The following is a 144,179-nucleotide window of genomic DNA, read 5'->3' as shown; positions in this document are numbered from 1 at the left end:
GTGCTATGGTATTTGCATTTTTGCCTAAGCATCATGAGAAGTCAGGATTAAATTGCACATTATAAAGAAAAAAATCACAGAAAAAAATTGTAGTAAAGAAACTTCAAAGCACTCAGAAAATGATGATGCTTAATATTACCCATGAGAAGACCAACTTCTCTGCCTTAAATTTAGGATGCCTAAACTTAAACCTATTCTCAGAACTCAGCTTTATCTAAGGAGATGCTATCATACCTTTGCATAGTAAAACCAACATTCCTACATGACTGAAAAGTATATTATCAATTCCTATAAAAATAAACAGGTAATTTACAAAAATATTAGCCTAAGATTTACAGCATTTACAGATCAAAATTTTAGAGTTTCTGCATGAACCTCAGAAACACGGTTCCGTGTTTCTACATCACTGCACTTCATTCAATCTGCTTTAGCAGGAGCATTTTTGAAACAGTAGCCTGCTGTTAGGGTAACCTGGTCCAGAAGATGGCCCCAATCTTGTGAGTGTCTAAATCCCCTAAACCACCATCTCCTGCTGCAGGGTGTACACCCATCCTGCAGGACCATATTTATGGATAAGCACAAGACATTTAAAGGGCCTGGATACAGTGAAAACTACTTAATTAAGATTTAAATCTAAGCAGTTACACAGTTACCAAGACTGTGAAACTGTCAGAAAATTGCAAATTAGTTTTTTTTAAAAAAAAATTAAAATCAGTCATCATGTAGTGGACCTGACAGAAGCTGTTTATATTAACTTTTTTCTGATTTACAACAGATGTATAAACCATTCCAGTCATTACAAAGAGGTGCATCTTATTCTATTAAATGTTAAGTAGACTTAAAATTTATGTCAAAATATGCTGTAGCATTCTATGTTTGAAACACAAGCCAAATTTACTCTGATTTAAGCTAATGCACATGCCTGAAAATCTGTTGACTACAAATAAGTGTAGAACTTGGCTTAGGACATTCCCTCAGTATTGATTACAGTTCTCATTGGTTTATTTTTTCCATTTATTTTAATTGTTAGTATTTGCCTATTATTGCTGCAGATGTTGACTTCGAAGTCCCAGAGAGTAAAATTATTTGGTTATTGCAGACTTCCTTCTGCCTGTTATCCTACCAATGTGTGTTAACTTTTACTTATTAGTGAGAGACTAATAATTTGGTCTACTAAAATGGCATGGGGAGCTTGGATTCTGATATTTGTCATTTTCCCAAGTGCTGCAGACCTTCTGCCATTTTTCCTCAGCTTGTGATCTGTTTCATTAAATCGTAGCAGAGATTGATGTGTCACTCCAACTCATATTAGTAACCTACTGACAATTAGAAAAAAATAAGAAAAAAATGAAACAATAAAATACCTGACATCAAGGACTAAATCTGCAAAGGAACCTGGGCCACCAGTTGACCTTGATTATTATGACTGCCCTCACCTTGGCCTTCGTCTCACCCAACTTTTCATGCCTTATTTAAGCTTAGGCCCTTGAGCTATGTTGTAGGTGTACCCATACCTGGCCTTGTTCTTTGCTGTCCTGACTTGGTGACTGGTTTTCGTGGATTAAGCTAGGCCCTATGTGGTAGTCATGACTCCAGCTCCATCTACGGCTGTTCCTGCCTGGCATCCCTGGGTGGACACTGGATTTGTTGCATTACCCCACCATATCTGGGACTGTCAGTAGACCCTAAGAGTAACCCAGCCATGTCCCCTGATATTTTGGGACCGTGTCCTGGTTGCCAGGGGGACTGCCCTGCCTGTGTCACCCTTGGCTCTCAGCTCATCCTCTCTTTTGGAGCAACCCTGCTCTTGCTGACATTGGGTATCTTTCCACCTAGAAAAAATCTTGACCTTCGACCTAGGAACTGAGCACTTAAGGGGAGCATTTACAGAAAGCAGCATGCTTGGTTAGAAGCTCTCCCATGCAGACCTTAGGGAATGATTAGGAAAAGAGACACAAAAACCAGGTAGGTCTTCCTGGAGTTCAGAAATAGCTCTCTTAGAGCTTACGCCATAGGAAGAGGCATACTGGAACAGATCAGAGATTCATCCAAGCCCATCATTTTGTCTCTCTCAATTACAAGTAATAGGTATTCAGAAAAGCATATCAGAAACAGCACAGATCAAAAGATTCTTCCTTACATACACTTCTGGAGGTATATAGATATAGGGACCTCTGAGACAAGGTGACATGAAGTTGCTGTATTTAATAGCCCCCAGTGGGCATACCTTCTGTGATTTTTTGAATCCATTTAGATGTTAGACCTCTACGATGTCCCATGGTAATGAGTTCCACTATGAAGTTATCTGTTGTGTGAAAAAGTGCATCCTTTCATCACGAGCCTGCTGCTTGGATGCTTTCTGCTTCTTGCACCAGTGGATCAGAAACAAAAGCAGAAACACAAGAAAACCCCAGACAAAGCAGATCAAGAGGGAAAAAGAGCAACAAGCACAGGTGACAACTCCTAAGCTATAAAGTAGACAAACAGCATTACATGTGTCCTCCCGCACTTTTTATGATTGATATAACCAGGCTACGTGTTCCAGAAAACATGCTGCATGCAGCTCGAAAGCCTAAATAAGCCAAAGCTCTGAGGAAGAGCAGGCCAAAGCAACTTGTTTTTTTCTTTCCAGCAGAATTCAAGTGACAGAGTTCAAATCTGGATGTGCTTTATTTGTGCGCGAGGTAAACACAGGAGCCAGTAAGGGTTCCTGGGTGAAGTCAGCATAAATGCAAGGCATGCCTTCCTACGGAGCATGCTTTTTTGTAAGAGCAGTAAAACAACAAACAGAGCTCGAAAGAAATAACAAGAAACAAAATACTTTGTGTTCTAATCTGTTGTGAATGTTTATCTAGTAAATATATAGTTCAAGTGCCTGAACCATCCAGATTGATTTAATTTTTAAAAAAATCTTCTGTGCAGACCATGTTCCAGGGAAGACGTGTTTTATTATAATACATGACACGTCTCTTCCCTGGCTGCACAGCGGAGCTTTCAAATGGGGCTTTGAAGGCCTTGTTTTACTGGGAGGAATAGCCCATTTTCCTTGCCCGGGCAGCGGAGCTCGCATCAAGGAACAAACAGGAGTTCCTGTCCTTCACACAAGGCTTTATTATTTATTTCTTCAGATGTCTAATCATGCTGGAAAACATTCACTCTGTCAAAAAAAATCCCCCCTTCAGCCATTTTCACTTTGTTCACAATCAACACACCACAGGCTGTTTTATATCTTTAAACAGTAACTGGTGGCATTTCAGCAATTACTGGCTGTCAGTCCATGCTCACCTATTGGCACATACATACAGTTTTCCTTTGAAGTGAGACAGATGGGTTAAAATTACTATCAAACAGAAATTAAACATTCTGAACTATTTTAGTAGTCAGGCTGTTTAGTCAAGTCAGTAGGCATCCCAAGGGTGCAAACAGTTTGTCAGGGGTTTTTTTGTCTAAAACATACCATTTTTCCCTCTTGTCTGAAGAATAGTCTCACTGATACTAAATGTCATTTAGCATGTGAGTAATGGAATTAGTCAACACATATTCTAGGTTTAACTATTTTCCTATTAGTTTGACAATGTACCTTTGAATATTATCTAGTTAACCAGAAGACTTGAAAAAACAGACTGTTGTCAAAAACTGCTTTATTAAATTCAATTTAGTATAAATGATTATAAAAGTATTTGAAGAAATACTTCTTCCCACTTGCCCCAAATTTTTTAGTTAAATGATTAAATCAAAATTACGTTTGCCTCTATTTTCAATACTCTTAAAAACTTAGCTATTTCCCTTACAAGAGGGAAAATACAGCCTTCATAATAACCCTGTGAATTGCTTACTCAGAATGCTAATGTTTTGTATGTTCTGCATTTTTATAGGCTGAATTCCTGCTTTAGCTCTGTGTTACTGTAACGTTCAGTACAGTCAGGTCTGCCATGGATCTGTTAAATTATTTCAAGTTTGCAAGGAATAAGAATGTCTTGGACTAATGTTCTGCTGATATTTAACCTTAAAGGCTATGTTTCTGAGAAAACACCACTATTCTGCCTTAATACGTGCTGCTGTTTTTAGTGGCATAACAAAGCAACTGGAGATAAAACAACAGACAAAATCTGCAGTTTTTATATCTGACTTCTCTTCCTCAGCTCTGATTTCACCCACGCAAGTCTACCATCAGCATTATTTTTTCCTTTAATGAGGCCAAACAGTACTCCATTTTTTCCTACTGACTTGCAAAAAAAAAGCATATTGTTGATTTACTATATATTATTACTTATTTACATTTTTGTGTAGCTAAAAATTATCCATGAAATTTGTGGCTTCTCGTTATACCAGCTTTGCAAAATTCTACTTGCCACTCTCTTCAGGGGCAGTAGTATTTTCTGATAAGAAAACAAAAACATCTTAATGTATTTCATTACTGTAGTCTCCAGATCCAAAGGTAGGCCAGATTGATTTTTACTTTATTAATTTCTCTAACTAGATTAAAAGACAACGTATTACCTTGAAATGCTAAAAGTCATGCACTTTCAAGCATCTCATGCTCAGGAGATGCATATCTTAGTGCTACAAGCCCTGACTAGATTTCTACATGCAGGACCAGCACTCTAACCTGGAATACTTTTCTAGTATTCCTGGATGACCAAAACTGGATTTACATTCTAAGGAATAAAGGATTTTTTTCACATTAACACATGAAAGTTTAAGGAACTTTCTGGAGCTGAAGAGCCAGCTAAGCTGCCATGGAGATACAGGCTTAGTCTCTCAGAACAGGCATGGAAGCAACATCATCAATTCATTGTTTAATCAGTATTTGTGCTAGTTGCTGAATGTAACTGCTAGCAGATGCTATAAAACCTATCAATACAGCTATCACTGAGGTTAAGGATAAATAATCCATACTTGCATAGCACCATGCTTACTACCACCATGCTAGATAATGTTCTGGTACATGGATTGCTATTCCAAATTTGAAAATCTGTGACTGGTTCCCAAAGGAAATTTGTTTTGTTTTCAGATTAAGGAAAAATTGTGGTCACCTGCAAGCCTTAACTTCTGTGGAAACTACACACAAACACAGAAGGGAATATTTCTGCTTAGGTAAGCACTGTGTAGACAAAAACACCTGAGAGGGCAGACCTTCAGTGGAAACCTAGTGAGGGTTCCCTTTTATTATTTAAATAATTCACAGAATAGTGCTGATCAGAGAAGAAATCTACAGCTTTGATATGTGGTTTATCAATTTCATTTCTGAATTGGTATATTACACCATTTTGAAGCCTGAGAGTAGGGACACAATTTCAGGAATGACAAAGCGAAAGAGTAGATAATTTCAGGAATAATCCCTGTTGAACTAATTATTTTCAGTAGTTATTGTATATTTCATCAGCTGAGATCATCTAAGATAGGCAAAGTGATACAGTCTCTGTTTCTACTAGACGGAGAATATCAGTAATGTTTAAACCTCTAAGATCAGGTCATTTAGCAGGGATATTTATCTCCAATCAGAAGATTCAAGCCCTTTATTTCTCCAAGGTTTCATTAAAGACAGGTATTGAATTTCAGCAGACCTCAGTAAGAACTGCAGAAGCAGAGTATCCCTAGAAGCTCAGCTGCTCTCTAGCCATGTAGGCTGAGCTGCCCAACTCTTGGGCTCCCCCAAGTTCACAGTGTCAACTGCCGCATCAGTCTCCCATTGCTGGTGACCTGCATGTTGTTTTTTTAATTAATCGGCATCCCAGGGATGAGACTAATCAAGCACCACTAAAATCAGGTCTCCCAAACTGTCTGGAGTTCTCCTAATTCTTCCCTTTCCCCTTCACGTCTGTTCTTTTTCTTTAAGAATGTATGGAAAGTAACGTTAAAAGGGTGGAGGTCTTTTATGTTTTAGAAGAGACATGAGTCCATCAAAAGAGAAGTACATTTCCTCATGTTTTATTATACCCTTCCAACAGAAGACTAAATTAATTTTCATTGGTTCAATATCACTTTGATATCTCTGAATTGCCAAAAATTAAGATATTTGCAAAGTGTCAGAATAGCGGAGATTATTATTAAAGTAAGTTTGCAGACGACACCAAGTTGGGTGGGAGTGTTGATCGGCTCGAGGGTAGGGAGGCTCTGCAGAGAGACCTGGACAGGCTGGAGCGATGGGCTAAGGCCAACTGTAGGAGTTTCAATAAGGCCAAATGCCGGGTGCTGCTCTTGGGCCACAACAACCCCCAGCAGCGCTACAGGCTTGGGGAGGAGTGGCTGGAGAGCTGCCAGTCAGAGAGGGACCTGGGGGTGTTGACTGACAGCCGGCTGAACATGAGCCAGCAGTGTGCCCAGGTGGCCAAGAAGGCCAATGGAATCCTGGCTTGCATCAGAAATAGCGTGGCCAGCAGGGACAGGGAAGTGATCTTGCCCCTGTACTCGGCACTGGTGAGGCCGCACCTTGATTACTGTGTTCAGTTTTGGGCCCCTCACTACAAAAAGGACATTGAATTACTCGAGCATGTCCAGAGAAGGGCAACAAAGCTGGTGAAGGGTCTGGAGCACATGTCGTATGAGGAGCGGCTGAGGGAACTGGGGTTGTTTAGTCTGGAGAAGAGGAGGGTGAGGGGAGACCTCATTGCCCTCTACAACTACCTGAAAGAAGGTTGCAGAGAGCTGGGGATGAGTCTCTTTAACCAAGTAATGAGTGGTAAGACAAGAAGGAATGGCCTCAAGTTGTGCCAGGGAAGGTTTAGACTGGATATTAGGAAGTATTTCTTTACAAAACGTGTTGTTATGCATTGGAATGGGCTGCCCAGGGAGGTGGTGGAGTCCCCATCCCTGGAGGTGTTTAAGAGTAGGGTCGACATAGCGCTGAGGGATATGGTGTAGTTGGGAACTGTCAGTGCTAGGTTAAAGGTTGGACTAGATGATCTTCAAGGTCCTTTCCAACCTAGATGATTCTGTGATTCTGTGTAAAGATTATGGAGTTATTTTGTAAATTGTGTTTTCTCACCTCAAAAAGATGCCATGCATATCTTCTGAATCTCCCAGTTTTAGAAAATAAGGTGTTTAGAGCTGCTGGGATTCCAGGTTAGGGAGAGACTGGGAACTGAAACACAGAGAAGAAGCCCACATTTTGCATTGACAGCTATTCATAATTATGGTTATTTTCAGCTGGTAATAACTGGTTTGGGAATCAGTCCAGGAGTCCCTTGCAAGAGTTGGTTGTGCCCAAATTGTATGTGATCACACAAGGCTAGAGAAGAACAGGTCTTGTCTTTTCTCCTAGACATCAAACCCAGAGTAAGGATTGAAAAATTAGTTTCTCTTGTGTTAATAAATCTGTATTTGTGAGACGGAAAGAAATACTACATACCTCACTATAAAAGGACACATCCTATAGAAATGCAGAGGGAAGGTAGGAATAAATTCCGTGCTGAAAGAATTTAAATATTCATTGGAAGCAAAAGCCAGAGATTTACCCTTGAGTACTGTGTCTAGCTGGGGGCTCCCCAGCACAGGAGAGCTGGTGGTGCTGTACTGGATAGAGTGTAGCAGAGGAACAGCCACCAAGATGGGCAGAGGCCTGGGGCCCGTGGGGCACCAGGAGAGGCTGGGGGAGCCTGGCTTCCCCTGCCTGCAGGAGGGAAGGAAGGTTAAGCAGGGAGGCTGGTGGGCTCTTCCATTACCTCCTGGGTAGTCACAGACAACACCCAGCCAGAGTCTTCTCAGAGGTGCACAGCCAAGGCAGGAGGCAGCAGTCACAAGCTGCAGGAAGGGAAATGCCAGCTGGACAGAAGGAAAAAAAAATAATCTTCCCAGTGAGGGAGATCTGATAGGCGAATGAGTTGCTCAGAAGAGGTTGTGGGATTTCCAGCCTGGAAGTAGTCTGAACACAACTGGCCAAGGTCCTCAGCAACCCAATCAAACTCTGGAATGAGCGGGGGTTGGACCTTCTGAGGTCCTAACTAACCCAAGTTATTCTGTGTCTCTCTGGTACAGAAGTAGTATGTACTATGTTCTTCTGGGATATTTGGAAGCCTATTCCACAAGCTGTTATTAATACAAAGTGAAGTAGCTCTAACAAGAGAGGCAGTGTATGTTTGTACTGGTAGTTTTTTGCGGAGCTGAGATTCATGCTGGGCCCCAGCTCCTGCTTCAACTCCTATGTCCATCCACTAGAACCACCTGCACTTTTCCCAACCAGGCAGCTGGTTCCAGATAGGAAAATCCAGGCACAAACTTCTACTGCACTTCCACCTGAAAATAATTAAAAGCTCAAGAGTATTTTAATAGGATTGCGCATTTTTTAGATCCTCAGAGACAGCCTTAATTACTCTTGATTTTTTGCAGGCAGTTTTAGTTAAAGCAAATTGAGCAACAGCATCATCTTAGCTTGCAGTTCCTACTAAGAATTTTATATAGTTTCAGCAGATACAGAATTCAGCCCACAAACTTATCTTCACAGTCAGCACAATCTGCTGCAAGAGTTCAAGTTTGCTAAACTCTTTCCACTTCGGTTAAAAAAGAAATCAATTTTTTTTTAAAAAAAAAAAAAAGCAGCAAAACAAACCAAAATAAACCCACAAACCCAAACAAAACTGTGCTAAACTTAGGATTTGTTCACAGAATGGAATGAAATGTTATTTTACATATCCCAAAGCTAGCTCTAAACAATCTTATATGTTTCTTATACATTTACACACGTGACCATAGTATTACACAGAGATATTAGGAACCATCTCAAACACAGCTGAAGTAGCACAGTTTGTGCCTGGGAGGAATTCACCTTATACAGCACCTTCCCATCATGTTGTATCAAATGTGTTAGCTACAGCAAGTCATCATATGCTACAACCATAGCTTGTCACAAAACGTCAAGGGCACTGCCATATTTCAGACTGTCTCCCATTTCCTAAGCACAACTCCAGGATGACCTTGGAAATGGATGGCACTGTGTGATCTAAAGAAGGGTTAAAACCACACAGAAAGCTTTTAGCAACCCTTGCTCACCTGCTAGGGGTGTGTGGGGAGAAAATTTGGTCTTGGACCCAAATCAGTTTAATCGTGAACATATAAGCAAAATATACCCTGTGGTGCCACAGGAGCGTGGGAACACCTTTTCTTGTTTTATCTGTGGTCAGTCTGCAATAGCTGACAAAAAGTGAGCTAAATGTTGGGTGAGGGGAGAAGGTTCTTCATGTCTCAACCATTCTTGCCCCGCCTCCAAACAGAAGATGTAAGCAGAGGATTAGTGCAATAAAAATAGAGTGAAAACAAAGTAATCTGGTGTCCTTCCAATGAGGAAAGCTAATTCTTTTGGAGACAGTACTACACTGACACTGCTATACTGTTGCTACTTCTAAAAACAATGAAGCCAACCCTAACTTTGCATTACCCATAAGAAACCCCCCAAGCAGGTGTTTGCACGATTTTCTTGAACCCTCTTAAGTCCTTTACATGATAACTGCTCATGCAGAAAGTAGTATTAGCATGATTCACATGCGAAAAACCTTCTCAGGCCAAATATAAGGTAAAAAACCTCACCTTTTTTTATGGTTACTACACTAACAAGTATCCAGGGACATATCTTCTGGCTGATGCAAGATATATTTTCCATTCTGTAGAGTTCAGCACATGTGGTGGGGTTGACCTTGGCTGGATGCCAGGTGCCCACCAAGCCCCTCTATCATTCCCCTCCTCAGCAGGATTTTTGGGGGAAGAAAATAAGATGGAAAAACCTCATGGGTCAAAATAAAGCAGAAGCAAAGGAAAACAGAAAATTTATTCTCTACTTCCCATCAGCAGGCAATGTCCAACCACTTTCCAGAAAGTGAGGCTTCAGTACACATAAAGGTTGCTCTGGAAGACAAATGTCGCAATAACGAATGTGCACCCCCCACACCCCACCCCCCCGCCGTCCTCCTTTCTCTTAGCTTTTATTGCTGAGCAGATGTCATATGGTATGCAATATCCCTTTGGTCAGTTCAGGTCAGCCGTCCTGGCTATGTCCCCTCCCAAGATCTTGCCCACCCCCAGCCTGCTGGTGAGGGGGGACTGTTGGAGAGACAGCCCTGATGCTGTGTGAGCACTGCTCAGCAGTAGCCAAAACACTGGTGTGTTACCAACACCTTTCTAGCCACCAATGCAAAGCACAGCACTGAGGGCTGCTATGGGGAAAATGAACTCCATCTCAGTCAGACTCAGTATAACACACGCTGGTGTGTTAAACTGGAAATTCCCATTTCTAAAGAAATAGCAACAATGAAAAGCAGCTCTGTACTCCCAGAGCCACCAGCACTAACACTGCTTTCCTGTTTCTCCAAGCTAATGTCTTTCAGCACCCAAACTCTTGTGTGTGTGGGCACACACACCTCCCAACATAAAATTTGCTTCATGAAGAAGAAAAAAAAAAAAAAGAACCTCGTGCTTTCTGCTGCCTTTATTGTCCTTATTTTGCATCTGTGCAATGTACAAATCACAGTCATGGATCAGCATCACACTGTACTAGTCAGTGCACAAATGGAACAAAGAGTATTTTCTCTGCCTCAAATAATTTATAATTTAAATCTGTAGGGCAAATGATAGTGAATGCTAAAGTATCTTGCTAGCCAAAAATATAAAAAACTGCAAATACATTCAGTTCCAAGTTTTCTTGAGTTTTCACTCATTCCTCACTTGAGGAGAAAAAAACTCCTGTTGCCATCAGTAAGAAACCTTAACTAAATGAGGAGAGAGTTAATCTACCTTCCCTCAAATCCCACACAGCATGTGAACAAAAACAGGGCCATTTGTCTTGCCTGTCTCTGATGTCTGCCTGCTTTTCAAGGCTGTTTGCTTCTTTCTCTCTGCCTGTCTGAAGGAACTTTAAGTGCTAGAAACCAGATCAACTAATTTACACATAAAATAAATTGTTTATATGTGCCACATCATAATCAGAATTGGGTATATAATGAGGTGCAAGCTAGAAAACACTTCAGCAGACTAGGAAATAACTGGGAGTTGGGAGTGAATGATGGAGGAGAAAGGACCCTTTATAGAATATATAAAAGAAAGGAGACAAAATGAGGTCAATGAGAAGTGAAGACTTGCTAGAAAACAGCGGTGTAAATAAGCCTTTGTGCAACATGTAAAGGAAAAACGAACAGCTGTAGGAGCAGGAGTGCTAATGAAGCCGGGTTTCCTATTGATTTCTGCCTCCTGCTTGCTATCTTAGGCACAAGTTCTGACTAAAGCTTTTGCCACCAGGGGGGAATTTTGTGAGGCCTCTCCTGCCTGGACTACCTAATGAAGCATGAGCTCGGACTGCCTAGGTGGTAAGAGAGCCACAGTTGTTCTCTACCTTTATCTGCCTACCTGTTTCCATGGGCCTTAGAGAAACCCCATTATTAAATTGTATTGGAAGTAACTGATGGATTCAAAAAGCTTCTAGGAAAGGAATGGATGCACAGGCAAATGTATCACAGTCCTGCATAGCATGGTCTCATAAGCCTCCATTCCCTTCAGAGAGGAGAAAAAGAAAAAAAAGAAAAAAAAAAGAAGAAAAATAAATAAAAGGATTGATAGAATAAAAATAACATAGCATCAAATGAATTAGACCATCCACATCATGTAAAAAGGGACCCAGCAACTTTTAAAATGCACAGTCATCCTCTGCTGCCCTGTGTCCCACTTCACACCCATTTGCTTCTGCTCGTGGTTACACCAAGGTGGACTTCAGTGCATGATTCCTGAAACCAAGGACCATATGACATTTTGCATCTGGTGGCAATATGGGCTATCAAGCAAAAGCATTTGCTATCTAGATTATTTGAACTAAACATTTTAACACGGGTAAGCATTTTGTCTTCTTTAAAAGATGGTATGGTAAATCAATAACCGCAAAATGTTATTACATTAAAACAGCAGAAGGTATATGTAGAGCACTGTCTGATCTCTATTAGAAAGTTAAAATTGTCATATATTGAACATTATTAAAAGGATCTACATGCAAAGAAGAGTCCTGCTGCTAATATGCTGAATTAAACAGCCTTATAAACTGGAATTAGTCCTGTACCAGCACTCAGCACTATTTCAACAAGCAGAAATCATCCCTTGACCCCATTCTGCTATGTCCCTGCATTCTGCCACACTGCTTGCTCTGACCACAGTTTGAACTCTTCTGTGCAGAAATCACAGTGACAAGAAACCTACACATGCCCTTACTTCTCTTTCTTTTCAAGATACTCCTTTCTTTGGAATTTCTCCTTTGCAATCATATAAATCTGGCTTCTCACACTGCTACAGTAATATCTGCTTCTGCTTGGTCTGGGAAAGATATTCTGAATTTCCTGGGAGCAAATCAGCTGCCAAACTCCTGCAGGGATAAAAATGTTTATTTGGACATCGTGCTGGTTCTGCAGATACTGGGATGAACTAAAGCGCACTGTTTCTCTGTTGTCCCACCTAAAATAACAAAGGACAGGCAACCACCAGGAGCTGCGCACAAGATCTGCCCAGACAAGGCTGCAAGTGGTGCAAGGCAAGGCGGATGAGCAGCGTGCTGGAAGGGGACCCCAGCATCCGAGAGGCTGGGCACACACACTTCCAGCATGCAAGAAACCATCACCACTCCAAAACAACTGAAATCAGCAACATCTCCCCCGCTCCAAAATTCCCGAGACAAGCTAATGGGTTTCAAATAACTCACAAGGTTTGGTTTGGTTTGATTTGGTTTTCTTTTTTTTTCCCTTTTTTCTTTTTTAAAGGACTTTGGTCTAGTACCTCAACCTTTCTCCGCTCTGTAACACCTCAAAGCGCTGCCGTCCCACCCGCCTTCTCAAAATGACAGCTGAACAGGGGCAGGGCGCAGAAGGAACTGTCTTCTGAAGAACCAGTTTCTTCTCTGGTTGTTTATGGGTTGTTGTTGAGACATTCTCAAATACATGCTTTCAGCAGCATATGCAGTCAGACATTCTAGCAACACAACTGATGCATTTAAAGCAGAAAAAGAAATACATGGAAAACGTAAAATCAGCCCTGCAAGCAGATCCAGTTATACAGAAGACTGCTTTTCCAGATTAAATCAATTGTAAGGTAAATACATAAACATTTGAAACAGGGTACCTTACTGGTCAAGATTTTGCAGCAAATTACCTGCATGCTGCACTTGGGTTTAAGAGTAAGAATTTAGACATTTTGTTGCTGGGTCAGATTTGCTTTGAACTGGCTCCCAGCACTAAGCAACAGTATTGTGTCTGCTTGCAGGGTTCTGGGTTGATCTTGGCCTGAGTACCCATTCTCTCTTCTGGCACAGACTTACGTGTGTTTTCGAGAAGATATTCAAGCTTCAAACTTTGTACACTCATCCCTATGTAGAGCTGCCTTGTCAGCTCATTTACTCTCAGCTGTATGCAAGTTGGCAGCATAAAGCACATAGATGATTTTGAGCAGTTACATTCTCTAACCTCTGGCTCCTTTCCTAAATCACATATCAGTGACAGTCTTGTGTATAAGCTTACAGTGATTTTTTTAAATGCCTGTTCAATTCAGTTTATGCAAGATCAAAATCAGGAGAAGAAAAAGATCTGGCTTTTTTTGGTTTTAATTTAAAAAAGTGCTGCATAACAGACAGCTCATTTACACTGCTGTCCATTGGCAAATTGTTATTAAACTATTTAGATAAAATTGTCTTTTTGGCAGCTGTTCATTAGTGGTAATTACATTACAAACAAAATAATTGGGTTTAGAACTTCTTATTTTATTTTTGCAGGAATTAAGGAACAGAAATATCACCAAATGAATCAGAGTATAGATACCTAATTAGTAGTAATCGAAGCACAACAGATTATCCAGTTATTCTTTGTCTGCTACAATAACCAACAGCGTGGGCCCTACTGGTAGTGGACATCCTCACAGCTCACATCTGTCAAGATGCCATGCAAGGCAGCTTCACCACCTATCTTCTTTATGGTCCTTTTCTCATCCCTGCATCCAGAGAGCACGAAGATCCTTGCAGGACCTAACACAACCACAGAGCTGCCAGCTGTCTGGACTGAGCAGAAAAGGAGGGGGCAAGAACCCTCTGGCTCTCCCCTTTGCTCTCAGTCAGCCACAGATCACTAGTGGAAACTGCCTTCAGCAGCCTGGGGATGTTCATGCCTTAGGCAGACTCAGCAGCAGGTCCCATCTTCTGACCATGGTGTGCCTCAGGAGGTGCTGGTGTACAGCTGTTGTCACTAAAGGGTGCTGCAGGGCACAGAATCAGGCTTCTCAATTATGTTCTTTCACCATACTTCTCAAATATAGAATAAGATGGACTCATTCAGCTTTTACCTTCTGGAGAGGGAAATATAAGCAACCAAAGAAAACCTCACCTTGCCCAAAAACTGGCCAAACAAAACCTCACCTCTCCATTTATATAGAGGCCTCATGTTTCTGTCCTTGTTTCAGAGACTCACAGAAGTAATAAGGGCTGGATTTTCTAATGATCATTTCCCATGGTTCTCTCAGGACCTCTCTTTTCTCAGTTTCTATACACTTTCCATCAACAACACTTAGTATTCAGTTGAGAGGAGACTTCTTGATAGGTTTCTTCCTGGATTAATTTTTTCTTATTCAGAACTGCTCACCTCGGCAACTGAGTGCTAGTTTAAGTTACACCGTGTTTAAATCTCCCCCAAGTTCTCTTGCAGTTGTTTGGACAAAGGAAAAGTTTACTCACCCACATTTTCAGTTTTCTAGACTAGCATGAGCTATATCTAGCCACTCTGAACTTCTCTCTACTAACTTCGTGGTCCAAATTGACATGAAATAGAAGTAAATTTTACTATGGAGAAGGAGAAGCTGACAGAGGCAGCAACTTTATGTTAGACAGAGTTTCAGAGACGAAAAGATACTATTTGTAAAAGTATGATAAATTCTTGCTTAAAGGATGATCGATAGCTAAAAATATTGTTAAGCATACCATTTCTAAATCTAGGACATCTAGAAGGGTGCATTATTAATGGCATCTCTTGTGGTTCATTATTTCTGTGAGGAACAAAATGACTTTGAGTTAAAGATGTTCTCACATCTCTGCACATAAGCAATAGAATAAGCACATTTAAAACTATAAATCTTACACACCTGCTCACATAGCACAGTTTCAGTGGATGAAGGGCCTTATGCAGCTCTGTCCCTACCATGAAGTTGGACATTGCCCCACACAAAAAGATTTATTATGTATATATGTGTGCTTCTTGCATAGATGCTGTATATAGAATCATGGGATAATAAGTCCTAAGAGGACTCTATAGATCATTTGGTCCAACCTCTGCTCACACAAGGGCTAACTCCAGAGTTTGATCAGGTTGCTCAGAGCCTTGGCCAGTCAAATTCTAAACATCTCCAGGTTCTGAAAGTCTCCCTGCCCGGCTCCCCACCTTGGTGTCATAAGTGAGCTTGCAAAAGTTGACTCTGCCCCATCATCCATCAACAAAGACATTAGACATTACTGCCACCTCTGTTGAAACCCAAAGAATATCGCTAGTAACCAGACATCAGCTGGCTTTTAAATGCTGACCATTACTTTTGGAGCCCACCAGTCCAGGCAGTTAGACACTCACCTTGTAGTTCACCCATCCAGTCTATATGTCTCCAGTCTGACTACAAAGATACTATGGAAGACCATGCTGCAAGCTGTGTTAAAGTGAAGGTATGCCCACTGCTCACCCTTCATCCACTGGAACAGTCACTTCATCAGAGAAGGCAATGAGGTTTGACAAGCAATATTTGTTCTTAGCAAATCCTCGGAGGCTGTTTCCAGTCACCTTTTCCCGAGAAGAAGTAACTTCTAGGAGAGTTTGCTCTGTGATCTTCCCAGGAACTGACCAGGTTTCAGATAGCTTCCTGAATGCTGCTTCTTCCTCTTTTTGAAGATGGCTGTGATGTTGTCCTTTTCCAGTGATGGGGAACCTCCGCTGACTGCCACGACCTGTCTAGGACGATGGCAGTGGCCTCACAATGACACTGGCCATTTCCCATGGCACCCCATGGAAGCATCCTGTCCGGTCCCATGGCACTGAGCATGGCCACTTTGCCTCAGTGTTCTCTGACTGACTTTCCTCTGCTACATCACTCACCCAACTCTGCTCCTAGGCAAAGGGACCAAAAAGAGCAGAGTGCAGACAAAAGCAAGGGAGGCAGCCTTTTTGTCCCAAGACTCCCACGCGATTCAGCGGCAAGCCCGCACACACAGAGCACTTGCACATGCACAAAATGACCAGGCTCAATATGAGCACATAATCTGGTGCATCCTTGTGGTGTTGGGCATCCTCCAGCTGGCTTTTGCCAACTGGCTGTAGCAGACTACTCAATAAATCACAGGGCCCCGTAAAACACAGGCACACATGCACCACTGGCTCTGTTTGCCAGTGCAGACTTTCTGCCCAAGAAGCCCAAGCAACTAAAATGAAATATGTGTTTGAACTGTAGTTTTATATAATACTTCATTTGGAGAGGAAGAAAAAGATTTTTTTTTCTCCATTTTGAGGCAATTTTTCACAATTTGAGACTCACATTTCTAATGAAACTATTAATGTCTATGGGACTAAAGGAAAACGTTTATACAGGGGTCAGAATCCATCCAAAACTGAAGTCATAGAGCATCTAGTGATTGTATTGCATATTTTTATCACTTATTAATACTTATTCCAGACTGTCATCTCAATGGAGTGCAAATACTACATTTTCAAAAGATGTTATCCCTTTGTATGTAATAATATCTCTTTCTTGGAGACACTTATGAATTTAAACTTTAAAGATTAAAATTATAAAAATCACTCTGAACAGCTAATCTTAACAGAACTGTACTCCATTGTACCCAGTTTATAATAGCATAAATTGCACATAATGTTAGGTGTATTTTATAAATTCATTAAATTTATGTGCAATTAAATAGATGAAATAAGTATATAACTAAATCTTTACATAACTTGGACTTCGCCTTGAAGATATGTTTACACCATCTGCTGCTAAACAGGGGCTATCAAGAAGGCAGCTAGACTCCTCTTGGTGGTACAAAGAGAAAGAATGAGAGGCAATTTTTGAACATTGCAGCAAGGGAAATTCCAGATGGACATAAGAAAAAAGTTCTGTTTAAGCCCTGAAACAAGGTGCTCAGGGACTGAGAATGACCATCCCTGCAGATATTCAAAACTCAGCTGGGCAAAGTGTACATACATAAATAGTATATTACCTATGGGTTTAAAATTTATTGTAGTCTTTTCAGGAGTGTTTTATGGACAGTATCATTCTCTGCTGTATCCTTGGCCTTAGTCCTGAAACACTGCATTTCTTGAACCTGGTCCTGCATAAACCTTCAGTGGGTACCATGAGTGATGTGTGCACCTTCACGTACAAGTGGAATTTCACTTTAAATTATTCTCTGCTACCTGGGGAGAGAGAAGCATCCATTTGGAAACTGAGAAAATAAAATGCTGAGTTTTTCAAGAATATTGCTGATGACAAGAAACGTTCAAGAAGAAAAATCTGTATTTGTGACTATTTAGGGTAGCATTACCTTTCTGCTCTGATGGAAAGCATTCTGACTATCTCTATAGCCCACAGGAGTGAGACATAGCAAAAACATTTATATCACTGTTATGCTCAAAAATCTTAATTGTAAGTGTTGACGGGACTGATCCTCATTTACACTTGGATCCCATTTTTATTGCACTTGCAATGTAACGATAATCAAGCATTAAGAGTTGGAATTGATAAATTTTTAATACGCACTAGTACAGAAGGCCAGAAAAAGCCAAATGAGGGATTCCAAACACCCCTTCCCTCTGATATACATTATGGCACCTCTGCCAGGATTAATCAGGCTTTGGCCCTCTAAACATGAAATAGCAGCTAGCCTAAGGCTCAGAAAAGGGGCTAACTCTTCCTCTTGTGGAGATTGCTGCTTGATCGGTACTTGGAATTGTATTGCTCTTCTTTTGTTTTCCATCCGGAGTAGCTAAACTGAAGAGACACCACTCCTTCATATTCTATGTTTCAAGGTTCTCCTAGCAATCAGGAGGATTGAAATTTGAAAGCAGTGCATTTAAGGACATGGCTAAAGGTCCTGGATTTATCATATTAAAATTCTCACATACTGCATGTCCTTTTACTTCTTGTGCTGTTATTATTGCTGTTTTCAGGTTGTAGGGGGTTTTTTTGGTTGTATTTTAATTATGGTTATTCTCCTTCCTTCAAATAAATTATCATTATGTCCTGAAATTCCTTCTAGCACATGGTCAATCTCTCATGCATCATTTTCTGTGAGATGCTATACATCAACACTGCAAATTACTGCTGACAACTTATTGACTCACTTGACTCTAAAGATCTTACTCCTTTTTTTTTTTTTTTTAAGCCCATGTGAAAGAAGTCTAATTAATCACTCTGGATAGAAAAGTCCTTTCCTTTCCCAGGAAAGAATTAAAGAACAGGTGAAATACATATTTCACCTTATGCCTCAGCCTTGTCTGGTATAGAGTTCTCCCAGTTCAACTTCATTCAGCTTTCCTGCTAAGACAACTGTTAAAGCCTTTCAGTTATTTGTGACAGGTACATTTACTTACTAAAAACTGGTTAAATATTGGCTTGTTTCTTATCTACCTGTACAGTAGGGGGTTCCAACACCATTCTCAATTATACATCTGTAAATACAAAGTAAATGTTTAAATAAATAGAAACACTTTCTGCATACCATCTGTAACAAGGCTGGTGTTGGACCCACTGATTTTTAATCAACATACATAGTTTAAGAGCAATAATCTACAAACGACACAAACTGTATCAAAATAGCAAATCCTACTTCAGGTGAAAGTGAACTCCATATCATAAATACTGCATTATTACTAGTAACATCCCATTTTTGCCCAGATTGCTTCTGCTCTGACATATGTTTCCTTAGTTTTGTCTTGGAGTGCTCTGGATTTCATTTTAAGGATTACAAAGGCAACATCATTTTATTTTAATCTCATTCAAATTCTAAAAATTTCATTATGATGTTTTTATTCTCCTGCACATTTAATGGGAGGAGGATTTTTCCAGAAGACAGACATTTTAATCTGCCCACATTTGCCACCAGATTCACCAGGGCTGTCTGGTGGACATGTAAATACGGAACTGGTTTAAAATCACACTCCAGATACAATCTCTGCTTTGTATCTGCTTTCTCCTGTCCCGCTGGCACTGGTGACTGCCTTAGTGTGCTGGAGATGAGCAGGAGGGAGCCTTTTACCTACAGCCCACTGAGGTGAGCTTCTTACTGTCTCATGTAAGCTGGAGGTCTCTTCCCAGTTCCCAATCAACATGCATCTGCACAACAATATGATTGTTTATATCCTTTATACTCTTTTCACAAAGTAAGCCTTTCTCCTGAATTCATCAGACCTCACTGAGGGCCATAATCATGCCCTGAAACAGGATAACATTTGCCATATTTTTAGTGCCAACTTCAAGATCTGAATAGCATGATGTTTTCTGAGTTGGACTTGCCATCTCTCTCCTGTCTCAAAAAAGATGGTGTGTGGCTGAGAGGGAGGTAGGTACATCTCATCACACAAGGCAGCAGAACAGTGCTGCACCATCCCATGAGATCCTGAAGGCTGATATCAAGCCATGGAAACCTCCTTGAAAAACCACGTGGCAACTCAAATGGTGAACATTCACTACAGAAACAGAGGAAGATGGTGAGAGATATTTATAATATTACAGCCCTAACTTCATGCTCTAGTGTTTATTTTGAAACTATCCACACAGAAATGCTTTCATGAGCAATACAAAACCTTACTGAAGAGATATGGAAGTTTACCATCTTCTGCTAGTGACTGAGTAATCAGTTTTTCTCTTACATAATACTGGGAAGACTGTGCTGGTTCACCTAGGTTTTCAGTTTCCATTACAAAAACCTTACATCAACTGAGCTGCAGTGCTTCCCCCCACCAGCCCTCCTTTATTTTCCCCATACAGAATCTGGGAATATGCACAAATGCAGTCCTGCTTCCAAGAACCTTCTTTCACTTGAGAAAAAGACATGTTCTACATTTTCCTGATACAGGCATCCCCTGATTTTTGTCTACAGATTATCGATGCTCTAGATATCATTTCACAGGCTCCAAGTTTCCCAGCTTTCAACCTCTAGGGATGTAAGCTATATGAGATCTTCAAGAGACCTTGCAACAATGGCTTCTGCTTACGATTTGAAAGGCAAGCTATTTATTGAAATTAGCACAGTGTTTTGACTGCTAAAAGACATATCATATCCAAAGAAGCCACTTGCACCTCTGAAATTCTTCCAACAGAAATACACTTTTTCCTGCTGTTGAATAACTTAATTTTGAAAACTACAGTGTTTGGCCTTTTAATATAGTTCTCTACCCAGAAATTATTAATGAAACATACTTCATAACAGGGTTTCATGCAGACTGGTAGATGAATCAATGTGATTGACTGCAAAAATTGCAGTGACCTCATGAAGGTGAGGATTTCTCTTGATATGTTGGAGAAAAATGGAATATTCTTGATTATATTATGGTACACTTGGGACTCTTTTATGCCCGGGTCTATCATTGCTGGGTACCACAATGAAATACTGGTATCTGTTCTAACAAGTCCTTCTTAAACTCATATAAACTGGCCAAAAACATTAAAAATTTGGGGTAAGAATTTTATATATAAAACCCATGTGATTTCACTGTTTTAATGCATGTGAAAATAGAAACTTTCTTACCAACATAGAGCACAGAGTTCATAACTTCAAATACATCTCTATGGAAAAGGTCTTATGTGGAGATGGGGGCTTTTACTCTGTTGATAGCTCCCTTTACATTTCATGATTAGCACTGTTTCTGTTCTTAGGAGACCTTTAGCACAACAGTCTAAGCATGAAAACACCAGTTAAACAGCTAAACCCAGGTAATGCTCAGGATTTACTAAAACAGAAACTAGAATTGTGGTGTTGTTCCCTGTAACAACACATACTCAGTATCTCCAGAACATATTGTATTGCTAGGTGTCATCTAGGGACACTGTCCCTATTCTGGGACATTTACTGTAAAAGTTACAAATGGCCACCTTGCCTCAGAATGATGTATGCTATTAATCCATCAATGAATGATTATGATGCATGAGCATAGGTCATGCTTTAATATTTAAAAATTGTGTTGTATGCTATCCTGGGCCACAGGACACATCCAACAATTGCTATGATTTACATTTCATTAATTGTAAAGAATTATCAACACAGCCTTGGCCAAGAATTAAGTGATGTATATTTTGGTGCACTGAGAGTAGTTAAGAAAATGAGATTTGTGCTAGAACCTACATGACAAATTAGAGGTTGAGAAGTAATTGATTTTTTTTTTTTTTTTGGCACAGATATATCTATACCATAATTTTATCAGTTACAGTGTTGTTAGCTAAGAACTCTTAGAGAGGTGTTGAACATCCTTTAATTATAAGATTCACTATTTGTTTCCATAACAACTAGAAGAGGCATGCTTTATCACAGTTGTGTTTGCTATTTCCTAACACCGTTAGATCCCAGTTTTCTTAGGTGTTTTGAAAAGGTGTCTGCAATGTCATGACTATAAAGAATTATTATATGAATATTAAAACACAACACTGCCAAAAAGAATACCCAGGGACTGAATGGATTTTAACTTCAGCAAAACCTGAGTAAGTTCTTTTTCATAAGACTTACATGAGATCACTGAGTTAGACGTGACAAAAAAAGCTTCTGAGCTCATATGAATATACTTTCACTGCTTTTATGTCTTATTCAGGTCTAATCCTGAACTGCAGATATCCAATTATATTAATACTGGGAGTACTGCTTTCCCAGAAATGCAAAATTACTTGAACACCTATGAGTTTTTCTTATGGCTTTTTAAACAGAGTAGTGTGAGATATTAAAAAAACACTGGATAGCCAAAAATAAAAAGACTGACTTGCCAAGAAGAAATGTAAGTGGCCTGATGCATCCAAGTCCACTTACCTGGTACTTCTGTTGTTTCCATGCCAGGTGTTCAGGATGTCTAAGCTGGATTCATAAGGACTGCTGATTCCAAAATGGGAAAAATACCCATCTGTTTATGAGCTCTCAAAGTCCAGGTGCAAGGCTCGAAATGAAATACTCCCACGTTCTTCTGCTTTATCGCTGAGGAACTTGATAATGGTCGACAAGTCCCTTCCTGTTTGGAAAATTTCTGATAAAACATTCATGTCCTGAAACCATCAAGCTAAAGACCAGAGAGCCATGGATTACATTTCCTCCCAGTGAAGCAAGCGTTGATAAAACACATTTTCCACTGCATTCTCCCACAAGCAGTAACAGTAGTTTTTGACCATGAAGGTATAAGTCAAGCAGGCAGTTCAATGAACCTGATGGGGTGCAGTATCTTCCTGGGGTGATCTTGGAGATTTTCATGTACAAACACGAAAGACTGAGTCTGTTTTTCACAGACTAGCAGCTGGTATATCTACTTTGTAAAAGTGTAATATATGTAAATATGTCATTAGCCAGCATACTTGAGGAAAATAGCTGATGAAATAGTTGTCCTGGCTTCTCAGCTAGGCAATAGCTCTCCAGAAATAATGCATAGAGAACCTATTTCAAAGAAGCAGGATCTCCTAAGGACAGACTATATCAGGATAGTCTGAAATCAGTATTTCCCTAATCAAGCTTTCCCTATATTCAAGTATAACAGAAAATTTTTGGCCCAAAATCAACAAAGCATTTGAAAGCAGTTAATCGTAAACAAAGAAATAAGCCTCAATTAACATTAAGTATTAAGCAAGTGATTAAATTCTTTGCTATGTCATTAAATTTTGAGAAATCAATATATTCATGTTTTTGCTGTTTCAGAATTTTGTCAGGATTAATATAGGACTAAATAACATGATTTTCACTAAGGCAAAACTTCTTTCCTATTCATACACAGAAATACCTTCAGGGGCTCATGTTCAAAATACTCAAGCTCTGGCACAGAAACGTGTCAAAAGCACATCCCCACCTTATACCTCATCATAACTTCAGTCTGTTCAGCTAGAGGATGGTAGTCTCTTGTTAGCAATCCACTTTCCCATCCTCTTTGATCTCATAGAGAGCTGCTGGCAAGTTGGATTTTTTTTGATCATTGCCTAAAGACAGGAAGGTTAAGAGTTGCATAAAAAGAATTGCTTCTCCGAAAAATTTTACAGTCCATTGCAATGCAGAGCTGCAGAACATGAGCTCATTTAGACTAAAAAGTGGTGCTATTTGCAAGAACTTCCACTCACCAGAGCAGTCTCAGATGAGATATAGGAATCTCCAAAGGAAAAGAAGAAAGCCTGAAAAGTGCTTTATTACAAGCACTTTATTAACTTGCCATCTGTGAAGACCAAAACTAGTCTAAGACTTCCAGAAATCCAAAGCTTCAAAAACTAATTCCTATTTGAAGCAAGCCAGACACCTTTAAATGTTTATCTAGTAATTTTTAAAGTTATTTTCAAATTTGAAATGACTTGAAGCAGTCCATCTAAAGATAACCTGTGAAAATCAGGACTTCTCAGATCTGATCCTCAATCTCTGAACCTCAGGGCTCAGACACCTGGTGCCTAAACCCCATCTGTTCAGATACCTTCCAGAGCCGATGGGGAGAGCCTGCTTGCGGGCAACACATCCACCCAGCATCTCTCTGCCAACCATAGCCCAAAGAACTTGGGCTCTTAAATTAGGCCCTCAGGTCAGTAGAATGAACTTTGGACCAAATACACACAAGCCTGGACATGATTCTTGACTTCTGCAGCCTTCTAACTGGCAAATAGCATTTCAGTACATTTTCATTATGATTTATTAAGCAAAACATTTTTTAGCAGACCTGACTAATCTCTGTCTTGATTTTCACAACACCAAATGTTGCTCTATGACAGAAACTTAATTCATGCAAGGAACACACATTTTAAAATAAGCTAAAAAAAAAACCCAAAACCAAACCAAACTCCAAGAAAAAACACCCCTTGAACTTAAATTCTTCACTCATTTAAGTAGCCCCTTATTGAGAAAAAGCTCCCAATGAATGGACTTTCAATTCCATTTTGAAAAATAAATCAGACAAGTGAAAGCAAACAATAATCTTCCTTTTGTCACAGAAATTGCGTACTTTAAAACTGCATTACTTTCTCCTGCTTCTTTTTATAACTTTTTTTCCTTCACTTTGCACCTATGGAAACAGATAAATTCTTCATCTTTGTAAAAGAATAGCAAATCATTTCCCTTTCACTTTCTAGTTAACTTGTTCTATTTTCTTGTAACATATTTTCCAAGTCTGTTCAAACCTGGCCAAACATGTTTTTGTAACGTATTTTCAAGCATCAGTTATCACTTTATAAAATCTTAAGAAGTTCACACAATCAGACCTGTCACATTAAAATTAATTAATTTTCTATAGCACAAGAGACAATTAAAGCATTCTAATAATATACAAGAAAGCTTGAATATCTCTTTCTTATAACAACAATTCATTGATTTAGGTGTCCTGTTTTAGGTGTCCAGACATTCTCTGGACATTCTTATACTTTTATCCATAGCAAATGGTATGTTCATCCTAGTCCAATAAATTGTTTCCCAGAAGCCTGCTTTTTGCTGTGAATAACCTACTGATGTTATGGTTGCTCCTTATGGCAAGGAGCAAGTATGGGATAATAGCCACAAGTGTTATCTACTTTGGATACACATCTAAGAATCTGGTCTGACTGCAATTATTTCTAGACTTCAGACTGGTCTGATGTCTTATGGAAAGAGTGTTTAGGACCTAAACTCAGTGGCTACATTCCATACTAATGGCAGCTCATAACGTGCAGGAGGGAGAAACACCTTGAATAGCTCATGGGGAACTGCACATTCTCTGCTGAAGTGAAGGTCAGGACAGCAACACATGAACACAGGGGTCACTTAGAAAGAAGAGGGCGCAGACAGAGAGAGCACAGCAGTGTTTTGCTCGGGTACCACAGCCTGTGAAAGTCACAAATCAGGGTGGATTTGCGAGCACAGAGAGGATCCATAGCCATTCTATGTTCCCAGCATTCTCAAGCACTGCTATTCACATGCTGAAACAAAAGGGGTTTATTTTAGTTACTTCTTTGAACTTGAAATAGGGACCTCTGGGCTCCACTATAATTCATGTTACATACAGGATTTGGACCAATTTTTTCCATTGCTTTGCACATTATTTTATAAAAGAAATTAAACTCATAGTTTGTCAGTCTCGTAGTTCAGATTACATATTCTTGGGTGCAGTAGGTGGCTTTCCCTGCATTTACAAGATGGCATTTCACAGCATGCTCCTGGGATTTCAGCCTGCTTCTTCAGAGCCAGCAATGCATGAGATGTTGCCAAGTGTCATTCCTGTGATCTTTTGTACTTGCCGTTTCACAGAGAGGTTGCAGGAGAATCTCAGTCCTCCAAAGACTGTTCTAGTTCATATTGCTACAGAGGAATAGTCAAAGGCTCAGAAGATTACTAAAATGGTTGAGTGTTGAGTAATTTTTTCATTTAATAATTTATAAGTCAACCCATAGGTGTTTAGCAGTTAGACATTATCATAACCACCACCTTCATCTTCTCTCCTTGATCACCATAGCTGCTAGTGAACTAGCACATAGACAGAGAGGCTCAGGACTATGATGAGCACAATCAGCGTGGAGACATTTCACACTTTCCCTAGTGAGATGCAATAATAAGCAAGTATGATTGAGGATCTTCAAGGCTCTCTCTACCCCTTTTTATGATTGCCCCTGCAGCCTTAAGGTCACACTGATCTAATCATAAAACACCCATAATTGCCCTTAGGCAACTTGTTCTGTTGAAAAGAATTGAGATAAGAATAACAGGAAATTGCTAGATATTGACTATAAAGTCATTTATTGTAATTGATTGTATAGCATGTCTTATGTTATTATAAGGTTTAATAATCAGAAGCACGTAACTAAGTCATCTCTAGCTGTGGAGAACCATGAACAATATGTGCCATAAAAATAGGAGCAGCTGTAGTCATTGATGTTCTCTGATCTTCTAAATGCACAGTGGAAATTGTATTATCCAAGATAACAGAAAGGGAAATGTCTTGTTTCAGAAATAGTATGAACATAATCAGATTTGTGAAACCAAATGATTTTAGTAATATGGGGCACTGTGCACTGAGAGCAGATAAATGGTTTTATGAATTGTAATTCACTACTCAGTAGATGGCAGAAAATAAACCACAGGGACTTCATCCTTCACTGTTAGCATGATTGCTGTTCTTGACAATTCAATATAAATTCAGATGTCTCAGGTGTCACACACAGGAAACGTGAAATGGGGAGAATGCTTAACGAAGTAGCTTCAGAGTAGCCACTTGCAATCTTACGTTGCGTTGGAGGGAAGAACTGCATGGAAATAAATCAAGTCAGTGAAAGTCTGCTCTAGGCATCACGCCTTCCTTAATCAAGTCATAATATTACCACACTGTTCATATGCAACTCCTTTGTGTATTTTAATTGCTCTTTTCCTAATCCTGGTTTTGTCCCTCCCCAGAGAGGTGAAAGCAGGTTAGATATTTTTCCTACTTGATAAAAAAAAAAAAAAATATTGCTACATGTTAAATTGAAAAGTTACTTCTTTTCAAGTCAAAATACACCCCTTATGGGTACCGCTGGGCTGTGCGGAGTCATACTTCTCAAAACTATTTGTCTGTATAAACCAACTATATATTCATTATAGAAGACCATAATAAGTATGTCTGAAATTATGACTTTAAGGCATATCTTGCATTTCATGGGCTAACCTGCCCAACTGGGACATTGATTTTGCCAAACCAGTGGGTTGCAAATTAGCTATCAGTTTGTGTGACTCTGAGGTACAAAAGCAAACACAGAAAGTAACTTCATTTTGCCAACATATTTTCTGTTTGGAGTGTTTGTGTCTGCGTTTTTGCTTCTAACTATTATTAAACTGTAAGTGGAAATTGTACTGAAGTGCTCCCTCTCTGCAAGCACCACTTAATGCTGTTCCACATCACCAGTCTTCTCACATCATACTCTCTCACCTCTTTTTCCTGTAACTTCCAGTCTATCAGTCCAGATGAGTTATCTCCTCTATTCCTTCCTCCTCTTTCTGTTGCAATACAGTTCCTTGCTTTTTCCCATGCTGCCCCCCGTGCTGGAGAGAAATTCTTCATCGACACCCACAAACTTACCTCAGTGATCTTCCTTCAGTTCCCTTGCTGCTCATTAAAACTTAAACTAGAAACTGCAATACACTTAGCAGAGGTTAAACCTCAAATATTTTGGTATGACTCCGAATTGTGCAAATAAAACCCATCTCACTGCTGCCTCTATTCAGTGACTTCCATCTGTCAATCAGCATCCACTGCCTTAAGACTTTTATGTAGATATTAAACTCTCTGGGGCACAGAAAATCTCTTTATTTTATGTTTACAAAGCTCCTAACATAGTAAGGAGCTGGTCCATAACTGGTTTACATAGGCATTGGGCCAATTTATATAATTAATAATAAAAAAAAAGTTTACACAAATACAACATCTATAATTCAGTTGTAGTAGAAACAGTTGATTCCTTCTATCTAAAGCTATACCAGTCATAGCTACAAAAGCTTGGAAGCCCAAGCCTTAGGATGGCTACGGATTATAATGATGTTAAAGGTCAGGGAAAAGACTAATGCAGAAGGAAAATCTCTCCTGTATTAGAGCACTCTCCTTTGAAGTAAGAAGTGATGGCCCATCGTAGGGGCAGGACGCAGGACAGAATGGATCATGAGTCTGCTCCCTATAAAATTACATACATGAAAAAATTGCAACATGGATACTATTATAAGAGATGGCCAGGACATGCTCAGCTATGTTAAAAATATACCTCTTACGTCTTTATATCAATCTAGTTTTGTCAAATATAGTTCTCATTAGTTCCTTGACCTTTTTAAATAAACATTGACTTTAATGAAACAGTGAGATAATGCTCATGCCATTGAACACTGTACTTTCCTTTCCTAAGGTAACTGCTAATTTATAAGCCGTGGTTTGGATCCTTAGCTGCTTGGAAGATTAACAACAAAAAAAGTAGCAAAGCAACTACTCCTCTGTGTATTATTTATAAATATGTTTAAATATTTGCCATATTAGAAGATCTGAATTAATCTGGAAATTTATATAGCAATAATTTTACATTAGGCTGTTAAAAGGTCCTTTAAAAGACCTTTTAGATCTAAAGATGCTAAAATGATATTTAAAGATACTTTTGTATCATTTAAAGGTAAAGACAATAAGTCTATAAATTATAACCTTGATATTACTCAGTCAGACTCCCTCTGAGTTACATGAGTCGAGTAGAGATATAAAATCAGATTCTGGAGTTTGAGCCAGAAATTGTAGCATATTATTTTTTATGCTCATGGCACATAAAAAAAGGAAAAAAAAAAAAAAAAAAAAGGAGGCATTTCTGCTGTGGCTGACTGCTCCAGTCAAAATATTTACTAAGCTATTTAGCAAAGAACTTATTGACTAAGGTGAAGTCTAATTTAGCATATTTTACATTCCTATACCACACTTCATAATTTTTCTCAATTCAGTAAAACTGAAGGATTTAAAACAAATAATCCAGGGATTTGTATTTCTGTCTAGGTAAATATTTTTAGCTATTTCTTACAAAGCAACTTTTACTTTTGTGTTTAAAACTTAACCCCTATGAAAAATGGTCTTTCAGAAGATTATCTACTGGTTGAGAGACTCTTAACACCCTCCATGTCCTGATGTTTCACTGGGCAATCTTCCAAAAGAGATTTTAAATTATGTATTCTCCAACAAGCTGATTTACATGAAAGAACAACTGGTGAGTAAAGAGAAGAGTGAGTCTAACAGAAGCAATGTGAAAATGTGGAAAAACTGGAAGCATACAAAACTGAAAAGACTTTGGTAAATGCCACCACACCTCAAAGGGCCTTCTGTTTGGTAAACAAATGGATAGCTCCTCTCTTCATGGTTTGTGTGTCAAAATATAGTTTCTCTAGGCCCTATTCAAAAGCCAGTTCAGCTCACAATTTGAGCAGAATAATGATCAGGCAAAAGCAGCACATAGTTTTCTGCTGGATTTGTCAGCTGGTTCAGCTCAAGGGAAGGCTCAGGTCCACGTAAAAGCATCTGGATCTGTGCATGGGGGGGAGAACAGTTCTTAGGTCAGTTTGTGAAATTTCAGTCCAAGTCAAAGCCTGCTGAAGTCAATGAAATTCTACAGATAACTTCATCCTAGTTCTGTATCAAAGACTAGAACATCATATTCATGGTGCCTGCATCAACACGTAACTTGCAAAGTAGCCACTATATATTTCTCTAAGTGTACATGACCAGAGTTCCCTCTGCAGTCACAGAAAGCAGGTACAATTAGTAATGTGAATGGTTTTCAGCCCCTCTTTATTAGTATTTTTAAATTCTAGAGATTCTATTCCAAAATTGATATTTTATTTTCTTTTTAAAATTCTGGCTCAGCTGAGAGATTTTCTATCACTAGACAAAATGAGAGGATGGTGAAATCCAGTGGAGAAGAGTAGGTGTCCAACCGAACAGTTCATATCACCATGTCCCAATTACCTTGTGAGTAATCAGCCTTTTCCCACCATGGGGTAACTGAGCAGGTCCCAACTCTAACATTTAAGGAACAGCAGCCATTTCTACAGACACTTCAAAGCACACCTCAGAAACCCTTCCCCCAAAGCCGATTTGCTTCTCGGGTCGTGTAAGACTTTCAGTGCCAGAAGCCCCTTCTGGGGGGGACTGTGCCATCCTCACACAGATGGAAAGGTCCTGTCTCTGTGTCCCCCCTTACCCTGCCCTGGCACACTCACTGTGCTGTTCAAGGGACAGGTCACCATTTGGGAAGGGAGAGTAAAAGCCAGTCAACATTCCTGACTCATTACTAACTTTATGGCATGGGAAGAGGGTGGAGGTTGTCAACCTTAATTAATGCATGTTTTAAAAGCACTTTGCATTCCTTGCCTGACATGTGCTTCACAAAAGCCAAGACTCGTTGTTGTTAATAACAACTCACAATATAAACACACTTGGCCTGATTTTCCTCTTGCTCACAATAGGCTTCATGCTTGTTTAAGTTTTGAGTGGGATGGAATAAGCAGGCTTTCTGCGGTCAGTGCCAGAGGAGGCTCTAAGAGGTGGCATACAAGAACCTCCAGAAGAAAAGCCAGCAGGAATAAAAAAAAAATATCTTGGTTAAGTGCTCCTTGAAGGCTGAGCATGGAATCAAAACAACACCAATTGTATAAGCCTTTGCCTCTGTGAGCTTCTTAGTCACTTGAGTGAAAAATCGTCTTGTTGGGAAAATTATTTTTTCCACAAATGCTTTTTTCCTTTTTAGTGTGTCAAACTGCTTATGATACAGCTAGAGCTAGAGAGACATCAAAGAAATTCTGCTGAGATGCTTTGATCAGAAAAAAAAAGCCGAAAGAAAGAAAAAAGAAAGGAGACATGGCTCATCAGCTTGGATCCTGAAACACTTTTCTGTAAAGCATTAAGATATTTGGAGAGGAAAAACACCCCACCAAACCCTATCAATTTCTCAAATCAGTCCCAGAGGTTATGAGCTTTAATGTTCTGCAAGTCACAGGAGGCCCTTTAGTTTGTCCTTGATCCTTTCAAGTAGCTGGAAATGAAAACATGGTGCAGAAGCTGTGGCTTCAATTAGACATAATATCGAAAAAAAGGTTGATAGCTCTTCCTTGCTAATGAGAAAAAAAAGCAAGTGCTCTGGAAGAATGCCATCCCACCCTGCCAGCTGACGTCAATAGGGCAATCACACACATCTAAATATTATAAAAGTCAGGGTAACTCACAAACATATTTTGCACCTTTTTCCTCTACTGACTGGCTCCTTCAGAGATAAGCTAAATCTCTCCCTTTTCTTAGCTAAAGAAGTTTTTGATGTTTTTCTCTCATCTTTTTAGCACATCAGAAAAATCAGTTAGGAAGGTGCTAGCGGGGTTTTTTTGTTTAGTTGGGCTTTTGAAAAAATTTTTCCCCCTCCTCCCCTAATTTACAAATTACACCAAGGAACCAAACCAGCTACTTCTGAAGTCACTGTTATCCTGACTGGTAACATTGCTCTAATATCAGAGAAGAAGTCTTTAAACTTACTGACAGAAAATATTAATTTAGGAGAGGAGACACGTGAGGGAGCTTATATATCAGTTTCAGTCCTCATTCTGCTTAACATGGCTTGTTGTTGTGTGCAGATATTTAAGACCACATAAAGCACCTTCCTTTACTTTTATTCTTCTCCACTTAAGTCAATTTTTTGTTTGAAGAGCAGAAAGAGCTTTGGCTTAAAAAAAAAAAAAAAACAAAAAAAAACCAACAACAAACAAACAGAAAAGCCACAGAATTGGAAAGGAAAATTACAGAGTTCTTATTCAGTTAGGCCAGATTCTGATACCACTGTCAGCCTGCATGAGTGCCATGGCAAACAGGCAGCCTGAACTCATAAGTTAATATGATGAATGACAACCATGCCAGCTTGGATCTCAGGACCATCAGGCTCCATATCCATAAGATCAGAGTAACAGCAAGGCTGACGCAATGGCTCCATACTGAGGTGCCATATGAAATACCTAAATGTTCTAGTCTACAGTAACCACCTTGCAAACACCCCTCCACTATACAGTTGGTCTCGGAAAAGGGCCAAGAACATGAACATATGACTTTTTTTAATTATCATTACTGTAGCCCCAAGTAATCAAATCTCTTTCAGTTAAAAGATATTGACCTTTCTTATATTCAACCAGAGAGTATTAGATTCAGTTATGTTTTCCTTCTACATATGCAGAAAGAAGTATTCTCCTAGCAGTAAGCATTAATAGCTGGGAAGAAATAGCGTATTTGCTTGGAAGTAACTTTGCTTTAAGCTATTTGTAATTTAAATAATGTATTGGTTACTGTGATTGTTATTCTAAATACGATGTAACTGTTACTATGATATATTTTAAATATAATGTAAAATACACAGGATACAATGATGCTTTTGAACAGTAGCTCACAGCCAGTGTTTCACGCATCATTGTAGGGAGAAGTGCAATTTGGTACAGGGTGGGAAACTGAGCTCAGCTCTTCATCAACACCTTACATGTTGCTCAAAGATGAGATATGCCTTGAACCAGTCAGGTCTCTTTTTTTGGAAGGCAAAAGCTTCAGCACAGCCCATCAGCAAGGCCTTGCTCCCCCTGGCACCAGCCACTACTGCTATCTTCTCTGGTGAGCAGAGAAAGAAGTGGAGGAGCACAAAATGATCACCCTGAAGTCACCCAGTGACATCCCAGTGACTTTTAAGCTCCTGTACCTAGGCAGAGTGGCCACCATTAATCCCACTGAATTTAGTTCTGTGCTTTTTTTTTTCCTTTTCCCTTTTTGTACATTTTGTTGAATTGAGGACTGTGAGATATTCTTCATTTTGTGGCATTGTGTAGCAAAATGTTCAGGATCCTTCAAGGCTTGCTATTTTAAAAGGAGAATTTACCAGTGAGCCAAAATACTTGCTATTTCCTCAAGTGAGGCTCAACTAAAATAAATAAATAAAACACACACGCTCTCAGAGCATTATGTAATTCAACTTCTTACAAACAATTTGTTCTCAGAGCACCATACACACTTTTTGCAAGACTCCTAGCCCAGGTTGCTCACAGAATTGCATAGCTCTCGCTGTTATAACGGAAGGTGTTGGGGAACTTTCCAAAGACCCTACTTTTGGTTAGCTATAACTTTGCAAAACCCTAATCACTTTATGGATTTTGTGCCAAGGATGCAGGCTCCCTAGATCCTATTAAAGGTACCTTTAAGAATCATTTGTTTGCAGGTAATTAGTAGAGACTTGCTGGACCTTGACAGCTAAGATGCCTGAAAGTCTTACTGAGCATACGGAGGCCATGCATAGTTCTTCCTGTTGAATAGCTTGTACATGCATTAGGCTAAAACCCAAGCAGAGCATGCTCTAGCCCCTCACAACCCCTTAATGCAATTCCCAGAGTAGTGAAATTTCTGTGCAATTTACAGGCCTCTCTTTTTCATATACAATGAAAAAGAAAGATGGGAAAACTGGTTCTGGGGAAAGCTCTACCTCTTTCACAGTTTTCCAAGCTCTTTATTCATCTTCATACCCTCCCCTGCTCCACCCCATAAGGCAGTGCGAGCATAGTTTAGACTCAGCAACTTCTCATTTTATAGCTAGAATAGGTAAAAATTCATCATTTTCAGATGCTGAGACTTTGAAGAAGAGGTCTTTTACCCACAACACTCAGGCCCTTATTTTGTACCAGTTAAACCAATTTAAAAGTTGTTGTTTGTTGCATTTTCACCAAGACATACCTCACAGGTAACCATCAGAGACTTCTATCCACCACAGACTTCTAGCGTTACAGATGTGCAGATTCTCTGAGCATTGTGGCAATGAAGCTGCACAGAGAAAACCAGGGATAGGTTCGAGCTATTTTAATTAAAAATAATAATAAAAAAAATACTCCCCCAAATACTTATCCCTTGTTTCTTATTCCTGAGCATTAAAACATTGAGTGATTCCAATCAGCCATTTCAAAGTATATGGCCATCATTGCTCTGATTCTGCTCTTTGGGAGGGACAATAGCTACACAGGTATAGTGACTACTGACAATGCTCTTTAGCTTATAAAAAGACATGGAAACTGAATGGTAAGAAATCTTCTCTTATGGATAGCTGCTCTTTGATGAGGAAACATTTAATTTCAGATAGAATAACTGGAGCACTTCTGCTATAGGGGACCTTCCTTTTCACCACTGCATATGGCAGAAAAAGAGGACAACGATTAGGGATTCTTTTATAGGAAAAATGTTTAAGAAGGTCACTTGAAATTGTACCTTAACTTTTTACCCCTAAGAATAATATCACTACATCTGTAAAATCTCTTCAGATACGCAAGTGGAAAATTCTGTAAATAAGTTTTATAAATAAATCAGCTTTCAGAAATAATTAACCCTCCTCCATCATTCATTCTTTTCAGGTTTTGAAGAGAAAAATAATAAAAAGTTTTAGTTACCCTCAAGCAAAGATGTGGGGTTATGCTAGTGGTATTCTCATTTTTTGATCTTGACTGCATCTCAGCAAACCTCAAAAAAAGTTTTAAAAAAGGACTGAAAAATAGGGAAGACAGCAGTCCCATGAAACCCTGGAGAGTTGCACATTCACAGCTCATATGGTGTAAAGGGCAAGCTCAGAATGCCTTTTATTAAGCCTGTCCTTAACTATTAAGGAACAAGGTAGTATAAATAAGGGAGAGGGGATGATGTGCTCAGATCTGCAGCATTATTTATACCTTTCATGTCTAAACATATCATTGTATGTTTAGTTTTTCAGATCACATTAATTAGCAGAAGTTATGGTTAACTCTGCAAAAGACTTACTAGCAAAAGAGCTGAGCATACTAGTTTGCAAATGAATTGTCAGCAACTAAGCTAACAAATTGGGGGGTTTTTTTGCAATTCTACAGGAGAAATAACTAACTGGATTAAACGGTCTTCACTGAAGGATCTTAAGAAATACTACTTTAGCAAGAAACTAGCAGCAACAACGCAGGTGCCATCATCAAAAATGCTTTAATTAGAAGCGGTCACGTAGTCTTTTAAAATTGTTCTGAATTTCAAAGAAAGCTCTAGAGCTAGATCTGAAACAAAATTTGGTATTTGTATACTTTTAAAGTTGGGGGAATTCAATTTGAAGCCAGACACAATCAGGTAGGTTAACTATTTAAATAAAGCATGACCTTTTTTCTTCCCGCAGCACAACAGCGAAGAATAGTTTTAACTGAATGAAGAGGAGACAATTCATCTCCTCTTGAATGAAAGAGATCATATGGTATTTTATTTATATATACATTACATTAGCATTTCATTCAGTATTATGTAATACATTGTATGATGTGTATATATTGCACTGTTAAAAAAAAATAAATCTGTTATAACATAGAAGGGTTTAGCTAAAGTTTGCACCCATGTCAGTTGGACAGGTACTTCAAACTAAGCCTCTCCTCTCCAGCAGATAAACAGAAAACCTAAACAACTAACTTTCAGATGACTGCAGCTAAGAGACATTAACCCTACCTGGTATGATAAATACAGGTCAACAACCAGCAGTGTCTTTCCAAGAGCTTTTTCCCCCCCTGCTTTCTTTCAGACTCTTCTGTCTGTGAAGAGGAGCACAAGACTTATTTTTCATTCCTTACTCCAAAATACAGAACAAATCTTTAAAAATTTCACTTTTTAGTAGGACTTCCATTTAAGATTATTATTTTAGCTTCATTTACTGTTAGATAAGCCTTGATCTAATTTTAGTAAATTGCTGCAAAACTGCTATCTCCAGACACATCCCTGGAAGGAAAGTCACATGTTATGTCACAGATCCTTCGATGAGGTCCACAGCACACAAATTACTTCAGCCATCTTAACATACACAGCTTATTGCTACGAGAAACTTGCTCTTCATTTACAGTGCAACCTGCAGAAGTCCTTAGGGAAACCCATGAAACAGCAGTTGATTTACGTGACTTCTGCCACATCATTACAGCCTGCAACTGGTGAGCACATCTGCAGTAACCCAAAATGAAAGCTTATGCTTTTGTAATGTATGCGGCTTTTAGGGCAGAATAAGTGAAATATTGCAACTGTGACAAAGATTTTTGAAGTTTAATTGTTATTCAGATGTCAAAAGAACTCTCACTTCTAACATAGTGGGACACTTGCATCTTGGGCAGTTCTTCATCTTCCTCTGAAATCTCACATGGGCACATTGTTTGACTTTATCTCTCTGTTTTCTTATTTTGTGTCATAAACAGTGATCCAGAATGCAATTCCCAAGACATGCAACTTTCATTAAATAAACGTAAATTTTCAGAAATAAGCAGATAAAAGTATACTTGCTTAAAATGATTTCTAGCAAGAACTAAATCCTGTATCTAGGCTACATAGACCTGATTTAGAAGGTTTTGATCATTTATGACTCCAAAAATGACTTCAATAATTTGATTTCTTTGCAAGGTGAATAGAATGTTTCCTTACTTGAAAAGAAAAAAAAAAAAAAAGGGGGGGGGGGAGGATACATTTCAACCAAAATAAGTATCTCCAGGGCACACTGCTAGAACTCAAAATAATTTTTTTAACAAACAAATATAAATTATTCTGCTGGCTACTTATGAAAGCCAACAGAAAAAAACAAGTCATTCTTGTCAAATTGTTGATGTCCACTCAAGAATTATGTGTACAGTAATTAAATTTAAACTTCAAAGCTTGAAGAAAAACCCTGCATATCCTTGAATAGTCCAGCTCTTAAGATTACCAACTATAAATATAAAAATAAAACCCAGAAGTTGTACTGCTTGTCCCTGCAGCTAAATTAAAAGCAGAATGAGATACTGAATTAGTAAATCCAATGACATCAACATATAGTCCCTGAGTTTAATCAGATGATCATTAGGAGGCAGCAAATTGATTCCCATCTCAATAGAAACAGAAATGTTTTCAAAACTTTTTTTTTAAAAAAAAAATTGGTAGGGAAAATACCTCAAATCAACAAAAATAAAAAAAATCCATGTATTAACACGTTCTTAACCTTTCTAAAGAACGATGTATGTTCTGGGTTTTATCCTTGATTAAAACAGACATGCCATACAGGCTCCAGAGAACAGTAGGTACACTCAGCTGAACTTCTAACTCTTTGGTTCAAAGGATATCTTGACATTAAGCACTGAAATATAAAAGCAAAACCAGTCAACAACAGTGAAAGCCCACTGTCACTTTAGCATGATTTTCAGCTAAGACAGCTTTGGCTGGCTGAGACCAAACTGCAGAAGGACACCTCTTTTTGCAACACAAGATGAGTGTTGATGACTGAGATTCTTCACTACTACAACAGTAAACCAAGTCCTGCTACGAACAACTAGGACACTGCCAATTTGAAGACAGGACTGTGAAAGCATCCTAAGGAGCAGTGATCCTTAAAACAGAAACAAAAATATTTCTAATTTTGTGTTGTTTGAAAACAGAATATATTTTCTATTGTAAGATTTTTATGTTGTTTCATATAATCTCAGGTTTTGCAGAGAGGGGATTTAAGCATAGTGTTAGCATAGTTACATGCAGAAGCACTGGAAACATGATTCCACTGCTACCAGACATCCAGGCTACCTCCTAGATTAAACAGGTAGTTACATATTTACATTACCATCCCCTGGTAGAGTGAGTTGAAGATTCAAAAAAGAAAAAGCAGGTTTGACCAACATCTGTAGTTTTGGTACCCTAACAAAAGATTGGCAGTCAGAGATGAAAAGCCTTATTTTACCCAGAGAGCAAGAACAGCACAGACAGTGGTACTGGAAGCTTTCCACGTTGTCCTACCCCTCAGAAAATACAAAAATAACAAACAATTTTGAACAAAACCACATTGCTTATTAATTTCAACTCCTTCTTCTCCCCTCACCAATAGACCTTGAGCACCCAATATAACATCCATAATAATAACAATAATAATAATAACTATAAAGTATCTTTCCTTTCCAAAGCAGCATAGCCAGTAGTAAATCATAGAACGGTATTGTTCCTGAACACCAATGTCTTTGTCTTTTCTGTCTTGAGGATCTCCTCTTAGTTAAAAGTAAGTGACTGAGCAGGGTAGATACAGGATTTACTGTCAATCACACCATTAAGAGAAATTTTGATGATAATTTCAGAGGTATAAAAACTTTCCCCGAAACGTCTGGCATCTTCAAAACCACTGTACTATAAAGAATTTCCTTTTCCTGCATGACCCTTCATTTTTAAAAGCAGGCAAGTGAGGCTTTGATACAAATAGCACAACAGTTAAATTTCTGTAATCAGTGTGCTGTATTGCAGTACTCAGAAATATTTCATTATTTCTAGAAAATACCTCCAAGAAAATAAGGAGCATAGTAAGGTTTAACTGCCTCTTTAGTCCCTTGATTTGGCTGTGGATATCTTGCGAACAGAGCTGTTTCTTTTCTAGCTCCAAAAGTTTTTAGCTCTGACTAGGTAAAGCAGCTACAAATGAGATCTGGAGGCCAACCAAGTTTAGTAGAGCCCAGATTTTGCCCCATAAAAAGTGGCCAGGGTATCTATATATTTTCACATCAATCAGAAACAACAGAATCAAGACTAGGTGAAGAAAGAAGTGACCATTTTTAACCTTAGTTTAGGCTTCATTTTATCTAATCTATACTAGTAGGGTGAAATGATCAGATACTTCTACAGTTAGCGTGTCATTCAAGCGCTTACATGCCATTTCATTTTGAGGAAAGTGGGTGAATAAAGGTATGACTCACATACAGATGGACTGCCTCTTTTCAAGAGTCCCCTTCTGGTACTGGTTAACCTAAAGGTAGCTCCAAATGAAGGTATAGATTTCTCAAAGGCATCGCCAAAAGCCTGATGTAAAGCTCACAGATGTGAAAGATGTGACACATAATGACATTCGATCCACACAATCCATAATGGATTTTATCAGCACTTCTGAATGCCCAGAAACGCAGTATGTAACTGATCTCATATTTAATTCCTACTAACTTGTCTGACTGAGCTAATTAAAACAAAACTTGGAAACCAGAGTCAGCATGCCAGGACAGCAGCAAGCTGAGTAGGTTTGCAAGATTTATTTTTACTTGTAGTGAGTTTAACAGGATAATTACTCCAGAGTTTAAAAAAGTCACTGAGGTTTGGGTGAAATTTTGCCAGGCTTTAGGTTATACAGATAAAGAATAATTTAATTATAGTTTAGAAAGTGAACAGATCAAAGAGGATGTTGTTTACTGCAAGCTTCAATAATTTCATTCTTTAACACCCTTTTCGCTATTGGCAGAAACAGAACTACATAAAGCTACATTTATGGAGACTGGCTGTTTGCTGAAAATCTGATGGTTCCCTCAGATCCTGGCCTGCTATCATATTGTTGCATTTTTCATATTAAACAACAATTACCCTCTTTCCATGGTTCAGTTACATTAATTTCTAGTTAACATTAGTGTTTGTGTACAGCAGATACACTTAAAAAAGCTGTGGTTCTTTTTGGAGCTGTACTATTATTGAGACCATATGGCCGTTATGCTGGTGGTGTTTCCTCTTTTGTCCTCTCCTCTTGACAAAATAATTTATCTTTAATGTGCTATCACTCTTCAGAACTGACCTGAACACTGGTTTATTTTTATCCCCTTAGATGCAAACAACCTCACAAATAATCAAAAGTCAAGGGAATAGATGTTACAAAGGTAAAACTTTAACAAAGTTCTCCACTCATCCCTCTTTTTTTCTTCATTAATATCAAGATTACAGCACAATTTGAAAGTAAACAATGCAAACATGTTATAGATCATATATGTTTGTCTGCTGTTACACTTCCACTTTTTAGTGCCATAGCATTGCCTGTTATTGGAATCACGAAGAAAGACCTTATCTCTCAGTCACCAATTTCCAAAATTCAGTTTTTGTTGTTTAACCTGATTCTGTCGAAGGATATGCCAATAAGGGTATGCAAGTAATATGCACGAATTAAATTCACTGAACTCCACAACTAAGCTCTATATGACCACACAGTTAAATTTTTTAGACTATCTGTTATGGGGGCAGGGGGAAAGCAGCCTTGTGGATATCAGAGAACTGAAGCTGGGGATTTCCTCAGGCCTTTGTAGCAGGACAGAATTAACTTACAGTTTAATTTCTTTACAGAGCACGACCCTGCATCTCCTTTTATAAAGTCCTGATTGCCAGTAGTTTGACTATATATTAAGGCTAATACATAAGATATATCATATAAGAATAAGAAATTTGCATAAAGAAGGGTCATAGAACAAGACCAGATATCCAAGGTCTATAATAGGAAAAAACCCTCAGATCTTCTAAAATTAACAGGAGAAGCATATACACAACTGCTAAATTTCTAAATATTTTTAAGAGAGTTGTATATTGCTGATAAAAAGTCTGACATGCAGAAGAGATCTGATATGTGACAGTGGCTCAGTGGTGCAGCCAAGCATCTTATATCTGCCCTGGAATGTTCCTCTCTGGAGTGAGAGCACAACGCCATGCCACAAAAAAAGCAAAAGTTGCTGTTCATTGTTTTTCCTGGTAAGAAAGAAGGGGGAGAAAAAAATAAAAGAAGGAGAAGAGGGGAGAAAGAAGGCTTGTTTTATTGTTGGGCTAATGTGACAAAGAATGCCGTATGCCTCCTGTTGTTAGGATGCGGGGCCTTCCATGAAGGAGTCATCTTTGCTGTGGTCTCGACATAAACACATTTCTCAGTTTTACTTCTGGGGAGAGCGACCTGGCAGCAGCATCCTTCATTTTGAGCACAGGCCATTCTCTTAACCCTTGGTCTGATGATTCTTCCACTGCTTTCACAAACACATTTTAATTCATATTTAATTCATGCCAAATTTAATATTTCTTACAGGTCTCTACAGCTAGAGATAAGAATGCGGTCAGGAAATCAGCAAAGAGTGACCCCAGGAATATTTTGCACATTGACCTAAATTTGAAATGAACCAGTTGATAACACATACAAGCAATTCACAGTCTCTCCAAGCACAGTTCCACAACTTAGAGCTACCTCAGCTCTTGCTGGGGATGAAGGTGGATACTCTTAGGAACCCATATGCCCAAGCAGACTACTTTGCACAGAGTAAGGCTCTCACATCTGCCTTGGGCTAGAGAGGGGCATGGCTAGAGAGGGGCATTTGCAGCTCCCAAAGCAACAACAAACTATTGTGTAGTTGGTATGAAGAGAGCACCAGAGTGGAAGCAGGCTGAGGCAGGCTACATTAAGGAGAGGAAGGCGCATCTATTCCTCTTGAATGCAAAAAGGAAGATACTACAATCGAGCACACAAACATCTGGCAGGTGCAAACCAGAAGCTAGCAATGCTTGCCTCTTAATCCGTTTCTTTGCAGGAAGAGTAAATAAAACATTTCTAATTCTATTTTCCCACAGTACCTCAGCTGACATCTCTGGGTGTCTATCCAAAAGCCCTTGATTCCAGACACTGGTATCCTGCACATGGCTTTCTGTGGCCTATTACTATAGCTCAGTACCATTGGCATTAGGCCCAAAGCCAGGACAAGAGCCTTCATGTAAACATGAAAGCTGAGAACCTGAATGCTCAGGGTGAGGAGGGAGTACAGCCTCTCCCAGAGGAACGCAAACTGAACCAAGCCACTAAGTCAACACAGAAGAACAAAGCAATAAACAGTTGTTTGAGGGGAGGTTTTAAACAGTAAGACTATACACATTTGTTAATTAGGACCAAAAAGGCAGACTTGTAGGTTTGGGCTTTTTTGTTTCTGTTTCGTTTTTTTTTAAGAGCCAGAGTCACAAAGCCACTTAATTTTTTGGTTGTTTGCAATGATCTTCCCTGGATTGTTTCAGTGTTGTTCCTATATACTCCACCCTCATGCCACTTTTTTCAAAACCATATTTAGAGTTCCCAACTAGACAAATTCACCTGACAGCCCTAAGTTTTGTTTTATTTAAAAAATAACCAATCAACCAAACACACACACAAAAAAATAATCACAAAAACCCACCCCACAACACAAAACATGCAAACAGAAACACACAAAAAAAGACTAGGAATAATGAAGTAATTTTAAGTATCAGTCTTCATGCTGCATCAGTACAAATGAATTTGGATCAAAGACAATAGATAATAGAAAATTAAGGGCCAAAAAAGGAACTTAAAGAAAAGCTAACTTGCATGCAACTTTTCTTCCTTCTGTACTAAAATGTGGACTTGCTTGACTCCTGAAAAATCAGTTGCACACTGATAATTGCTTTGTCTGCAAAACCCCACATTCATTAAGTAACCTTCAGCAATAAACTTGACAAAGTATTTTTTCATTGAACTATCAACATAAAAAACATGAAGCAGTGCAACAGGCAACTCATCTGATCTTGCACAGCACATTTTATTTCCTCCTATGCATTTAATTAATGTGCTGCTCCTGCTCAATTTCTCTCTCTGCAGCATGGTTGTTGCTGGATTCCTTATCATCCTGCTTACTTAATGACATTGGGACATTTCCTACAGCTCTCCAGGAATGCTACAGCTTTAGGATGAATATTAACTAGCCATCACCAGTCATAATATTTTCTACAGCAGGCATTGCTATCTTGGCTCAAGTACAAGACAACCTCAGACCTAACAAAATCCTCATTTCTAGGTTAAGAGAAAAGAAGCAACATGGTGTATTAAAAAATATTAGTTTCTTTAACTGTGGAACAGTATAACCCACCCTTGATTTCCCATCTGCATTCAGTCCACCTCTAGACAAATACCCCCCTACTTGGCAACCATGTGCATAGACCCCCAATCCCTCCAGTCCTAGACAGTCCTGGTGGGGAGCAGAACAGCAGCAAAACCCTTACCCACCAATTTTAAAGAAAAAAAAAAAAAAAAAAAAAAAAAGGAGGGCAGGCAGGGAATCAAAGTAAAGCACCAATAGTCAAGACAACCCTTCAACTCCCTTTTCTAACATGGTCTGAATGCAATGGCCCCCTCAAAGTGGGGACAAGTGACACACTACCCTTCTCCCTTGTTTTAAGCCCCTTGCCAGGCTTTGTCTGAATGTACCAGTCACCCTCCAAAGGACTCACAAGTCTTCAGCCCACCACCACAGCTCACTGCCCTACACAGGCCCTCCATACAACCCACTGACCCAAAAGACCTTACTACCACAATCATCCCCATCACCTGATACCATCATGACCACAGCTGCCAGGGGCAGAAGTTGATGAGGCCTCAACCACACCCTGATGCAGGTCACAAAACCATCATGTTTTACCAGAAGACTTAGATCAATCCTTTCAGTCCCAGAGCAGTGGATTTTTGGAATTAGGCTATTTTTCAGAAGCAGCCTTACTCCTTAGGCTAGTACCCAGGCACCTCTCCCAGACTGGAAATTCTGACTGACAGTCTTTGCCTCTAGAGTTGGTGTTACCTCTCTGTCACCTTGCTTTATGTGGGCAGTGGGTCAGCAATAGGACTCAGTTGTATAGGACTAACTAACTTGCACCTGAGCTGCAAGGCTTTTGTCTACAAAGCTCCATGATTTGCCACACACCACTTCAGTTTCAAGCAGGAGAAGTAAAAGTCTTACCTTGATAGCATGACCTGATGCCCCACAGTTCAACTGCTCTTCAAGGATGCATGAACTCATCCTCTCCAGCTGAATAAATGCAGTCTCCCAGAGGGCTACTGGGTAAGAGCTATTGTATAAAAAGGGGCAGTAGCAAAACCCACTTCAGCTTTCTCTGACTGCACATTAAAAGGTCCCACTAAGTGCTTTGGGAGGAAAAAATCTCAGTAACACATTAGATCAAGGACTAGAAAGAAGCATGCCTCAGCATCCTCAGATAAATCTTGAACATAACACTTGTCTCTATTTTCAGCATTTACATTTTTTAAACTGGATCGAGACATGAGGATTCAATGGGTACCTGAAGGAAACTGCAAATTATATGTCAGTAAACCCTGGTGCTTTCTATCAGATGGCAGAAGAGAGTTCAGTTGCTCCTCAGCCCACCTGCCACATCCTCTGCATCATTAGCAGAGTCACATCCAGCTTAGCTAATTGTGGGCAGGCTGAGAACACTAACCTTGGCCCCTCTCTGATGATCTGAGACATTTCTTTAGCTGCTTTGTTGCCCTAGGACCTCAATAATATGCATAGGATTCTGGATTCCTAGAAAATTAGGTTCTGTATTGACTATTTTTAGGTATATAAATTCTTTATTGGACCTAAATCTCAGAGCTATACTGAAGGCATCAATTATTAAGTATCACCTCAGTAATTAGTCTTTCATGTGAGCTGAAAAGCTTAGCATTCCCTCATTCGATCAGGGGCCTCTGTCTCTTCTTATTCTCTGTCATTTCAGATATTTTTATGTCAAACCTGATCTTTTAAACTTAAGGGGTTGTGAATTATCATAGAATCATCATAGAATGGTTTGAGTTGGAAAGAACCTTAAAGATCATCTAGTTCTAATCCCCCTGCCATGGGCAGGGACACCTCCACTAGGCCAGGTTGCTCAAAGCCCCATCCAACCTGGCCTTGAACACTTCCAGGTAGGGGGCAGCCACAGCTTCTCTGAGCAACCTGTTCTAGTGTCTCACCACCCTCACAGTAAAGAATTTCTTCCTTATATCTAATCTAAATCTACCCTCTTTCAGTTTAAAACCATTACCCCTCATCCTATCACTACACCCCCTGATAAGGAGTCCCTCCTCATCTTTCCTGTAGGCCCCCTTTAAGTACTGGAAGGCTGCACACCCCAACTTCTGCAGGCTGAACAACCCCAACTCTCTCAGCCTATCCTCATAAGAGAGGTGCTTCAGCCCCCTGATCATCTTCGTGGCTTCCTCTGGACCCGCTCAAGCAGGTCCATGTCCTTCTTATATTGGGGCCCCAGAGTTGAATGCAGTACTCCAGGTGGGATCTCATGAGAGCAGAGAAGAGGGGGAGAATCCCCTCCCTCGCCCTGCTGGCTACACTTCTCTTGATGCAGCCCAGGATACAGTTGGCTTTCTGGGCTGTGAGCACACATTTCTGGCTCATAGTCAGTTTTCCATCCATATTAGAAGGAAATTGTTCTGTAATATAAAAATAGTGAGGGCTAGAAGTTATTCTAATGCATCTTAATTAACTTTGTATTTCATTCTAAAAAAAAAAAAAAAAAACAAAAAACAAACCAGCAGTTGATAGGCACTTTTACACATGGTAAGAACCCAGCTGCATGGAGGTCACTCAAAAATGGAGCAAGACTAAATTGATCAATCCCACCACATGATATTCCAGCCTCATCTCTTGTGCTTATGTCATCTCCATGTGATTTGCAAAGCATAATTTAGACACATTGTGCCCTTTCCTTTATAGGTCTTAGGTGCATAAAGATTGCCTTAGAAATTGTTCTTTCAGCATGTTTTTTTTTTTTTTTCCTTTTAGACAAGCAATGCCATGACCTTTGTTTTCTTCTAGTGGCTTGAAGGCCATGACAAGATCTTTAGACAACCTGAAGATGAAGCTGAGTTCCTTCTCTTCATCCACTTCTTTTTTCTTGCTTGATTTATTAAAAAAAACAACAAAAATCCAGTTTTAACCTCATCTGTCAGCCTATCTGTCCTCCTACATATGGAGTAAACTAAGAGTGACAAAGATGGGACAAGCACTCCTTTGGGTGCAAAAAGCATCTTCAGAAGGTTTGGCTGCTCTGCAGAATGGGGAACATCAAAGGGACTGTTGAGGTAGCTCTTCCCTAACCTCCATGCAGCTCAGCACACACACTGTCAAGCACACACACTAGCACTTCAGAAAACAAAATTGCAGAGCTGGCAAGTTACTGAACACCAAGAAAATCTCCCAAAAGCTTAGGTGACTTGAAGTGCCACAGTGATATGACTATTCTGCTTCCAGCTTGAGTCCATGTTCGTCACACATAGGACGCATCTTTCCCATGAAGGGCCAGCAGAAAAGGTCTGAAGGAAACACAGGTTGCACAGCTTAGGACAGCCATAAACAGCATTAGTTCAGGGCACCTCATCACTCTAGGATCAGCTGAAAGGTGCCCACAGCAGCTTCTTCCCATTCTGCCACTCAGCTACACTGACAGTGAGCTGAGGTGGCTGCAGACCCCAACAGACCTAAGAGTGACTTTTGTAGCTTCGAGTGCTAAGATGAATAAACATTCAGGCATATTAACAACATCATTACAGTTAATTGCACTTGTATTAAGCTCCCACTCACTGCATAAACTGTGCTTTTGCAAAGACTAAGATACTAAGACTTATGGTTGATTTAAAGCAAACCCTTTCCTGCAATGTCCTTGCTCTTGCACTTTTTTCTAAAGACAGTGTTACTGTGTGAGTTATTGGAGCAGATGCAGTTGTAATATTTCAACTGCACAAGCACATGAGAAGAAACTGCAAGAAAATACTTCTTTTTTTGGTTGCCCCTATTCAGAAACTAGACAAAAGCATAATTTCCAAGAACAGGGTCAAAAAATGTTTGGAAAGACACTTTAACAACACACTTCATCCAAATTTTAGAACCCTAGAGAGGCACACTGCATTGAAATTATCTCTGCAATTGTATTCCTATCCTGTCCAATTCTTCAGTTCTTTGGGTAAAAACTACCCTCTTTTACACTACTCCAGGAGGAGACCAGGGGACAGAGTTAGTCAAAGAGATACAGAGATGAGACTATGGCCTGATATTCTGCCCAGATGGAAGGACATCTTTAAAAGCCTTCACATAGGAAGCAGAGTTATTTATGTTGCCTTTAGCAACAGTTTATTTGACATAAAAAACAGGACTCTGCCTCCTGGGTTTTTGATTCTTGGTAGCAGTACTCAAAGCAAAGCTCTCCTTTTATAATTTCTCTTGTATATTTTTCATTTCATGTACCTGCCACTGGACTCGGATTTTTAATGAGTAGCACCTCTGAAGCACTCCAGCAATCTGGCTACCTCATTTATCAAAGCAGCTTCATGTGTAGTGTTTTATTGTAATTTGGCAGTATAGCTTTTAGTAAATTAATAATTGCTGTCATCGCCCATGAAAGGGAATATGGATGTAACCATTGTTCCAGGTTAAAGTGTAGGTCTATTCCCCTTCATAGATTTTCTAAGAGTCTGTACTCTAAGGGTTGCCTATTTTTTAGAAAAATAGGGACATTTAATGAGTACTACTTTACAGCCTAACACTATGAAGTTTCAGTGAGCCAGCAGTTCTGTTGTGGGGAGAAGGCCAGACCCCAGTGCTGGCTTTGATTTTACATGCCTGTCATTACAGTGACTTGACACATGTTTAGAGTGCTCTCAAATAAACATAACAAACAAAATTAGCATAATATCTGTGGTTCCCATACTTTTCACTATGGTGATCCTATTTATTTATTACATAGCCACAAACCATTCCCAGTAAACTGCATTAGTTAAGAAATAAAGTATCATTGTAATTCCACAAACACACAGCAATTTTTTAACATTGTAATTCAAAAATATTTCTTCTGTGCACATTTCTTCCTTTCTGCAGAATCACCCTGCACTTCACTAGATATCCAAGATGATAAACGAACTGTTGGTGGCCCAGATAATGAGGCAGTGTAAGAAGTTCCTGGTAGTCTACACAACTGGGGTATTCAAGACAACTCATTTTCCTTGCCACAAGAAAGAAATAAGGCATTCTTGTATCCAACCCAGTGAAAAGATGCAACTGTTTGATCACACTGAATCTGCATTACTGTAATACCAACCAGCCATGAACAGAGAACCTCACGGCACATGGCAGAGTGTACAGCAGAGATGATCCTTGTCACCAAAGGTTACAATCCCAGAACAAGAGAAAGTACAGGGGTACAGATGGACATAGGGTAATTCAGCAAAATGGAAACAAAATGAGTGACCACAATAAATTTCCTCTGAGCACAACAGTAGCTGAACAATACTCTGCCTTTTTACTGCAGCAAAAGAGAATTTCTTAGAGTGATTGAAGAAACGGAGATAAAATAATTATAGAGAGCTTCTCTCAAGCATGAAGGGGACCATGTGCTGGCAGCAACCTGCAGCAGTAAAAAGAAAACAAAATGCAATTCTAGAATGCTTTCTATGTTAGGTGTTCAAAATTTTTTTTTTCTTTTCACAGAGTCTGCCTAATGCAATTGTTACCTAAAGAGGTTCTTGCTGCTGCTCTCTGAATCAGCTACAAACTGGAAGAGAGTATATAAACCTAACTGTCAAACTTCTAACTGCTGTACAACACAACAATGTCAAATAAAATTAAAAAAAAAAAAAAAGAAAAGAAAAAGGAAAAAAAGAAAAAGAAAAAAAGAAAAAGACAAAGGAAAAAATGAAAAAAACGGCAATATCATAGTGGTGGGATATTGCTGGAGAATACCGAGGGAAGAAGGAATTCTGCTGACTCACAGAATCATAGAATGGTTTGGGTTGGAAGGCACCATAAAGATCATCTAGTCCAACCCCCTGCCATGGACAGGGACACTTTCCACTAGACCAGGTTGCTCAAAACCTCATCCAACCTGGCCTTGAACACTTCCAGGGAGCGTTGGAACTGCTGGACTGATTTTGCTTGTAATGACTTTTCAGGCTAATGACTTTTAGTTCTGGCTTTTTTCATCATCTATAGGATGTCAGAGGAAAACAAAGTCAGGTGTAAAGGACCTGACTTTGAGGTACCCTGATGTGTAATGCTGTGGACTTGCATTAAGGATCACTTGCTTCAGATATAGCTCAAATACAGACTGACCATCAAAAGATCCTGAGGTAATTACTGTCCCAAGAATTGCCATTGCTCCTTTGAATTCATTTTTAGTTTATTTATTTCAGGATAAGATTTAGTGGAGGCTCACAGGCAGTTTCAAACCCAAGCTATATATCTGCAGTGAGAGATAGCACTTCAACTGTCAGGCTACATCTCTGACACAGCTTCCAAATAGCACAGGTGGAGAACACACTTTAGAACTTGTAATCACCACAGCTGCCCCTAGATCCTTTACAGGTCAGTATCCCCTGTCTTTCTGTTCTTCCAACTGGCTTCAAAGACCTTTTTGCCGCAAAATTACCAAACTGACAGGCAGACAAGCTGGAAGAGAGGAAAACAGCTTTATTTTGGTGGCATGCAATTCCAACAGCTGCCTTAGGCACTGCAGGAAATGGGAACCCATGGAGGTCTGCCCATGATCATGTTGTCCTCTTCACACATCATGTCATGCCACAATCTTCACGGCAACATATTGTTTTCAAAATTTCTAGCATATTAATTGGGAAAACACTAATCAGATGCTTAGTCCATCTTTACCATTTCTCAGGTATGTTTTTTCATAAATAACCCTTTCACCTGCACTGGAGATTGTTTTATTAATTTCTAATTGGACCAGAAATGTGCAAAGCAGAGGTGTACAGCACATAAATTTCCTTCAATGAGTTACATTTGTTATGCAAGACACCACTAAAAAAAAATTAAAATGTATGAAGTCATTTAACTATAGCCTACAAACAGAAACAAACCAACAAAAAGAATGAAAGGAAAATATCCTTATTTTTTTAGCTAGATATGCATTTCTGCATTCTGTTTTTCTGTACTGCGTAAATGGCTTAGGATTTGTAATGAAGAGGAGGAAAGTTTTATGGTATGCTCTGTAGTTAAGGGCTCTAGATATTCTCCCTTGGAATCCTTTACTTTTGGAGCAGTAGGCTCTGTTAAAGGACAGTAAGTATGGAGCAACTTTATTGGGGTTCGCAGAGTTAAACTGATGTGCAAATGCAGTCCTTCTGTACTGACAATAAAAATCAGTTTCAGTTCTAAACCTGATTTCCATGATCAACTAGCAGCAAGAATTCAGAGGAATTTTCTCTTCACAAATTTTCAAGGAACTGTTTTCTTATATTTTCAGTCTACACGAGTAGAAACCACTTCCAGTGCTAATTTTGTACTAAAGTCTTGCTCATTAAAAGACAGGCCAAGCTCAAAAGCAGCATGCAGCTGCAGTGATAAAACAAAACTGCAGCCTCTGCTCTGATATTGATAGACCAAAAAGGAATCAATTTTTTCAAAACCTTTTCTCTACGTAAAGCAGTGTTTTAAGAGCTTCATACTGGAAAAAATGAATTTCATACAGCATTCAGCTGTGGAGTGCCTGTTCCTAAAGGTTGCTCCTGTCCTACAAAGGCCAAACCCATCCCTTCTCACTCCACCTGTGCAGTATGAGCAAGAGAGTTTCTTCCCTTTCAAGCTATCCCATTGTCATTAGTCAACAGGCACCCAGAAAAGTATAATACATTTATAGCTGGGGCACATTCAGAGCTTGCAAAAAGCATTGCAAAAGAGTGAGGGTACACTGATATAATGCAGGCTACGCTCTGACTCTCTTCTGACAGTCTCTAAGGACATTTCTGACAGTCTCTAAGGACACTGAGAAATGAAAAGGTCTTTGTACCCGCGCCACCTCCACTTTATAAAGCGCACAATAGTACGTGACATGCTACTCCCACTTTCACTTTTCACAGTGGAGCTTAATTTTTTATCCTCCTTTTTGCTACAAACCACTAAGGTATTCTCTATTAAAAAAGCATTCAGACTTTGTGACTTTTCACTCTGTAGTTCAGAAGGGCCTAGACTGCAACTCTTGGGCTATTATTCTGTCCAAATGTGCAATACAGTGACTTAAAATCTGTAGAATTCCCTCTCTTCTGCTACAGATCAAGCAAATGTGACAAATTATTCTAAATGCTCTATACAGAGAAGGGTATGCTAAGTACCATCTCTGCTAGTTAAAGCAGAACCTTTCTTTATCACGTTTACCAACAGACCTAGTGGACTTCAGTCAGGGATTGTCTGCTGCAGGGATGCACTCTAACTTGTGGGGGCACATCCTGTATTTGCCCCTTTCAGACTATTAACTTCAATACTCATATAGCCCTGTTGGGCTTGGCCCTCAACTGTCAGGAAATTTGTGCATGGTAGAAAATACAGGGAAACTTTGGACAAAACCATCATCTTGGAAAAATACTTCACGGATGGCTTTCTGCAACTCTAACATGCTGCAGTGCCATGAATACTGAATACTATAATATTTGGAGAAAATGCAAAATCCACACAAAACATGAGCAGTTTTGTGACTGGTATAAAAGTCAGAACCAACAGTATAGCAGTGTATTTTCTCATGTTCTCATGATAGGATTTTTAACAAATAGATTCGTATTTCTAGTCATCCAGCAAAGTTAGTCTCTGTTTCCCCTGAGCCAAATAAGACTAAAATACACTTACTGTGAAAGATATATCTCTTCAGCAAAACTTTTCAGACCTCCCTGTTTAATTTGAAGGATCAAATTAATAGTGCAAGGCAAAAAGAAAGGAGCTATCACTAAACTACTATTTAAGAAGTCATTTCAGGCTGTTGTTCATCTGCTGGAGAATGTTGTTATTTATTACTAGAGTTAATAAAATAAATCCTTCTAAAGGAGTTTCTCACTGAGGACATTCACTTGCCAAAGTCAGACTAATGAGGTCTATATGAACACTCTTGTGACATTCCCAGAAAAAACAGTGCACCCAGAGCATTTAATGAATACTACTACTACTACTAACAGTGGAGACAGAACACAACCCGCTATCCCTGTTTTAGTCACAAAGGATTCTAATACAAGTAGCCTAGTCATAATATATTCATTACAAACCATAGAGAGATGAGTTGCTTTCTCTACAATTACCTGTCTACAGCAATTAGACTAGAAAAACAGCTAAACATTCAGAAATAACTAAAACAGGCGATAAATAATAGATTATTTATTACATGACCAGTGTAGATAGACTGCTATAATTCATAAAAAGTTATGAAGTCCATTGGTTTTCTAAGATACTGATTTTAAATTGAGATATATTTTCAAATCACTAAGTTTACATGAAACAAGAGTCAAAGTGGGGATTTTCAGTCAATTTAAGATGATACAACAATGTTAACACATATTGAAGGCACGAATATATCTGGGTCCAGAATAAAAAGCTGTATAAGCTACTGTATCAGGTGTTACGTACAAAGGGTAAAATGATGTTCTACAATAAGTAAAGTACCTTTTCATAAACTTATTCAACATATTCCTCTGAAAGGTTGTGAAAGCATGATAAGCAATGGCCTAAAATTGAAATGTTCAAGTTTTCGAAGTATAATAAACTTATTCCAATCAATCTCACACAGGTTTTACAATTGTAACAATAATTTAGCAAAGCAGACAATGCTTGCTCAAATGAAAGAGCTAGCATTTTTAATATCTGTGTAGCTCAACAGCTTTTTATTTCTAATAACAGTCAATCAGCATCTTTATATTTTTCCCAAATGGAACACTTTATTTGCAGTATCATTACATTGTTCACTTAAATCTGCAGGGCAACACAAACAAAAAAAGTCTTATTCATGTTTCTATGACAAAATAATTACTTTCACTCTGACAAATTCATGTAAAATGTATATTTCTCTTAATATATAAAATTTTTTCCTTTCAAACAGTACTGCAAGGTAAGAAAGAAAAGGTAATTACCACATAAATGTATGACAGCAATTTATTAGAAATATTACTGCTGTATTTCGACACTATATATATAGTTTCCCTGACAGGAAAATTTCCTTCCCAGGAAATAAAGTTATATACATATATAGACTTGTGATGTGCATGTAGACTTGACTAAGTAGAGCAGCCTTCCATTTCTTCTTCCACAGGGCATGTTGTATTCCTATTCAGAGGTCATTGGTGTAGAAATAACGCTGGAGAAGCAAGAACTACAAACATACAGACCAGATTTTTTCCCATCTGTCCCTCCTGTTCTTACAGTTTGCTTAGCAACCTAAGGAAGGTCCATTCCAGTTCAAGGGTGGTCCCTTTAGAGGTTTAGCACTTCTGTGGGTTCCTATGTTACCCTCCAGCTTTCCTCCTGTTGTATCAAAAGGTTTCAGGAAGAGGTGAAGAGAGGAAGCCATGGCTAGGATGTTCATGAGATTCAGCAGGCTTCTGGGTTTGATCCTTACAGGCTGTTTGCACCTTGGACAGTAGCACCTCAAGGCTGCCTAAATATTAGAAAAAGGAGGACAGGCAGTCTGAAGCTACAAAGGAGGGGATGCCAAAGTAAGCTCTTGCTCTGGTACTCAAGCAAGAATGGAGCACAGAACAAATTCTCTACAACTTGTTCTCCCTGCCTCTCATGCAGGGCTATCCAAAAATTGAGGCTTTGACCAACATAGACACTTCAACAGATGTAGTACACCAGAGAATGCAAAAAAAGGCAAGATTATTATAGGCAACAGTAAACAGTACAGATTATTTCTAGCTACTTCTCTAATAGATTTCAGATTTGTTTTATTCATGTAATGTTTCCTCTAACACAGAAATAAATTTTGTTAGGTGGCACATGTGCCTTTACAGATTCTTACACGCTATAACTTGTGCCTCATCCAAAATGTTTTGCCAGTGTCTTTTTTTTTTTTTATGGTATTTGATTGGCAGTACAAAAGAAAACAACCTTCTACGGAACTGAAATACCATTATCACAAACTTGCTCAAATAGCAAGTATCCTAATGGTCTGGAAATGTCCCCATGTATGTGTGAAAGAAAGGAGGTTACAAATGGATTTTCATTCAGCCCTAATTCATGCTTTTGTAGCTCCATATTTGGAAGGGAAAGTGAGCTATGCAAAATTTCCAGAGGAAAGAAAGGTTTTTAATACAAAACTCTGCTCTTACAGGAATGAAAAACCTTTATAGAGTTCATCTAATTTTATAAGTTCACTTCACCATCCTCAGCATTTGCAATCTATCACTGTATGTGGAGGGGGAGAAAAAGATTTTCCAATAACATTAGTAGTATTAGACACATTTGGATCATGATAACTCTACCTACTTATACCATCTGGACTGTTGCATCTTTTCTTCTTCAGTTAAACTTACAAATAAAGCATTTTATTTGTTAATGCTGTGTTCCAAACAGGCAAATCAAGTTTGACAAGGTAGGATAATTTAGATCCGTTACAAATGTGAAAAAAGAAACAATATCTTTATATATAGAATTAACGGGGGTTCTTTTCCCAGAGATCATATACAAAGTCAAGGTAAGTAAATGCTGAATGGATTTAATATCCTTACTAATATCTCAAACATTGTCACAGGATCTCAAAACAACATACTCTTTCAGCAAGTCCTGAGATGCCCAAAAGTTTCTTTAAAATTAAAGAAACCATATGAGACACTCACTTCTGTAGGTTGGTAAATGGAAACAAACTGGTTAGAATGATCCAAGGGTTTAACCTAAGATATCACATCTTTGAATGTCAATGACAAACATTAAACATTACCAGTCCCTTTCTGAAAATCAGATCCTAAAGGCACTGAGATACATCCCATGCAAATCAGATTGGAACGATGTATGTAAACAGTCCTCTCTACTTACCACCATGCCGCTGCAGGCTATTGTTCCCTTGGCCAAGACCTAATCAAAAAGACCATTATAAAATATTCAGTGCAAAAATGACTGCTCTTGAGTGAAAGGCTACTACCCTTAGAGCTGCTTGTTCACACACTTCTGCAGAAGGTTACCAGCAGCCGCGGGAGAACTGGCAGGACAGCAGGTCAGAGCTCCCCGCACCTCCCTCAGTGAGAAGACGGAGCAATTGCCATCAGCTCTGTAGCACATGACAGGAGAAACTGCAGCCTGCAAGTTTTTGAAACAAAACAGCAAGAAACACAACTCAAGGTACAGCAACCAAAGAGCATTATTTTTAATATCAAGAAAAAAAATAGTTATTTCTGTGCTGGGCAAGTCAAGCCTTTATTGCTAAACCAGCTTAAATTAAAGCAGGTGGCAAACTGCTATACTCTGTAACCAATGAAAGCACAAAAATCAGTTTCACAAATTATTTCTTAGCATTCCAGTTGTAGCAAGCAGGAGATTCAGAAAAGCTTATTTTAATTAAAAACTTTATTTTTCATTACAATTCACAGTTTATACATGGCAAGACGAACCCTTGCCATGTGGACATTCAGAACACTGTGCTGGGGAGACAAGGGTCTTTGTTATAAGAGCATTGCTCGGTGCTGTCACGGAACTTCCTTAGATTTAAAAGCATACTCTCTGTAAATGTTAATTGACTGATATTTACACTGAATTGACTGAATTTACATATTAACTTATATTTATTAGAAAACGAGCTAAGCATCCAAAAACATTAACATTCATATCTTGCATGTTATCTAATGGTCAGAGATGCTGTAAGATTTGCCACTTGAATCATGCCCAATCAGCAAAGTCCCATTCTTTAATTTACACAGAGCCTAAATTATTCTTTAAGGCCTGTTCTATTCATTTTCTGTACAGCCAGGTTACAACAGACTAACATAAGAAAAGAATGCAAAATTATCCATTCCATCCTGCATTTCTTCTGAATCTCATGTACACCTATAAGCAAAACAGAAGATACAAAATTAAAGTTAATGTGTTTTCTTTCCTTAAAACCAATAAAGAAAACCCATAGTCTGGTTTAGATCTGCTGCTCGTCAGCCTATCCTGTCTGAACAATCATCGGTATTCAGATTGTGCTATTTATCAGCTCTTCTTCATGCCTGCACTTATATTCCGAGCCATCTCTATTTGAAATGTAGAAAGTCACAGTGATACCAGTTTCAATTGCATTCCCACATTAGTCACAGCTCCGGCACAGGCAGCCACGGTACAGTGTGACATTCAGGAAAGCACTCCAGCAGGATTCCTGGGTAAAATATCATATGGCGTCTGGTGTGACTTGACTTAAAGAGGAAGTTAAGAATCCTTTTCATAGAGCAAATATCCCGCAGAAGGTTTATGCTTATTTTTAAAAAAATCGCTGTATTTTTCTGCATTGTTTTCTGGATGTGGTTATTAGAATACAGCAATTAAAAGCCTCTCCTGCCTCTCCTCAAAATAGTAATTTTTATTTGCTCTTGTCATCTACCAAATAATTTAGCGATAGATAAGCTGCAGATTTTTTGGTACATCTGACGCAGAGAAAAACAACTGCTGAACACTGCTTGAAAAAATAAGACCCGAAGAGGGCCTGCAAATTCTACAAGTCAGTGTGAACAAGTATCAGCTGGACCTGAGTAAAACAAAATGCTTCTGGGGGACATGTTTGCAACTTTTGAAACTGCAGTGCCTTTAAATTTAGAGCTAAGAACATCATTTGATGATTGTTGAGTTTTGGCATTCATTCATGCTGGTTGGTATCTTCACGACAGACACCTTTAAAACACCTTCAAATGAAATACACTTCTCATGCAAAAAAAACCAAACAAACAAAAACCGTACAGGAACTGTAGAGGTTCTGGTTCTTCAAAAGATAAGGCACTGACAAAAATTTCTTAGGTAAAAGGCTGCATAAGAATTTCTTGCCATTTACAAATGTGTTGTAGTCCAGAAATGGTCCATTCCTAGGCTCAGTAAGGTAGACCCTGAAATTTTAAGGACTGATCCCTCAAAGCTACATTGTTACCATAGACAAGTGTGATTCATTCTTGAGGCCATATGGCACATTAGGAGAAGTGAAAAACAGTCTGGGCAGATAAAGGCAGAAGACGTTGCTTGTTCCAGCATCTTTCGATAACAGAAGTGCCATTCTTTGTGTCTTTGAAGAGATGCGATGGTAACTCTGGACTGTAGTTTCTGTGGAACTCATGCACACATATAAAATGCTATTAGCATTGATCATTGATAGGGTGGAGAAAAAAAGGTGTATGGCTAGTCTAAGCCAAGAGCTTCTCAAGGACTGGGATCCAAAGTCATGGCTACTTAATGTTTTCAATAACGGCTATCTCTTCTGCTGCACAGTGCGGAGTCAAACCATTCATGTAAATGCTGTCTGTCTTTGTTAGAGCTGGCAAGATGTCCTTCTCACTGGTTAGATGGTTGACTGACAAGGTTCTCTTGCAGGGAGTCAGGTCTTGGTTGTGGTTGACGGCAAGTTCTGCAGAGAGCTTCCTTTTGATAGAGGTAGCCCGCTGGAACTTGTCATAGATCTCTACACTCAGGCGCCTTCGAGTTTCTTTGAACTCTGCGGTGACATTGGCTGTCCACTCTGCAGCATGGGCTCTGAATTCCCCTACCTGCAGCAAAACAATGAGAAAAAAAAAAGGATGCCTTACTGGGCTGAGGACTCTAGACACTGTTTAGGCTCAAGAGCCCAGTGAGAGAGCAATGTGGCTTTGGGCTGGCAAAGAGATGCCGCTGCTGCCAGCACAGATTTCTCAAGCTGCAGACTCACTCTTTTATTGATAGCAACTAAACAAGATGAAATGTTGCACTAGTAGAGTTAACAACAATTCCAAAACCACAATAAAAATCTCTTCTATTAAATATTTTTTCTTTCATTATAGGCAGTCAGCAACACAGGGAAGCTGCAGAGCCCCAACAGCTGCACAGTACCCAGCTGGTCAGGGGATGCTGAAATCCCAGCAATCCAGGCTGTGTTATGTATTGTTACTAGGGTGCAGGGTTATTTATGAGCACTTTTACTGTCTCTGGAAAGATCCCTAGAAGACTTGGCAAAGAATTTTCTAAATTTAGACAGAAAAGCTTTTTTAAAGGAAAATGTCAGATGCTTGTATTCCCTCTTTTCTGTGCTTGCTCAAATGTAGCACCAATAGAGCAACAGGTTCAGTCATGTCAGCAACATGTCTTCTTACCACCCTGACTCCACTGAAATGACATACTGAAAAGCAGCATGAAAACAATTGCTGAGTGGGACTCCGGGAGCCGTTACCGATCCCGCCCAGAAGAAACAGCCTGCCAGTCACCGCACGTGGCTGCTGTACAATTACCATACAGCTGGAAGGGGGTATTTCCCTGCTATGCACAGATCTCCAGGCAGATTGGCTGCCAGGTGCTAGTTTGTACCGTTGCTACCATTTCACAAGTGTATGTAATTCCTGCTGCCCACTCAGTTCCTGTGCTCTAACTCTGTATGTCCTTATATTGACTGCCTTTACGGCAAAGGCTGATCCACTTTCACTAGAAACCACCATAATTTTTACTCCTTAAGACTTCTGTCCACTATTTCAGTGTTTCAGTACTAGGAAAACTGGAGCATCCCATGAGCCTAAGCTCTGAGGGTAGGGCTGAGGAGGGAGAGGAAGACAGCTGCTGGCACAGAATCCCAAATTATCCTTATTCTTCCTCAGATATGGCATGAAGTAGACTGAGCAACTCACCCAGATAATAGTCTGAGGTGAAATATGATAATTTATAAGCTATTTATATTTTTGCTCTTGTATTTCAACCAAACCACTGTTACAATATTAAATAAATTATATAGGTAATTAAAGCAGGCCCCTTTTGAGGACATTATCTCATTCTAACTGCAAAGGAGATTGTTTCTCTTTAAATCTCTGCTTTGTAGGCAGTTTAATAGTTGGAAGGTACAGCACAGGGAAGATAGACTGCTGATAAATATAACTCCAAAGCAAAGCATTTCAGAAGAATTACCCCACTTAAATAAATTAGTCTAATTGGTACTGCTCAGTCCAGAATTTCAATCATTGGCAAGCAAGCTTAGACTTGGTGAGCAGGAACAAATTTTTTTAAAAATGAACACAGAGAAATATGGGGGGTAAGCCATCAGAGAAAAGCGGCCACAGGCTTAGTCATGCTTTGCAGTGCAGTGGAAAACAGCAATATAATGAAAGTAAAAAATAATCAGCTCACCCAGGAGTGACAGGGTTTCAGGAAAGCTTTCCCCCTCCAGAAACAAAACAAAAAGATCTCTTTACCCAGGGGTCATTTTATTACATTTATCTCAGCTTCAGTGAATTACATGGATGTCTAATGTGGATCCATTATGTATATTTTCTAAAACAATGATTATTATCTGTAATACACAGAGGACTCACCCAGCTGAATGATTATTAGTATTGAAATTGTGCAATTAGGATCAGACACACTGCACTTCAGATCTGAAAATAATGAAATCTGTAATGCTGAAACATTTCAGCTGCTACAATATTTTTATGTGTAGTAAACAAGTAATTAAAATATGATAAGCTGTATCAGTGCACACTCTGGGGCAGCTCTGTCCTTCTCCAAAGCTGCTCTGTCCTTCTCCAAAGCTTTACTAAAGGCAGGCTGCTCAGATTCTGGAGCATGCTTCTGTCCAGGGGAGCAAAGAGCCAGTATACAGGTTCCTATTTTACCCTACATATTTGTAGCCCTCACCAGCTGTGTGAGCATTTGCCAGACCAGTTATTTTGCTGGTCCTGATAACACCAAGGGATGTTACCAGACTGGTAGCTTTAAATTGTGTCTTGGCAACCTACTGGAAGCTACAAGCATCTTGAACTGTCTCCCCCTATGATTTTTAACCTTCCTTTTACTAGTGGTTTCAGTTCCCAGTTCTCTCATGTTTCCCCAGCAAAGAAAAAACAGCTGACCATGCTTCTGATGAAAGCAAGTCTACATAACCTCTAGGACAGGCTCAGAATTCCCTCACCAGCCCACCTCACTGCATGCTGGTGATGGACCTGTCTTGCACAGGGCAAGCTGCTATATTTTAACTCTTGTGCATGTAAGTTATTCAGGAGAATTTTAAAATTGTAGTTGTTAGGATATCGGATGACTAAATTCTAATTGGATTTATTTTGAAATGCAAGTTTATGCAGCCAGCTGAAGAACATCATTAAATATGCCTTTGGAGATGGGGTCATGCTCCAGTTTAGGTAATGTGGAACATGAACATGGTGGACTCAGTTCTATATACCCATAGACCATAGCTATGATGCTTCTTGATACAATTTCAGATTTACATTAAAATCATAGAAAAAAAATGAAAAATGCAGGGCTATTGCTAAGCAGAATTGAAATGCATTAGTAGTAAAACAGAGGTAATCGGCACAGCATGAGAAACTAGAAGTTCAGAGCTGTGTGAACTGTGCGTGCCCCAAATTACTGCTTTCAGCCCCTAGCTTTTGTGTGAACTGAAATGCACTCCAAAAAAATGTTATCTCTTCAGAACAAAACCCTTAATTCCATAATACTTAAGGACTCAAGCACAAAAGGTTATAGGAAAAGAAATGTGCAGTTTTTAACTACCCATGTACATAAGCAACTCGTTCTTATAATTTGATCTCTCCTTTATCCATAGGGACATTTCTGTATATGTTCAGGTTCTTTCTGTCCTTAGGGTATGACATTTTATCATACTTCATTACAGCTCCTCTTCATCTGGGGGCTGACAGTCACAAAATGTCTTATGCAAAGTGACTGAAATGCCAGTTGTCTATGCTGCCCAAAAAAAAAAAAAATCTTAACATACCTATCTACTGTAACAATTGTTTACTTTTCTCCAATTCTCTTGCCTCATTACAGCACACAGCTCTGTAGACTCCATAGCTGTCATAGTTGGGGGCAATGTGACACAAGGATGAGGCCTCTTAGTCACAGAAATTATTGACAACTAAGCACTTTACATAAGGCTTAATGACACAAAATATTTCAAAAGTAATAGGAAAAACATGTCACACTGATAGCACCTGACTCAGCCATACACTAAGCAGCACTAATCTGGTGATGCTTCTCATTCCTAACCTTTGGGGAATAGAAATGCCACCAGTAATGAGGACACAGTCCCTAGCCCAGCTCCAAGACTGACTTCCTCCACATCAAAACCCAAACTAGACTGCAAGGTGTTAGATGTATTTCACAAGGAGTATCAACTCTAACCTACTAACATTGTACTTTGAACGTCAACAGCTAGTAACTTTATTAGGTATTTATGAAGCAATACCCTACTGCCTTATGAGTCCAGGGAAGACAGGTCTCAATGACAAATTCTCAAGAAATATGTTAACAGTAACACAACTAAATATTCCACTCAGCACACTTCACCACAGAAAAAAACATATACCTTTCTATCGAATAAACAGCATTGATTCAATTCCTTGCACAGCACAGGCTGCCTGGCCTCCAGCTACCACTGCAGATGGGCCTGGATATCGCAAACATTCTGCATCACATCTGACAGCCCCATGGGGATGTCTCAAATACCACAGGTCATGTCTAGTGGCATCCCTAAATGTCTATGTTAAGGTGCCTCTCTCTACCTGTGGTGGAAATGTCACATTTATTCTGTTAGGATATAATGAGGAATAGGCTCTGAACAATTTTGAAGTGTGTCTACTCATTCCTGTTAAAGCCACTTTAGATTTTGGGGGGATTTATCTGGTTTTAGCTATACATCAAAAAAATACTGCATGAACTTCTGAATGACCAAACAGTTCCCAGGCTGTGCACATACATTATCACCAGTGTCATTTAGTGACAGACATAATGAATTTGACAGAACTAGGAAAAAACATGGACATCAAGCAACCATTTCTTCACCTTCTCCTGCCAAAACCCAAAACCAAAACTCATCTAAATTAATAATGACCTAAAACTGGCTCTCAGCCAATATCGCTGGTGAGACCAAAACACTCTATTCATTTTCATCTCCACCATGTTTTAGCTTTCTCACTGCTTAGCTGAGCTTCGTGCTTGGATAGAGGCCAATAGCATAACCCAGAATGGAAGTATGTCCAAGGGGATGCTACTGTTAAAAGAAAAAAAAATTTGAAGATACTGAAGCACCTGCTTCAGTCTTCAGTACCTTCACTCTAATTTCTTATACTTGTCAGAATTTTGCAGATCTTTCTGGACCCTCTGCTCACAACAGATATCCAAGTAATTATACAAACAGAATTGCCCACCATGCAGGAAGACCACTCATCCTATTAAGTGTGGTCTGGACAGCACAAGCCATGTAGCCATAACCTTTACATGAGTAATCTGTACTTTGAATTAAGCCACATCTGTGGTCTAACAGAAAAAAACACAACCCTAATTAAGGTTGTCCTTAAATAGACCAAAATGAATACACACTTGTCTAACTTTGCCTTAGATTTGCTCCTGTCTCTCAAGGAGATTCTTGAAAAAAACAACTTTACAGTATAACCAGTTAATCTATTTCTACTCACAAAGTGGGAAGAAAGATACCCTGCTTGGATAGAACTCAGATATATGACATGAAAGTTATAATATACTTGGGAGGAGCTAAACCACTAAGTACAAATTAAGAAAAAAAATACCATTATATACGCTCTGCAAGAAAATTAAAATATATATTTCTAAATAATGTGTGTAGCTTCTTCTGTCGTAGCTGTACTTTATGTTGTTTCCCTTTGGTATACAGGGCTCATACATTTTAGGATGGCCGTGTTACTGCAAGCCAAAAAAAATGAATTAAAGAGCAAGTAGATGAGCTGGAGATACCCATCTGACTGCATTTTAAGAAAAAAAAAAGTGGCCTTCCTTACAGACATTCTTAACACTCTACATGTTTCTCAGTACATAATTTCTAACATTTATCCCTAATGCATTCTCCAAAGTTTTGCAGCTTCATTTTTCCTCTCCAATGTACTTTTTCTGTTACTTAAAAATAACACATCCAATTAACCTCTCCATGATATACTACTCAGAGACAAAACTAGAAAGAGCATGTACATGTCACATTATCCATGCAGCAGGGTAGAGTACATAACATTTTGTCTTAGCTTTCAAGAAACTCATCCAGCGTTCGCAAAAATTGCTCTCAAAGTCCCACTTAAAAATCAAAATTGAAAAAAAAGTAGGTACATAGAGGGTTGATGGGTTTAACAATGCAGCTGTTGGGTGGGTTGAGTCCTGCGTGGGTAGGAGGGTTTGTCTATCTGCCATCTCACTTTCCTGCAGTTTTGGGCAAGCATACGCCACCTCTTCCCACCTCAGCTACTCTTGCCCGCAAATTTATGTTCAACTACATCCATTTTCTATAGGCTAGAGAAGACTGGAGTGCAGAAGAGAAAAAGACAAGTTTCACAGACATTTTTATTGAAGCCTGTGCATTTCCTGTACATTAAGGGAATTTCATTTATAGTCTAACTAAATAAATTCCCATCCTAATTATCTGGCTTTCAGTATTTCTGTAGTTACAACTTTATTAGTAAGTACTCAAACGCCATTGTGCTGTAATCTGTGGACAGGTATTTACAGAAGATTGTGCTCTACTCGTCTTTAAAGGTAACAGAAAACAGTAACAAAATGCAACATAAAAACACCACAGGCACTAATGAGATACCTATGCTGAACTCTCCCAGGAGTTTAACCACTATATCTTTTATTCCTTCATTCTGTCAGGACCTCAGCTCCGTAGCTGTACTATTCTACACCAGGTCTTTAAGCTACCAGACTTTCATTTCAAAGTGGATGGCACAAATGAAGTGATCTTTTTTTTTGTTTCCCTGACTGGTATACATGTGCCTCTTTTTCAGGCAAATATTAGAGGAGAAAAGATTCTATTTTGTGAAATTGCCATCTTCTGGAGTAACATTTAAATTACATAGACAGTTGTATTTTTGTAGCCATGGTGGTCATAAACATTTTGGGAACAATGCTGTCCCATGGGAAATTGGATTATTCAGTCCTGTAATAAGTAATGTTTGTGAGTTCATTCTGGTGAGCAATGATTGCTTAGTTTCACCCACATAACTTCCATGAGCACATCTGATGCCTTGGATGAAATAAACCACATTCTCCAATGGGAACGCAGAGAGACCATGAATTTTGATTATTTTTTTGTGGAGGAACATCTATGGTGGCAGCTGTGGGAATATGTTTTGTGGAGATGTGACAGATGGCAGATGCAGAAATGACCCTTTTGCTCTATCATGGTCTGATTCAACAAAATAAAAACAGGTAGGCTATAAAATAAAAAAAACATGTCTACAAAACCAGAAACAAATATACTAAGTCAGCACATTTATTGGTTTAACCTCTTTTTTCCAGAAATATTAACACTCCTATGTTAGGTACCTCCTCAGAACTATTATGGAATATTGCCCATCAGAAACCTCTTTGCATAGAGCTGCATGTGTATGTCTCTCAATGCTGTACAGAAGTTATTGGCCTGATTATCTCAGTCCCTAATGTTCTGCTTTATTAATTACTTCCAAAGACAAAAACTGATGCTGACATTTTTCTGCCAAAATCAGCTGTTCTATTTAGTTGTTTCATCTACCTCAGAGAGCCATCCAACCTCTCTTTCAACCTGATGAGAGTGAATGACATCCACCTGAATTAACCACAAGAAACTATTTAGGTTTACATAAAGCTCTACCAGCTGAGCTTAAGGTGACTGAGGAGAACAGCATGTATTCTCTCTGCACTATACAGCCAATGACTTTGCTGCAGACAGAAATAGCAAACGTTATAAGAATTATACTAGAAAGACAATGAAAGCCAAGCCACAGGCAGTTGAAAGACTGTCTCAACTTTCTCCCACAGGAAAGAGACAACGACTGTTTCATAAACTCACTGGACTTTTTTACCTTATAAAGATATGCTAAGGAAAACAAAAAAAAAAGAAAGGACTTAATTTTGACTTGGTACTGAGTAAGGAATGGCTATTGTAACTACATGGTCAAGTGCCAGTAAAAACTGTTTATTTCTTAACTTTTTAATGTCAATAGCTGGAGTGATACTTGTGTGAAAAATTAAAGCTCCACTTTTGTTGTTCAATACTAGTGTTACAACTGCACTCATCCCTTGCAAAGGAAAGTATTCCATAGTTTCTTCAGTCCTTTTTATCCATGACTGCAAAGCAGTTTCCTCACTGTCAACACAACTTCTTGAAGATGAAAGGGTATGCTGCTGAACTGGCCTTGTCTGGGGACTCATTCACAAGACAACTATCAAATACCTACACACTCAGTATTACTAACATGTTTTGGAGTCTTTTCATAATATACAAGCACTGAGATTAGATTTAAAAAGTAAAGTCTTCAGGAATGTTAATCATGAAGATGTGGGCTGAACAGATTCCAGATTGAATATCACTTTGTCTATAGAGTTAAATCACAGATATATTTGTCACAGTAAAGGATTGATTACATCTTGTCTCCAAAAATCAAGACTTCCTAACGTAAACCATGATAATGTACATTCAGGGAATCTTCATGGGTAATTAACTCCAAGAAATGCCACTGCTATAACTGAGCTCTCTTTAATCAATTTCTGTTACTATGAAGTGTAAGTCACTTCCTCCCATTTTATTTTTGCAAATTCAACAGCTCTCGCCAGCACATGCAGCACACACTGGAGTCATTTCCATCCCCCCGAAGCGTCCAGCCAGCACGGTGAGGCAGGGGGGAACACCGTGGGACAGCACCGTGAGAGAGCAGGGCCAGGCACTGAGAGTGCCCCCCTGCCCTTGGCAGGCACAGCCTGCTGGAAGTGTATTTAGGCAGCACATCTCTTGTAATCAGCACCACACCAGCATCACCTCAGGACCTGGTACTTAATATGGAATAACAGAACAGCTGTCTCTACCACACCAAAGTGATAACAGTACAGATGCTACATCTGTATGTGTGTGTTGAATCTGAAGTTAAGCAGGCATCACACGTCCGAAGTACACAAAACTATGAGGAAAGACATCTCAAAGAAAGTGTCAAAAACCATCATCAGATTAGTTTTCCTGGGACTCTCAGAACAACATGTTCTTTCATACTCATTATTGCACATAGTGCTACTGTGTACTTGTAAAACAGTGATCGATACAGAAAATCAGCATTACAGACTGTTACTAGGGCAGGGCCAAGAACACCACCAGCATGACTTTTACTCAATCTCTTGAGAAGGGGAGAGATCAAATTGCATTCAAAATCAGGTCAGCCATTTCTACCTTCTCTTTACACCAACATCACTCTTTATATATCTACGAGATTCAGAGAAGTTTTGGAGGGACTGTACTCCCCATGGGGTTTTTTTTGGGTGTGTTTTTTATATCCTGTCACTAGCCAAATTTGACAGGAGACCTATGGCTGTATTTACTGTAGAAACAGCTTATATTTTTCCCCATCTCATAGAAATTATTAGAAACAATCACCTTTTTGAATGTGCCTATTCTTTCTCAAATACAGTTTTCTGTATATCTTTGATGGACTGGAAAAAACTCTTACTGCTAGGCAAACTTCTTTTCAGACAGCTCTTCTGCAATTTTTGTAGCTCTCTGCATTCTTTCTAAAGTTTAGACCATAAATCTAGGGACTGTTTTCTGGTAATATACCTTTTAATAGCACCTGCAGCAGTAACACCTACAGAAATTCAGTCATACCCTGCTTGCACATCCTAGAATTGTGTCACCCCTATTAATCATTGCCTTGCAAAAGGACTTCACATGCAATTGCTTTCACACCATGACTGTCCCACAAGTATTTCCAATTCAGTGCTTTCTACGAAGAGACTTCCATCAAGTCAGTCTGATCTACCCATTGAACTTGTGGATATACAACTCTTAAAACTACCGCAATTGTTTTTTAAATTTTTTGTAAGAAAAGGAAAAGCCCAAACAGTTGTTTTCTTCAACAGAAGCAGATCCATCTCACTTAAAACAATGCACAATGGAACAGCAATTGGCTCACACCTTTGTAAAAAGCCTCTGATCACCAGGCTGAAGAGTTATTCTTATCACCTTCATTTCTAAGTCAACAGTTTTTACTTTTTAAAAAAGCAAGAGCCAGGTTAAGAGCTCACTGCCACTGAAAGAACTCCTTCCTCCTCCTTGGCCGCACACCCTCACTGAACAGACTTTGAGGCCTATCTGTTTGCCTGGTATGCCAGTTCAACTCACTAAAACCTTGAAAAACTGTTTCTCACTTGAGTCCACTCATTTTTTCATCTTTTCATGCATACAGCCTCCAATTAGGGTCCCTCCCAGGTGGATATGAGAGATGGGTTCAAGTTCTCTTTAAGCCAGTACCCTTATGCTGGGTGAGCACCTTTAGCCTGGAGCTAGTGAAGTGAAAAGACAACAAATATTGCAGGGAGTGCAATAATCTCCATGGCATCATCATGACAAGCCTAATTCTGTTTTGACAGACACAATAAACAGCTCTGCCATTGGTGCCAAGAAGATTAATCTGAATGATGATTTAGATGAGTCAAATTTGTTTAATTTGTTTATAAATATCAAATACATCAATTGCATCTTGAATTTCCACAAGAAGTGAATGTGCTATTTCTCATGAAATCTTAGGCTTGGTCTTTAACGCTGGATCCATATCGTTCAATTCAAAAGACAGACAACCAGCATGAAAAATCACTTGTCCAAACTGAGCTGATGTCTCGCATGAGTCAGTCGCCTGGGCTCTTGACATATAGTGAAGAGAACGGACTCTTCCAGGATGTAATTCATCTCATATGGAAAATGCCTTAAAAAGTTCAAATGGACCATGCTAGAAACACTCATTTCATTCCACTGACTATAAAGGGAATGTAGATTACTAGGCCAAACGTTGATGTCTACACTGGACATGAATCCCATCTTCATTGACTTGAATGGAGTCTGGAATAGAGCTTAACAGAGAATATCATGAAGCCAAGGGACATAAGCACTTAATTTTAAAAACAGGAATTTGAAATTTATAGCCCAAATGACTAAGATTCTTGGTTGGGTATACATTTTTGCTGGAAACGCTGAAATTCAGAAGCTGCTGCATACTGAAGTAAAAGAAAAATATGACAAGGAAAACCTGCTGAAATTTTACCATTCAAAGAGACTAAAATCAGACTACTTTAAAAGTGTTCTGAGTAATCAGAGTATAGAGAATAATGAAGAGGAGGGAATTTAAGGCAAGCTAGTACAGCTGAAGCTGAACTTCAGAGACAGATCGCCTACTTAAGATTACAGCACACAGCATGTTCCAGTGACTTTCTGACACTTCATCTATCTTACTGTATGAACTGCTTCCAGCAGCAGATCTATCCTTCTAAGACTCCCACTTCTGTCGCTACTTGTCTTTCACTTCCCTCCCCATTTGATGCATTCAAAACTCTCAAGAGTATTTCAGGAGACAAAAGCCACCTGAGCAACTGACAGACATTCTAGTTATCTGGATTTTAATATCAAAATACAGCATTATTGTGGATCAGGGCATATCTGATCAGATTTTTTGGTCTCAGTTCCACTTGCATATGGCAAACTTTCCTGATAGTATCCTGGAAAAAAAAAAAAGAGATGTTTTATTTTGTTGAAACAGTGAAATGCGTTATTACTACGAAGTCTTATGTAAACTGCTTTTAAGAACAATGCAACTGCATTAAAAAAATGTGTACAGGACTACAGATATTAGGTGATATTCATTATCAGCATGCCCACCTTCTGGAATATGAAGGTTTCCTTTCACAATATGCACCCTAAACATGCTATGATAAACTATTTTGTACTTTAAACTACGGGAAAAGGCAAAAAGGAGATTATTATGGCTGCCTATCAGAAGAGATATCAAATATGTCAGCTGATATATAGTTTTGATTGTGAGGGGAAGTAAAGAGAGGGGCTTTTCAACACTTGCAACACCTCTGTCTTCATCCTGGACTCTGGTATAGTTCACTGGACTTGGCTACTATCAGCCAAGTCTTAGACTGCTGAAACCAACACAGCTGATAACGGTTGAATGATCTGCTCCCTCCTGTATCTATCTAAAACATGGTAGACTGCTACTATTTTTTTCACGAAAGGTATGACACAAATCCTACACAAAATCTTGTTTAGTTGTAGGTGTTGATGCCCATAGTGAGTAAGTTTGGTGAGGAAAGATTTTCAGTGTCTTATATATCCTAGGAAATATATTAAACTGTTTCAGTGTTCAGAGTGCATTAATTATGGTCCTATAGATTTTATCATAGTCTCTGTCTCACAGTAGATTTCAGTGTATAATATTGTTTCTAATTTCAAAGACTACCTTTAGGTATGATGAGCTATTTCCCCAGGCACTGACAGAATGTTTCCTTAAAAGACAGTTAAAAAACATACTTAGAACTAGGATTTTCCATTGCACTCATTTCTACTATCCGAACTCCAGATAGGTTCCTCTGCTTTAATCTGCATCCATAGAAGCTGGAACAGACCATTGTAAATTTAGGTTTAACTGAAAAAACAGACTATACAAGAAATTCAGAGTCTCTTCTGGCTTCTGCTGGCATAAAGGAGACTTGATGACTATATTTCCACTGAACTCCCTCAGCTTCTTCACTCAAATTTTCCCAGGCAGATAGTAAGGATGAGCTAAGAGCAGCAGTTTTTATCATAAAATGCTACCTGTAAAATGTATATTTGTAGAATGCTTCTGTTCAAACACAGCCAATCTTATAACAAAATGCAATATATTTATACAACTTTCTTCCTACAAAGTATCATTAGGATAGAATACAGAAATAATTTTTCATATTTTCTAACTAGCACACAACTTGTGCTATGCCATAATTCAGTTTTCAAACTGGTCTCCATTTTTAAAACTGTAGCATTTTTAAACTGCTAAAACATTTTCTAGACATGCCTGAGCAAGGGGTTAAGAAGTGGGTGTGTGGGATTTCTGAGCATCAGAGATATGATTAATTGAACAAATGGTACCAATTATGTTATGTCTGTCTTTAATCTAACCTAACAAACAAGAGACTTGTGTATAGCAAAATCCTGAATACCTGCATCAGCCAAGAGAATATGGATATATCTGAAGAATGAGGTTTTCCTTTCTGTAGACAAAATGAATATGCTTGTTTAGGCTACAAAGGTGATAAAGAATGGAAAGATGAAACAGGGCATACAATTCCTGGTGCCTGAAAAAAGAAAGTTTGGCATAGCACTGTGCTGCATAACCTGGCAAACAGAGTTTTACTTGATAAAAATAAGAATGTATTTAATGTGTAAAAGGCATCATGAGTTTGTTCAATTCATGTTTCTTTAAATCTTTTTCAAAGTGAGTCTATATTGAAATAGCTTCAGCATAAAACAAAACCAAGATACTATAAAATTCCAACGTTCTTAATATATTATCTTCATTATAATAGTATGGATAATGAGACACTCTAAAGAAGATTAAATACTCAGTGTGCTATGTACAATTATATAGTCAAGACAGCATCTTATCCAGAGACCTTACTGTCTGGATAAGAGTATGAGGAAAAGCGAGATCAAAGACCAGATTAATTCTAGGAAGTAGCATGAAGAACTAAACTGTGTCACCAGTGTCTGAGGCAATGAAGCAAAACCAAGCCTGAACAAGGTATTTTTGCATAGTCCCAAGTCATAGTGCCTCAGTCATATCACATTTTTTCAAGAATCCAGAAACAAGTAACCCAGGGAAACTAAATGCAGTCTAGGAAATGCCCCAAGTTGAGAGCAGTTAGACACTAGGAGAGTGCACTGGGGAACCACCGCATGTGCTTGCCCAGCTCTTACTTCTTCCTAGTGCAGAGGGAAAAATGGGCTAAACTGAGTTATTTCTGAAGTTCAGAATAATGAAGACAAAACACATAGGTTAATGACATTTTAAGTGATCTATAGGTTTCCTGCAGTCAGTGTAAATCATGCAGGTTGGTTGTTAAAGATGCCCTCAGTGCTCTTCCAGAAAACAAAATGGTCATCCTGCAAGCTGTTGAACTTGCAAATGGGAACACTTGTGTACTACCTGATGCTCCATCTGTGAAGGACACTAGTAAAGCTTGTTGTGTAAGGAAAGTTACACATATCCTTTCAGATTTACAGCACAGGGGCAGAAGATGATACTCCTTAAATGAAACTGATCAGATAAATATTATCCTCTGCTTCAGAGCTAAGTGTTTATGAAATGCCTGGTAAAAGTGTACTCGCAACAGACCTGCCACAATGTTGTCTAACTATAAAGAGCTATGAGCATAGCAAGGGCAATGAAAAAGGGCTGCCCACCTCACGTGCCTCACAAAGTGAGCTTAATCCTGCCCAAGCGCCCAGCTCACCTCCTCCTGCCTGCTGTCACCGTCACTGCTGCCCTCTGGTCAGAAAGCAGCAGGGACCCTGAGAGTCTGTAATGAGTGAAGGCATACAGGGGTAAACTACCCTTTACAGCAAGGTCTTTGGGAACTCAAGGATTGCGAGGATTACATCTAGGCATTGATGCCATGCCCTACAGCTAGGAAAACAATTTAAAACAATGTAAGTAGTAGGCCACTGCACAGTAACCAACATGTTCATTCCATCAGAAAGAAATCAGTTGTTATATTTGAGTAACACAAATGAACTGATGCGAGCAGAAGAACTTATGTTAAATTAGAGGGAAATAATATGTTGCTTAAAACAAAATTAATTTATTTCTCAAACTTCTAGTAAAACCTGAATTGTGCTAGCTGCAGTCAAAGGAAATTTTATTCATTTTCTAACATTTTCAAAACCAGGACATTTTCTTAAATGACAGAGTTTAAAGTAAAACATTGTACCATCCTTGGAATGATAAATATACCTTTACAAGTAAAAATATATTTGAACTGAAAGCAATGCACCTGACTATAAATAACTAGGCATGCCGCTGAAGATATTATGATAAAATGCACCCATGCATACTTAAATAATTCATTGTAATACCTTGCACGATACAAAACATTTATTCTCTTACCACTATAAAATGATCAAAGGCACCTTGAATATAACTATTCAGTGATTTTGTATTTTTCTTTACATACCTGCATCCCGTATAGAAACAATCAAAGCAGAATGATTTTTGCCTTAAAAATTAAGGACTACATTCTACTGTTTAGAATAACCCTTTTAGAGACGTTTTTCCTGTAAGTCAGGTGCAAATGTGCATATACACTTAATTTAATAATACATTTAATTTTGTATGCAGCTATGTAAAAAAATCACTGTGTTTGACTAGACTGCTACAAAGTTTGCTGCAGTTTGAGCTACAGCATATACTTCGTACATAAACAGCTTTGACCTATGCCATAAGAAGCAAAAGTAGCTATAAGCTCACCTGACTTTTAATCAAAGTTTTTAAAAAGTAGTATTTCTTCCCTTTCAAAATGTTCTTACCTCTTCCTTTGTCTTTTTTGATATGACTCTGAGCCAGTCTCCAATCATGCTGAGGACAGCTGCAAAGTAAGCAAGCCCAACAAGGATCCAGAACCACACCACTGGCTTATAAAAATCTAGGTACTCTATATCTGATCCCCCTGAAAAACAATACAGTTGAAATTAAAGCAGACTTAATAGTTATAGGTGCAAAGCAGTTTTTAAATTAATTATTTTCCTAAAAAAACCCCAAACAGTTGTATTTCTTACAACTTCTTCTATTTTATTACCCATGCAAAAATTCATAGCAAAACGTTTTGTTGAATTTGAATAAATGATGATCTAAATTCATCCACTCTTGAAAACACAGTTTGGAGTATGCAAATTTTAGGCAATGATTGCTAATCATTTATAGTAATTAAAAAATTAACACAAACTGATTCAATTGCTTATATATCATATTTAAGGTAGAGGTCATCGAGGACAGCTTGAATGAAAGGATGTGCTCCAAATAACAACGCTATACCAAATTTTAAGTATTGCTCTGGAATACATAATGTGTTTACATCCTGAAAAATCTGATTTTGCAAGGACTCTGAAACACATCTCCATACTTACATGAATCCTTTAGCCCTGGTAAAGAAGAACAGCACATGCATTAAAAAGTGTCCCTGTTGGATAGGCAAACATTATCATCTCCGTTTTGCAGAGGAGGAAACCAGGGTGCAGGGACTTGAGCTGAACTGATCATACTCAAAAACAGGTGGATAAAACAGATGTCAGCTGAAGGCAGCTTTTTTTTTAATCCCACTGCCATAAGCACCAGTCCCTTCCTTCCTTCCAGTGTTAAAGTAAAAAAGGATAAATTTCAGAGATGCCTGTAATGGAGCTTTCAGGTACAATACAGCTAGAGAGAACAGATGCCTTATTTCTGCACAGAAAAAGTTATGTTCATCCTGAGCTCTTGACAACACAATATAACTCACATTGCACATCTTGCAGTACAATAAAACAGAAGCCTTAAACTCACAATTCAGCTGTGTTACAACAAGTAAGACCAGGCTCCTAGTTTGGGTTGCTGCAAGTAGAAGCTTGATGCGCGTATCTGTCCAGAATTGAAGAGACTCTACAGTAAAACCTTTTCAGGCACATTAAAGTAGTCTGCATGGGTACATAATATGTTACTTTATGCATCTGCATCCTGTACTGAAACAGTCAAAGGAAAATTGACCCCAAAATATCAAGCACCTTATTACAGTAACAAGATTAACTCTCATGAAGAGTAATTCTTTTCCTAGCTGTTATTATCTAATCATCACAGAGATTACATGCAAATAACAGAAGTTTACAGTTTGTTATCTTTGTATGGAAGCCCTCACAGATAGAAATTTTGTTAATTCTCATGTCAATAAGCCTCTTCATCAATAAAATTGAGTTGTAGTGATTTACTCAACTATCCAAGAAATGAATCCACATTGCAAATATGGATATACTTCAACACCTGCACAGTCACAAGTAAGGCAGAAGACAGGGCTCTGTCTGGAACAGAAGACAACCACCAAAGGGTCGAGTTTGTCACAGCCCAAGACAAACAAAATATCAGAAATGAAGCAATTTTTTAACATCATCCAGCTCAGTAAAACAGGATTTTAGGCATGATTCACCCAAAATTCGTTGTCATTCAAAAAGTGGTTGACTACCACCAGGCCTTTACTCTATCAGGAGCTAGAAATGAACCACACTTGGTGGTTCACCTCCTTCTCCAGCTGTTCCGTACAGTGCACAAGAAAGTATCATATAAAGCATCCACTCAGCTGGTTTCTAACTTTTGGTGTGTTAAGTTTATAAACAGAAACTGGAATTTAACCCTTCCAGTCTGCAGGGAGCATTTCCATCACAGTTTATACCTAATTTGTTTACAGCAAGGTTAATTACCAGGACAGGAGTTACAACATATTCAATCAAGAGTTTTCTTTACTGTCTGGCCAGGAGATGGCTCCATCTAGCCATGCCCAAAGGAGTTCAGCTTTCCTGAAGTTAGAAACGGACTATCAACAATCCTCTAGGAAAAGGCTTAACAGCTAAAATCTTTATTAGCTGTTGAGTTTATGAATTTCAAGGACTCCTCGGGTGAGGTCTCAATTTAATGGAATATCAGGAAGAGAGAGACATACCAAAAGATGTTTGTCCTGAGGTAACTACTGTCTCCTGTGATGCTTAAACATCACAGAGTGCTATAATGCAGTTACCTGGGAATGTCATTAAATAGGATTACACTGTTAGGAAAACATGATCAAAAGTCAGTTCTACTGAATTTAAAGTAAATGGAATTCATTAACTACTGATTTACAATTCACATAAATGCGTATGGAAGTATTCGGGTATAAGTAAAGGTAAATGTATTTGTACTGAAGTATATGAGATAATTAATCTAATGATTTTACTGGTAACATTGTAAAAAGCATATCAATGATACATTTGCAGGGATTTTTCATAGCATAATTTTTACTTAGTAATGCTATCATCTTTTCTTTTGCAAAGCAGGTTTTATATAGCCCTTTAGGAAGCAAAATGACGAAAAGGCAGAAGCTGAATTTTGTTGTTTGTTTGGCAAAAACAATTTTGTGGGCCAAGGGATAAAAATTTTTTCCAACTTTGTTTGACCTCTACCTGAAATAGGTTACAACCACAATAAAGAAGAAATACCTCCCAACTGGAGTGTGCTTACTCTTTAACTAGAAGTCTCACTGCCACAAGCTTTTACCAAGAGCAGCCAATTTATTGCAAAGATGTGATCCAAAGTCCCTTTAAATCTATGAGAAATCAGAGTTTTTTCATTCATCTTCATCACAGGCTATTTTATTGCTGCTGCTGCCACCACTCTTACATCTGTCAAACAATCTTTAAATTATTTGGGATTTTCAACCCTTTGGAAGGCATAGGTTGTTTTATGGCCCAAACACATATTCCTTACTGAGGTGAAAAGCTCTGTATTTTAGTGAAGGATGGAATTAGAGAAGATTTCAGGGGTGCATTAGGACAGATTCTGGTTCTCACGCAAGGGATTAGGCTTTCAAACATATGTATTTTTACTTAATTATTTATATAAAACAAGTACATTTAAATTATTTTCTTTATTGTTGCCACTCTTCCCCATTCTTTCTACAGTTGACTCAAAATAGAAATATGCAATTATTTCTGTAACCTTGTCTAGTTTCTGTTTGCACTTTTGCTTCAAAAGTAGAAGCAGAGAATAGAAAGTGCTATTGGCATTGAGTATCTTAATTCCATACAAGCACAAATTTCCAGGTTATTCAAAAGTTGGCCCTTCAAACCCAGAAATGTCTTCATTATTTTTTATCAGCAGTACAAATTATTCTGGGTATAGAAATGTGATTAAATCCAAGCACGGTTTTAATTGCAGAATATCCAGTAGCTGCCCATCATCCCTGTTGTGACTGGTGCTTAATCCAGTAACATCATTTGTCCCACTCCAAAGAAATACGGGGGTTCAGCCCTGCAGCTTGACAGGAATAACTTCCAAGGACTATGAAAAGGGATGGAGAAAGGCTAGCTTATGCGGCGACATGATAAAAAAAAGCATGCTCAGGACATGATAACATTGCACTGTCTGCAAGAAAGAATGTAAGTAGGCCAAACGAGTTACTTGATGCCACTCAGTGGAAAATAGCTACTTCAGAATACAAAGCACAGCTATAAACCACTCCTTACATGCCATGCTATACAGAAATTGAGCAAGACATGGCATGCTGACTTAATCTTAAAATGGGCTGCATGGTTCACACCAGACAGCCCCTATTATGGACATGAAGTCCTGAGGTGGCAAAGAGCACTTCCAAATGCCAGAAAGACACAAAGCCTGAAGGAGAGCGCACAGCTCTCTTACGGGATGCTCAACACACACCTCTTGTTCGGCAGAACACCGATTTCTTTCTGCCAGGCAAGTAACACCACATTGTGAGAGCAGATCAGCTGGGCTGCTATGACCACAAGGTGAAGTGTTCCTGTTCAGTGACATTAAATGAGACTAAAATATCTCAGTAATCTACAAACTGGGTTTCAGGCCAAGCAATACAGTGCACACCCAGACACCTGTATTACAGTGGCAATACAACAAATCCAATTACAAACCAAAGCAGTAAAGAAGCAATCAGCTAAAACTCAGAGCTCAAACAAGAGAAAAAAACAAAACCAAAAAACCCCAACATCCCACACCCCCACAAACAGTTAGAATACATTTTTAAAGTGAGATTTGCAAAATGCTGTGATTTGTTGAATGGGACTGATTGCAGCGTAACCTTATGTCATCATTATGTCCCGCTGTGAAACAGACTACTGATGTGCTATTTATATTTCTGACCTCTACTTAATTCAGTCAAGTTTTGGACATCTCATCTAATTTAGATTTGAAACCTGTTAGATGAACTCCCTTAGAAATATTTGATTATACCTTCCAACCTGCACTGCAGTTAAAGGATTTATCTGCACATACGAACAATATGTCATGTTATCCATATATATATACACATACCTCAGTGCTAAATTTAGCACCCAATAATATCTTTCATTATACTAAAAGATGACTCATTTGACATGAAAAGATCTCTTTTTCTCTTTCACAGAATATTCATAATATTGGCTGGATTTTCTTCTGTCATATTAAAGTCAATGGTTTCTCTTGAAAACAAGAAAAGGGACATTTGACTATGTCCTGATTTTCATAAGACAGTGCAGGCTGTAGTACAGTTTCTTACTTCCTTTTTTTGTGAAAAGCTACAGCAATAAACTTTCTTCAATCAAAAATTACTTCAATTACTTATTTCTCTACAAAAAAACTCCTCCAAAAATTAGGAAAAAACCCAAGCCATTTCCTAAGACAGAGAAATGTTAAGTTTGGTTTTTGGAATACTGTTCATATATTTTTTTGAACATGCACTACAAGAGCTCTTCATCTTTTCCCTCCTTGCATGCACCTCGAGTGATCAGTTTTTTATGTTTGCCTTAAGGCTTCTCTTGCTGGTGGAAACTGCAGCTGAAATTTCCATAGGCTCCAAATAGCAACCTAGATTCTGAGTACAAAAGGAGATGTTTTGGCATTCTACTCTCTTCCCAGAGAGTACTTGGTCTCCAGTACAAATGAGAAGAAACTTGTAGAAAAATTCTGGAGAACTCTACAAGAATTTCTAATATGACAACCTGCACTGCAGCCTTTAACACCATTACATTCCTGAATCACAACTTCTTCCATTGGCTCCCTCTTGGTACAGCTACTCAGAAACACTCTCTCCCTTACCTCCTAAAAGTTCTTCAGGGCTTCTCTTCAGCTCTTAGCTGCAGTGGTGCCAGAAAGCAGTGAGCTCCATGTTAGTGAAAAATTGCAGATATTGTAAGAAATGTTTCTTTTAACCCCAATACACGTTATCACAACCATGACATTTGTGTGTAGGGCTTGCAAACATGTTTTTTCCTCTGGTCTGACAGCTCCCAGAAAGAAATTACCAGAATATATGGAAGTTTTCAAATATTTAGGAATTTTGGATTTTTGAGGGAACTTCATGAGCCAGAACTGACATAATCATGAAATACCCCATGGACCTCCAATATGCTACAAGAATTGCCAGTTTTATTTTTATTGCTAAACAAGTTCACTCCAACTATAATTGCAAATTGGAGTATCACTGCCTATCACTCTGCTTTAGATTTGTCTATAATTCTAAGTGGAAGAAGGTAATTTTCACTCCAAGTATTATTTAAGAAACATGCCTTTCTGGCCAGGAGCAATCAGAAAAAAAGAATACATTAATGCCAGTGTGAGGTTTTTTCCAAATGCACTGCCATCTAGGCACTAAGTGGACTGAAGCATCATTCTGGCTGCTACATACATCACCATGACAAACCAGAACCAACACCACCATGCTCTAGAGCCACAATTTCAGATGCAATATCCATATTCTATCACAGCAACGTCCCCTAGAGCCTTATAAAGCATTACATGCCTTAACTCTACATGCTTATTTTGCTTCTGTTTATGGCACTTAGCTTTCCTAAACTTCAAGGACAGTGTTCTAGATTAAGCCTACCACAAAAATATCAATGGCCCTTAATGTCTGCATAATACTTATGAATTACCTAAAAAAAACCCCAAGCAAACCAAAAAATCACAAAGACAACTTACTATTTTGTTAGCGTGCAAAAGATTCTGCACACTTCCTCAAAATTAATAAGGAAGCCTAGCCCTTAAGACAAATGTTATCAGCTCTATTGAGAACTTGCAATATCAGTTTTCTTCAAATAGCTTAGTATTTATGTACACCAATGACTGTAAGCTTCCACAATGAAAAGCACTGTCAATGAATACCTTACCTATTTTTCAGAACTTTTAACTAGACAATTATGTACTGAAATGACAAGAAAACAAATGGACCTTTCTGAAAAATCCTTCAAGTCGTCTGTCATAAACTGAGTATGTTAGTCCACACAAAGATGATAATATTGTCAACTTCATCTCTGACAAAATACAGGCCAGTGGCAATGTTAACCTCCCAGTTATGATGGAGATAGTCATCTAACCCTGTTTCTCTTGAGTATCATCTCTGCAAGTACAAATCCAATTCCCCCACACTGAAACCAAGGTCAACAACATATTACAGTACAAATACAAGTCTTGTGCATGTTACTCAAAGAAAATTCAACATTCATGACATTTTGACATCATGCATTTACAGTGGAATTTTAATATAAAAAAATATATATGAAGTGAACCATAAAAGGCCATAAGCTATAGAACAATGTAATTCAAAGACATTCTGTAGAAAGAGAAAGTGTTTCCTGGTAAAATTGCAAAACAGACATGATATAGGAACATATTATGATATCAACTGGTCTACAAATAGAAAAATCCATGGAAATTTGTAATGAGAGTAATGATGAATGTACTCAGTGTTCTAGTTAGAGCCAAGTGGGCCATTTCACATAATGTTTTACAGTAAATATAACCAGGCCTTTATACACTACTATTTTTATTCCCTGACATACACATACCCCTCAGGAACAAAAGTCTAAAACACCCAGACTCTTGGCTTGGAAACAGTATAAATTTTTTATTTGGTGCTAGTTAGAATCTGACCAGAATCACAAATTCCTGAAGACAAAATGGAAATAAGAAAAACAATATGGGGAAGGAAAAAGGAAAGGGAGAAATCAGTGAGATGCATTCACAAAAATATGGAAGCATCACAAAAAACTATGTAAAAGTCCAAATAAATTTCATTTGCCATTTTACAGCCCAGTTCTACAATTTGTAAGAAACTTTGGCAACTTCTGACGTGGCTTTCATTTTTCAAACACCTTGAATAACTTAGTATCTTCAACACTAACTAAGTTTCCCCGCATTTTACCCAGATCATTTATGAATATGCCAAACAGTTCAGATACTTCAGAGGTCTCTGTGGGACTTCACCAACCTGAAAAATTTTTGCAATTGACAAGACCAGTCACATTCCTGCCATCAAGGCAAACTTCAGGCAGGTCTGCAAGTCACTCAGAGGAGCTACCCAACCTGAGACCCTCACCTTAGTGCACTTGGACCCATGCAACACCCATGGCTACACATGGGACACGGGAAGAGCCCACGCTATGTGGATGTCTACTAGAAACACTTCCCTCCAGCAGAGAAGCTCACTGACAGCAGCCTAGCACTGTTGTCCTTCTCAGCTGCCTTTCTGAGCTACCTCTGCATTTCACAGAGCTCAGAGGTGGGAGAGAAGCATCTCATGAAAGAGAGAGATGATGGTGCTGCATCAGGAGAAGCATGAGATCAGGCTGAAGAAAGCAAGTCATGGACTCAGAGCGCAAAGCTCTGAATTTCTAATCCTCACCTCAACGTATCACTGACTCAGATCAAACACTCTTAACACAGACAACATACTTACCCAATCCTATTCTGAGAAGCAGTCTAACATCTCTAACATCTTTTCAAGAAAAAAGTTGATGCAGAGAACCGGTGCAAGCTTTTTTTAGCTCAATTTGTCTAAGTTATTTACAACCAATCCAATCCGGTTTAATAGAACCATAAAAGTTGGTCATGTTATCTATGGGTTGTGCTAAACCTCCTTATGTCACAAAACACACATGGACAAATGCATACATAAAAAAAAGAAAGCAAACACAGAAGCAGGATCCAACAGCAATAGAGACATCTCAGTGGCAGAAACAGAGCTCTGGAACAACACTTTGAAAATAATAGATGCACACAGAAACTGTCATATAACTTCACAGGGGGAGATATTTTAAGCAACTCCAGCTGAAAAAAAAAAAAATCAGCAGACTAAACCACTGTATTAATTCTTGCACTTCACTCAATCTGTAAGAACAAAGAAAATCTACCTGAAAATTAAGTAAAGCATCTTTCAACAGTACAGGAGAAGAAAAAATGGAGTATGCAGAGACAGGCACCACGCATTTCATTGTCCCACCTCCTATCTCTAGCCTGCCACATGACCCAAGATGAGGGCAGCCACCCTCCCATGCACTGACACAAGAATGATAAAGGGTAAAGTTGGGAGAGAGGCACCAGAACAGAGATGTGTCTGTCCCAAAATAATACAAAAATGCAAAACATATATCACTGTGCAAAATACTGTAAGATAGAGTTATGAGGAAATCTTACCTGCAACATAGTCACCAAATCCAATGGTAGTTAAAGTGATAACAACAAAGTAAATTGCATCTAGTGTGCTCCAGCCTTCTATGTGCTTGAATATAACTGCAGGAAGAGCAACAAACAGCACGCAGCCAAACAGTATGAATATTATTGTTGAAATTATGCGAATCTTTGTCTGACTCACATTCCATTTCTGGAAAGGGAAGGGGAAAGAGAGGAAACCCATCGTTAATAAAACTCCACCACTGTACATAAGCACCTATCACCCACAGTGAGCACTACGTTGCTCAAGAGGACAGTGCATTATAATTCTCAAAAAAACAGGAAAGTCAAAGTAGGGTATTATTTTGAAAGTGTTTTCAAAGCAAACATAACTATCCTAGGAAACATTTGCCAGCAGGAAATGCAGAGCAGGGCTTCACTCTTCATTATGGCCACATCTGTGATCTGGGTGAATGGCATGTGTGGCATTCATTAATATTAAGAGCTGATCATGCTAAAGTTTTGAGTGGGGGCTAGATATCTGAGTGAGCTTCAAGTAGTACTTGCACCTACGATGTCTCTACTTTTGTGCATCCACAAATAACTGAATAAAAAAGGTGCATTTTAACCTTACACTTCTCTCTAATCAAGTAACTGGCTGAACAGAACCCCAGAAAATAGAGTTGGAAGGGAGGTGAGGAGATCACCTTTTCCAAACCTGCCCCAAGACAAAAGGAATCCCACCTAAGCCACTTCAGTCATTACTGGCCAGACAACATGTGATCATGCTTAACTTTCTGATGACAAGAATAGTTTTCCTAATGCTTAACCTACATCTCATCTCCTTCAGTTTAAGTCTACTATTTATGGTCTTATCCAAGGCAAACAAAGAAATTGCCACTTTGCTCTTTCCAGTGAGCTTTTACAGGTGTTTTCTTTCAGTCATATGTTCTTAAGACCACATAAATGCATTTCTTTCGGTCTTTCTTCACCCATCTATTCTTGTTCTATCCCTTGGCTCCAGCAAACTAATCCATGTTTTGTTAAGTGTTGTACTCAAAACTAGATATAAAAAAATACCACAAAATAGAATGGAAGGATCTTATGCTTTGCCTGTATTTATTTACACTCCTATGATGTACGCTTTTTCACAGCAGCATGACATTAACCCATGTTGGCATGTGAGCCTCTAGAGTCCTCAGAACATTTCTACAAAATTGCATCTAGACAGCTGTTTCCTGAAATGTAATTGCATATTTTATTACTCTTTCGTATAGTACTTTGAATCTGTCCTCCTTGAATCAAATCCCTTATATTCAGACTGCTTTTCAAAATTTTCAAGATAATTTTGAACTCTAATTGTCCTCCAACTTTCCGTTCTCTCCTCAGATTGAGATAATCTGTAAATTTAATGAACCAAGTCCTTTATCTGTTCTGTAAGCTACCAATGATTTTGTTTTTAACCTGTACCAAAGCTAGAACAGACCACTACAAAGTCCCATTGACATGTTCTGCCAATTTGACATTTTTCCAAAGAGTTTTCCATCCATCCAAAGCATGTTGGTTCAACTTAAAAGAAGCAAGGGAATGCACAAAAGTGGAAACCTTAACAAAAGGAGAACAAAAATTAAATCACTGTTCACAATGTTTTCTTATTTAAGTTTAGTGCCAATGGAAACTATGTTTTATAGTCAGCATGACCAAGCTCCAGCTTTTGTAACCCAAATCACAGTAGTATTTTGGGTTATGGCAACATGAAATTCCCTGCTCTGACTCATCAGCATCTCCCAGTTCTTCTTTTGAAGAACTAGTAAACAGAACAAGGGAATGTTCCAGACTGCAAAATATAGATCAGTGTTTTCATTCAGATATTGCCAAAAAGGGGCAAGATACTGCTTTTTGTTCAGACATTCTTGTTGTAGGAATGCATCCATTATGGAAAAAGGAAAACCACTATCCCTACAAGCAACACACAAGTTGGTCTCATATCTTTTCTACTTTTAAACAAAAAATAAAATTCAGTTATAAAAAAAACAGGAAGGATAAATTAAAATGTTCTTATAGAATATTCTTGTCTTTTTTTAGACAAATCTCAATGGAAATGGATGTTATTCACCAGTACCTTGTCTGGACATGAACTGATGTTTCAAAGTCAAAAATACCTGCCCTTTCTTAAAAAGCTTTCAAGCTTCTATTTACCTATTGCATGACTACTCAGCACAGCCCCAGTTTGATTTACTTCAAAAATAAAGCCATGGCAGACCCTTTCTATGTACAAAAGGTGTCCTGCATGCAAGATTAGGGCTTGTTGCAGAAAAACAATCCTAACACTTGCAGTGCTAATGCAAACAGCTACAAAGTCAGGCTGCTTCCTAAGTATTCACTGAATATGACATGTTCTACATATCAAAAGACAAATAGTATTTCATATGTGTTTTGGACATTAGGTAATAGTTAAACCTACAACATTTTATTAAATGTTAATAAAACATCTAAATAATTAATCATTAAATTTCATTATGCCATTTATTCTATGCTTCAAAAATCTCAATACATTTTTAATAACTGCATTAGTAAAATACAACCTTAATAAACTTTTCTGTGGGAGAAACAGACTAAGTAAATTAAGTTCCTCTGCTAGAATTCAAGGCACTTGATTCTTAAGGACTGGCTATGGCTGAACTTTATCAATATCTGCACAAGTTTCTAGTCTGTTTGATAGGTCTCTTCCTCTACTAAAGCTGTCCCACTTTGCATGAATAATTAAAGATCAGTAACCAGAGAAAATGAAGGGCATGAACATCTATGCTGTGCTAAGCAGTTTAGCAGAAGAGGCTGAAAACCCCTTAAACTGCAGAACATCCTATAGCCTAGTGAGGAGACCACAAAGAGGAGTCCAACATCAGGGGAGCATCAACAGGCTCTGTACCATTTACGCTGTCCTGTCTCTATGAATGCCCAAAGCTTTAGTCACCTACAGACCTGTAAATCTGGAAATGTAGGTGCCTACAGACTGTAAGCATTTCCTCAGGAATGATGGCATCTGAGTAGATAGAACTATGATTTTAGACTCAGACACCAAACGTCTTCTGTGAATCAACTCAAAGCAGCAGCAATAATTTCCACGTTATCCCCACAGCTCCCCTCTTCCAACTCTGAGTTATTTAGTTCCTACCATGATCTATCAGAAAACCTTTAAAGGTAAGCATCACAGCAAGCTTAGGAGTATTATAAGGGCAGAGCAAAAATAAAACATTTTGGATCTTGTTCCTCTTCCCAACCATAATTACTGTAGATGTTGGGTTTCATCCAATTCTCAGACATGTTCAGTAACATGTTCAGACTTTGCAAAGTTCTTCCTACCTTTTGCTATACATCTAGTTACAATGATGAGCTATACCTTGTTTTTTGGACTTTTCGTTTCACTCATTAACTTCAGAACAATGAGCAGCATGAAGAACGAACGAGGCAGTCAGCATACTCACAACAAAGGTATCTTCTACTTTGGCAATTCCTTTTCCAAAGATTGTCCCTAGTTGATCTCCAACACCAGCCAACAGAAAACCAAACAGAGGAATTCCCAGTAAGGCATAGATGATACAGAATATCTTTCCACCTTGTGTGCGTGGGGAGATGTTTCCAAAGCCTAAATTACAAAATACTTGAGATGTTTAAGAAGTTACACATATTACATTACACATTTTAAAAGGACTGCAGGAACAGAACTATTAAAAGCAGGTCCTACTAGGTTACCCATATGACACAGCAGACATTGTGAAAAATCAAATGAAAGTGTAGGTCATACAAACCTCTCTGAGCTAAAATTAAACTGCTGCACAATTCACCAACTTATTTTATACTGTATGTGTCCTGTGGAGAAGAAAACTCAGAATTTATTTTTTTTTGTTTAACAAATGGCAGGTTTTCTTATCTGCTACATGTGGTTAATACCAATTGGTTAAGCTATGCCTTAGCCTCTGCTACCTGGAAATATCTATTACTGGACTTGTAATTGGCAGGCTTCAGTACTTGTAAACAAGACACAATTCTCCTTCAGATGTGCTGTGTTTCAAAGTGAAGCAACTGGGAAAAACCCACTTAGATGAGCAAAACAGGGACTTCTAGCATAAATGGGACTGCTTAGAGTCTTTGTTTCTTTCAGTGTTGCAAACAAAGCTTAGGAGAAACAGTTTACAGTTCATGGCTCTGTCCAGTTGAAAGTGGAAATCATTTTGTCTTCACCGGCTTATGTAAAATAGCACCTTGATATGCCTGTGATACCCGAATCGCTGCTGGTCCACTTTGAACTGAGAAACTGAAATACAAAGAGCGCAGGCCCCAGCATCTGTGAAATGCCCTCAAATGTATCTCCCAGGATCAGCATTTTACTGATTTGGCCAAGGTCGCATAGGCAGAATGCTACAGAGACGTTTCACCAGCAGCAGCCCTCAGTTTTAATTCTAAAGTTTTTCTCCTCCAAAGTATCACTCCTGTTTTGGGGAAGCAGTAGTAGTAACACCCCAGCATTTTTGACATTGTTTCACTTTTCAGCACAACAATCTGCACTTCAAAGGAGGCCAGGGGCTTATTTTCCACAGAGAAATTAAACAAAAACCTTTTTTTTAAAAAATTACCTTTTTGGTAGAAAAAAATAACTTGTAAATAAAAAGCAAATATTTTAGCGAGTGAGAAATTTGTTTCTCAGTGTCTTAAATTTTGCATAAGAGATGCTTTTCAGATACATAAAAATCATTCAATGGAAATCCAATTTTCCTGTGAAAAAGACGACAGACAAATTTTGTCAGCTCTACTGAGATCTTGCAATGTCATTTTCTTTTTAAAATAGATTAGTATTTTTGCACAACATGACTGTAAGCTTCTACAATATAAAGCACATTTAATGAATATCTTGGCTATTTATCAAAATTTGTATTTAACTATTTTGAGCATGTTAAACCAACATAGATTTTTTTTTTATGAAACTTATTCTCTTAATTTTTGGTTCTGCTCTCATGTAGGCAAGCTACACCAAAGCTCTGTTGTCAAAACTACTTTTTCCTTTCAGTACATAGGAGACAAAGCTGACCCACACTCAACTTCATTCAAATAAAAATAAATCACATTGGGAATATATTTTACTCCTAGATATTTTGCTCTAATATTAGTTTCCAGATAGTAATTGTGTAAACAATAAATTCAATGTAGATAGAGTTCAGTTAGATTAAAAAAAGTAAAAAAGTTAAAATTTTCCCCAAATCATGACTAATAAACCCTGTCAAACTAAACAAAAAAGGACAAAATGACAGGAAATATCCTCAATTACAAGTTGTGGAGTCCCCCAGCTTTGTAATTTTTCCCTGCACTAATATAATGAAAAAAAAGTCTGACTCAGGGAAGTGGAAAAAAGTCACAGTGCCTTTAGACCAACATAAACCTTCCCTAACCCGGCTAGAAATTACCGATTACTATAACTCAGGAAATTTCAGCTCCACTGAGTTCACTCTGTCCCTTCATGCACCAAGCAGAAAAGACCCTTGAGTTTTAAAATAAAATTAGCTCATCCCCAATCAAAAAGGGACAAACAGATCCAAGCTACTCTGTTTTCATAAACATGCCTGTTTATGCATCAACAGGAGCTTGAATAGTTGCCAGGGTGCAATTCCTGAGGGGTCTTAATGCAATTCAGAATCAGGGGTCTGGATACACCAGATTTATAAAACTTATACTATGGGATTTGGAAATCACACACTTATTTGTTGTTGTTGTTTAAGAACTGTATTCACTTGCTCTACAAAAGTGGTGTCTCAATGATAGCAAAATACCACCCAGTGAAGCACATGCCAAGCAGGCAGTTCTGCTCAGTTAGCTTCATAAAGCAAACTGGCATTCTCTGTGCATCCCACAGCTATTACAGAGACAATTGCTGCTGTGGCATACTTCTCATCTGCTGCTAATTGGTATGAGGACATGTTCATATGTCACATTCAGCTCTATGTATTCTCCTCCCTAAATCAGAGTCATGTCTCGCTCGAGAAAAGGATGGTACCTCCTCACTTAGAATCATAGAATCATTCAGGTTGGAAAAGACCCTTTGGATCATTGAGTCCAACCATCAGCTCTACTCTACAAAGTTCTCCCCTACACCATATCCCCCAACATCTCATCTAAACAACCCTTAAACACATCCAGGGATGGTGACTCCACCACCTCCCTGCGCAGCCTATTCCACTGTCTGACCACTCTTTCCGTGAAAAATTTTTTCCTTATGTCCAGTCTACACCTCCCCTGTTGGATTTTAAAGCCGTTCCCCCTTGTTCTGTCACTAATCACCTGTCAGAAAGAGACCAGCACCAACCCCTCTACAATGTCCTTTCAGGTAGCTGTAGAGAGTGATGAGCTCTCCCCTTAGCCTTCTCCTCCTCAAACTGAACAGTCCCAGCTCCCTTAATCTCTCCTCATAGGATCTGTTCTCCAGGCCCCTCACCAGTTTCGTTGCCCTCCTCTGCACTCGCTCCAGCACCTCAATATCTCTCTCGTATTGAGGTGCCCAAAACTGGACACAATACTCCAGGTGTGGCTTCAGCAGTGCAGAGCACAGGGGGACTATCACCTCCCTACTTCTGCTGGTCACACTGTTTCTAATACAAGCCAGGATGCCGTTGGCTTTCTTGGCCACCTCGTCACACTGCCAGCTCATGTTCAGCTGCTTGTCAATTAGAACCCCCAGATCCTTCTCTTCCAGACAGCTCCAGCCACACCTCTCCAAGCCTGTAGCCATGCAGGGGGTTGTTGTGGCCCAAGTGCAGGACCTGGCATTTGGCCTTGTTGGAGCTCATCCTGTTAATGTTGGCCCACCGATCCAACCTATCCACGTCCCTCTGTAGTGCCTCCCTATCCTCATGCAGACTGACACTCCCACTTAACTTGGTGTCATCTGCGAATTTACTGATGATACACTCTATGTCCTTATCAAGATCATCAATAAAGATGTTGAACAGAAATGGTCCCAACACCAAGCCCTGAGGAACACCACTTGTGACCGGCCACCAGCTGGATTTAGCTCCATTGACCACCACTCTCTGGGACCGTCCATCCAGCCAGTGCTTGACCCAGCAGACCGTTTGCTCATCCAGGCCATGGACAGTCAGTTTTTCTATGAGAATCCTACGGGGAACTATGTCGAATGCTTTTCGAAAATCCAGGTAGATAATATCCACAGCTTTTCCCTTGTCCAATAGTTGGGTCATTTTGTCATAGAAGGAGATCAGCTTTGTCAGGCAGGACCTGCCTTTCATAAACCCATGCTGACTAGGCCTGATCCCCTGGTTGTCCATTATATGACTTTTAATAGCACCCGAGATGACCTGCTCCATGACCTTCCCTGGCACCGAGGTCAGACTGACAGGTCTATAGTTTCCTGGATCGTCCTTTCTGTCTTTCTTGTAGATGGGTGTCACATTTGTCACCCTCCAGTCCACTGGGACCTCCCCAGTTAGCCATGATTTCAGCTAAATCATGGAAAGCGGCTTGGTGAGCACATCTGCCAACTCTTTCAGCACCCTTGGGTGTAACCCATCCAGTCCCACAGACTTCACTCCCACTACATTCGAATTCTTGCTTTTTATCCTGAAAAATGACAAATGTTTTTCTTCCATAAACAACAAAGAAGGTCTTGTATTATTAATTATACTTTTTAAAAAATCTCACACATTACTGGATAAAATAATATTCCAACAGGTAGTAGTTTATCTCTGTCCAGATGCTCACCGCACATAATACAAACCATGGCGCTCTCAGGATAGGGCATGTACTTTAGTGAGCTGATCTACCAAGGGGTTTCCATCACACATCAATCATATTTCCTACAGTGTCATGTTTTATAGCAGTCTGCTGCTGTACACCACAGCCTACTTTGCGAGTTACACAAATTGTCCTTACATCCTACTCTCGGTTTCTCCAGTGAAAAGCTAATCCATCATTTATGCAATGGGAGAGGAAACATATTTATATTTTATATGTTGATGCAATTCCTGAGGGTTTTGTCTCAGAAAAGTATTATTCCTTTATTTAAAAAAGAAAAAATAAATAGAAGAATTCAGCTGCTAGGTAAAACCCAAGGAAAACTTCATTTCGGGTACTGTGCTTGGAGAGGAGCACATAGCCACAGCAATGCCACTGCATATCCCTGCATACCACAAAGCTCTTCTCCCCATGCAGGGCAGGAACACCTGCCATGGCTACAGCAGCTCCCTGGCACAGTCCTGTCACCTCAGAGATCCCACTTCTGCTTCAGAGGCCGGCATAAAGTCTGTCTATGAGTGTCTTGCTCACTGGGAAACCTCGGGAATCAGTCACATCACACCACGCTTCCCACTGCCTCTTGCCTCCCTCCGAGCTGCCTGCCTGGAGGTGATGGGGACAGCGCATGCTGGAATCGTACAGGCAGCTTCAGTACCTTGGTTACTCTTCACACCTTTAGTCCTGTGCAGCTTTTCTCTTTCTCTGTTTCTCCTAAGTGGGTAGTTCCTAGAACCAGTCCGTTCACCATTACAACCGATACACTTGCTTTTGAACATGGAAATGAATGAACCACTTGATTTAAACTTGCTACATTTATCAGAAAGTTTCCCTCAAAGAACTTTTAACCAACCTTAGCTGCAATGAACAGTACAGAGAACAAAATTTAACTTGCAGAATGGGATCGGTTTCACCCAAGATAATGTCTGTACCATTTTCAGACCATCCTTCTCCAGCGCAACCTCCCCACTTAACTTTCATAACCAGGAGCACGATTTTCTCCTAGTTTTACCAAATCCCTTCCATGTCTTGCTAAACGCTTAGCATGCCTTTAATGCTGAAAACTTTGTGCATTTAAAATATGTTGTCTCTGACAAGCAGCTGTGAACAAGAAATGCATTTTAGAAGGAGCTTCCGGTAACCCCTGAGTGAATTAAAAGGCCATTGTAAGTAGATTGTAACTAATTCCTCCATTCAACAAAATAACATATTACATGGTTTCAACTCCAAAACCTTCACAGCCTCCAAGATTCAAGTCAGATTCAAAGGGAACCTCAGTCCCTGTGGTCAGCAATAGAGATGGAAGCAAGGGTATGCTAAATGAAAAGAAAAACAAAACAAAACAAACAAACCCAAAGCCAAAACAAACAACAAAAGACTTGATAGGAATTCTTTTGTATTTTCATGTCTCCTTTTTTGACATATTTCTTTAGGAGGAAAGTGTCTGTAACTTTCCCAACTGAAATAGATTTGCTATTAAATAGAAATTAGTAACTTTGATAACTACAAATATATTACAGCTTTTGACCAAAACAATGTTTGAAGTTTCAATTTCTAGTTGGGCTTCTATTCCTCCCATGACAAACAACAGGTTATATTGCAAATATGGAAAAGTTTGAAATGCTAGAAATTCTCATACAATTGACAAGACACTTCTGTTCAGATTATGAGACTGTCTTGCATTCCAACCTTCATCAAATGGAAGATTGGCAACTAATTTAAAAAAAAAAAAATCTAATTTCTGTTTCAAGTCAAAAAAAGATCCCTTTGGTTTCTAGTTAACCGGTATCTCAGTCTTCCAGAAAGCTCTTTTAGATCCACATTTTCAAAGTGAAGGTAGAAGAATAGAGACTCCAAATGAACCTATTTTCACAGAAAATTCCTAGACAAAGCAGGGCATCTACTGAAACTAGATGGCTGCAATTAAGTATTTCTTATAGGAAAGATTATAGGTGCTTTTGAGAGTTCTAGGACTAGATTTTACTTGCAAAATTAACTGGGAAAGTGTGTCACCAATTATGATTCATTTATATCAAATAGCTCAAGTGGGATTGAAAGGTCTGGGGAAGGTTTGAAACATTTTCTTTCCAAATATGAAAATGCAAATTTAAATACCAGTAACTGTTTTCTCACTGTTTTTAACATACCTCAGATTACACAAGACATCATTCATCAGGTAGCAAACAAAGTGAAAATCATACCAAAATAATGTCATATATTTTGCGATATGAGAAACTACTCTCAGCTGTAGGTTTGGGTATGTGGGCAACTGATGAAACACTTCAATACTGAAAGATAAACAATTTGGTGAACATTCATACCCTTAATTACACAAAAATGGATTACAGAAACTCGATACCGAGAAGATTTCACAGACTCAGAGGGAAGGCTGAGCTCCTGGCTGCTGAATCCCATGAGGCCAGAGCCAGGTGAAGCGGCTGCCATGCCCTCGCCTTCAGCCAGCGGCCAGGGTGTGCAGCTGGCAGCGGTACTGCTGTAGGCTCACATCCACCCTGACTATGCAGCTCAGTTACAGTGATTGCCCTTTTCAAAGGGCATACCTGTGTTTTGATACTGAATGTCAAATTGATTTTAAGAGATCAAAAGATGCTTTTTCCAGGCCCTGAGGAGCTATCTGATGAAATCTTTATGAAAGGTACCCTTGCTGAATTTCTAAGTAGCTAAAATGCTTTTTCCCTTTGGATCGCCACTTGGGCTCAGGAGATTAGCATTTGAATACATGCCCGCCCATCAGTGCCAAGGCAAAAGACATGCACTTTTCATAGATAAATAAGATATCCCTTTTAGCATAAATAATGGTCTGGACACAATCACTAAACAAAAAGGCAGTATACATACCAATACTGGCTATGTGGAAATCTCTGCATACACTGCAGAACTACTGAAACTTGCATGTTTGTGTTCACTGTGTGGAAACATCTGCATTTTTGCACTGATTCCTTTTCCTTTCATCTTCTTAACTTTGTCCTACACTCCAAAGTTTGACATGCTTGTGTATGACCGTGTCATATACTTATATATTTACAAATAAATACTTCATGGGGTTTTATGGCTTTGGTTGGCAATAGTATAAGGGCATTTTCAGTCTTCCATGTGACTTCCCCTCCCAACACTGTAAAGTAGCTAGAAAATTCCTACTGCCCTTTTTACAAATAGGCAACAAGCACAGCGGGAAAGAAAACCCTACATGCTCTATATCATCTAGGTCCGCCACTCACACCAAATCTGTGGCTGAGGAATATGCAATCACATTACGCTGACCTTGAACTAAGGAAAGTTTGGCGTCTAAAGTCCTCAAAACACCTCAGCCAAGTTTGTTCGAGGCCACATAGAAATCCGTTGTGAATACTTACAAAAATCTATGGACTCCCCTTCTGTCAGGGCCAACACACATGCACACGCATGTATATTCCTGAACACAGCGCAAAAGAATTTGAAGGCTGAATAAGCACCAAGACTATTTGCGGATCAGAATACATGGATGAATTGAATATGAATACCCTTGCAGTGAAAGTACAATGTTTCTATATTACATATATGCATGAATTCTCTCACGCATGCACAAGCTATAACTGTATCTTACAGCCATTGCTCACAAGCTGTTGCCTGTGGATCCCTTTATGGGTATGTGACTAATGCTTCTCCTCCAAGTTAATTCTTCAATTTAAAAGTTAAATAGTTTTCTGTACATGCAATTGATGAAATTGCTGCTGAAGGAAGTGCCCTATGCAATAACAGAGGTGAAGGTACCTCTGTTTTGGACTGCAGTCTGCTGAGAAACTGAAAATTTCTGCTTTACAGAAGTTAGGCGTAATTTCTTTATCACTCACTGTAGCTTCTAGAAGCCAATTCTCCTAATAGTTTTAGCCAGTGATTTGGGAACTATGTTGTCACAAAGTACTGCTGTTTACTTAATATCATTGGTCAGCACAGCACTCCCTTTGGTATTATCTGGATTCCAACGTACAAAATTCTGATTTTTAGCACTAATCCATAATTCTGTGTCACAGAAACATCAGTATATTATTTTGGATGTTATAATGTGGCTCAAGCCTGAAAAAAAACACTTTATCAAAAAACCCTCTCAGTTACCAATACATCTCCTTTTCAGCTATGAATAACAGGAAAACCTAGATTGACATTAATAAAATGTGTAATATTCAAGAATTGACAAGACAGAGGCTGATCTCCTTTCAGTGGTTTCTTTTCATCTGTGTTCTGTGGGAGCAGTAAATCAAATCAATAAAACTTCTTTTAAAAGAACAGGCTATAAATATTCATAGAAAATAAGTTTCCTTCAAGTCAAAGTGCTGTGCTAGAGAGGTGAAGGAGCATTGTAAGGAAAGTCTCTGTATGGATACAGAAGCTGTTGCAGTATTCAATAACTCACATTCAGTTGCTAAGGCAATTTCTCAAGGAACTGGGTAATAATTGTTATAAGACTTTTAAAAGCTTAAACATCAATTCAGCTCTGCCTCCCAGTACAGGTTCTTCATTTCATTCAGCTGTCACTTTGTCCAGTGAAGAGTATCTGCTTCTCATCAGTAGTAGTACTTCTGTCCTTTTTTCAATTTTTTTTTTTGTTGTTGTTACTGATTGCATTCATTTTTCCTCTAATTCTTATTCTAGCAAAATTGAATCAGGTCCAAAACCCCCACTAGCTTGTTTCCTTTAAGTGAGATTGCTCCATGGGAGCAAGATGCCTGGCTAACATAGCTAATAAAAACATTATGTACCTTAAAGTAAAAAAGTTAGTAGTTCACAATATCATGAAACTTTTACTACCCACATATTCTTATCAAGCATAAACACATATCAAATGTGACAAAGTGACAGTTGTTCTGTACCAAAGTCATGAACAATATCAATGTGTAGATAAAATACATTGTTCAAGGTGATCCACAGAAAAACAAGAATTGTGAATTTTACGTGTACTGACAAAAACAATCTATGAACACTTTTTTTGATGCTGCAACTTTAGAAAAAATTATTTCAGATTTCCATTAGAGTTTGGGGGCTTTCTTTTAATACCTTTCCTTTTTGTTCCCAGTTAAGTAATTGAAGAAACAGGTTTGTTTTTTTGTTTACAAAAAAAGCAATTCTTGGTGCTGGGTCAAGCAAGCTCTTGCTGGCTTCTCCACCCCAGTGAAAAGCAATCCACATGCTCTCCAGCAGAGTTCAAAACTACCCTGCCAGTACATGTTTCTGTCACATGTAGCAAAAGCGTTAGCAAATTAAGACTCTGGCAGACTTACAGCAACAAATGAGACACGAACAGCTAAAATATGTGAAGTCTCCAGCACTTGCCCCTTCTCTCTAGGAGCACTGCTATTCCCAGAGGTGAGGACATCCAGTTTCTCTTGTGAAACGTTCTGTGTCATCATAGGTATTCTGTAAATGCACCCTGGTTTCAGTGAAAATACAGATTTAAAACAAGAACTAAAAATCCCATAATCCTACAATCAGTGGACTTGGACCTCAGATCATGTTAAGCTGGTACAACTGGCTGAAATGAATGCAGGTATCTTGACCTATTAGATAAGTCACAATTTTCTTTGCGGCTTTAAACTTTTCTTCATGCACCCTACTTCACCTTAAGAGACCTTTCACCAGAGGTCAGTGTTCAAAAATGCAAATATTTTGCCTCATCATTTTTTTTTCCCCTGTATGTCCTGTATCTATTCCTGTTTATAAGCTACACATACACAAGCCCTATGTCCAGATCATTTACCCTGAATCAGAGATAGGCAGAAATTCTGGGGAAGAGAGAGCAGTCCAGGGGAGATGGGAGACAAGGAGACTGCCAGGAAAGAGAACCTCCTCCTTTGCACATATTTCAGTACACAGTTGCTTGATGTTAGTAAGACAGGTAGGAAGGAGGGCTCTTAAAAGAGAATATATATATACAGACACATTATTTTGCACATAATGTCAAATAGCTGAGTATTTTTAGCAATAAAAATGCCCCTTGATGCAGTTAGTCCTAATGTATACCAGCAGATTAAGAAACAGTTTCCTGAAAAGAGTTAAGGTTAAAAAAGAAAGAACACTACCAAGTTTCTAAAAGAAAAAGCTCTGAATATTTTTATTAATAGTATTATTTTCTTTAAAAAGAAAATTAGAAAATTTTTCATCAGTGAGACTCGCTATCAAGTGTCTGAAAGTGTAAGGTCATTCTTCTATTTCTCTTTTTCTTCTTTTTTTTCCTTGAGCAATCTTTACAATTAGGACTAACACAGAATCTTAAAAACTGAAAAAGTGAACCACCATGCATAAATAACCCCTACTGACTTCACATTTTGGCTTCTAGCTACTTATGTGTTATATTCCTGATTCAGCAAAGCAAGTAACATGCTTAACTTTAAAAATGTTTAAACTTTTCTCTATTCAGGTAACATTTAAATACCTGAAAGCATACTCATTCTGTCAGCATATACACCTGCAAAGATGATCAAACATATATATTTTGTCAAATGAAATTCTTAGCAGATTTTCAATTGATTTTCAACATTGTCATGATGTGGCAGAAATCAATCCTTGAAATCATGCTGTCACCAGCTCTAATTTCCCAGAACTTCACACTATATATCAAAAATCTTTTGTTATAATGTCATTATCCAAGCAATTGAAGAAAGTGCAATTACAAGACTGAAAAAATATTTAAAATCCTTCAAAGGAGCAAGAATTAATTTCTGCTTCCACAGTTTTCAATTTTTAGTGACTTAAAACTATGCAGGTGTGTGGGCTTTAACTCTGCAGTGAGAGTGCTTCAGCAGAAGGCACTGGAAGATAAGCACTCTGTGGCTCACCAGCATCCTACCACCCCTCAGTACAACTCCATGTCTTCACCCAAGCAACATGATGAGCTATCACTCTGGAGATTCTGACTTGATTCTTTGGCAGAGAGAAGTCTAAAGATGGGGATCTATAGAAAAGAATAAAGATAAGTTTCTCAAAAATTTGTGGTTTAGCAAAAGTTCCTAACAGAGTAGTAATTGAATATAAAATTGCCTCTGTGCATGCTGTAAAGCTATCAAAAAGATCATTGTCAGGCAGTGCAAAATAAATTCCAAAGTTGTGCTTTTAGTACCCACTGAAATATTTTGGGTTTACATTCCCAGCTTGCTTTTGAAAGAAGCCAGTGTGATTTACAGTAGACAGGAATTTCAGCAAGTAGCAAAATCATGAGGAATCATTTCCTTCACACCTTTCTTTTAAATACATAAGCTATGATTTAACTTTTACAAAGTAAGAAGAATCTTTTAGAAATCTCTAATTACCTCACCTGCACATAGGAAAATAATTCAAAATGGGACAGAATACTTCATGAGACAAAGAATAAGGCTTTCAGCTAAAGGTCTTAAATTTATATAAACTTGCATTTCCATTCACTGGAGGAAAAGAAACACTAAAATAAATATATATATATGAATCAACCATGCGTAAAGATATTTCTTAAACATTATTTCAATTTTTCCCCTACCCTCCAAAGCCCTGAGCCGAACACGAATAGCTAAGTTAGTGTAGACTAAGCCATCTGACTCTACAAACACAGCTGAGTCTTGCTTGGACTATGGGATATGTGTAGTCTCCTGAAATCAGGTGTGAAGTACACTCAGTGAGACCAAGCACACCAACAAAGAGTAAAAAATTATTTATTAAGGGAAAATCAAAAAGAAAATAACTTGAGAATTTGATACCTAAAAAGCTCAGATCATCAGCTCAAACATTTAATGTTCCTCTCCCTCATGGCTGCGAGGCACAAGGCATGACTTGTCTCTTCCATGGGCTTCCTAAAAGGCCTCCAGGTATTCCCAACCTTAGGTCCTTGTGGAGGCTATCAACCTGCTGTCCTATTTAAATCTAAACTACTTGAGGGCATTTCACACCCCTCAGGGTCAAGCCCTTTGTTTTTCTCCATCTTTTGGTGTCTGACAGCCCACATGAAAGCAAACGATGACTCAGGAAAGATACCAGAAGCAAACAAAGTCCTAGGTGGCATTACCACTGCCAAATGATAAAAAAGGAATCGGAAAAGGAAAGACGACCACCTTTGTGGAGTTTTAGGTTTAACAGATGCAGGTTTGATCTAGTTCCTACTCTGAACAAACATCTTCACCTGTATGCCAGTTTTAAAACACAGATGCTTCAATTTAGTTTTTTCTCTGTCTCTCCTTAAGTGTCAGTACATCTTGTAAAAGCAACAATTTCCTTTTTATCAAAAGCACAATATCTCTTTGAACTGAAAGACAAGGAAAACTGAATAAAATAATATTGTTTCTCTTCCCCTAAAACATGAAAGCATATAGAGATATGGACAGCACAACAGCTATGCAAGCTAAGGACAGTAAATCTTAATGACTTTTAAATAGGACTATTCCTGGTATGAGAAGAGGGCAGGTATATTAATTAAAGTATACATCATGACCTTATTCAACCTTAAAAATTAAAACAGTAAGATGGAGGCAAGAAGAATAATATTCTTGATAGTATTTTAGCAGATAGCATATATTAATTTTTCTATTGTTATTATAGCATTCTGAAAGGCATTGCAGAAAAAAACGTGTTAATTAGCCTCACTAAAGGTCACTGCTACTCCATTACTACCAGAAATAAGCAAATAGCAACCCAGACTCATTGTTAATTATAGGGAAAGTTTCATCAATGTTTTAGCTACTGTAAATTCCATATTAGTCAATCCAGTTTGAAATAGCAAATATGCATGGAATTTAAAATTCCCTAGGCTACATTTCAGGAAAAAAAATCCTGTATAGAGAGAAATCTGCACTCATTTTCTTCAAATGTATTTTGTTCTTTCACACAGAAAATAATATTTGCCAGAAAACATTTAGAAGGTTTTTTTACAAATATTCTGCAGCAGTGTTCATAAACAGTCTGAAGATCTAAACTGGTGTTAAGTTTAAACATGTTTCTGGGCTTTTAAGACACCTGACATTTACGTATATAATAAATATTTTTGTGAACAAAAGCTGTGTTGTTTTTTGTAAGCATTTCTATCCTGAACAGGTGTATGTGCAACATACCATGCTGGTGGGACAATATGAAAACCTAGACATTAAGAGTCTAGGTTAATACAAGAGTATTACTCATCATACTTTTATCTATCCCCTCCAAAGGTTTCCATTCTTATTTAGGAATATATGATCCTGAAAATCATACCAACATAATGAAGACTGTCTATGTTGAAGGGCTTATAAGAAGCCAAATGCTGTGTATTAGTTCCTTCAAATTCTTTTGGCAAATAACAGCTGATTTTGCCGAAGCCTGCATAACAACCACAGAGGAAACAAAGCAAAAAAAGATATATATACTTTCCCCAATCTGTATTACTTCCCTTACATTCAGCTTGAACAAGGAAATTAGAGTAGCTAGTTTGTGTCCCAATATGTAAACAAAATCATCTATTTAATTTGTATGGAATTATCACAGAAAGATTACTGCTCAAAACATTTTTGTAACTCCAGCTGCTTTTGCTTACAGGATCTCATCTTCTCAAGCAACCAGAATGGAACCTAACTGGGACAGTAACTGGGAAAACAGTAAATGTTTTAAAAAGTCTCACTCAAAGCCTAAATTCATTTGTTTACACTACTATCATCTGATCCTATCGGACACTAGTCATTCAAGAGAACACCATAATCCTCTGATTATAACAATTAATTTTGCAGCAAGTAATTAAGCTATCATAAACTGAAGCCTAACTATTTTTAGCTTGTTTTAACCAGGACTTCTTTTCTGGGACCAGAAATATTTGTAAGAGCAATCTGTGCGAGTCTGGTATCTCACAGCTTCATCTGTCAACACAAAAAATGGGAAACAATTTGTTTGTTGCCATTTTGTTTTTTCAGCCTAGCTCTGTGACTCTTGGTAGAAAATGAACCATCGAATGAATTGTTTACACACAAACAGATGAAAGCTAAATTATCATATGTCTATTCATATTCCCAAAGATTCAGTGGGATTCATTAGTGTAAGTCTTCCGATTCCCTTCTTTAAGCGATCATGTACAAATGTTACAATATTTATCATCTGGCATTATAAATTTTTCCATGCCAAAAAAAAAATCTTTAGTCTCTCAACTGGCTACTAATACATTAATGAAATTACTACTGCATCCCAGGTGTTAAAGTTGAAGTCAAAAGAACTTATGCACCACGTATTTTTTTCCTGCCAAATATGACCACAAGATTAACTTCATGTGTTTCTGTGGTGCAACATACATTTATCTCCAACCAAAAGGATGAAATTCTTGGACCTAAGAGTTTTCCATGCTATAGTTCCTGACATCAATCTAAAGTAGTACTTTAGTATTCAGAGCATAACAAAAGTGCATTACCACCACACAAAAAAGGGGAACATCCCGTACTGCAAGAATCGTAAGTGAATGAATGGCAATAACAGTTCTCTCTGATGGGACTGTTGGCAATTTAGGTTACTTGGTAGGTAGATACTACAGCACTACAAACATTAAAATACATTAAAATTACGAATAATCAGACTAGAAATATTTTTTCTAAATAATTCTACGTAAATTTAATTTACACTTAGTTCTATAGTTCAGAAGGGTCAAAATAGACAAAAAGTTTTGAACAGAAATAAATGCTTAATAAAATGTCTACAGATGAAACTTATTCACAAAAGAAATACTGTTCCCAAATGCATTTTTCTACTAGAATAGAATGGTTATATATGTCTTCTAGAAGAAATCACAGAAGTAAAGTTGAATGATCCAAAGCTGTCTCTAATTGGAATAGCCATTATGAAAATAAGTAGACATAGGGCTCATATGCAGCCACACTCAGGAAACACAGAGAATATACAAAGATCCTACATAATAGTATCCTATTCCTTTTGTGTCTTCAATTATATTCATGTAGCACACACACACAAAAAAATTAATTAGATGCAACAGATGTGCCTTTCCTTCTAGTTACTCACTTCAAGAAAATTGCTCCAGACATGAGCTCATACTAAATCGAAGAAATACTCCAGAAATACAGTAACAGTTATTTTTATGAATGCATATTGGTGTATTTATTTAAGTAAAGAAGAAATGTCCTTCCAAAAAGATACTAAGACTAAGCTTTGAACACTTCTACCTTCAGGATCCACACATACAGATTAGAAATACATGCAGATGATAAGGAAAATAGACCAAATCATGAGTTTGCATGCAAAGAGCCAGTCCCACATCTCTTGAAGTGAAAACAAGGAATCAAATTTTAAAAATCAGAATTCTCAACATGGGTTCATAACAACCCTCAAAAAAGCATGTACCAGACACAGACTTTTGGAATTGAAATTTCAGGTTATTTATTCTGATGAGATGCTTAAGTACTTGGACATCATATGATGTTGATCATGAAACACATGAATCACCTTCCGTATCTTGAGAAGATTTTTGCCAATTAAAAGTGCAAATCAACTACAAGAATAGTATAAAAAATTTCTACAGATATCTCTAGAAAAATAATCTAAGTATATTTTTAGATGCGTATCGACAAAAAAAAAAAAAAAAAGAAAGTTAGAACCATTTTAACTATACATTTAGCCATCTCAAAATAGGTAATGCCCCCCCCCCCCCGCCAATTCTTCTCCAGGCAAAGAACACACTGTGAACTGGAAATAAGTGCATTCAATACTACAGAGAGAGTAACTGGCTCTATATACCACAATTCTTTCCCTGTACATCTTAAAAAAATCTACTGCATACGACTAAGCCACTTGATGCTACCTCTTCCATCCTGAACAATAGCCTCCAGATGCTCATTTTCATGTATCAGTAGAACTGAAAAAAAAAAAAAATTATAAATCTGATGTCTGCAGTGGAGAATACAACCTACTTTTAACAGAAGCTGGCATAGAGCTTTTCAGTGAAGCCCTCTTCAGCTGAAATCTACATTGTGTGCCTCAGCTGTGTCCTACAACTCTGTACTCAAACTCTTGGTAAACACTACGGAGTCCTAATAAACATCTAGTGCACAACCAGTCTTTCCCACAGCACTGTTATCATTGTTTTGATGAAATGAGAATCTAGAAACTACCACACAAACTGAACACCCAATGGAACAATTTAGGCTAGAAAATACAGGATTCCACATAAAAATATCCTCAAAACCAGAAGTTTTCTGCTGTCAGTATAACATCGTTGCACATGACAGCATTTAACCAACAAAAAATTAATTTATTTTCTTATTTGGCATCAGTATTTTAGGATGCAGGTCTGCCTGTAACAATGGTGGAAGACTAGGAGAAACTGGGCAAGTGATATAAGAGTAAAGGAAGTTCAAAACAAGTTTTTAGGATTGGACAAAAAAAGTTGCACATTTCTCAAAGTGGTTAACATCTTCCTTTTACTATCTCACTCATTTTAACCCCTACCACTCTCAAGCTGACTTGAGAACAAAGACCTTGCAAAATTATTGTCATCATATGAAAAATTCAGAGCTCAAAACTGGGTATATACCCTAGCCTTTCAACAGCTGTGTAATAAAATTAAGAATATAAATTACAATGCAGCTTCTTCCTCTAAGAGCTTCCTGATGAACAAAATCAGCTATTTAAAATTCCTCCATGTTGTTCATGCACAAAAAGAAAACCAGACACACTGCTAACTCTATTCCTCATCTTCAGGGAAGCCACATGAGTGTGCCCTTTTTTCCCCACTGTATTTCTAAGCAGGCACAAAGGATAGGCCTGGTCACTTGCCATCCCCTGATTTTACTATGCACATAACTGTTCCTGGCTTCAGCTATGTGTTGCTTGTTATCCTCTAATATGAAGGAGGAAACTGCATCTTTTAACCAAGTGACATGAGATGTCCTGGCTGAGGATGCTCAAAACAAGGGAGAAGAAAGAAAAAAGGCAGAAGGTTTTTTTTTCATCCACAGTTACTGAATTAGCTTTTTTATTTGCTCCCACACTCCTTTTGCAACACCCCCTTCAGATAAGGTTGACAAACTCTTGAGCCCCACAGAATTTAGTTCCATTAAAACCTCTCTGACCAGAAATGAGAGCAGGTTCCAGAGCTCAGCCAGAGGCTCTGACCACAGTATCAATCCTCTGCAAAGTTCTTAAGACAGTATTTTATAAAAAGCTGGATATATTTAGTTTTTCTACCTGCATAAGCTAGAACCCTGCTCAGGGCTCCAAAAATTCCTGAGAACACCCTTAAAGATGTTACATAAAGCTGCACTATTCTCAGAGGGACTGATAACACGCAACCAAGATCAGTCCTGCTATCACTCAAGCCAAAAGTCTCCCCAGACAGTCAAGCATGCCTGTCAGTCAAGAGCTTCACAAAGAACAAAACTGCAGAGCACAAAGTGCTGCAGACCCCCTCCCGCCGGGCAGGGAAGTATCAGGGCAAAAAGGAGAGGACCAAAGGTGTCACCACAGCAACACCACAAGCTACTGGGTCAAACAGCCTGGGTGCAGACATTTAGGCTGTGAAAACATCTGTTTGCCCAGTTCAGACTCAAACAGCAGATGTCAGAGGTTTTAAATCGGTATCTATTTCCATACTGGTTGAGGGGATTGTTTGTATCTTTGCATCCAAGAGACAAATACGTTCAATGGACATTATACAGCAGTTACCAAGGTATATCAGCTACATGCTCAAAACAACACTCAAAGCAACACCCAGAAGGAGATCTTAGGTACACAATTTATGCACGAGAAATCTGATTTTTCACAGCTGGTCAGCCTCTCTCCTCTTTGCATTATTTTGAAGGGAAATCCCTGCATGAACAAAAAGTTGTTAACATACACTTACTTGTCTGGCAGTGGGAAAAATAAGTGACTATGAAAAGGTAAAGCCATATACTACTTGTAGAGGTGCCAACATATATATATATTTAAAGGACCTTGATGCAAACACATGTGTAAACATATGTTCCTACCTTTAAACATACATTATTTGTGCAGTTAGAGAATAAAGAAGTTTATTGCACACAGATTGTATTATACTGTCTGCCTACTGCATGGCTGAGACATGGTATTGTAGCCCAATACCAGGAAATCTTCATATTCTTACATACAAGATATATCCTTCTGGAGGTCTTCCACTGTTCCAGTTAAGCTATTTTAATGCCCATTAGCTTTGAGCAAGCTGAGGTAAGTTATGGGAACACCCGTGGCTGCCCTACGACACAGCTACAAGGAACTATATTGCTTTACTGTTAGAACAGATAAAAGAAAATCTCCAAAACCTCCCAGTGCAATAGTACCTTACTAGGTTGGACTTGAAACCTTTCTTCATTGTCAGCTGGGACAGTATATTGCAGCACTCAGAGCAGCACAAATGTCTAAACTCAGCATCTGCACACCAAGTCAACAGTTTTGAGTGGGACTTCAGTGGAAAGTGTCCAAAATACAGTAAGTGTGGGTAGCAACTGAGCCATCAGTGAAGTACACAATAGCTGACTGCTGAACTTACATGCTTTAAGGAGACTGAAAGCCAGTGAGTCGATAGAATCTTACAATTTCTATGAAAAATAGCATTTTCATATGTATATGAAAGGACAAGGATTGGCAGAGAGGACTTTTGCAGTATCCAAATAAACTCATCAAAATCTAATATGTAAAAGAGAGAAAAGTAGAATAGCATTGATTTAAAGAAATGTTAAAGAATATATAGCCAAGTAACCTAGAGGTAGTTTCAGTGAAACTACCTTTACACTGGACCATGATTGTATTACCCAGATTGAAGGAAATTTTTTTTTAATACTGTTTTTTCCAGTGTATTTAAATTAATTTGTATTAATATTACCAAAGACTGCCTCACAGGAAGCTCAAAACATCATGACTACAGAAAGACTTCAGAAGCATATGGCTCTACCACAGATCAAAAACAGAAGAGTGGAAAATTCTGGAGTTCGGCACCACTGAACTCAAATACTGACACCAGCTGTAACACCACGCATGTCTTGTCTTCTCCTAGCCTCAAAATCATCCCTTTTCCACAAGGCTTCTCCCAGGTCCTGACCCACAGAGAACCTCTTCATGCTCCAAACCTCAGGCATATGCACAGGTGTTTGTAGGCTCAGGACCCAGCATTTTAACTACACCACATCACGTGCATTATATTTAAATGTTCATGGTTGGATATGATTCCATCTGACTCATGTATAGATTTACTAGCCATATGCATCAATGCTGTCAAATCTGCTTTTCTCTCTGGAATCTTCAGATTTTAATTTCACTAGGAATTTCTTTGTGATTTAGTGTTTAGCTATAAAGTTACAGATAGTGCCATATGCAATATATTACGTGACAGATTCATTACTAGGGGCTCACAACTAGACTAGCCCAAAACCTACATTTTTAAAATGCTTCATGATAAAAAGAAGCAGCTCCAAACAGTGCCATTTTTTTGTCGCAAAGCCCCTTCCTCATTCAGATGCAGGCTGCAGCCTTCCCTGGCAAGGTGTTCTGTTAGTTCTGTGGTTATTTTCCTGGGTGAGTTCAGAGAGAGGACAGACAGAAACGGAGACAACAAAGGTGGGTGTAGATGAACCTGAGATAAAAAGGATGTTAGAAAAAGATGGGGAGAGAATGAGAGATTGCTGGAGAAAGTGGCCAGCACAGGATGAAGAATGCCCACTTGGGCTTCCAGACAACTCAGAGGAACATCCCAGCTTTGATGCTTATGGTAGGTGTCTCCTCTTTACAATTCCTCCAAAGGCCATATGCCAGGAAAGGCATTACATCCCCAGAGCCAGATCACACTTTGCACTACTGTGTCCAGTGGTCCCTCATCAATAAAGCATTCACCATCTCAGCTGCTTTTTCAGCTTCTCCTGCTATAATTTTTTGGTGTTAGTTAAGCAGATCTCTGTGGGAGCATTTTCACAGAGAACTGCAGTTGAAGTTTCCATCCTCTCTCTGCGTGACTACTTAGCAACATGCTGTTCTAACAAGCAGCTGGTAATCTTTCACGTTTTCCAACAGCTTTCAATACTTCATTCCTCTATCCCATCATTAGAGATAGGTGCTTAAGTAGAACACAAGAATTATCTTTTGAAAAGTCTTGAACTTTCTGGATGAGAATGAAGTAGTCCCACCTTTACATCCAGCACATGAACCATCTTACTATTGCAGGAGTACATGGCCATCCATTGGCAAGCCGCCATGACATACTTATAGCCCTTCTGAACCCCCTCACAGCATGTACCCTCAGCAAAGGCATACTGCTTACTATTGCATGCATCCTGGCTGGCAGGGAACTCACACATGCCCAAGACGGACAGGCTACTTTCATGATGGACAACATTATATATTCATATATATGCACATGCATTCACACATCTGTCAAACATACGGGTCACAAAGCACCACAGTTTAAAGCTTCCCACTCAAAAATGATAAGTTGGTTTCTCTCAGTCAAATACAAAACTTCTTGATGCTAATGAGAACGGAATATGGGTCCCATCCTATCATCAGTCTCTGCTTTATTGCCAGTTCTAGTGGAAAGTTCTCATGTTTCTTTGATTCCTACCTCTATTGCCCTATCATGGCTGCACAGCACAGGACAGGACAGGACTTGTTCAGCCAGCCAGAGCCTCGAGAAGGGGTGTCTCTAGTGGAAACCAATGTATTACAAATTATTTTCCTGATTGACAAATAATTTTGATGGCTTCATTACGTTTTACGAATCATATCTCTAAATTCATTTATTCTAAATCTGATCTCTTATTTTCAGCATATTATGGAATTATTATTTCTAATGAGTCTCTATAAGTTATCACTCACATAGAAATATTAGACAACCACTAAGGTTGTGGTGCTCTATCAAACATAAAACATGGTGGAGGAAAATAAAAAGAGTAGCACAGATGGGTCTTTACACTTTCACTGTCAGTGCTCTACTTGATATTTGTCTGATGGTCCAGCAGCATACGATTATGGAAATCTCTTTTTAAAAATTGAGAACAATAAACATTCTTAAATGTTTTATTATAACATATTAAATGTTATAAATGTTTTATTAAAACATATATAAGTGGAGACATGAGTATCTCAGTATCTGCAAGATGGTTCAAACATTTCATAGAGAGCCCTAATAATAGTTCTTTTATAGTCAGGATGGTAGAAGAACATAAGTGGAATAAAACGATAGAAAAGCAAAATGTCTTTGAGTATCTGATACAACTAGAGAAACAACAGTATTTTGGGTAAATGAGGCCTTCCTCAGCTATGCTTAAAAAGCTCATCTGTTCTTCCAGCTGTTTTTAGTGGCTCTAGCAAAAGATAGTGCCTTTCCCTACAAATCAAACCTCTTCTTACAAAGAAATAATCACCCATTATTGAATTCTAGTCATGTTATAGTCATTTTCTCCATCATAAAATTCTGTAGTTTTATCAATATGTAGTAAGACTGGCTCATAAAAGAAGAAAACCCTACAAAACACATTCTTACAAACTCTTAATAGATCACCAAGAAATATTGATCATAACCTACTACAATCTACTCCTTCATACAACTGTTCCCAGGTTTGTGAACTGCCTTCACTAGACTCATTTGAGAATTATTTTAAAGACAATTTAAAGTTTCATTTAAGTTAATCTTTAAAATTCAAAATTTATTTCCCGTCTATTTCTTCTTCCTTGTTGTTGTTATTGATCACCAAGGGTGTTTAACTCTGTAAATCTCTCTAGTCTACAGGACCAGATATTTGCCATACTACATTATCACGTAGGTTCATCAAGCTCACTACCACTGGGGGCAATTGCCAGGGCTGGCTACTTCAAGGGATAGCAGAACATGGAATAACATAACATACCTCTTCTATTGAAGGAACTATACTCCTGCCTTCTTTATGCATCATTACTTCAGTGAAACAAAAAAGGTGAAGATACCAAACGATCATTTCTGTTATAAACTCTTACACATCAAGCTCCAAGACTAGGTATCTGCCATCTGCTGTTCCTGCAACTCCATCCTTTAAAATGGAGCATGATCCTCAGTCTTTGCAACACACTCACATTCCTTCACACCAAAAAATCTACTGCACAAAGTTCCAGACAAACTGATACCATACACTTGGACATGCAATTCAAGTTTCTCACCTCACCAGTGAAGCACTTCATGCAAACACTTGTCTCTCCTGCAATAAGTCAATGAAAATAAAAAGAAAGAAGGAAATGTTGATATCTTACCCTGTACACTAACCCAAAGTCAACTGATTTAGTAGAAAGATACAATTTTTTTTTGCTTTTTATGCCAGTCTTACCAAAACCACTCTATTAGTAATACTGCAGCTTCAGAAAGACCCATGAATCTTTTTATTTAACAAGACATCTAGCAATGAAATCTTTAATTCTTGCATTTCAATATCTTCACTCTTACCTAATCCTATTTTGAGATTAATATTCTACTAGTAGCAATTGCTCAGTTATAATGTGTGTCCATTTCTGATGGCACTGACTCATTTCTTCTCTAATTATTGCTGCAGAACCACACTGGTTACTGGTCCTTTCACTCGGTAAGAAAAATACAGCTTGAAGATTGCAAGATAAAAACACAGAGCAAAGAGTACAGAATAATGACTTCTCCAAGTCTCCACTGACCTACAGTGGACAAAAGGGACTATCAGTTTAGTTGAACAATCAAATCCATACTTCATATTTGTCTGCAGACATGAAAATTCTGAACAATTTAGCAGCAATGACTAATTAGCAGTCAAAAAGTCAGACAAGAGCATGTGATGCTTGCAAGTACAGATTTAAAAGCTATTTACTACGATGAAAAATTTATTAATAATCTGTCATAAGTCATTACAAATTTATAGATGTCTCTTCATACAGATGATCTACAAACCATCTCACAGCAAAATAAGGTATTTCAGGCAAATACAAACCTAAATTACATTTTTATATAGCCTAAGAAAATACCACTTCGGGGCTCAGCTGAAGCTCAATAAATCCCACAATGAGACACACAAAAGTTAAAAATTTCTCAATCTTGACAATTTGTAATAGAGCAGTGAATCAGATAATGGATTCTTGTTCTGGTAAGCACATTTTCTCTGGCCAGTTCTTAACCAGACAGTAGACAGACATAGGCCAGAGAAGTTCTCCCTTCTCAGGCTGTTGAATTATACTCCCCAATTACACTGTCGAAAACGTGGAGCAAGGTTTACAGCCCCTAATATACCTCCTTTCACATCCACCATACTTTCTTACATCAGAGAAGCAGTAGAGCAAGCAGAGAGCAAAAGTTTCTTTGCCTTCACCACGAGCTAACTCTTCCCAAATTCTAGCAAATGTATTTTCCTGCACCCTTTTCTCCAAGCAGCAATCATGGTTATTTATCAAAAGCTTAAATGCTGGGTTTTTTGCAAATAATCTGTGCTTTTCTGATCAGAGTGAAGTTTATCATGTGGTGCAATAAAAGCACAAATTGGTATCTCCAGGTCAGTTTGAAGAGAAGAAAAGGTTTAACCCAGCAACGATGCTGGCAGATTTCTAAAAGCATCTTGTGACATCAAATGTGTTTCAGCATATTTATGTCCAAATCTAAGACTACATTCAGACTGACAACATGACTTTACAGTGGGTGCCAACAATATATAATCAAAGACCTTTTTAAACCATTAAAGTTACTGAAGTTGTTTTCTATAGAGAATGTTATCTACCTAGAAGCCAAAGTTAGAGGCTCTAATAGCCTCTGTCATTACTTTATCTTATTTAACTAAAAGATTATAGAGCAAGATTAAAAGATCCACCATTACATTGAAAAAAGTTGCAGTGTTTTTAAGTTAGTCTGTTGTGGGGTTTTTTTAAATAGTATTCAAATATCACATAAAATTAGATTATACAAATTAGAAGTAGTACAGATCCTTAATCTGAGAGAACATCGATGCAGGAATTTTTCTGGACTGCAGAGCTAGGAACTAAAAATCAGCAATTTTAACTGTATATTGTAAGATATCTCCCTAACATGTCATCAGTCAAACTGAGCAATACAGACATTTGGGATACTCGATCATATTGCTACCATTATGACCCAAAATACTTGTTTCAAAGAGTTCGTGATCTAAATAAGCAAGACAGACAACACAACAGCAAAGAGATCAGAACAGTGGATGGCAAGCACCACACCGGTTCCACAATCATTTGTTTGCTGTGATGCATCACACCACAGAAAGCCTCAGAGACCTGTGAACCAAGGTCATTCACCCATCCATCCAAGTTTTCCTGAATAATTGTCTTGTGCCACACTACCCAAACAATGCAGGTAAACTGAGCAAGTCATTACTAATGCATGATCCAATGATATAATCTCAGAATGAGAGTCTGCAAAAATTACAGGTGAACAGCTAATCCTCACTATGGCTAGGGGGGGTTGAAGAGGTAAAACAATAAATAAAACATTCTGAATTTGGACAACAAGAAACAGCAACTATAGGCAAGAAAAGAGAGTTTCCTTCCTATGCAGTCTCTTCACATGGTGAAAGTTTTCCCAGGTTAACGAAATGCTAACAGATAGTGAAAACAATCTGACCCTTCAAGTTTTTACCTTTCCCAAAAAGAAAATGTTCCTGAACTAAAATAAGTTGTACAACTAACCACAGTGACAGAAAAGAGTTTATTTGTTAGCCCGACAAGTACGGAGCATCATCAATCCATTCCTGAGTATTATTTAATTCAGAATATATGCTTGGAGAAAGGAAATGAGATGAAAAATCTATACAGCAAAAGGTGATGATAGCAAGGAAACAATTATTCAGATGTTACAGCTGGAGCCTGGCTATCTGAAACGACAGGGCTCAAGAGCAACGTACCCAATTCTTCCATTTGGTTACAATTTCAGGCATCCTCACAACATTCTGGCAGATAAGAAACATCACCAATATTTTCAAATAATGTCATCCTTAACTATATACAGTCTTAACACTGGATACCAGAATTTAAACATATGTTTTATAGAAAAGAATAACAAGTTCTGTGGAATGAAAAAAATGTAGTTACATCCAAAGCATTAAAAAACACACCTTTGCCTTGATGGATTTTGTAAAGTATTCAAATTCAAGATTGGAATCCTTTTTCCTACTCAGACTGCTTGATACTTTCCACCTATTCATATAAATATTAAATTAATACTTCCACACCCACAGTATCCAAGCATACTGAGCTACTGATTTCAGATGGACAACTGATTTTGAGTGAGGTTCCCTGCAGGTAAGGGAGACTAACTGGGACCATGATTAACATCAAATTCCTGTCCAACAAGTGAGGCTTGAATTTACACAGTTTGCATCATTGCTATGAAACATCCACAGTAAGGATGTCCAAATGAAGTAATGTCTTTTCTTTAATTATACTTGGCTTTCTCTAGGCTCTGGTTACTGGTCCAGAAAAACACATCAGAATCCCACAGAAGTGCAGAAAAGGGAGAAAAGTACATCTCTAGTAAAGCCACAAGAGTAAAACTAACTGCAGATTTGTCCCCACAGAACCAAAATGCCAAAAACTTAGATGCTAATCTCTTATTAACATCAAAGAGTATTACTAGCTGCTTCTCAAAAAAAAAAAAAAAAAAAATCAGAGACTGCCTTAGCTAGAATAGGATCACTTTCAGAAAGTAAAAAGGTGTTATTCTTCCTGATCCTGCTGAGTAAGTCCAGACTAAAATTTTAACCATTAGTATTCAATATAAAAACATGTTGAGATCAATTCATCATATGCTTTACAGACTAATAGTTGTCCTATCACATATTTATTTCCTTTTAGCTAGTATGTAGCTAAATTGCCTTGCTTACATGCTATTTTTTTTTCACACCTGGAAAAGTATCTAACCATTCATTGGTGAAACCCACCATGACCAGGAAAGGGTAGATAATGCAAATATAGGGCTTTTCTGCAGTCACCTAAAATCTGCATCCCATGAGTCCTTTTTACCACCTATCTTACTATTGACTTGCAAGTAACAGGAGCCTCGTGTAAATGTCTGATCCTCCTAAATGAAAAACTCAAGTCATCAGAATATAACTTTTATATTTGATTACACTTGCATCAGCAGTTCAAATCAGTTTTTATCACTTTTTATCCTCATTATCTTAAGCACTGCATACACAGATTATATGCATGCTACCGTAGAAATAAACTTGTAGTCCTGAAAAATATGGATTTCTAACCCACACTGAGATGTGAGCTAGTACTTCGCCTGCAGTCATACCGACTGATGCAGATCTTGCAAAAAAGGATGACACCAGAGGGTGAGATTTTCCAAAGCACCAGAGGATTCAATACAGTAAAAGACTCGCTGAAAAAAGTTAATGGATTTTGTTAATTTCCCCTTTGTCTGTATTTCTACCCAGAGTCCCTTTTGGTTTTTCAGTTTTTTTAATGGAACCAAGCTGCTGGCAATAATAAGAAAACTATAAAATACAGAGAGCTCTCAGTGTATAAAAAAAAGAAAAAAACACTTTTATAAAATGATAATGGATATTCTCATGTTCTGTAGTGATACTTTAATGCTACTTTACTCCATAATGCTGGTGGCACATCACATCAGATTTTATACTACTGGCAGTCCATGTTTTCAAGAAATCTTGAGACCCTTCCAGGCTATTAGTATAGCTTCCTTTTCATATTCTTTGGGGGGGGGGAAGTTGTTATCTTTCAAATATCATTGAAAGAGAATCCATCAGGTTTTTTTAATTCCAGCTGTCAGAGATGGTACAGCCCAGTTTACACACAAACTTTTGAGTGAATAGGAGGCTAAGAGTCTATCCTGGCCAACCAAGCCTTTTCTTCAGCAGAGCCTAGATCTCCAATTCAGTACACCATCAGAATATTCAGGCCCAGCTATTCCCCAGAAGCACTAGCCCCTGCCCTGTTCCAACCAGCCAGAGCACCAAGGGGCATTCCTGGGACTTGTGAGCAGACATACAGTTGATGTGTATATTGAGTGAAGCCACAATACAACACAAGCAATCTTCTTCAGATCTTAGTTTCCAGAAAGAAAAACCATCTCATCCTACACTCAGATCAACATGATAGACAAACAAAGTGGGACTTGCATTAGGCAGGTTCTTCCCTGGTAGATCTCTCAAACTGCTCACGAAGAGATCTTCAAGTCTTCAGAACCCAGAACTTGTGCTAAAGGCACCTAAAAAGTGCCTTGCTTTCTAAAGTGATCGTAGGCAGGAGCTGCAGCTGAGATAATCAGCTTCACTTTCAGAAGAGGTTACAGTCCAACACACTACTCTTATATTGCTAGTCTCAACAACAACAACAAAAAAATAAATCTGGCATTGATTATGGTTGCCATTCCCTTTTTAAAAGCTGGTCCTGTTTAACAGCTCAACTAAACAGTAAGTGCAAACAGCTGTGAATAAAGCAGCACATAATGGTAAACAGCTTAACATGGTCAAAGGGGAACTTACCAACAGATCATCCTGATGGGATATACACACTACATACAGGTGCTTTAGTTTCACCTCTAAACCCTACACACTCAGTGACTCCAATTTTGTTACTTCTTGTTTAGTAGAAACAAAGCACAAAACATTAACTTTTTTCTGTAATTTCCCAAATCCTGTGCCTCTGTTTGCTTATAGGATTTGAGGTTCTCGTGGTTGGTTGCACTGCTCTTGATGCAATTACAAAAATAAACAAAAAGGGAAGCAGGAAATAATTTCATTCATCCTAGCATTCTGCAAACAGTGTAAGCATATTCAGCAATTCTTCCTGTCAGCCTTTACATTACTGATAACAAGAAGATTTTGTAACCTCGAAATTAAAATGGACATGAACGGGAGGCTCAGAAACCCTATACTGATCAGCCCATGATGAGAAATCTGAATAAAGAAAACAAAATCCGGTTCCATTAGCACACTAGCATTAACAGAGTAAGCTGTGAAAATTTCAGTGCTCATTTGCAGTGTAAATTGGGGACTGTGTTACAGCTGACGAATTGACATTTTCACTCCACAGCAAGACCTCAACAGAACTGCATTAAGTATAGTCTGTTGTTTAGGAAATTACAGAAGGTACAAATGAGTGATAGAAAGTTGCATACCTGGCAATTTGTTTTAACACAACTATTTGTTGGTTTTAAGGAAAAGGAAAATTATAAGGTCAGAATGCACAAGCACATCAAACTGCAAAAATGGTGCATCTTCCTCCTTGCTTTGCAAGGGCTAACAATAAATAGACACCACACCAAAATAAAACCATTGGTGCTGCCTAGCAGGAAGCTTATCAATGAAATTAAAAAGGCTTTTTTGACAAAACCAGTTTTTAATAAAATCACATTAATGTTGAAAAACATTCCAGGTGGTCAGAAAAAATATTTCAGAATATAAACATAGTTGGAAACTCAGTGTTACAAGAAAAGTAAGTAGTTGGCAGTGCTCTGATTCAGGATTAAAAGACCAAAAATGTGTAAAAGAAAGATCAGTGCAAAAAGTATATCAAGAGTGATATGAAATATCACTGATGCCATCACTTTCCCTAAAGAGACAGCATCCCTTTATACCATCCATTGCCAAGTTTCTCATCCAAACTTCAGAACTTACCAGGTCAAAAAAACCTCCCTTGTACATTCACACTATTAAGAGGGTACGTCACCCCAAGCTTTTTTACTATAGCTAATAATTTAAGGTAAAAATATCACCAGAAATATTAGACCCTTTCTGTTATGAATATGGCCCACAGAACACGCAGGTGCTTGCAATTTACCCTATACCTGCATGTCAGATACCTGTGTATTAAAACAGGTGGTAGAAAAAACAGCACTTCTCTGTGTAATTAAAGCTGTGTATCATCCCATAAACTTGCACTTCTTCAATTTCAGAGCCACCCTTAGCACTGTGGTGTATTCTAGCACGTACAGGAAAAAAAGTGGTCCTCTCCTTCTCTTAGTCTCAGTCATTTTGGTCAGTGATGCCCAATTTCTTTTCTCTGATTTGCTCATTCAGTTTAATTCAATTTTTCTGATATACAAGCCCTCAATGTCTCTGAGCTCTTCACCTAATATCATTTCCTTTCAGCTCTTCACCATGGTCCTTCTTCCACCACTGTTCCAGGTTCCCTAGCTCCCAGCAGTCTTATCCTAATTATTATTTCTGAACCCTGTACAGTCCAAGTGTTTTTTCTTCAGCATTCGAGTCAGATGAGCCCTCTTTCTTGTTGCCTGAACAAACACAGGAGAAAATTGAGGGCATAGTGGTAATACACTCTCTACTTACTGTTCCTGGGAGAAATAATTACAGAGGAAATCTTGTTTAGTTGCTACTGTCCTGGGAGAGAGTATGCTCAATTCATATGAAATATTTGGAGAATTTTGTTGTCAAATCCTAACAGGTCTCTCCACAGCACAAGTGAACCACTATTTGTCAACAGCCAATAACTGGGTCAAATTCAGACACTTTTTCACAGGATCAACAAAAGAAGCAAAGGAGATAGATTAGCATGGAACAAATAGAGACTAAAAAGCTGTTTTAGCTCTAACATCTTCTATTAAGAAGAGCAGCATGAGGACTGGAAGGTAAGCACAATGCCCACCTAGAGGAAAGATTGAATTCTGAAGAGATCTCCGGGGGCTTTTTTCTAAACAAAATAGTTCTTTCTGTTGACATTTTATCAGATGAGGTACACATATTTAACACACTTTGAGAGTCGATATGAAACCAAGGTAAGACAGTGGAAGTTTTTGGTGGAGTCCTCTGCAGAGTACGAGATAGAAGGAGCATTTCCACCTCATTCCCCAGTAACCTCTTTAGCATGTCTCTCACTACCACATTTTCACAGACCATAAATCTTAACCACTTTTTTCTGCATTGCTCTGCAGCTGATCTTACCAAGCCGTTATACTCAGCTTTGCCACCAACATACCCCTGCTAGAAGCTATATGAAATCTGGGCACAGGCTGCTAGTGGAGGATAAGATCCATGACCTTGCCTTAATGAAACTTTACCTGTTGCTTTGGTAAGGGAACCAAAGAAGATTATTTCAAGTTGAGGAGCCTTGAAAGAAACAGGTCCTCAGAAGCCATATACTCCAATGTCCACCATGTAGTCAAGTTCATTTAAGTCATAGTCCCAAATGCAGATTTGAATACTGATATGATGGAGAAAATCACATATCAGAATATTTTTCAGGCAAATGTATTTTATGATTTTTACTTTTAGGATTTTTTCACCAACGCCCTCCTCAATCACCTCAGCATTTGCACTTCACTCTCTTTTGCTTTCTTCTTCTCTCTTCCCTTTCAAATACACAAATGGAAATCCTACCATTCATAGTCTGATAAGCAAATTGGAGTAATCTTTTCAAATGAAATTTTTATGCACATCCTTGATAGCTCTGTTTCTTCTTTGGTGGCACAAACAAACAAAAAAGAAATCTCTTCTAACATAAGTATGTGATACTTCTTTTTCAAACTAAGGGAATAAATTTTTCAAAGTTATTTGCAATTTTCTATCTTTATGACCATCTGACATAATAGGTAACACATTTGATTATCAACAATATTTGTCTTTGTATAACATCAAACATATTTTGTATATTTTAGTTATCAACACATTCTTCTGTTACTTCATATTTCAAAAATGTAGTGAAATGGTGCCCAAAGGGACAGATTTAGCAGCAGGATTTTATCATTGTTTCAAATCAACATGCAGTGTAATAGGACTTTTTAAAATATCCTGCGCTTACAAGAAAAGCTTGTGTCCAGACAGTGGGAAAATGGCAGAAATAAGTATTCTTTACACTGAAATTGCATTTGAAGCTATATAACTAATTGCAACTCTGAAAGTGACAAATCAAGTTCAGATTCCTAGTCAGAAATACTAACCTTTTTTCAGAATCTTAGATGCTTGCTATTCACAACTGTACTCTAAAACATAAATATTTACAATCTGTTTCTTTTTTAAAAAAAGATTCACATCCCTTTGCACTCTTTAGTAATGGTTGCTAGGCTTTCAGACCCAAAAAACCTAACTCTATTATCATAGCTAGCTGCATGAAGCTAAGTTAAAGACTTTAGTCATGAGTGAACTTCTCAAGAGGTTCAGTTTCCAGTGCATATGAGAAGTTTGAGTTCAAAAATCAAGGTCTGGGGAAAAAAAGTGGAAAATGGCAAAACGAAATTATGTGTTCTTTCTTTTTTGATTTGTAGACACAGTTATTAGCAACTATTGGATTTGAACATCAACGGGACTGCAAAGTATCCTCAAGTGCTAAGGTATTAATGGAGCTCTGTGAGCTCACCCTTGTGTAGACACAGCTCTGTTTGAAAGGATGCACTGACAAACCACAGCTACCAGTGAGGTTGCTGGTACTCCCAACGTGCTCACAACTGCCAGTCAAGATACTCCATCTTCCAGGAGTCTGAATAAGTGCCCTTTCCACTATATGTCTACTTACAGTGCTTGAAAAGATCATTACAGACTGGCTGGAATAACAGCAGAAATAATACAGCTATTTTAGATGAACATCCATAGGAGTCTAGTAGAGGTTTCGATGATACAGTTTCTGATATTACAGTTGACACTACTTTTTTTATGTGCTGAGACAGCAGTCATTTGGGAAGACAACTGCTAAGCTCAAGGCCTTGGCATGTCTACTTTGTTTATTCATTTTTCTAGGTGCAGGTCTCAAGCTAGCAGTAAGAGAGGTCTCCTTTCCTACCCTGCTGCCAATATAAAACTTTCTTGGGCCCTAAAATAGAAGTTGTTTTGGGGGAAGCGGGGTGTGCACTGGTTGCATCTGTATACCCATTTCTGACTTAAGCTACTTATTAAAGGAAATGATCTAGAGGATAAAAAAACATATGCAGCACCAACAATGACCTCTCAGAATAAAAGCAGGTGACAAAGATTATTTTCACATCTTCCTCAGCACTACCTCCAGCTTTATGATTGAGTTACCATTTTTTCTTGCTTTTCTTCCCAACTCTCTTTTTCCTTTTCTTTGGTCATGTGGTCTTAGAACACGACTGACTGGATAACGACATTTTCAAGCAGAAAAATAAGAGTATTTTTTGTGCTTTGCAGCATGCACAGTATCCCAGGGAACAATGCAACATTATTTTTCATAGTTTTGCATTCCTATTTCTCCCTGTTACCTTTTTCCTTCTTAGGGACTGTCTGAAACTGCGCTATATGCACAGAGTAATCACATAGTTTCACATTTCCTTGTTGAGATGAGGCATACTTGTTCTCGAAACACATCCACAACTGAGAACATCTAACTAAGCAAGCCAAACCTATAACCAGTGAGGTCCCTTCCTGAAACAAGTTTTATGCTGTTGCACAGTAATAAATACAAAGCCAAAACCAATCCCCTCAGACATGGGAAAAAAAGATACAAAGGATCTTTTCTAAATAAAGTCTGTGAAATTGTTTAACCCTGACCTCTCAACTAAATACACTTCTTAGAAAAGATCTAGTAGCAGTATGACAGATTATGTTCTATTAAAACTGAGTTTATTAATTTTATAATATGCACTGTAACATTTATTGGATAACATGAAGGATTACAGGAGAAAAAAAACTGTTAAATAAACATCTAGCATTACCTCTGCTTTTGTTAGCTGGCTTTGAAGCTCAATAGACTTACATGTCCCCATCACAGAGCCTTTCAGCAGCCTACAGGAGACCCAGAAGAGTAAGAAAATACAGATGGTTCTGGACTGCTGCCAACAGCCACCAAAATACATGGTCAATATTTTTCACTTAAATGTTCATCACTACTGTGATACAATAATAACAGTAACTGCAAAACAATAAGTTATTGCTTAGGGAAATGATAAAGGCTTTATTTATTATCCCCTCTCCCCAGGAGCTGAATACTTGTGGGATGAAAGTGCTACTGTCATTAAAGAAAGGTTTGGGAAACACTATCCATAAATAAACTCTTGGTTCCATGGGAATTTCATGGATTCTGAGATATCACCAGGAGGAGTGTGAGCTAAATGATAAAGTAAAATTATAGTAATAAGAGGTTTGGAAAGGTAGAGAATCTGCTGCAACACTGGAAAGCTATCATATTCTCTAAATGATAGTAACCCTTTTTCCTTCTATTCAAGTACTTCTTACGGTATACAGTCTAAAGGACAGAGTATTTATAAACTGTATTCATATTTATAAAATCACTTTTCCAAATTATTTCTGGAAAGTTGTTTTATGAATTTATAAGGTTCAGTCTTTGTCCATAGAGAATATCTGTAGTGTTTGGCTGAAATCTATGGCAACTCTCTGGAGATGCTCATAAACCGCATTTTTAGTCTCTTGAGAAATTAAAATATCAAGTCACGTGATAACCATATGCCCCCTAATTGGAAGGAAGGCCTTCGTTTTCGAAAGGTTACTCATATATGAAAAGATACTGCTCTGAACACAAAATCATTTGATGGCATGTAAGATAAAAATACGGAAAAGCACACCCAACTTTTACGCTTGTCACCATTTTCCTGGGAATGTTACAACTCCAAGGGCTTTTCATGACAGCTCCACCTGCTGTCACACCACAAGCCCCATGAACCATCGGAAAAATAGTTCATAACAGTAAGACCATGCCAACCACACTACGACTTTCATGTAAGCATGCTGTCCTGAGGTCCTAAGAAACAAAGCTCAAAACTGCCACTGACTGGGAGCTTCCCATCAGAAAGAGACTCTGATGAGAAACACAGTTACGCCAAAGCCAAAATATTTTATGGAAGATTTTTTTCCCCAGATTTTCTCAGATTTCTGTTCCAAAACCTGAAATAAATGTGTATAGTTGCCTAGTTTGACTTAATTCTGACTACTCTGTTTTTCAGAAATGACCTGAAATATTAATTTTCAAATGTAGTTTCTATTGGGTTATCTTGCCTCTTGGGGACAGCGGATCAGAGGCCTGGATGCCTTTGCAGATGCCCTGCTCTCCTCTAAGTAGGACTCATGCATGTTTTGGTAGAATCAGGTCGATAAATTAAATCAGGAAACATTTTGATTTAGAAAAGCCTTAAGTTTTACTTGGAAATAAAATGGTGAAACAAAATGTTCCACTGCTTTAAAATACCCTTTGAATCATTTAATTCCTTGAAAACTTTTCGTACGTTAACTTTTATCCTTACTGGGAACTGAAACAAATAGTAAGCACTTTCTACAGGACCATGGATACTTACTTACCACATAAAGCTTTGTGCTGTCAGAAGAGGATAACATAAGACTGATCGTAAAGCTCTCCTTTCAAAGTTCTTGCTTTATTTGGTTATAATCTGTTAAAATTACATTTTTCAATCCTTGTTTTTTCATTACTTTGTGGACCTATACTATAAAATCAGTAAGTTTGTTACTTCTCAAGGAGGTAAGAGTCTGCTCTGTTTTCACTAAACCTGGGTTTCAGTTACTCTAGATGTGGAAAAATATTACACATAGACACAATTTATACATATATATAGACATGTATATACTGAAACACACAAAGAAAATATAGTACTTAGGCACTTCTACATAAAGAAAGAACAAAGGTACATACAACACCTGAACATCCTCTTCCATCACAATATGCATATAAATATTATGTAGAGGTAATTATTGTAACAATGCTACAATTCCTTATACATTTACTCTCATAATGTAGGTCTTAAATTTTTCTCATTTGATTTCTTTTTCAAATTTCCATCCACCTTTATGGATGCCCCTGATGTGATCTGTGAGCAACACTACATCTTTGAACTGTATACCATGTGCACTACATTGTAATCAACGGGAAGAAAATGAAAGATCCAATGCTGCTCCTACTCACACCTGCTCAGAGAGGCAGTGGCTCTTAACTGCAGAAAGGATCCAGAAAACTCCCCAGGCTTGTGAGCACAGATAACTCACCCTACAGCTTTGGACTTCTCTGAATGCAGCAGAAGCCTCCAAGGAATCCTTGAACGTAAATCTGCCTATAAATCCAATGCTCATAACTGATTAAATTAAGCTGAACTTAAATCCTTATCATTTTCTCATCTCTTTCAGAATTTAGGAGAAAACAACAATATAGAATGTGATTATACAGACTTGAAATTCCATACATCTCACTCAAGACTTAATGCATATGTGCTTTAAATCATGCCCTATTTAACACTTGTGATTACACAGTTGACCAAATTCCCCCCAGAAAATGTTTCCACAACGTCTTCTAGTCATCTCTTTGACATATACTGCAACATTTTTGTTCTACAGAAGAATCATTTACTTAGCTAGGGCTCCTTACAGACAGCTATTATTTCTGTCCCTGCAGCTAAAAAGTAACTCCCTACTTTTAAACCAGAAGATTTGGAAGATTTACCATTAACAAATATATGCACACACTGGAAATCAAAATAGTTTCAGCTCATTTACTATAAAAAGATAATAAGCTGTGTCCTACCTATGGTGGTAATAACAGTGCCAGCAAAGAAGAAGGAACTTCCCAAGTCCCAGTGACTGTTCTGAGTAGATGTGTTTCCTAAAGGTATGATTCCTGCATTTATTGCTGCCACTACTTGCTGCAAGTTTAAAAAGATTTTTGTCAATATTCATGAAAAAATTATATTAATATACATTACACAGTAAATTGATTAAATCACTTATTTAATCCAAGCAATAAACCAGAAAAGGATCAGTGTTGCTCTGCTCAATTTTTATCATTCAGTCAGGCTACAATTTAATATTCAGCAGACACCCTAAGCACTTCAGCACACAGCAGAGCAGTAAACTCCAGACCATTAAGGAGAAGGCAAAAGCCGCAATATCAGCAACAGCATCACCTTAGCTAGATGGCAAACACAATTATTTTTACTGTTGCAACTATTTGGTGAAGAAAAATATGCATTAGACAAAGATCCACAATGAAAGTTTCCCACAATATTCCTCTATTGAGTTAGGCAAGCAAATGTACTTCTTAAAACACAGCCATTTTAAAACTCAAGGAAAAAATGCCCATGTATTGTTTTGGATCAAATAAACTCCAATTAATTAAAACACTTTTGTAGAATGAATAATTCAATAATTAAAGATTAACAGTTACAGTTATAAAACTTCCACTGTATTAATAAAAAATGCAGAGTCAAATATCAAATGTGTGTAAGTTTATACAACTATATACCTTCATAAATGTCATTCTTGAAAAATTCCATTCTAGCAGTTAAAATGAACAAGCTTGGCACTAGTGACATTTTCATACGACTTGAGAAATATGAAACATTTCCTACTTCAGCAGTGTCACCTACTGTAAATTTTTATCACAAAAAGTATTCCTGTTTAGTCACATCTCTATTGCAGATATATACCAGTATTTCAGTTAAACAGTACACATCAAGAAAAAGTATTAAAGTATTTTTAAACTTGCAATAAGTATTTTCAGGAACGTAAGTTATCATTTCATTTGGAAACTTTAAAACAGAACTTATTTCATAACCATGATCCTTATAATAATAATTGGTGGTTAACAAAAGAACAACAGAGGAAGCAATACTGCAAAGCTAAAATGAACATTTGAACTAACCAATAGTTTCTGCTTGGCAAGTTGTCCAACAATAATTATGCACATAAAGATATTCAGCAATAGGGCAGACCAGAATGATTTTCCGTGTGGGCAGTCTATTGCAGAGGAACAGTGTTATGCAGTAGCAATAATTTTTTCAATCCCAAAATACATCAATAATTTGCAAATGAAAACATTTTTGTTTTTAAACGGTGCCCAGGGAAGATCTGGACAGAAATTACAAAATACCAATGCTGGATTAACCAGGCCATCGATTTTCCATGACGAGATCTCAACTTAAATCCACCATTTCCAGTTTGCCATTTTCAAAGCTCAGATGCACAAAGTAGCCGTTTTAAAGTCCACAGCTGCATCTCCACAGCCACAGGGATCTTGCTGCCACACCAAAGCCATTTGCAACATCCAGGATGGTCAACAGAAAGCCAGCTGGGGCATCTCTACATAGACTTTACACTGTTTTATCTTCTATACCTTCAACTGTTTCCATTTCAACTTTTTTTTAGAAACCAGAAAGGCAGACATCAAAGGTGTGGAACTACTGAGGGAGGAGAAAGGATGGGGTAAGGGAAGAGGAAGAGTGTTTAATTTTCCTGTGGGTTGGAAGAATAAAGCTTCTTCTACATTTGTACAACTTGACAACAGTAAATACAGCAGCACTGATACTGACAGGCGTTTACATTACTGTAGGAAGGGACACATCAGACTAAGCAGCATGTGAAAACCATCCCTTGTACTGATTTTATAATTTATACAATACAGATATTCCTTTGATTTATAAACCCCAGTGTGCTGCATTATAAAGCCTACCAAATACATTTTGAGTACTGTTTCATTTCAGTGGACTAGGAACTTTCATCACAAGCCCATGTACCTGCAAATGGGAACATGCTCTCCGGTGAGGACATCATATGGTAAAGCACTGGATCAATATAATTTTATGGGACCGTTCATGTTTTATTACAGTTTATTGTACTGGATGAATGCACTACCCAGAGCAAGGCACCTGTTTAGGCAGTCTAGCAAGACCAAGTTTTATACAGATCCAGATGTAAAATGTTTTCAGAGCTTTACATCATCCCTGCACATTTCTGAAGCCATACTACTTCAACGTCTTTTATATGAAAGATGTCCCAATCTAAACTGCTCTAAGATCCATTACAGCCATGCATTTCCCAACTGCACTATACTGTACCTACAGACTTCCAGGAAAAAAGATACAACTTAATCCAAAACGACTCTGTTGGGTCAGACTTAACAAAACACAACAGATGGCTACAAAAGACAATTAGCCACTATTATTATGGCTCTGATTTTAGCCAACTACTAATTAGGAAAAGACTCAGGGCAAGTAGGCAAGTGATGCTTTCTCTTCATACACCCTCCTAGCTACTGACGAAGCACAGTTTTAGGGACTTTCTGAGTGGGAGGCTGAATCTGCCTCATGGTGTTCAGATTGGTTTGGGTGGATCATTTCACCATGAATTTATCTAACTACTTTTGGAGCTCACTTGTATTTTGGGAGCCAAGTCATTCTGTGGCAGTAAGTTCTGCAATTTACTTGTGGATCATTTAAAAAACATTTCCCTTTTGAGATTTTTTTGTGCTTCAAAGTAATTTTATAAGTTCTTCTATTGTGAGAATAGCAATTTATTTGTCTCCAAGAAATTAAATGATCTTATGACCTATCAGCTGCCTTTTTTCCAAATTAAAGATTTTTTTCTTATTAAATATTTGCCAATCTAAATAAATCTGTTGAATATTGTATATATAAGTAATTTTTTATTGTCAGTATTTCTCATTGACTTTCTTTGTACCTTTACTGATTTACCTTGTCGATTGTTTTACACAAAGTTTTAGTCATAAAGGGCCAGATTATGCCTTCGTCATCATCATTACTATTATTATTAATAATATTTTATTTTATTTTATTTCAATTTTCAAACTGTTCTTATCTCAACCCACGAGTTTTACTTTTTCTCCCTTTCCAATTCCTCTGCCCATCCCACTGGAGGGGCAGGGAGGAGGGAGCAAGTGGCTGCCTGGTGCTTAGTTGCCAGTTGGGGTTAAACCACGACAGTTACTAAGTTTCCAAACACATACCATTATGCTTTCTTCTGCACTGTTCCCATGTTTGGGAGTGTCCTGGCTTTGGCTTTTTTTTTTTAAGGAGCCAGCCTTAAATACCAACAAAGCCAGAGTCTTCAGTAAGAGTCTTCTTTACTAAGAAGGATGAGAGTTAGGTAAGGTTGCTGGTTTACTGAGTTCAATAGTACTATCTCATAAGGTCTCTGAATGTTGCCTGCAGATTTTTTGGGAGGGGTAACTGCATTTTCAGTTCTTTGGATTAGAGGACATCTTTTCTTAATTTGGTCAGTGCCTATGGGTAGATCTTCATTTAAGAGTATTCCCAAGCATAATTTTAAAAGAAAATAATATATAACATAACTTCTACCATATGTACATTTCAGGGCACTAATTTCAGGGTAGCATCTTCCTTCTGACTACATCCACTGCACAAACTTACCTGAAATATTAGAAATTAACATTTCCTTAGTCCAGAATAAAAACCCAGGCTCATGCAGCTGGTTTCCACTAACTTCACTAAGGGCCAGGAGCTCACCCTCAGTGTTCAAATAGCATGCTACTCATTGTCAGTGCTGTTAGATTGAACTTTTTCTGCCACTTTATTCTTGGTCTTCAGCCTTTTTTCTTGACCAATGCCTTACTTCTAGAGCAAAAACAACCACTTAATTTGTCACAAGTTTGGCATGTCATTCTTTTCTTCCTTAATAATTTCTGTCACTTGAGCCCTTCAGTTTATCCTAACTTATACAGTAGCGATAGTAACTGTGCATTTTGAATCTCAAAACAGTTAGAATCATGAAAACTCTATATAACCTGTGTATTTATCATATGTTGCAGCCTGTAAACACTTTGTGTAACTCTAACATGGGAATTTCTTGACTTTTAAAAAATTACTTTAGAGTATTAAAGTTAACTTACAACCTCAGTGGCAAGTCTTCTAGTTTTTCATATTTTTATTCCATATACAAACTAAATTCTGACTTAAAAATCAGTTTCATTTCAGCACTACAGAACCAGTCAGCATTAGAATAGGGATGTGGACAGTTTCAGTTCTTGAAATATGTAGATTATTTCACTTGCCTTACCTTCTTCCAGAGTCTTTGTCTGCTAGTTGTTACATATGAGATGACTGAGGACTGAGCAGAGGAAGGGTCACCCAGCACATGGCACCCAATCAAGGCCTCTATGTGCAATGATTTTAAGAATAATATTACATGGTTACAGTAAAAGTAATAGGTTTTTCTTCTTTAATTGTCTTTATAATGGTGAAAATTTGGGCTTTTTTGATAGTAAAGAGAACTGAGATAAAATTTTCAAATATTTAAAAACTTTAAGAACTTAATTCCCATTTTTTAAGTTATGTGGATTCTTAGGCTAGCTCTGTACTGTATCTTAGGATAGGCATGAGTTGTGTCTGAGTGTAAGTCCTAACTTGTACTACACCAAAACTATCTGGCTTTACACCCATATTTGGGAGTAATCTTTAGTAGAGCATCAGAGAAAAAAGGCAGAGATGCTTGAGCCCAGAGTGGATAGGCCAGGCATGACCTGCCTTACTTTCAAAAACAGGACCTGAGCTCCAAAAACACATAAGCATTGCATTCACACTGTACTTTTTTGCTTGAAATCAGAACACTGGGAAAAGGATAGTGACAATATAAAATATTATTTTAATTGAATGTCAGCTTTTCATTTCCTATATAATTTAGAAACACTTTCTGGTAACTACATTGCATGGTTTTGTATTATCACATCCCTGCATTCACACAGATATCTGTCCGTAGAGGCCACACTGAGCTACCCTTCCAGATTAAGACACAGAATTTTGTGACTTTTTTCTGTCAAAATGAGAGATAAAACAGCCTTTCAAACAGCACAGTCATTTTGTCAAAACAGAAGACAATTCTCCCAGAGGACCTCTGGTCCTCTGATCCTGCAGGAAGTCAATGGAGATGACTGACAAAAGCCAGCCTGTTGGCCATAGAGCTACATCCACTAAGCAGGGGCCCACAGGGCCACAGGAGAAATATAGAGAGGTTATAAACTGAGAAGGTTAGCCTCTGGTAGTCAGCCGCTGTCTCACACAGAGATCAGGCAGAACTATGTACGTGTCAAACCAGTCACCATAATGCTCATCTCCTTGTTCCACACCAGGCTCTGAATACATGCTTTTGTACCACCTTCCAGTCACTCCACTTTTATGAAATGATGTAACACAATTCTTCATTACGTAGCAAACAACTCTCCAGCCTCCAAAAGCACATGCTTTTGAGCCTTGCTGTTGAAAGAAATTGCAATGATGTTTGTATTCTAATTCTGCGACTCCATGTTTTTCTTTTTAGTTTGTATAACATATGACTGTAATCTGCACTGGAGACTCGTACCCAACATGCTGAAGAATTCAAGAACTCTTTTCACCCTATGTTCACAATCTAATTGAACTAAAAACATGTAAAAACATACTGAAATGCATTTCTATTTCTAAATATGCATTACAAACAGACTATGTGTATAAATCACGTGTGTGCATACATATATATATGTATGTATATACATACACATTCAGGGAAGAGGGCTTTTCTTTGCTTCTTAAGATTAAAGACTGGAAGAATTATGCAGACAGCTGCTCAGCAAAACTGACTTACTAATGAGTCATATCTGCCACCCTTTCTAAAACAAAAGCTGTCATTCAGATGCATTCAAGCTAGCTAGGTTCTAGGTCCTGTAAAACTGTTCGTCTGAAGTAAATGTACCCTTTAAAAGCCCCAACATAAGAAGCAGCAAAAAAAGTTAGAAATCAACCTGCTTGAACAAAGAAGTGATAAGGGCAGTTAGAATTTATTTATTATTCTCAAAAAAAATCGGTATTGCTCTTATGCTCATGAAGGATAAAGACTGTGCTTAAAAAAATTCCTTTTGGTTTAACCACCATGTAGAAAACAGCTACAGAAAAGGGAGCTGTCCTGTCACTGGAGGGAATGCTCCCAGGGAACAGAAAGTTTGGCAAAAAATTATTTTCTACCAGGAGCTAAGTGCAGAGTCAGAAGAGGGGATCTGGCTGTAAGAGGACAGCAGGAACCGGAGCAACCCTAAGCGACGACTGAATACAACTCAGGGGCTTCTGCAGCCCATCCGGACTTGACCACAGCAGGTGGGTATCTGTGTGGAGGACAGGGCTGGATAAGGCTATGACTGAAGGTCTTTCACAGAGATCTTTTATTTAATAAATATTCCTCTGATCTGGAGGAACAGATAGAATTTGGGAGGCTTTACTGTGGAAGGAGACTATAGCATCTGAACATTTATTTCTGACAAGAGTGAAGCAGAAATGAAATACCGGGGTGAACACTACACTTACAGACTCAGCGAGAGGAGAAGAGAAACAGGATCTTACTGTACCAGTTAGGAGTACCTGTATACTTAAAGTTAAGAATACATAAGCTCGAGCGCTTTGATAGACTTTACTAAGGACAGACATGTGCATAGGGTAACAACACAAACTACAGTTCCTGCGCTTCACGTTTAAACTACTTTCAAAGTCATTCATCTCACGTTGCTTTGAAAACACCATCAACGGGCAGCTCTGCTACTGGTATTTGCAATTTGTCATGAGCTTCATGTCTGAAATGCAGACAGTACATTAAAAACTGATGTAATGGTATTCTGGATCCCCAGATAAATAAATAAAATGTGCTGCAGCATCAATTTCTTTTATGTTGGTCTATCAAACTTTTCAAGGCTTTCAGGTTAAGCATAAACACCACTGCTTCCACGTTAGGATCCAGACACGGGATGGTTCCTGCTTCTTTTTGGAAAGGCTGGAAGGAATTGCAAAAGGGAGAGACTAAGAATGTTTAGAGTTTAAACTGGTACATTCAAACTCCCTCAAAAAGTTCCTGCTTAGAGGACCCGTAAGCTACAGCTCACAGGACTGAGAACGTCGATAAATGTTGTTATTCAAAGAATGCACAAAATTTGATTCAAGCTTAATAGGCTTAGCTAATAAATTTTAAATTTGTCTAAATAAATTTCAGATTTGCCTGAAACAAGATATTTGCATGTCTCTTGATTTATTATCTCCAAAAATGATACAGCAAGCTCAAATACCTTCTAATCTCTGGGAGGAAAAGAAGGATTTGCACTTCTTTATTTTAACAGTTTTCTACATTATCAGAGAGGTTGCAGCTTAAGGAGCTTATCTGGCTGAAATAAAACAACATATTTGTGAAGATGCAGCAAAATTAGTTTCTTGGAGCTACAATGAAAGTTGTAAAAAACCCGATGAAAAAGACACAAAATCAGCTACTGGTGGAGGTGCAACTTAACATAGCTAGCTACCTTGAATTTTAAAAATAAAGCCACAGAAAACACATATTTTAAAGAAAAATATTTTTACAAGAAATTAATCACATAAGAAGCCACGATGACATTCTGGTGATGCCAGTTTGATGAAAGAAACACTGCTCCCATGTCATTCATAACTGTGTCAGGCGTCCCTCAAGAGAGATAAAGAAACACATTTTCCCTCAAGGGAGATAAAAAGAAAACACATTTTGGTCTCATTCACAGTCTAAGAGATGAATGGAAAGAAAAGGGAAAATGCAGCTGACACAAATGTAAGATGAAAACAGTCATGGGACAGGACTGTGGAGCCCAGCACAGAGCGCTGTTCTCCTCATTTAACCACAAGCCCACGCAGAACCCAAGGAGATCAACTTGTGGGATCAAGGTCAATTCAGCTAATCCTGCTGGTTCATTAATTCTGTTTTTTTTCTTTTAAATGCAAGCACATTTTTGTGGGCATTCACTTTTCAGAAGAAGCCACATGTCCACATTACAACTCTACAAGAGTCCTTTATTGCTGAGACAGCTTGGTGCAGCACCCTGAAAACTTGTTCGGATTTTGAAATGAAGGCTTTATAAGACAAAAATTACCACAAACAGCACTTGGAACACATTAAAAGATTGTGCTGTTTAGTGCGATATTGTTTTTTCCACTTGTTAGGGTTTTCAGAATAAATATATTTGAAGGAGGTTTCTGCTAAAGGAACCAGAAACGAGGTATGTTCTGTTATTAAGTTTCAGTGTACCTTTACTTGAAAAACTCTTTATTAAGTTTCAGAATTAACTCACTAAGATAACTAAAATAATTCACACCAGCTTGCAGGGACACTCTAGATGTTTAAAATAACTGAAATTTCTCTTATTTCAAATTTTTGTATGCAAAAATTATAAATTTGTCTATGCAAAAATAATACATTAAACAACGATGCTTGGGCATTAAAAGGAAGTTTTTTTTCGTTTTCGTTTATAAAGATCAACCCTAAAACAAGTAACTGCTAGGCAATACATAATTAGGTGTTATCTATATAAAAAGCTCTTATTTTTTTTTTCATCAGCTTTCTCCTCAGCAGGGGGACAAATATTTGTCTCTCATCACCAAGACATCCCACAATGCGCAATACTGGTCACTTCCTTACCTTCCTAGGCACAACATGAGTTCTGGGTGAGGGGGAAAGCAAATTCATTGTTATTTCATACATCTCATTCCCTCTGCAGAGGATCCTATAGAGGGAGTCAGATGTATGAAACACCAGTAATGACAACTTTACACAGTTGTTGGATATCATATTCAGTCAAGCTCACCTGTCCCAAGACAAACGCTTAACCCCGGGAGATGTCATGAAGGTATATGCATGTATTTCATGGCTGCACAGCACTGCAGGAGGACATGTGTGCAACCTGAACATCAGCAACGTAACCGAAGGTCTCTTTACCTTTGCTACTATGCACAGGTGCATAAATACAGCAGGAGATTTTTCTAGGTGCTTGGCAATACACTTTGTGCATCTGAGTTTGGAAACTGTCTCCACCGTTTTCAAATGTTTAGTGGCAAGCTTGCTATAGGGAACAGTCAACACATTAAAAGAGAACTAGAATTAGATTGAAATAATTAGATACAAGTTGTCTAATTAGAGAATTTCTTCATTCTTTAATGCTTATTGTTATTTGCATGTGTATAGCTGGATTACTCCCAGGTTTCTGTCAGCTTCTGCCAACAAAAAGCTCAGTGGTGGGGAAAAACCTGTTACATGTGAGAGGTAAAAATTCCTAGTGTAAGTAAAGATCAGGTTTATATATTTTGTCACACATACATAAAATCCACACAGTCCGAACTACATTTACTCTTTTATTCCGTCATCTGACAGTTACTCTGTATTGCATGGCAGGGCCAAGTTGAGAGCAGGCATGGACAGAGAAATCAAAACACCATCCATGATGAATTGTCAAGAGTTCCTCTTCTTCCAAAAGAAGGAATAGTAGCAAAGTGTCTGGCCACATCCCTTTCTACAGCTTTATAACATATTAGATATTATATATAACCTTCACCAAACCAATGCTTTCTTATCTAGTAACTGAGATCCTTTCAAGACCTTCCAGCTGAGACTTTAAAAAACAAAGTTTAACTTCAGAACATGCATAGCTTGCTGGTCTGTTATATCCTCACTAGACGCACCAAGGTAGTGTTTGTATGTTCACAAGCTTCCCTCCTGGGTTATTTCTCTAGTTGTAGATTTAGATATACCACCACTGATTTCTGTGCACTGCCCACCTCAGCACTGTTGTGTACAGCATGCAGTGATCCACTTAATATTGTTGTTAATACTGACTTCAGGCTACAGCAAAAGGAGTTGAAATTTCCTGGAAAAGTGGCCTCTTGGGTGTACAGATATGCTCTGCGTGACTTTTGCACATTTTAAGTACGGTACTGAATAGAAGTGCTCACGAAACATCAAAAAAATTATGTACCTGAAAGCAGGCCTCAGGGTCATACACTGCTGCTGTTCATCGCAGGTATATTTTATTATAGTGAGGCAACAAGTAACGGAATTTTTTTAGACTGAAAGAGATTTGCAACACTGGACCATGAAAGTCATCGAGACGGAGAAGGTCATGAAGACCACCACCTCTCTGTCAACACACGAACACTGCTGCTGGACTGGGCTGAAAAGTTACGAGGAAAATCCAGGTCATTTTTCTGAGGCAGCTGAGCCTACTAGGCTGTCATCATCAGAGCACTCTATTTCATTAACTTTGCATATTTCTACACTGCACAGCAGCTCTCCATTGCCGCATGTTTCACATGTATATAAAATATATAAAGTCTATAAAAGTGTAATTCTCACTGAGTACGCCTAGAGGAGTCATACTACTAATGTGAAAATACATAGTTTCAGGAATTCAAAACCCAGGGAATAAAGCTATGTGTGCTGAAAAGTTGGCAACAGTACATACTGTCATGCCAGAAAGGTTTTTGGTGACTGGTAAGATAAAATAAGGACGGAGAAGACAGGAAGGGAAAATTCCTTATCCTGTGTGCATTTATAGAAGCACACAACTCTGTGTTGTAATCAGTTCTGTGGCAAAGGAAAGATTTTAGCAAAGGTTATGGAAACTAGATGGCCCTAGGTGCTACCGACCTGGACTTTCATTCCACTTGTACGATTTTTTTTAGCTCTATTTGTGCTCTCAAACTACTCCCCCTAATTTGCTCACCTGACTAAGCTACTGCACACTGTACTGTCAGTTAGTAGTCTTGGGATAGTCAAGCCTGCTTCAGAGTAAGGATTAAATGGCAGATCAGCAGTTGTGAAGACTGAAAAAGCCTGGCATGATAAGCACCTTGAGCAACAACTAGCATGAACCAGAGCCAAACCAGTTGCTGGATTCCCAGAACACTAAGTTCAAAAAGGAAAAGTTTATAACGAATTTCACTATAGTTTGACTCAAGGTAAATACTTGATTAAAGAAGACATTACAGTCTGTAAGCTCTGTAATTTTCTTCACACACACTAATCATTCCAGCTTCCTACTGCACTAGTACATATTAATTTTCAGTTTTATAGCTTTCAGCGAAATCTTAAATATCATTTACTTTTTCCTCACACACACTATTTTTTATTCATATAGACATCCAACAAAAACTGAAGAAACACTGCATTATATTGTAATAGCAGTCAGACATAAACCCAGAGACAAAATGTATTCCAGTAATTTAGCTTCTGTGACAAAGTGGTAAGTAGGGAAGAAATATGACCCCATGGTTAAGACAGCAGCCTAGACTTGGAAAAGTGGATTTGAGACTCTCTTTTACCACTGCTTTCCTAATTTACTTTGGGCAATTCACTAAGTTCCTGACCCTTAAACAATTTGACGTAATTCATTATCACTTATTCCATGTAAAGAAGGGCACTCAGATGTTCTTGTAGGACCAGTCTCCCTATGCCTCAGCTCTCCTATAAAAGGAGCCTAACAGCACATTCCTACTTTGACATTGCAGTGTTCTTCTTCACAGAGAAGCACAAGGGAACAAGGAGAAATTAAGGTCTCCATTCACCCTAACAACAAGCAGAGCAAACTCTTCCCTCAGCTATCTCTCATCCATGCGCTGTGGGAGGCTGTGCCACCCCCTGGTGCTTCACAAGCCTGTGTCTTTCTGGTCATGCCAAGATCACTAGCAAAGATGGGAGCTAATGCTGATACAGGTATCTGGGCTCTGATAACTGTACTGAAACTGTCATTTATTTTATGCAGAACACCAAATGGGCATGAATGAATGCTGATGAAGTGGTTTTTTATTACCAATCTGTGCTCCTGGGTAAGGAATCATAAATGCTAAAATATGTAAGTACTCCAGAGCAAATTTCAACAGTTTTTGCCTCAAGGACCATCTCACAGATGATGTAAGATAATATTGCTTCAAAATTTCTGTTTTTATCTTCACAAGTACAGGATCTGACCTAAAAATTTCATATGGCGATATTTATACTTGATACAAGTGATTGTTTTGATCAGAATGTGCTTGTATAGTTCTCTGAAAGATTATCTCACATTCTGCTGGTAAAACTACTGAAACATAGTTATTACAGAGCATCAAATTTAGTATCAACAGCACCTCCTCAGTCATGCCTAGTCTGGACACATGGAGATAGGAACTGCATGACAGTCTTTTAAAGGGTAGCAGTTTTGGAACACATTTTAGCAACAAGGCAGGGGAGAAATCACAAAATACGAGACATTTCCCCAGTTTGTCTTTAAAATTCAGAAGCAGTGTGCCACAAAAATAACTCAGTACATCAGAGCTCTGCATTTAAAACTGAAAAAAAGAAGGTGCCCATGCTGATGCTCAAGGTAGATTGGTCTAGAGAGGTAAAATCAACTTCTAAACTCCAAGCCATATCTGCTATCAAAAACCACCTCCAGAAAGCTTTGCTGCTCATGCTCCAGGTCTCCAGAGCTCATGCTAGCCAGGGGCTGTCTCCTGCTCTCCCCTGTCCCATTTCGGGCTCTGCAGACCCAGACGGTCCCATGGCTACCGCTGATGAAGGATTCAATCCTTGCCAACTCTTGGCTGTTCACTCCAGCATCCCATCTCATTGTCTTATCCCCAGAACTGACGTTATTTGGCAGCTCCTTGCTGTTCCCCGCAGTGCCACTGGATACTCATAAGAACATGGGATTTAAGTTGGAGGGGGCCTCAAAAGGCTCTGGATCTAGTTCTGTGCTACTGCAAATAAATATTTCCTATGGCGCTGAGGCAGGTGACCTGCAAGGGTAAAATCATGTTAGTAGGAACACACCAATGTACATCAGTTGTGGACGTGCCTTTAAGAAGAGGAGAAAACTGAGATTTAAGACCAAACTAGCGAGATCAATAAAAAGAAACATACAGCTGGAAAGAAAGCTAGCTTGATACCATCACAGTAAATTAGAAGTTCTTTAAGGCAATGGATGTTGTATTTTCTTCCTCAGAATTAGGCATTTCAAATATTGACAGACCTTGTAAGGCACAATCAATATATCAATTCCTTTGTGAACTATTAATTATATATATTGCTGATGAATAATCATTTAATTAGCATAATGGGAAGCTTCAGTGAAAAGGCTGTCTACTAAGCATAGTGGACCTAAAAATAGCAATAGCTTTTCAACCATGAGGCTCTGCATGAAAATGCTGTTGCTCAACTGCTGGTCTTAACACTTGTTACATCGCCCGGCCAATAGAGAGCTTTGCTAATGAAGTATGTTCCCTTTATCGCAGCAGTGCTGCCATATTTTTTTTTGTTCCTCTAAGGCATGGTGACAAGGGTTTGGTGTGGATTACCTGAATCAGTTCATCAAGCTCTGTTGCATTCACACAGGAATGCTGAGATACAAACGTCTGCTTCTGAATCACAATGGTGGTTTTCTGGGAGGTCTCATGAGGCTGCTCCAGGGCTTTAAATACTGTTGCTCCAATTATTAAATACACGACTACCACCAGAAAAATTGTTGAGACTGTCTTCCATTTCATAACATTAATAGTCGAATCACTTTCCTCCCGTGAAGAGAGCACGGTAGGCTTGGTGGAAAATGATAATCTTGGTTTGGAGTTCTGAGTGGCCGATTTGGGATCCAGCAAGTCAGGTGCCGCCACTGGCAAAACAGAAAAAGAAAGTTAATTTTTACCACTCAGATTTTGTTAACTTCTTGCCAAGAGATTACAGAAATTCTGTTGCTTCCAACTGGAATTCTTCAACTGTTGAATCTTTCTCTTAAATCCCATGCCACTTTACAAAATATCTGCTGCACTGAGTAGTATTATCCATTTGACGTGCATACACAGATCTGCAACATTTCCTATATGCATCTGTCCCCTTATGATACTCAATCATTTCCAAAATTCAGACTTCCCCTACACTCTTGCATGTCATTAAATTAGTATAAGGTGGTATTTTGCTGCAGAGATTCTTTACATCCGCTGCTCCCTTAAGCACTGCTAAGCAGCTTTCCAGCTGTGTTTTATCTCAGCATTACAGAAGTCACAGAAAAATACGAATCCTTCTCTCTCTCTCACCTATTTTGTCCTGTGCTCCAACAAATGCTCTCTGAGAACAGTTGCGCGATCACTTCCAAACTCCCAGACACAACCATAAAAACAATACATGGCTCATCATACCGGTCTTAAAGCGTTAATTGCGTATCGATTACACCTTTCAGAAAATACCAGTAAAACATATGTGTACTTACTGGAAAAGTCACCCATTTGTTAGAGCGGGTATTTTTATTTACAGCTACAAAACCCCACCGGGTTAAGAAAAGAGCAGCTGAGCCTGTTACCAAGTATCTCGATAACTCATGTGACTACCAGCAACTACACGGGCGCTAAAAAAAAAAAAAAAAAAAATCCGCCACATCAAGTGCAGGTAAAGGTCTCCTGCGGGAAGATGGCCACAGCAGTTGGCCACACGAGCTATATTTAAATTGTTTGGCATGACAAGTACATTTCGAACGGCCACGACGCCGCTCCCAGCTGCCGGTGGGAAAAGCCCAGATCTAAATCCAGAGGAAAGTCTCCCTCGGGACGGCGGAGGTGGGACGCGTCCCAGCAGGGGTGGCGGTGGCACTCGGCAGGCTCAGGCTCAAGGCTCAGGCTCAGGCTCAGGCGCACCCCGCGAGCCGAGGGGGGGCACCGAGGCAGCCGCCCCCAGCCCGGGCCGAGCGCGGCCCCGGGGCGCCCCGCACACCCCACGCGCAGCGCGCTCACGCCTCCCCCTGCCACGGCCCCCACCCCGCGGGCACCGGGGGGACGGGCACAGCCCCCCCTTCCCCTCCGCGCGCCCCGCGCTTGGCGGGGGGAGCCCCCTCCCCGCCGCCTTCCCCTCTCCCCGCGCGGCCCCCGCGCCCCTCCGAGCCCCCGGGACGATGCCGGGGGCCGCGGCGCCCCCGCTCCCCTCCCGGCCGAGCCCGCCCCGCGCAGCGCCGGCCCGCCGCGGCCGCCGGCGGCGAACAAAGGAGCGGGCACCGGGCACCGCCGCTCCGCCGCCGCCCCCCCCTACCCGCGGCCGGTGCGGCGCGCCGGGGGGTGCCCGCCGCCTCCCGAGGGGCGCAGCCCCGGCGCGGCGGGCAGCGAGGGGGGAGCCCCGAGCCGCCGCCGGCGGGGATGCTCCGCGTCGGGGAGCGGGGCGGGGGGCGAGGCGGCCGGCGGCGGGGCCGGGGCGCGGCGCGGGGCCGGGGAGGGAAGGGAGGGAGGGAGGGCAGGGAAAGGCAGCCAGGAGAGGTACAAAGGGGGCCCGGGCCGCCGCGGGGCGGGGAGCATCCGGCGGGTCCCCCCGCAGCCGGGCGCGGGGGAAGAGGGGCGCATGCAGCATCCGCAGGGCTGGGAGCGGGGAGGCGCGCCATTGTGCTCGTACTCACTTCTTATTTACCGACCCGGTGCCCTCTCCTCGCTCCACGGGCAGGCATTTTTTCAGGGCTTGGGTAGATACAGTCAGAGCAAATTAAAAAATTTTAAAATAAAAATTTTTTAAAAAAATAAGAAAGGAAAGAAAGGAAGGAGCAGACCGAGAGGAGGAGGCTGATGGATGGGTCTGGAGGAGAGGGAGCGGCAGGGGCGGGCGGGCTGGCAGCGCGGATCCCGCCGGCTCCCCCCGGCCCCGGGGCGTGCGAGGTGCCTCACGTCGCGCATCGCGCATCGCACATCGCGGCGCGCGTGTGTGAGCGTGTGTGTGAGCGTGTGTGTGAGTGTGTCCCTGCGCGCCCGTCGGCGTGTACGGTGTGTGCGTGCGTGTGTGTGTGTGTCCGTGCGCGCTCCGGTGCGCGGGGCGTGCGGAGCAGCCCGAGCCCCGTGATGCCTTTTGTGGGGCGGCGGGCGGGCAGCCACGCCGCGGGTTGCACCCCCACCCACCCCCTCCGCCCCTCCGCGCCCCCTTCCGCGCCGCTCCCGGCCCGCCGCGGGGTGCGCGCCCCTCCGCGCAGGCAGCCCCGCAGCCCGGCTGGGCGGCGGACAGATGCTGCAGGGGCAAAAAATGGAGGGGGAAGGCGGGGGGGAGGCAGAGCGGTACCTGCGGAGACCAAGGTCTCGCCTAGAACCGGGCGAGGAGGGAGGCGGGAGGGAGGAGAAGGCACCGGCCCCCCCGGCGGCGAGGCAGGACCTGCCGGCGGTCCCCGCTCCAGCCCCAAGCGCGACCGCCTCGCCAGAGCCTCCCCGTGAACTTCTGAACTAGCCGAAATGTCACCGCAGCAGCAGGAACCGGGGGACAAGCGGGGAGAGCTCGGCCCTGGCCGGGGAGCGGCGGGGGGCTGCGGGGCGAGGCGGCTCCGTCCTCCCGGCTCGGCCTGATGTTAACCCCTGCGCTCTGCAGCCCGGTGCGCTGCTGCTGCTGCAAGGAGTTAACTAGGTGGGATCTGGGAGTCAGGGATGGTAGCTGCTCTCCTATCGCACGCACCGCCGGCGTACTGCCTCCTTCCATTTTAGTCTGACAGATCAGAAATGCTGCTTCAGCTGGGGTTTCTGCCGCTAAAAAGCCTGAGATTATTCTTGCTATCTTGGCCACAGGCTAACTCCCCGATTGTCCGGTCATCTATCGCCTGTGACATTATCCGCGGGTCAGTTGTTCACACTGCGGTGATTGAACATCTACACTCACCTCAAAGACAGAAGAGGATTTACCAAGTGAATCCAAAAACTGCTCCCACAACCACTCTCTAAAAAGTCTCTGCAAACACGTTAAAAAATTACTCACCGTAACAAATGGGTATAGGTCACAAGCATTTAAAGCCAGAGGCTCTATCTGTAAAATGGCCAAAGTCAGTCATACATCGGGTGTTTAATGGGCTATAATCCTGCTCAAATCAGCAGCACCATCAGCAAACACTTTAGAAGTCACTTATTTTAACGCTTCTCCATATCAGTGTGACATAATACAAATGAGTGTAATATTGAGTTCCTTAGGACTCCAATTTCAGCAACATCAATCATGCCAATCTTCCCCAGTGTGTTCACACGTCTCCACGAGATGCAGCACAGGGCAGGAAGCTGCGTCTGCTGTTTCAGTTTGAGCTGTAGCTCATCGCTCCCCATCACTGTGAACCAGCAGAGCAGTTGTCGAGTAACAAGAGCCGTTGGGCCCAGTCCAACAAACCCTTTTGCAAGTAGACCTTCAGTCATATGGTCGACTTCATCGACATAGTCCCAACCCTCAAACAGCACAAGAAAAGTGGAATGCCCGTTCCTGTCTACTGATACTCCCTTGCTCAAGGGATTCTTGAAGATGAAAGATTTTCACGCCTGGATCTTTTTTATACCAAAAAAATCATCTTTCCCCCTTTCTCCCAAAAAGATTTCTTAACCATCAGCCTATGTAAACCCTGTGTGTTCATATCTCATGGAAAAGAATAGTTTCACAGGATTTCTTCCAACATCCTATGGGAAAACAGGCATGAAAATTTTCCTCCATGCTGACCAGTGTCTGCATAAAATATTGTGGAAAATAGTACTACATGCCTTTCTTTAGCAATCTAAATATTTGGAATAAGATTTTGTTTTTCCTTCAGTGAAGGAATTATTATTAAAAGCTGAAAAAGGGCCAGACTTATTGCCTGCAATTTGAAATCAGTGGGGAGCTTCCCAATAGCTTCAGGAGGGTTTGGACCAGGCCTTAAATTTAGGCATTCCACCCAACGGGCAGAAACCATTTTGAGATCCACTCCAGGAGTGACTGCATTGGTGCCTTAACTTTAATAGCTGAAGAGCTGTCTCTGTGAAAGTAATTATTTCCAGTAATTGCCTAGTAAATATCTTCAATGTCTACTTTCAGTTGGCTGATATTTTCCACTTATTGTGATCCCAGATGCAATCCTCTTAAAGTGAACTTGAGCTGTGCTTTCTCACTTCTACCAGGGATATAAACACTCCACATATGGCAGGTACCTCTAATGACAGACAGCTTCAAATCCAGCAGGAAAAACAGTAATTCTTTCCGTGGTGTACAACAAAAACTATTGTGTATAGCAACTCCTATTTTCTGGAGTTACATACATATATATCACCTGCATTTATCCTGTGGAGTCATGCCCTCCAATATTTTTATTATAATGTATACCACACATTGTTTGAATATTGTGTGTGACCATTTTGCTCTCAAGTTTGGAACTGACATTCGACCAGTTTGACACGTCAGGCCTGAGCTTTACTAAACAAACACACTCAAAGGCAATGTATCACTGACAAACCATACCACCACCGTACAACATGGACAAGATTAAGTAGTAGCACAATGGACTACAACACAGAGCTCCAACCTTGGAAGCAATTGGACTTGCTGCTGAGCCACAGAGATTTATCTTAACAAACCAAAAAAAAAAAAAAAAAAAAGCTTGTAAGATTAAGTATATGAAATTTTGTGGTAACATGAGAAAGACTCACAAAGTACAGGACTGTCAAATGTTGTCTAAAAATGTATTGGTGTGAGTTTGGGATGGCCACATTACTCACAGACAGTGGCTGCTGGAAGCTGCTCAACTCTCTGAAATGTTAAAAGTAGGCTCAGCTGAGAGAGACGGGCATGCAGCATGCAGAGGAAGGTGAAGTTGCACGATAAACATAGCAATCACATATTCACACAAATAACAGCTGTAGATGATCTAAACACAGCTTTGACAGGACAGGAGCACACTTGTAAGGAAATAGTTATTCCAGAAAAATATCACCTTAGAAAGACCAATTTAAAAAGCATACAGAAAAAGTACCCTTACCTGTCGCTAACACTTTCTTTTCCTTTTTCCAGTTGCAGGAGCCATCCCTTCCCTGGAAGGCCATGAAGAGCACTCGCTTTGTGCCCAGAGCAAGGGGCTCCTGCTAAGCCCCCACCTCTGGGTGCAGTAAATGCTCTTCTCCTTTAACCAGCTGCGTAATAGGAGGTGCCACAGGTTCCAGCCTTCTTGACTCTTACTTAGTTGCCAAGGATTTCTACATTCCCAAGGGACTGTTATGGCAAGGCTTCCAGTGCGGGCATTTCCCTCACTGACTTCAACAGACTAGTCATACGGACAGCTCTTTAATTTGCTGCAGGGGACCCGCACCTTTGATCAAACAATGTACTGCTAGAGGCTTCAGGCCTTGCTGTGGACACAGCATCTTCCCTGCCAAAGGAAACGATACTTCCTCATGAACCTCTCTTCAGAATGGGCCAAACCATACACCCAGTTAAAGACAAGGATAAACCTTTGCTACTCCTAAGTTTTATTGAACAGAGCTCAGCAGAAATACTACTGGACTTAGTAAGTTAATTTTAAGGCTCATTTTACTTATTCAGCGGGACTTATAAATGACTTGCATCTTGACTTCTTTGGAGACATTAAAAGATCTCTGTCAGTTCTTTATGGGTAATTATGACATTAAGGCCATGCCATGTTACTGTATTCTGCCATTAAACCATTAGTCATATCCTGCTATGGGAATTTACACTAAACGAGAAACTAATGGCACACATCCTGCTTCTCCTTTGAGCGAATGACAAGACAGACCATGTGTTTCACACGCAGAAAAGACACAGGTCTGCTCCCAGTGACCATGCTGAGACCACATACCCCCAGCCCACCACCAGCGTTAGGAGGGCAAAGAGAAGGCAGTAGGCTGGGGACACTTGCAGCTAAGGGATACTCAGACCTCATCTGCCTCTGAAAATGGCGAAGCCTTACAGCAGTCCCATTTAAAAACATGTGATCACTTTTAATTCACATTTTTAAATGAGTTAAGCCTATGCGGTGCAACTAGAATATGTATTAATGAGTTTTACCTCACTAGCAAGCTATTAGAGCTACCATGAGTGTCTGTCTTACAGTGTGACGAATTATTTGTTCAGCAGAAAAGCCATTGTTTCTCACCTCATCAATTACTAGAAAAAATGTTTACATGTGCCCATCTATTTTCATACAGCTCAGTTGTCAGTTTTAATTAGGTTCTAATTCTTTCCATCACTAGTAATTCTTATCTATTTATCCACGTGCAGCAAGTGGGAAGTTGTTTTAGAACCCATAAAGTATTCGCTGTTGTAATTAATATTGTGAATGTGTATTTTTCTTTACTGGCTTGAAAATCTCCCAGTGGGTTTCCTCCCTGCCTGTGTCGTGTTACCAGACCTAATGGGATTTATTTGTCACATGTTCTGCCACTGTTTTTTCATATTTGCTTTCACAAATCTGTTATGCTTGGACAGCTTCAGAAGCAACAATTATAACTAACTTTTCAATGCCATTCTCATCAATGATAAATGTGAATTGCCATATGCCACCTTTATTATGGATTATTTATGCACAGGAAAAACTTACTACTACTTTGAATTACTGATCTCCTTGAGGGAAAGCTAGTGGTGCTTTGGGATGATTACAAAATGTTTTTTCTGTAATCATCAAAATGTTCTACAAAATTGCTGGTTTGTAATTTGTTTTTCAATTTTGCTTGTTGTGGTCTCTTCAGAATAGGAGACTGACAATGGGAATATCTAGATTTTATATCTGACTGTCCACACCCATTAGTACCAATCATGCAACTGTCCTCATAGATTTTCATGGCGCTACTGGATGACTTATGAGATGGAAACCTAATCTCTGTATTGTCTTTGCAGACTGGAAAAAAGCATGGAGTATTTTGAAAGAAAAAGAACGTACATATAAGACTGCACATATCAGGCCTGACAAGGGAATGGCCAAAGTTCATGCTGACTCTAAAGGTAGTTTTCCTCGAGTAAGTAAGCAGGTGATTACTTTTAAACTATGTCTTGAGGAGATGAGGATTTGATTTTTATGTTTGCAGAGTACTACATCCACATTTTAGGGAACTCTGGAAATAGTGACACAGACCTATGGCACAACAATCTGTAAATAAAATAAAATACAGACAGAGGACACTGGAAATCACCTAAAATAGCATTAGTGCTTTTCTTGTAGAGTAATCCACAAATAAAATTTGGAAGAAACAAAACAAACCAAAGACAAGAGAAGAGAAAATAGCTCAGGCAATACTAAATACGTACCATGCAGGGATAATGAAAGAACTCGCTAGCAGAAATAAAGAATACAAATGAGAAGATGAGAAAGGAGAACATTAAGTATCATCTATGTTTTAAAACCACTAGACTTACTCTACATGGCAGTAGCCATTAGAGAAAGTGCAATGAAATCTATGAATTGTTTTCAAATGTGCACAAGAGACTCCGTTTTCTGGCAGTCTCTGCATGTTCAGCTACATGGAGATATGTCTGGAAAAGATGCTACAGATTTTTTATAGAAAGACAGCATTTGGTAGTTGTTTGTTGTTTGGTTGATTTTTTTTTAATTTGATAGCTTGTTCTAAGGATAGACTTCTTATTTTATCTCTTCTCAATTATTTTGTCATTTTCTCCTCCCCCCATGCCAGGCACAGAGCTCACAAATCACAGTGTGAAACTAAGCTGTGCGCTAATGCTAATGTCAAAATATGGCAGTTGTAAGTAATGGCTAGTTAATTTAAAGAGGCACAGAGTTTCAGCTTTTAAAACTCTGAGCAAAAAAAACACCTCCCAGATTCACACTTAAGTGCCTAAACAGAGGTGAAGATGTAATTTCATATCACGTTAAAAGTCTGACTTTGAAAATCAGGGGGTCACAACTTCATAGTTTTACCTGCAAAGGGTCACCTGCCCTTTCCAGTGACCAAATCTTTCTGCTGTGATAAAGATGCCACTAGCACCATGCAGGCAGAAAGCTGGGTGCGCAGAGCCCCGTTTTTGTAAGGTGCTTGGACAGCCAGAAGCATAAATCGCTGCCTTTCAGATGCATGGTTCATTGGCATTGCTCAGCACTTCCATCCTTGAACAGTCTCCCCTCTCTTTTCTTTAAAGTGTAGACCTTGAAATTCTGGGCTTGGTGGTTTAATCTTGGGCTGGCAGCTATGGACTGTGTTGGCAGGAGAACAGGCTACAGGTTCGTACTCATCTTTTCAGCTTTAAAGTACCTGCTAACCTATCTTTACATTTTTGCTAGAAATAAGGTCTTTCAGTTGTGTGGTGCCACTGATGTTAAGCCTTCAAGGAAATTGATCCACTGTTTTGTACAGTTTCCTGTTTTATTTTCAGTTGTTAAAGGGAACATTAAAAGATGGTGTCCAGCTCCAAGGAAAATGTAGGTACAAAATACAGGGGAAGATTGGCCCGCATTTTCCTCTTTGCATAAATATACCCTAGATGTAAAAATGCCAGGCACCAAATAGAACCAGACGCACTTAGGACTGTGACTGGTGGGAAAGTTACTTTATATGACCCCTTCACATAAAACATCTAAAATTAATATTATGAAATTTCCATGACATTTTAGCAGCCTGGACATGAAGGCTGTTCTATTTCTGAAATCCTCAACATCTTAATATTTTTATAATCACTTGCCCAGAGAGATCACTTGCCCTATCACATAAATGGACAAAGTAAGATTGTAAAAAATTCATTACACTAGTGTAAAATGTATTCTTCAATAAAAATTATTCTTTTTCTAAGTTATTTATACTGGCAACAGATAAAGCATAAGTGACGCCCTGTAACAAGTTATGTAAACTTTCTGTGATTTTTTTTGTTAAAAATGGGAGTATACCAATTTAAGAAGCATGATTGCCAAGAAAAGTTAATAGAAAAGCCATAAAGAAACCAATTCCTGAAATTATTGCTTTCGTGGCTTTTCATGTTCTCTCTCATAACAACTTCAGACATTAAGAGGATTGCTACTTGAAAAGTTTACTTAAGGCTTTATCCAGTAAGAATATCTCAATGGAAGAAATACAGCAAAAGCAGTGAGTAAGGAAGCCTCAGGCTGAACATTTGTACCAGATTCTTGGGAACTCATTGGCAATTTCTTACTTTGGTTTAGAGGGAAGATCTGATGATTTTTCTTACTCATAAAAATTGACTAGAATATTTTGGAAAGTCAGCTATGATCACAATATTTTAACTAGTAAAGTAGACTTGTGGGAAAAATATCCCCTATTCCTAACTTACGGGGTCACAGGGAGTGGGTCCTGCATCTTGCTAGCAGATCTACAGAGAAACATGTAGTCCGGATGTGAAGGGTTTTGGATATACCTGTACATCACAGCAGAACCCCACACAAGGAGCTGTGTGGGAATTCAGAACAAGCTGCTGCATGCATGAGATTGTGCAGCATAACACAAAAATTTTGCCAGCTCCTGAAGGTAGGGCAGGTATGGTCTTCACATCAGCACACTCCAGCTAGTAACTCTGACCTCTTAGCATGGCAAACTGGCTCAAATATGGTACTTCCACAGCATGCATGTGTTGCCTCCAGTTCTGGACTTACCTTTACGTCAGCTACTTTGGGTTTTTCTATATTATTGTGCACGGGACAGACATGGCATCTGACTCGGACAGAGGGACCTATATGCAAAAGTGTGATCCCGGAAAAAATATTTCTTTTCATTTCTGTGTGGCTCAGTTTTCACCACCGGTGTTCTTTAGCAAGCTTTCTGCTTTTGGACACAAATACGCTTCCCACCATGCTGCTCAACTCTAATGGCATTCTTATGCCCAATTTATCCAGAAAATAAGCCTTCCTTACTTATCTCCTCAGGGGAGTTTATTTGGTAGGCTTTTCTGGAAGGCCAGAACAAACTTTATGTAAAATGTAGGGATGGTTACCACTTTCTTTTAAAACATAAATAAAAGAAACACCTCCACCAGATTTTATGCAATAGTGCAATTCTCTCAGGATAAGTGGAGAAAGGACTCCATTTCTTCTGAGTAAAGGAATTTAAATCCAGATCTTTCACCCTCCTGGAGAGAGCTTATCACTGGGACTCCCCCAGTTCCAGCAAGCCACACTTAGAGATCACCAATCCTAATACATTACTGGACTCAAGTGTGCTGTTCTGTGACTGTGTCTGGTATCTAGGAAATATTACTGAGCTGTATTTGTTGTTCTCACTTACATATTTGTGCAAAATAAGCTTTACACTTGAATGCTATAAATAGTAATAAAGTTACATGGGTGCTTAGAATGTTTAACCTCCCTTGCCACCAGCAGAAAGAATTTTACTGAAAACAGGCAAATGACCTGTTTATCCCCCAAGCAAGTACTGAGCTTATCGTTACGTTTTGCCTTCCTATTGCATAAAGGGCTTCTTCAGAGTCAGTTAGCTGCTGACTTCCAGTTGAGCCTACACTGTCACAGAAGGGTGCTCCAAAGTCATCTTTATAGTGCAAAAACTAACCCATGGCAGGCAGGATGCATGACAACTGGATCCCAGCACCAGAGGGCTGTGGCAATTATTTTGGAAATTATTTTGTCTTAAGTGCCTACTAGCTACATGAGAAAGACAAATCACCTTGAAGCCTAACTAGAATGAGATGTAGCTACAACATATTTTATTGTTTCATTTCTCATATCTCTCTCTAGAAATAGTCACTGATTTTTTTTTTAATCTTAACATTTTAGTAAAATAAATTAATTTTATTTTTGACAGAAAGCTAGTTAGAGCAAAGACAGATTTCAGGATTGCTAACAAACCTTAAGCATCTATCTCATTGGTATGTGGCAAATCCTTCAATGTATGTCAGCCTATTCTTACAAGTACCCCAAACACCCCAAGTGTCTCATCTAGTTTGTAAGATTCAGTCTGCTTACTGGAGAAAACAGACTCCACGTAGGAGATTAGTCCCCCACTATCTATGTTAATCAGAACCTACTCAACAGGCATCAGGGTAATAAGGAGATAGCATGAGATTCAAGGG

The 144,179-nt window shown here is 38.9% G+C and overlaps 1 protein-coding gene across 1 annotated transcript; it reads right to left on the bottom strand.

Moving 5' to 3' along the window:
* Nucleotides 1-56,206: 56,206 nt before the first annotated feature.
* On the bottom strand, nt 56,207-135,123 carry KCNK2 (potassium two pore domain channel subfamily K member 2). Its single transcript, XM_074864854.1, has 7 exons — nt 134,824-135,123; nt 132,752-133,062; nt 119,386-119,503; nt 83,673-83,833; nt 80,212-80,398; nt 71,544-71,683; nt 56,207-56,736 (listed from the first exon to the last, which is right to left on the bottom strand). Coding segments are annotated over exons 1-7 (1,236 nt in total). The 5' UTR covers nt 134,825-135,123; the 3' UTR covers nt 56,207-56,418.
* Between the last annotated feature and the right edge of the window lie 9,056 nt (nt 135,124-144,179).

This window comes from Strix uralensis, chromosome 3 (genome assembly GCF_047716275.1).
Source record: "Strix uralensis isolate ZFMK-TIS-50842 chromosome 3, bStrUra1, whole genome shotgun sequence".
Taxonomy (NCBI): domain Eukaryota; kingdom Metazoa; phylum Chordata; class Aves; order Strigiformes; family Strigidae; genus Strix; species Strix uralensis.
This window is presented reverse-complemented; position numbering and strand designations above follow the sequence as displayed.

What these genes read in the sequence shown, in the direction of transcription:
- KCNK2 (XM_074864854.1), bottom strand. An exon ending in CACTGTTATTACCACCATAG is followed by an intron (nt 83,834 to 119,385) that starts GTAGGACACAGC and finishes TTTGTAATTTAG; the next exon opens with GCTTTGGAAACATCTCCCCA. An exon ending in CAAAAAAGACAAAGGAAGAG is followed by an intron (nt 56,737 to 71,543) that starts GTAAGAACATTT and finishes GTTTTGCTGCAG; the next exon opens with GTAGGGGAATTCAGAGCCCA.